The sequence below is a fragment of the Pseudophryne corroboree genome, chromosome 7, assembly GCF_028390025.1.
Source record: "Pseudophryne corroboree isolate aPseCor3 chromosome 7, aPseCor3.hap2, whole genome shotgun sequence".
In the NCBI taxonomy this organism is placed as follows: domain Eukaryota; kingdom Metazoa; phylum Chordata; class Amphibia; order Anura; family Myobatrachidae; genus Pseudophryne; species Pseudophryne corroboree.
The window spans coordinates 64,982,886-65,127,064 of NC_086450.1; the positions used below are offsets into that span (position 1 = coordinate 64,982,886).

Sequence of the window (144,179 nt, forward strand, 5' to 3'; positions counted from 1 at the left end):
CTCGAGACTTACTCGGCATCTGCGATCAGTTCAGTGCTTGTCGTTCCTGGTTTGACGTCACAAACACACCCAGCGTTCGCCCAGACACTTCTCCGTTTCTCCAGCCACTCCCGCGTTTTTCCCAGAAACTGTAGCGCTTTTTCCCACACGCCCATAAAACGGCCAGTTTCCGCCCAGAAACACACACTTCCTGTCAATCACATTCCGATTACCAGAACGAAGAAAAAAACGTGAGTAAAATACCTAACTGCATAGCAAATTTACTTGGCGCGGACATTGCGCATGCGCACTAAGCGGAAAATCGCTGCGATGCGAAGAAATTTACAGAGCAAACAACTCGGAATGACCACCAATATATGGCACTATACATAGGTCTTGTCACCAGGGATGCACAGGCCCAGTGACCAGAGGGTGCACATATACTGGACCGAGATTCCAAGGGGCACTGGCCATTGAAGAGACTGCAGAATCCAGACCATTTGACCCCAGAACTTTGCTGTTGCAGTATTCAACCGGATGCAGGCATGAACAGGTAGCATGACGTCATGCTGCTGGGTAGAGAAGGTGGTAAGAGGAGCAGGTAGAAGGCAGAGAAGCTCAGTGTGAGCAGGAGAGGCACCGGGGGACAAGCCAATGGCTGACTGGCCTGTACCTACTGAGGTGGCTTGAGAGAGCCCAAAAACATAAGTGTAGCCGGCCAAATGATTTCTGTGGTCGGCCCACGGCAGGCATGCCTGCTATATATGATCCATACTGATGTGGAAGATGTTGTGCAGCAATATGCAGTCTACACCAATTAAATAAACTGAGAGGGGGAGATTTATCAATGCTTGGAGAGAGATAAAGTGAAGAGAGATAAGCCACTAATCAATCAGCTCCTAACTGTCATTTCACAGGCTGAGTTTGAAAAATGTCAGAAGCTGATTGGTTAGTACTTTATCTCTCTCCGCGTTATCTCTCTCCAAGCTTTGATATGTCTGCCCCATAGCAAGTCAGTCTCCATGAGTCATTGATAGAAACAGGAGGCTGGAGCTATAAGATTATGGCAAATAATGCACTACAGTACCCTCGATATCTAACATCAACTACACCTAACACAATATATTGCGTGTAAATCTGGCTCTGGTGCTAGCCAGTGCCTCCTGAGCTATTTAGCTCACCGCACGTCCCTAAACACAACATACTGTAGCACAATGGGGGTCATTCCGAGTTGATCGTAGCTGTGCTAAATTTAGCACAGCTACGATCGTAAACTCAGACATGCGGGGGGACGCTCAGCACAGGGCTAGCCCGCCCACCATGTCAGTTTCCCCCCCCCCCCCCCCCCCCCCCGGCACAAATACAAAAGCATCGCACAGAGGCAATGCCTTTGTATTTGAGGAGTAACTCCCGGCCAGCGCAGCTCCTACGGCCACGCCTGCGTTGGCCGGACCGCTCCCCCTAAACAGCGGCTTAACGCCGCCGTTCAGCCCCCTCCCGCCTAGCGACCGCCTCTGTCTCAGAGGCGATCGCTAGGTAACGAAAGCTGCCATGCCGGCGCATGCGCAGTTTCGACCCGATCGTTTCGCTGCGACAAACTGCAGTGGGCGATCGGGTCGGAATGACTCCCTATATGCCATCCCTCACAAAGATGAGAGGCCTGCTTATTTGAGTACCTTGTCATCTTCGCTAGAGAACCATCTCCACCACAACCTCCCTTTTGCTATTTTTACCTCTACTCAATGATCTGGTATAATACGCTAGAATGTGACTAAGCAATGCAGGAATGGTTATGTAATTGTTTTGGACTGCAGGGGAATTGGGAGTGCAGGACACTGTGAAACAATAAGCCTAACATTTCGTCAACAACTCGCGGTTACCATGACTATACCTCACGTATGAACTTTGAGAAAGAGATGGAAACCTGCCAGCGCAGTGTCTTAGTTTGTGTTATTTTAATCTATCAGTATTTGTCTAGGAATCGCACCGATTCTGTGAATTTCTTATGTGACTGCTTGTTCTCAGTAAGCTCTGTACTTTTTCTGCAAATGCTGCTCATTCACTGAGTATCTTTACGTCCCTATTTGTAGAGAAGAAAGAAATTAAGGGCCTAATTCAATAAGGATAGCAAATTCTGCTAATTAGCAGAATATGCTATCCTTTGGAGCACATGCTGGGGGCCGCCCATTGCTGGGCAAGGCCGACCAGCATGCTGACCGCCGCCTCCCCCAGTTCAACAAGCGGAAAATGCGAACGCTTTACAATTTCTGCTTGTTAGCAGAAACTGTGGAAGCCTCCTGCCGGCGCAGCTTAGCTGCGCCCGCAGGAGACTCACCGCCATGTTCGCGGTGGCTGCATGTGACGTCACGCAGCCGCTGTGATCACGCCCCCGACATGCCCCCGTTTTGGCCACCTCCGCCACTGTTTGCGCCGCACCGCTCCAGCTACACTCGGTCTCCTCCCTGGAAATGGAACGTTGCCCGCCCCTCGCCCCGCGACCGCCTCTGCTTGATTGAAGGCAGCGCCAATTGCATTTTCTCCGGCCCCCTCGTATGCTATGTTATCCGTGTAGAGCTTTTTCGTTTTCTAGCAGAAGATGTATAGATAGAGAAGAGCAAACAGCCTAGGCCTGAAACTTGTGATACTCTGCCAGATAGAGTAAGTGTAGATGGGATGGGGTGAATCCAGAAAATCTAATACTGAACGACGTTTGATACTGTAAGTAGGATAAGACTTAGGATAAGACTTGCAGCATGATTGAGGTCCATTCAGTTCATGTAATTAATGCATGTTTGAGTAGTAAAGGATTTGTGCCAGTTGGAAGAGAGATATTACAGATGATAGACAAGATAAATAGCTGGGATGATCACAAGAGACAGTGAATAACTAATATGTGAGGGGATCGAGCCAAGTGGACAGATAGTAAAGAAGAGGATAGTGACTTAATTATTTGTGGGATCAACATCCCTTTTCTCTGGAAGAAGACAACATTTTACATCAGATCTTGTCACTCTTGTCCTTAAAGTAGGAAGCAAGACTTTAGGCACTATGATTGGAAGGAGTTGATGCGAGAGGGTTAAGAAGAGAATTGTACATTAAAGATTTGGAGTTCGAATACCCAGCAGAAATGAGAGACTGGAAGTTTATTTCATTGGCAACGTCCAGAGCAATATATAGAAAACTACTGTATTTTAGAATTGCAACAGAAGCACAAGACTATAGTCGATCTTCCAAATGGATGAGAAATTTTAAAACCGGTGCATTTATTTCTTCTTTTGTGCCAAAATTGAGGCTGTGATAGATCTGGAGCTACTTGACCAAGGGCTGTTGCTGGGGTGTGACTTATGCTGGGTACACACTAGGCGATATATCGGCCGCTTGAGCAAACGGACAATATATTGCAAGGTGGTTGGCGTGTGTGCACCAGATATGTCTGAGAAGGACGTTGCTCACAGACATATCGGGCCAGCTGTGCGGCATAGCTGTTGGTTGGTACATCTGAAGATATATCGGTGTATCTTGCTGTGTGTAAGAGCAGTCCGCCTACCGCCCATACACTTGCTGCATGGGGCTGATGTCACAGCTGGGAGGGCAAATTCAAATGCAGAATGCAGAAACTAAGGAAAAAAATTGATGCAGGTAGGTGACAAGTTTAAAATGAATGGAGCCATCCCTTATTCCCACCGGGGTTCTCTGATAAATGGGCTGCCACCTGGCTATCTGCCGGAATCACTCATTTTATACACATTGTCAGACAAGCAGCTCCATCCACATTTGCAGATTTTCAAGAATGCTATAACCTTCCCACCACCCGTCACTACCCTTATCTACTGATCCACCATTTTGATCACACTAACTGCCACTCAAAAACCCTTCGCCAACCCTCATTTTTTGACCATCAATGCCTATACTCGGTAGGTTGTAGAGGTGCAATCTCTGTGCTATACCACTCTATTCTGTCCCCCAAACCCCCCCACAAAGAACCTTTCAAAACAGCCTGGGAACATGACCTTGGAATACAGCTTGACAACGAGGAATGGTCTCGCATCCGACAATGGATCGCTAAGGCTTTCATTAATGTCAGCATTAGGGAAAAGGCCTACAAAGTATACACCCATTGGTACTTGACCCCCGACAACCTACATCGTATATACCCACACTCCTCAGCTCAATGCTGACGAGGCTGTGGCATGGTAGACATCTTTTTCCATGTCTGGTGGGAATGCCCAGTGACTCAACAGTTCTGGAACACGGCAGTAACCTTTATGACAACTGTCACCTCCTGCTCAGTGCCTATGAATCCAGCGATATTCCCAGGGCCGTTTCTTGGGGCAGGCGAGCAGTGCAACCGCACTGGGCACCCGCCGTGGCACTAACTGTGGCTCCCTGCTTGCCCATCCTATTTCTCCCCGAGTAACCCGCTTGGGGGGCGGAGTTTCACGGAATGACGTGTTTGCGTCGTTACGTCACGACGCAACCCCGTCACTCCGCGAAACTCCCCCCCCCCCCCCCCCCCCCCGAGTGGAGTACAGAGGGGGATCCAAGTTAGGAAGAGGGAAAGGCCGGCGCGAGGAGCAACTGGTGAGGCGGGCCGAAGAGCGGTAATCGCCTCTGTAAGTATTCTCTCTCTCTCTCTCAATGAGTAAAATGGGGACACCTGCCATAATGTGTGAAATGGGGACTCTTGCCTGCCGTAGTGTGGGGATTTAATGTATCAAGGGCATTGCGGTGTGTGGCATAATATGGTGCAGGGGGCATTACTGTGGTAGAATTTTTTTTTCCTGTGGTGGTCGTGATCTGTTGGAGCAGGGTCAAAAACTGGATTGTGAGGTAGTCTTTTCAGACGAGGCCATGCCCATTTAAATGAGGCCACACCCATTTAGATGAGGCCACGCCCCCTTGCCGTGTGCACACGCAAGTTGTTGTTTTTTATCTAGGTGTGTGGGGGGGGCACATTTTTTATGTCATGGGGGGCGCATTTTTAAATCTCGCACTGGGCGCCAAATTGGCTAGAAACAGCCCTGGATATTCCTTCTCCACATACCCCTTCGTTCGCCATCAAAATCAGAAAACAAACTGATCTTTCGAATGTCCAACGCTTCTAAACTACTAATTGCCAAATCATGGAAATCCCCCATACCTCCAATCAAGAGCGCTCTCACTAATAAATTGTGGTACGTTTCCTCCATGGAATATATCACCTCCCTTCTCAACAATAATGTACCCAGGTACCATCAGGTCTAGAATCCATGGTACACCTTTCATTCCTCTCCTTTGCCTGGCATCCCCTCTTTATCCCTTTCCTCCTTCTAGCACTACCCCCATCCCTCCCCCTACTCACCCCCCCCCCCCTTCTACCCCTCCTTTAGCTTATTGGTTTACCCCTTCTAGGTTTCATTTTGTTTTTCTCTTCTTTATTTTTTCCTTCTCCTCTCATCTTCTCTTTCTTCTTTCTATTATAATTCTTGTTTCTTGAGATATGTTTATTGTTCTCCAGCCTCTCTTTCTGCCACACTATATCATCAACGTGACAGAACTTAATACATTTTACTACATTGACATATTGTCATATTGTTCAGTGTTTTCAACAGCTCATTTCCATGGCTGAATGTACTTTACACCTTGTACACTAATTTTATTGTTGACTTACTGATCCAGTCATGTATTATTCTTTGTAATACCATTAAATAAAATAACATGTTAAAAAAAAAAGAAAGAAATGAATGGAGCCTATATTCAGGTATGAGCAGGCATGGATGATTTCCAGTGCACAGACCTTAATGTGGTGAAGGGAACTGGAGGGCAGATGTACTAAGCCTTGGAAAGTGATAAAGTGGACAGAGATAAACTACCAGCCAATCAGCTGCTACCTGCCATGTCTCAGGCTGTGTTTGAAAACTGACAGGAGCTGATTGGCTGGTACTGTATCACCAAGGCTAAGTACATCTTAAGACCAGTACTGACGGGCCGATTTGGGAGAGATGTGTGCTGAGCGAACCGCTCAACACACATCTCTCCCACCGCTCAGCACAGCGCAATGTGTGCTGAGCGTACGGGGGGGACGCTCATTTCACCCAGCGGGTGAAGTGAGCGACCCGCTAGATTGGCCTGCATGCAGGCCAATCTATCAGCAGCGATAGCGATGCGCGGGGCTGCGCATCGCTATCGCTGTAGGGGGTACACATGGAGCGATCATGCTTAAATTCTAAGCAATCTAGTCAGATTGCTTAGAATATCGCTCGGTGAGTACCCCCCTTTAGCCTGCTGATACTCCCTCATGCATTACCTTGGAAGTAAGCATTTGTTTTTAGTACATCTGATAAAACCCCACCCAAAACTGTAAACGTTATTATCCACGCATTAACTTCATAGTTAAGTGGGATATTTATAATAATTCTGTGGTAACTCCGATGACACGTTGGACATTTCTAAACATCCATTGATCATACAAGCATGTATCATCTGTGGTTCAGTAAGGGGCATATTTATCAATTATCGGATTTTAGATCTGATCATTGTAATTTCCTATCGCAACTATTTGCAGCAATAAAAAAATAAATACTGTCCGGATGTACCAAACACCCACTTGGACAGGGCCTCTGAAAAGAGAAAGAGACTGTCCCTGCGATGTGTTCGGCGTGACGTCACCACATCATCTCCTCTATCAGGACTCCTGCGCAGGCACAGACTAATGATAGTGTTTACATCATCTCCAAACTCCAGAATGTATCACATTCCGGAGCTTGGTACAAAGTGGCCAAACCTCCGAAAACTGCATTTGCAGAGGTTTGACCGCAAAATGCTCTTTATTGCATCCAGCCTATTGAGTGGTATAAAATAAAAAGTTACTCATGTAAAATTGATGTATCACAAGTTGCAGAAGAAGCACCAGTTATGAAGGTGTTAATCTATTGTACTCTTGCCACAGATTGTATAAACATGGAACCTACCTGGCATTGTGCAATCCTTTTCCTGCAGACACAGTATTGTTACTCTAATGCAGCTTTGATTGTCAGACTCTTCCTGCAGGTTCTGCTGCGACTGTTTACAGACTGTCCGTGTACATATGACTCATCTCCGCTGCCTGAAATACCATTGTGTGGCTCTCCTCCAGCTGATTGTTGGTAATTCAGGGCCTTATTCCTGAGTCAGTCTTAAATGCAATTTGATAATTTTCAGTCTTAAATTGTAATTGTTCACACTGCGCATGCGCTAGACAAACATGGACGCCGAAATGTTGAAAATTACGGCTCCTCAAGGGACTTGACTTGCGTCACCTCAGACCCTGGTGTAAGTGTAAAGTTGCTAGTGATGACTGTGATGCTGTTAATGATGACTGCGTCTGATTAATTGAAAGTGTGAAAAACACACCCACTGATTCACACACAGGAAAACAGCAGGAACAGTGTTTAATAAGTCACTTTACGCCGCACGGAACCCACGTTTTTCAGAACGAAAGACTGAATATATAAATTTGTTTATTTTTTGCAACTGCTTCACGGACCATTTCAGATGCTCCAAGCCTCTTGGGTAATTATTAGTTCGGCCATTAACTTCAATATATTTCCATAGTGTGCAGCAATTTTTAACCTTTTGCCTGTGAAGCCACGCCTCCAGTGGCAACCAAGTCTCAGCTGAGATAGGTACGACAAGGGTAGGGAGTCACATCCAAAGAGGGAAGGTCATACATTGCAGAAATGCTCTGGGTTTCCCGCTAGACTCGGATGCCAAAATGAGGCAAAACGTCATCATCACGCTGGTGGATTTTCGCTGGGTTTTGGATTCTATTAAGGTCCCAGTGATCTGCGCCATTTTACCTCCGGCTGTGGAGAGTACTGCTGGGTGGTGGGGCTGGTGGCTGCTGTAGGGCTTGGTGTATCAATCCAGGGGTGCTCTGTCTGTCGTCTGGTGGTATATCTGACAAGGGGTTACATAGTTACATAGTTGTTGAGGTTGAAAAATACTGTATCCCTGGATATTTCTATCAATTAGGAATTTATCTAGTCCATTTTCAAAATTATTGATTGAGTCCACCATTACTACCTTCTCTGGCAGAGAATTCCAAATCCTTACTGCTCTTACTGTGAAGAACCCTTTTCTCTGTTGTGTATGAAATTTTTTCCCTCTAACCTCAGGAGGTGTCCCCATGTCCTAGCGTAACCTTTTTTTGATAAACAGATCGTCTGATAAATCCTTGTATTGTTCCTTTATGTATTTATAGATATTAATAATGTCCCCTCTCAGTCGCCTCTTTTCCAGTGTAAACAAATCTAACCTTTTAAGCCTTTCCTCATAATTCAGTGCCTCTAACCCCTTAACCAGTTTTGTGGCTCGCCTCTGAACCCTTTCGAGTTCCAAGATATATTTTTTATGGTGAGGTGCCCAGAACTGTACACAATATTCCAGGTGTGGCCGCACCAATGATTTACACAGTGGTAAGAATATACTCTCATCCTTTGTCTCTATTCCCCGTTGCTAAAACTTTATTTCCTTTTTTTTCTGCATTTTGACATTGCATACTGCTAAGTCTATTATCGATGAACACCCCCAAATCTTTTTCAACTACCGTTATCACTACATTTTCCCCATTTAGTTTATAGGCTGCCCTATAAACTAGGGCAGCCCCAAAGTGCATAACTTTACATTTGTCTATATTGAACCTCATTGTTCATTTATCTGCCCAGACCTCCAGTCTAGATAAATCATTCCGTAGAGACTCAACATCCGTGTCTGAATTAATTACTCTACAGAGTTTAGTAGATTTAGTACATCATCTGCGAAAATTGACACTGTTCTTTCATGGCCCACACCTAGGTCATTAATTAATACGTTAAAAAGCAATGGCCCTAGTACTGAACCCTGCGGTATTCCACTAAGCACAGGCCCATTCAGAGAACTTCCCATTAATCACCACTCGCTATTCCCTGTTGTACAGCCAATTACTCACCCAAGTACAAATAGTGTTTCCTGCCCCAAGCTCTCTTAATTTGAAAATTAGTCTCTTAAGTGGGACTTTGACAAAGCCCTTAGCAAAGTCCAAAAAGACCACATCCACTGCTTTACCCTGATCAATATTATCGCTCACTTTCTTGTAGAAGCTTAAGTTAGTTTGACATGACCTGTCCTTCACAAAACCATGGTGATTCTTAGTAATAGCCTTGGAGGTATACAAGTACTCTAGTATGCTATCCCTTAATATACCTTCCAGCATTTTCCCCACAATAGATGTCAAACTTACTGGTCTATAGTTACCGGGATGAGTTTTAATTTCCTTTTCTCTGACGTCCTAGTGGATGCTGGGAACTCCGTAAGGACCATGGGGAATAGCGGCTCCGCAGGAGTCTGGGCACATCTAAAGAAAGCTTTAGGATCACCTGGTGTGCACTGGCTCCTCCCCCTATGACCCTCCTCCAAGCCTCAGTTAGATTTCTGTGCCCGACGAGAAGGGTGCACACTAGGGGCTCTCCTGAGCTCTTTGTGAAAGTTTTAGTTTAGGTTTATTATTTTCAGTGAGACCTGCTGGCAACAGGCTCACTGCATCGTGGGACTAAGGGGAGAAGAAACGGACTCACCTGCGTGCAGAGTGGATCGGGTTTCTTAGGCTACTGGACATTAGCTCCAGAGGGACGATCACAGGTTCAGCCTGGATGGGTCCCGGAGCCGCGCCGCCGGCCCCCTTACAGAGCCAGAAGAGCGAAGAGGTCCGGTGAAATCGGCGGCAGAAGACGATCCTGTCTTCAGATAAGGTAGCGCACAGCACCGCAGCTGTGCGCCATTGCTCTCAGCACACTTCACACTCCGGTCACTGAGGGTGCAGGGCGCTGGGGGGGCAGCGCCCTGAGACGCAATAAATCGATAAAAACCTTATATGGCTAAAATAAATGCATCACATATAACTCCTGGGCTATATGGATGCATTTAACCCCTGCCAAAACATACAGAAAAACGGATGATAAGGACGCCGAGAAAGGGGCGGAGCCTATCTCCTCAGCACACTGGCGCCATTTTCCCTCACAGCTCAGTTGGAGGGAAGCTCCCTGGCTCTCCCCTGCAGTCACTACACTACAGAAAGGGGTTAAAAAAGAGAGGGGGGCACAAATTAGGCGCAGTATAAACAATACAGCAGCTATAAAGGGAAAAACACTTATATAAGGTTATCCCTATATATATATAGCGCTCTAGTGTGTGCTGGCAAACTCTCCCTCTGTCTCCCCAAAGGGCTAGTGGGTCCTGTCCTCTATCAGAGCATTCCCTGTGTGTGTGCTGTGTGTCGGTACGTTTGTGTCGACATGTATGAGGAGAAAAATGATGTGGAGACGGAGTAGAGTGTCTGTAATAGTGTTATCACCCCCTAGGGGGTCGACACCTGAGTGGATGTACTGTTGAAATTGCGTGACAGTGTCAGCTTTGTATAAAAGACAGTGGTTGACATGAGACAGCCGGCTACTCAGCTTGTGCATGTCCAGACGTCTCATACAGGGGCTCTAAAGCGCCCGTTACCTCAGATACAGACGCCGACACGGATACTGACTCCTGTGTCGACGGTGAAGAGACAACCGTGATTTCCAATAGGGCCACTCATTGCATGATTGATACAATGGAAAATGTTTACACTTTTTCTGATAATATGAATACCACCAAAAAAAAGGGGTATTATGTTTGGTGAGGAAAAACTTCCTGTAGTTTTCCTAAATCTGAAAAATAAAATGAGGTGTGTGATGATGCGTGGGTTTCCCCCCGATAACAATTGATAATTCTAAAAAGTTATTGGCAGTATACCTTTTCCCGCCAGAGGTTAGGGTGCGTTGGGAAACACCCCCTACAGGGGATAAGGCGCTCACACGCTTGTAAGAACAAGGGCTCTACCCTCTCTGGAGATGGCCGCCCTTAAGGATCCTGCTGATAAAAAGCAGGAGGGTATCCTAAAATGTATTTACACACATACTAGTGTTATACTGCGACCAGCAATCGCCTCAGCCTGGATGTGCAGTGCTGGGTTGGCGTGGTCGGATTCCCTGACTGGAAATATTGATATCCTAGATAAGGACAGTATATTATTGCCTATAGAGCAATTAAAAGATGCATTTCTATATATGCATGATGCACAGCGGAATATTTGCCGACTGGCATCAAGTATAAGTGCGTTGTATTCTACCAGTAAAGTGGTCAGGGATTCCAAACGGCATTTGGAAGTATTGCCTTAAAAAAAAGGGGATGTACCCTAGGTCGCCTCTCAAAATAAGACGCCGTATTATCAGGCGCAGTCCTGGTTGGCAAGCGGACAAAAGGGTTCCTCTTTTCTGCTCGTGACAGAGGGAGAGGAAAATGGCTGCAGAGATCAGCCAGTTCCCAGGAACAGAAACCCTTTTCCGCCTCTGCCAAGCCCTCAGTATGACGCTAGGGCTTTACAAGTTCAGGCACGGTGGGGGCCCGTTCTCAGTGAATTTCAGTGCGCAGTGGGCTCACTCGCAAGTAGACCCCGGGATCCTTCAGGTGTTATCTCAGGGGTACAAAATTGGAATTCGAGACGTATTCCCCTCGCCGTTTCCAAAAAGTCTGTGTTACTGACGTCTCCCGCTGACAGGGAGGCAGTTTTGGAAGCCATTCACAAGCTGTATTCTCAGCAGGTGATAATTAAGGTACCCCTCCTGCAACAGGGAACGGGGTATTATTCCACACTATTGTGGTACCGAAGCCAGACGGCTCGGTGAGACCGATTTTAAAATCTAAAATCTTTGAACACTTACATACAGAGGTTCAAATTCAAAATTGAGTCACTCAGAGCAGTGATTGCAAACCTGGAAGAAGGGGACTACATGATGTCTCGGGACATCAAGGATGCTTACCTTCATGTCAAAATGTACCCTTCTCACCAAGGGTATCTCAGGTTATGGTACAGAACTGTCACTATCAGTTCAGACGCTGCCGTAGGGAGGGTCCACGGCACCCCGGGTCTTTACTGAAGTAATGACCGAAATGATGATATTCCTTCAAAGGAAGGGAATTTTTAGTTATCCTTTACTTGGACGATTCCCTGATAAGGGTAAGATCCAGGGAACAGTTGGAGATCGGTGTAGCACTATCTCAGGTAGTGTTGCGGCAGCACGATTGGATTCTCAATATTCCAGATTCGCAGCTGGTTCCGACGACTTGTCTTCTGTTCCTAGGGATGATCCTGGACACAGTCCAGAAAGAAGGTGTTTCTCCCGGAGGAAAAAGCCAGGGAGTTATCCGAGCTAGTCAGGAACCTCCTAAAACCAAACCAAGTCTCAGTGCATCAATGCACAAGGGTTCTGGGTAAAAATGGTGGCTTCCTACGAAGCAATCCCATTCGGCAGATTCCACGCAAGACTTTCCAGTGGAACCTACTGGACAAATGGTCCGGGTCGCATCTTCAGATGCATCAGCGGATAACCCTGTCACCAGGGACAAGGGTATCCCTCCTGTGGTGGTTGCAGAGTGCTCATCTTCTAGAGGGCCGCAGATTCGGCATTCAGGACTGGATCCTGGTGACCACGGATGCCAGCCTGCGAGGCTGGGGAGCAGTCACACAGGGAAGGAAGATCCAGGGCTTATGGTCAAGCCTGGAGACATCACTTCACATAAATATCCTGAAGCTAAGGGCCATTTACAATGCTCTAAGCTTAGCAAGACCTCTGCTTCAAGGTCAGCCGGTGTTGTTCCAGTCGGACAACATTACGGCAGTCACCCACGTAAACAGACAGGGTGCCACAAGAAGCAGGAGGGCAATGGCAGAAGCTGCAAGGATTCTTCGCTGGGCGAAAAACCATGTGATAGCACTGTCAGCAGTTTTCATTCCGGTAGTGGACAACTGGGAAGCAGATTTCCTCACCACGACCTCCACCCGGGAGAGTAGGGACTTCACCCAGAAGTCTTCCACATGATTATAAACCGTTGGGAAAAACTCGACAGGTATTGCGCCAGGTCAAGGGACCCTCAGGCAATAGCTGTAGATGCTCTGGTAACACCGTGGGTGTACCAATCAGTGTATGGGTTCCCTCCTCTGCCTCTCATACCCAAGGTACTGAGATTGATAAGATGGAGAGGAGTAAGCACTATATTAGTGGCTCCGGATTGGCCAAGAAGGACTTGGTTACCGGAATTTCAAGAGATGCTCACGGAGGATCCGTGGCCTCTACCTCTAAGAAGGGACCTGCTTCAGCGGGGACCTTGTCTGTTCCAAGACTTGCCGCGGCTGCGTTGACGGCATGGCGGTTGAACGCCGGATCCTGAAAAAAAAAAAAAAGGCATTCCGGATGAAGTCATCCCTATCCTGATCAAGGCCGGGAAGGATGTAACCGAAAAACATTATCACCGCATTTGGCGAAAATATGTTGCGTGGTGCGAGGCCAGTAAGGCTCGACGGAGGAAATTCAACTGGGTCGATTCCTACATTTCCTGCAAACAGGAGTATCTATGGGCCTGAAATTGGGGTCCATTAAGGTTCAAATTTCGACTCTGTCGATTTTCTTCCAAAAAAGAACTAGCTTCAGTCCCTGAAGTTCAGACGTTTGTTAAAGGGGTACTGCATATACAGACTCCTTTTGTGCCTTCAGTGGCACTTTGGGATCTCAAGGTGGTTTTTGGGTTCCAAAAGTCACATTGGTTTGACCCACTTAAATCTGTGGAGTTAAAATATCTCACAGAAAAAGTGGTCATGCTGTTGGCTATGGCCTGGGCCAGGCGCGTGTCAGAATTGGTGGCTTTATCCTGTAAAAGCCCTTATCTGAGTTTCCATTCGGACAGGGCGGAATTGAGGACTCGTCCTCAGTTTCTCCCTAAGGTGGTTTCAGCGTTCACCTGAACCAAACCTATTGTGGTGCCTGCGGCTACTAGGGACTTGGGGGACTCCAAGTTGCTAGACGTTGTCAGGACCCGGAAAATATATGTTTCCAGGACGGCTGGAGTCAGGAAATCTGACTTGCTGTTTATCCTGTATGCACCCGACTAGCTGGGTGCTCCTGCTTCTAAGCAGACTATTGCTCGTTGGATTTGTAGTACAATTCAGCTTGCACATTCTGTGGCAGGCCTGCCACAGCCAAAAATCTGTAAATGCCCACTCCACAAGGAAGGTGGGCTCATCTTGGGCAGCTGCCAAGGGGTCTCGGCTTTACAACTTTGCCGAGCAGTTACTTGGTCAGGAGCAAATACGTTTGTAAAATTCTACAAATTTGATACCCTGGCTGAGGAGGACCGGGAGTTCTCTCATTGGGTGCTGCAGAGTCATCCGCACTCTCCCGCCCGTTTTGGGAGCTTTGGTATAATCCCCATGGTCCTTACGGAGTTCCCAGCATCCACTAGGACGTCAGAGAAAATAAGAATTTACTTACCGATAATTCTATTTCTCGTAGTCCGTAGTGGATGCTGGGCGCCCATCCCAAGTGCGGATTGTCTGCAATACTGGTACATAATTATTGTTACCAAAAAATTCGGGTTATTGCTGTAGTGAGCCATCTTTTCTAGAGGCTCCTCTGTTATCATGCTGTTAACTGGGTTCAGATCACAAGTTGTACAGTGTGATTGGTGTGGCTGGTATGAGTCTTACCCGGGATTCAAAATCCTTCCTTATTGTGTACGCTCGTCCGGGCACAGTATCCTAACTGAGGCTTGGAGGAGGGTCATAGGGGGAGGAGCCAGTGCACACCAGGTGATCCTAAAGCTTTCTTTAGATGTGCCCAGACTCCTGCGGAGCCGCTATTCCCCATGGTCCTTACGGAGTTCCCAGCATCCACTACGGACTACGAGAAATAGAATTATCGGTAAGTAAATTCTTATTTTTAAATATTGTGACTACCTCTGCTATACGCCAGTCCTTTGGTACCATTCCTGATGTAATTGACTCACTGAAAATCAAATATAGGGGTCTCGATAGCTCTGAGTTAAGTTCCATAAGAACCCTGGGGTAAAGTCTATCCGGCCCAGGAGATTTATTTATCTTAATTTTACTTAGTCTCTCCCGAACTACTTCCTCGTTAAACCAGGTACTTAGCAACGAGTTGTTATTATAGCTTATGTTGTGCTCTACTCTCGTCAACCTGTCCTCTCTCGTGAATACTGATGGTCCAATTTTCTCCTTTTTTAACCTTTTACCGTTTATATACTTAAAGAACTTTTGGGGGTTTGTTTTACTCTCCTTTGCGATTTGTTTTTCGTTTTCTATTTTAGCTGCTGTGATTACTTGGTGATCTGTCCATAATCCATATACATCCAGGGGATCTGCCACAGTGTTAAAACCCAGTATACCGTGTGTACATCCAGGGGAATGTGTCCTATCAGTATCATTCCAGGGGTGCTCTGTCTGTCTTCTGGGTGATCTGTACATATACAGTAAATCCATGGTCTCTGCCCCAGTGTGCATAATTTTATAGACTGCACTTGATGTTACTTTAAAATCTGATGTTACTTCTCCATTCTTATCACTGCTTCATACATCTACCCCCATGTGAGACTGGGCCATCACCGGGAGGACAGTCACCCAGTTTCAGTGGCGTATCTATAATGGGTGCCGTGTATGCAGTGCGCACGGGCCAACTGAGCCCAGGGGGGCCCACACCGCACACCCTGCAGTCATTTTTAAAATACTCGCCTCTCTTGAAACCCCCCACCAGCGACAGCATCTCTCAACAAATCTACAGTAAATCGAGCAACAGCCATTTTTACAGAGATTTGTGCATGCGCAGTAAGGAAATATCTGGGAAAATGGCCGCTGCACCATTTCCTCTGAGATTTGCACAAGCGTAATAGAGTCTGTGCCCCACTAGTGCTCAGACTCTACTGTGCTGATGGGCGCTGGCTACAGAGGTGGGGCACCAGATGGAGGAGGATGGACATGGGCCTCTTCCTCTGTTAATGAGCCCGTGGCTAGTTTCACACTCATTCATCACTGGAAAAAGAAAGACTGCCAGGAGCTTATTGACCAAACTGTAAATTCAACACTGATTGGTTACCATGGTTCTCCAATGGCTCACTTCTCCACGCTTTTCATTGCTTCATGAATACACCTCTTGGTTTGGTCCTCACTCACCATTGTGACACAGTATTTGTAATTTCACCAATTCCCCATTCCCTCTCTGATCATCATCTTCTCTCTTGTAACCCTCACTCCTTCTCCACCTCTGTCTCCAATGGCTACGATCACTAAGCATAACCTTGTATCCCTCAGCACCTCATCCCCTTCTTTCACAGTCTGCCTCTCCCAATAATCCCCATCCATTTTATTAACTCAGAGTCCTGTGAAACCAGCCAATGGGAGTCCGGGGGCGGGCTAAAGGACAATTGACAGGCTGAACTGAGTGTTCAATGCTGCGGCGGCTGCTGATTCCCAAGGAAGGAAGCCAGGATATATGTTACATACAACTTCACATGTATGTTCATATGTCCTGGCCAGCTCCCCCCTGCAACCTTTGGACGGCACTGCAGCCGTGGGGCAGCAACCACCGCTGGTTATCAGCACGTTTCCTGCTTACTTCTGCCTACAAGGTCATCTGAGTCGCTGTTTTAGATTTACGTAAATCCGTCAGATGTACTGTACATTCCACAGGCTCATGGAAAGAGAACTAAATTATGCTGTGATGTCATTCAGCTTCAAGAATTTTGTAGGTAAATCCAGTCTTGCAAATAGTTTAAAAGTTCAGAGACATTATGGGTGGAATTCAAATGTTTGAAAAGTCGGTTGGGTGTCTGTTTTCTCCTGTCTATTAGATAGGAAAAAACAGACTCCCAACTGACTTTTCAAACATTTGAATCTCCCCCTATGAATGACAGCAACACTGACACCTCCACCCAACAGCAGGACTGTGTATACAGCCCTAGAACAGGGCCACTAGCACTCTGAATGTTTCTTTAGTGACAAAAACATATGTATAATGCCATATTAGCTGGGTATTCTATCAAGGCCGTTTTTCCACCTAGGTGAAAAAAACTGCACTTTTTCGCTATTTTTTAGGATGAATAGGGATTCGCCCTATTCAATAGCAGGGACGTTTTTCACCTAGGTGAAAAATTCGTCAGGAGAGAAAACATGTGGATCAGAGCATCCACGTGTTTTTGCACTTGTGTCGTCGAAAAAGTGGCCCATTTTCACCGAATTTGAGGCATTTTTCGCCAATGCCTTTTCAATAAAAAAAAGTGTAAAGGCATTGGCGAAAATGCCTTAAAAATGGGTAAAACGGGCGGCAATTGAATACACAGCGGGGGGTGAATTCAATAGCTCCGAAATTATCGGAGCTAATTGAATGCCCCCTTAGAGTCTCTCATTAATGGGCATAGTTATCACATTCCGCATTTTTAATGCAGATGTGATAAATATTCTTCACCCAAATTTGCAATGTGAAAATTTATATTTTCACATGAATGTATTAAAATGCTCTTGACAGAAGACAGGCTCCGGTAAGAGCCCATCCTGGCAAGAGCTGGAAGCAGTGTGACAGCATGACGCTATCACACTTAGGTGCACGTGGCAATACACGTAAGGTTTTAGGATAAGGTAGCACAGTGGCACAGTGGTTAGTTTTGCTGCCTCACAGCCGTGAAATCATGAGTTTGATTCAATTAGGGCCAGAGCCGTCTTAACAGCAGTGTAGGCCCCTGGGCACAGCAATGCACTGGGGCCCCTACCCACCCATCAGCAGTGGGGGGTGCCATCAGCGGTGGGTAGGGTGTGTTCTATCTTTCGCTCAGCATGTAGGACCTGGAGAAAAAATTTCTACTAATTACTCCTTTACTGCACAAATGGGGCGGGAAGGAGAACACTAAACTGTAGAAGGGGACATTGTGCGGAATGGAGGGGCCCTGGTACATGACTTCCAGGGTGGTAGGGGGTGTTTAATACACAGGGGAGGGGTGGATAGTGGAGTGGGCTTAATATTCATCATTTTCCGGGGGTCAGGGCAGCTTGCTTTACTGCAGATATCTCCAGTTTCTGGAAATAGATTTCTTAGCTTTAACAGGATAAAAAAAACTAGAGAGTCCCACCTTACAGGAGATACTGGGGATTTGGAGATCAGAGTTCAGGAGCCAGAGCAATCCACCAACGAATATATAAAATTGCATACCAGGTGCGTGGAGATGGAGCAGGGACCATCTGCTGGAAGGTTGATATCTCTGGTTCTGGGTAAAGTAGAGACAAGCTGCCAGTGTCCACTGAAAGGGAAGAGTCACGGCTTTTGAATTATATCATCAGAAATACTCTAAGTCAGACAGAACCAGAGATATCTGGCTGGGAATAACAATTAACAGGCTTGGATGGGGACCACTGCTTTGAAGTTGGATATCTCCGGTTCCCCAGGGCCGATTTTCAAAAATCTAGTACCCCTGGAAAGAGGGGACCCTCAGCTATCAGCCTAGGGCCCTTACACTCCTGGGGCCCTTGGGCAAGAGCCCATTGAGCCCATACGAAAAGACGGCCCTGATTTGGGCCCTATCTTTATGGAGTTTATATCTTTCTGCCCACAATAATAATTAAAACCCCCCTTAAATACTGGCTAATTGGCTTCTGACAAAAAAGTATAATACCCCTAGTGTGTCTGTGTGTACATGTGGTAGGGGATATAAACTGTAAGCTCTAATAGGGCAGCAGGCATATATGCAAACAAGGGTTTCTTATCCATTTGAGGCAATTAACAATTTGTCTGAGGGTCCCCTCTTCTTCTCTCTGTTGCCCCTTTCAGCTGTACTTTGGTAAAGCAGCAGAGAAAGGAATTCTGCCCCAGACAATGAACTTTAGGACCCACATCTGACCTCCTGATTCTGTGCTTTGCTCTATTGCAGTTGTGGTGTGGCACTGGTAGCGTGGTGGATAGTAATCAGCCCCCTACTTGTTGCTGGATACTCCCAGGGGGCAGCTGGGACTTTTAGGTTAAGTAAATAGACCAGGTTCTATTGAAGCAGTCATTCCCTGCACTGATCCAATGCCTCCAATTAGCCCACATTATTATTGCTTATTTACATACCACTGATCAAATAACGGCGCACTGCACTGAGCAAATGTGATCATTCACATCGCTCTCTGCCAAACGGGAACGTGCAGTTTAATATACATAGCACACACACATTGTATACCGCAGGGCACAGGTCGGGAAAACATCAATGTTTTGCAGTTGTTTCATGTGGGTTTTTCCACCATTTTTGCATTAATGGTAATATGTCGACGTTTCATATTAATACCTGGAGGGGACTGGTGTGCAGCCCGCCCCCCCCCCCCCTTCTGGGGAAGCCATCTTTGCAGCAGTATCTCTTCAAAAAGATGGAGCATACACAGAAGATAACAAATGCTATTGCACAGTGTCTTTGTGCACCAGCGCCGTCTGTCTGAAGTTATCACCCGAAAGATACACTGCATGCACACTCTGCACCCATTATAAGTGCGTCACTGCACATAATAATTAGATTCATGTCCATTTACCTGCTCATCTAACTTGTAAACTGAAGCAGTGAGAGATGCAATGTGTAGCTATTAGTGCCATGTTTTAGAAAGTGGCATATTATAGGGCAGATGTATCAAACCTAAAGACAAGCAACCAATCAGATGCTGCCTGTAATTTATCAATGTGTATAATATAAAATGATAGCTAGAAGGTGGTTGTTTTCTTTTGGCAACTTCTCCACTTGATACATCGTCCTCTATAAGGTGTGCAGATGGGGCCACTGTCTACTGTGGGACCAATAGCTCCAGCCCAATCCACCCTAGAGTACCAGTAAGGGCTTTGAAATGTTATGTGGGATAGGAGGAGCCATATGAGCTTGATTCTTCTCTCCTCCAGTGGACAGTCCTCCAGCTCTTACCCTACTGCTGCTCCTTATGGGCAATCTGGTGAGGCCATCAGCTGGAGTCACACAGGTGGGTATATCTATAATGTGTGCAGGGTGTACACTACACACAGGCCCCTCTGTCCAAGGGGGTCCACCGGCACACAATGCACCCATAGACTATACTGATGCAGTGGAAAACTCCGGGAAAATGGCGCCGGTGCATTGTTCCCAGAGATCAGCAGACTCTGGTACCCCAAAAATGGGTTATCTCCCGGGGTTGTGTGTGCGATGGTGGGTCATAATTGACAAGGGTAAATGTGACAAGGGAAGAGTGAGGTTATATGTGGCAAAGAGGGACGTGTAACATTTTGCTTTCTATTTGCACTACTGTATATATGGATAGATAGATAGATAGATAGATAGATAGATAGATAGATAGATAGATAGATAGATAGATAGATAGATAGACAGATAGACAGATAGATAGACAGAGTGTGTGTGTGTCAGTCAAGAAGAGAGGGTACCTGGCTGCTAGGTCGACCACTAATGGTCAACAGGCATTAGGATGACATGGTCAAACGTCCGACATGAACGAAAGGTCGATATGTGGGCGGTCGACACAGGAAAGGGCCGACATCACTTTTTTCTTACTTTACGTTCCACGTGGACTACGATTGGAAATAGTAACCTTTGCTGAGCGCTGCGGTTGCGGGGCGAGGCACCATGCAAGATACACGGCGAGCGAAGTGAGCCATGCGAGGGCATGCAATGCACTAATGGGGGTTCCCGGTCACTTTATGGAGTAAACGACACCACTAAAATTGAAAAAATCGCATGTCGACCTTTTCCTGAGTCTACCTTTTAGTCATGTCTCCCTTTTCTGTGTGACGACCTTGTGCCTGTCGTCCTTTTGGGGTCGACCAAGACACTGTTGACCTTTTCCAGGTCGACTTAACCATACCCGAAGAGAGTGAGGGGTAGTAGTATACGTAACAATATACAACTTTTATGCAGGTTTGATGTAATGCCCTGTGACAATGCCTCGGTTTTCAGAAGAGAAAGGCCAGGTGTCCCCAGAGCTCCGAGTCCAGTAATTCAGTAACAGGTCTGGGATTCCTGAGAGAGGAGACATTACAGACCTGCTGCTGCTGCTGAGTGCTCAGTGCTGCTGGGCTGGCTGCTCTCTGCAGTGCAGGAGTTAATAAGGATGAGACAGTCTCCCCCATGCCGGATCCCACCCCAGGGGCCGGCTCTGCTACCTACTCCTCCTCCTCAAAACTATCAGGACGGTGCAGCAGCGGCTTCAGCTGAGCTGAGCTGAGCAAGTGACGGAAGACAGAGATGGGGCTGCGGTGACCCGGGATAAGGAGGAGGTAAGTCACCTCCATGTAGTACATAGCGAATGCAGCAGCAGCATAGAGCCATAGGTGACTGTGCGGACAGTTACGCTGTATCTCCTCACTGTCATCTGCTACTTCCCAGGCGTGCACTGTTATCTCCTAGCAGTCTCTGCTGTATATACAGTGGCACATGTATGTGTCTTGTATGTGCTTTCTGATAGGCGAGCTCATGTGTTGTTTGTGTGGTGGTGCTGCTGCTGAGCATGTTCTCCTAATTGCCCCTCTCAGGGGTACCTTGTCCCTGTATTCTCCAGTGTCTGGGTACTGAGCTTATTAATCTTTGCAGCTATGAATAGGTTTCGTTGTAAAGCTGTTTGTTTTGTGTCCATACAAAAAGCTGAGAGGCCCATTAACTATTTGCATCCTAAGAGTTGGTGGATGAGGAGAGCTCATGTCATTGGAATGTTGTCCTGATTGGTCCCACATGTGGGCACCTTGGTCATTATGTGACCCTGCCAGGGCTGGGTGACCACAGGACAAAGCGTGCTCTGGTGTAGAAGTCCCATTATCTTGGGGCTTGAGATAGATAGATAGATAGATAGAGATATATATATATATCTCTATCTATTTATTATATTTGGGGTGTTGTGTTTTTTGTTTTGTTTTTTTCAACTTTTTTTTTTCTTGCCACTTCTTAGTAAATGATGTCACTTGGCTTACATTATTTTCGTGTTTTGCTTACTACCCCTGTTCACTTCCATAAAGGAAACACATGTGATTAATGTCCTCCTCACTCATTTGTAAGCAGCCTGACACCAGAGCATGCTAATGACCCCTTCAGTGAGCCTCTAAAATGAGTCCTCGGGAGTAAATGTTTACCCTTCCTGCATTTCCCTTTATCTGAAGTGTCTCCTCTCTGGCTCAGGACCCAGTGTTTGCATTAATTCCACTTTCCAGGCGCTGTCCAGATTAATTTGGTTGCAGCTGGTTCCCATGTGTGTGTTGCAGTTTGTATTTCAGGGAGTGAGGGGGGTGTATCTGCACGTATGTGTGTGCTATATACTGTAATGTCATAGTGAATGGATGGTTAGAAGTGTGTTCTCTTGTTTAAATCAATGGTGCATGTAGAAAATACAACATGGAAACAATTTTGGAACGTACAGCACCACCATCGTTACTATGCTTACTTTTTAAAATAAATATTTGGTTTAAAGACTGAAGTAATAGTAGGAAATCTGCAAACAAACAGTAGAAGTGCCAAATTTACTAGTGATTGTACGCATAAGTCCGGTGAATGAACAGTGTGACTTTAATAAAGCAAAACCAGACACTTGTTACAGTTGGCTGAGAATTTTAAACCTAAAAAAAAGAAATAAAGTGCATTCACCGGTATTGTTCATTAGGGCTGACCATCAACAGTCAGTGGTTAGCCAGTAGGATTTGACATAGATGGCAGAGCAGATGGAAATGGCTTAGCCCTGAACCCCATCAGCATTGGTAAACCTGACCCCTTCCCTAACTAGCCCGCCATTCCTCACCGCAAGGTTGTCCAGTGATTGGCCCGCCATTTCTCAGCGCAAGGGTGTCCAGTGATTGGCCCGCCATTCCTCGCCGCAAGAATGTCCAGTGATTGGCCCGCCATTCCTCGCCGCAAGGATGTCCAGTGATTGGCCCGCCATTCCTCACCGCAAGGATGTCCAGTGATTGGCCCGCCATTCCTCACCGCAAGGATGTCCAGTGATTGGCCCGCCATTCCTCACCGCAAGGATGTCCAGTGATTGGCCCGCCATTCCTCGCCGCAAGGATGTCCAGTGATTGGCCCGCCATTCCTCGCCGCAAGGATGTCCAGTGATTGGCCCGCCATTCCTCGCCGCAAGGAGGTTCATAAATAGGTGTAAACCATTGACCAATGGCCATCCATTTTGTTTATTCATTAGCGATTTACCGTATATACTTTATTATATGTCTTGTCAGCTGGCAATGTATAACCATTGACCAGATTTGTTTTCTTGAGCCATTTGAGCACATACACACCTTTCTGGTCCCTGGACGTTCTATAACAGGCCTGGCAAACCTGTGGCTCTCCAGCTGTAGTAAAACTACAAGTCCCATCATGCTTTGCTACAGTTTTGCTATTAGGGAAGGCTAAAACTGTGACAGGGCATGCTGGGATGTGTAGTTTCACAACATCTGGAGAGCCACAGGTTGGCCAGGCCTGTTCTATAATATACAGTCTGGTTGATGTACCGTACCCATGCCATGTTGTGCGGTTGTTTATATGGTTATGCTTGTTTTATATTTTACAAGTGTCTTTAATGGTTTGTAGAAGTTGTCTATCCAGTCACTAAGGAGGCATATTTACTGCTTTTGTTGGGCTGCTGAAAAATAATTGTATTTATCCTGTCCTCGTTTCCCAAACAAGCAGGACATGTTATACATTGGTGTTCCTGGGGGTATAAAGCTAGATGGAACAGTAGGTGCAGCTTTTACAATGAGCCGCTGCTGTGGCAGTAGCTTGGGGGGAATCCTGCAGACTGTGGGGCCTTATGTACATTTTTGTTAGGTTATTTAGGTTTTGTTCTTTTAAGCTCCATCCCTCATCCAGCAGCTCTGCGCTTGTGTAAATGAGACTAACAGAGCCTGAAAGGGGAGACCAGCAGTGGATGTCAGGACAGCAGCTGAAGTCTCCATGGCAATACGTGTGTATGGAAGGCCAAGGCTCTAGGTGCTGAAGTGAAGGACTCTCAGGAGGCTTTGCTAAGGGCAAATGTACACTTATTGTCCCAGCTGCTGGAAGACTGTACAATAAGCAGACAGGCTACTTAACTGTTTCATTGCAACAGATGCTTAAAATACATAAAGTTTTACGCAATACGTCGTCTCATCTGGGTATGGAGAGGGTGGTTATGTAATGGCTGCTTTGTTGTGCATCCCAGTGTGCTGTAGCAGGTCACCACCTCTCCACAAATGCTGTATTGGTAAATAACATTATTTGCCACGTCTCCGAGGGTGACATTTGAGCTGTAACACTTGTGGGAGTGTACCTGATGGGGACACAGGAACTGCATGGGGAATTGTGGTTTTCTGTCCTTTAGAGGATCTTGTTGCACTGTATAACAAATGAAAGATGGCCATGTGTCCCTGATGTGCTGCCTGGTGTGAGTGTCTGAGCTTCATACAACAGCTGGGGAACCTGTTGCAGTGCCATTATAATAGTGTGTGGGGTGACAGATTACCTTCCCATCACCATTAAATAGCATACAATGTATGTGGTCTGTACAAAGCTGTGCATTTTTCCAGATGGTACTCCACTGTGTGCGTATCGTTATCAGTGTGTGTGTGTGTGTGTAATATACACATTGTATTTCTTTAAAAAAAATTCTGTCTTGCATCACCATAGGCTACAATTTATTGGCAAGCAGTGACCTCACTGAGTAACACTGAAACTACGAGCTAATGACATTATGGCAACACTTAAACCTATGGGACTGACGAGTCTCTATAGCCCTTATCTGGGGATGAGTTTTAGCTTGCTGTCTGTCTTTCTAGTATAGGGTTAGTGTAAAGTTTCATACACATTGGGCGTTTTTGCCCAGCGTGTATGCACAGAGATGATCGCTGACATCGCTGAGCTGAAAAATGCTCAGTCCATACACACTGAGCGCTCCCCCCCCCCCCCCCCCCCCCCGCCCAGCGATATCAGCGGGGGTGAGCGGCTTTCCATTGCAGGGCGCTATGGAAAGCCGCTCACCCCGCCGTTCATCGACTGGTAATACCAGTCGATGAACGGCGGCCGCTGGCGAAGAAGTGGGAGCGCGCATCAGCGCTCACCGCTCATCATTTGGCCATACACACTGGGCGGCTTTGCGCTGAGAGAAGCTCAACACACCAAAATTTAGCTGCTTTGAGCTCAAAATCGCCCAGTGTGTTTGGGCCTTAAAGGGGGGTACTGATGGAAGGGATGTGTGCTGAGCGATCTTAACACAGACCGCTCAGCACACATCTCTTCTCCCCCCCCCCCCCCCCCCCTGCTCAGCACAGCGAGATGTGCTGAGCGAGGTGAGAGACGGACGGGGGGCCACTCACTTCATACAGCGGTGAAGTGAGCGACCCGCTAGATTGAGCCTGCATGCAGGCTCATTCTAGCACCGGCGATAGCGATGCGCGGCTATCACTGGGGGCATACACACGGCAGATCCGTGCTTAAAATCTAAGCAATCTAGTCAGATTGCTTAGATTTTAAACACGGATCTCTCCGTGTGTACCCCCCTTTAGTCTGTGTCAGACAGTTGTATATTGCTTTAGTGAACTTTTCATGCATGCAAAGATTAAATTGTTTTGTTCTGTGAGATTCATTTAGGAGAGAATTCAGTTGTTTTATGGCTGTCATCGGAGCAGTTCTGTGTGTTTGTGTGCGTGCGGGCAGCTAAATCCATCTAAAGTACTGCATCGGGTGCCCAAACTCCTTCAGAGGGGGTATGCAGAATTGTGTGTTCCTGTGGCTGTTCAAGGCCAAACAGAACAACAATTGAATCGCCGTCGTATGTTAGACCAGTGGTTCTCAAACTGTGTTCCTAGGCACCCTGGGGGGGGAGGGGGATGTAGTTATGTGACTGCAGTCAGGAGACTGCCTGTCACAATACCGGAGCTGGGATCCCGCCCCCTCACGATCCCGACCGCCAGTCACGCGAACACAATTCCCCTGGGGTGCCTCTAGGTATTTGCAGGGGTGCCCTGGGTTGGTGGTCCAGGATCAATTCAAATTATTTATGGTCAATGTAATAGAAAAACCAGTGCTTGTGGCGTCCTCCTAAAATATGTGAACAAACAGAAGTGAATCTTGTACCTCACCACATAACTCAGCCTATGGATGACATATGAACACAATTTACTTTAATTTATGAAAAAAAATTTTTCTTAATTTATCAATGATGCCCCTTTCACACCGCACAAATAACCCGGTATCAACCCGACATATTGCTGGGTCGACACGGGTCAGTGTGCTGTGTGAAAGTGCCAAGTCCAAATTCCTGGGTCGCCTGACCCGGTAATTCAACCTGAGTTATAAGCAGTGTTATTCCCGGGTTGAATACCGGGTCAGTGGCTGTGTAAACGGATTCCCGGGCCGATGCAACCCGGGACCCATTTACTAGATAGGGAGAGGTGGCACGGAGAAAATCTCATCTCCCAGCACCGCCTCCACCTCAGCCCCCGCTAACACCTCCGCACCCCGCCGCTATGGCAACCGACCCGGCATATTGTCTGGTCTGGAAGCCAGTGAAAGGGGTAGGAGAGTCTCCAATGCCGGATCCCACCCGGGAAGGACCAGTTTCCAATTTCCGGGTGGGATCCGGCATTGGAGATGTGAAAGGGGTATTAGAAACATAGGGGTTCCAGGAAAAAAAATTCTGATAATCTAGGGCGCCGTGATTCAAAAAAGTTTGGGAACCGCATTTAATAAATAGACCTATTTCATCCAAACCTGTTATCACAGAAAACTTTATTTACTAAATGTGAATACTAGTCAGTGTTTTTTTTGTTTTTTTCCGTGGAAGGATGGGGGTATCTATTAAATGTGAATGCTATTTCTGATCGAGCTACCCCAATATTAAATGAACAGTGTTCACATTTAACAAATAAGCCTATTCCTTCTGAAACGCAGCACCGTGTTAAATTGAAAACCATAGCTCTGCTTGTGTTCCTAATAGTGAGGGTGCAGCCCATCAATTAAGCGATCACCTGCACTCTCGTGCCTAGTGACCCCCAAAGTCTGTGCGCCCTTATTTGGCAATAAGATGTAGTGGGTCCAGTTCTTGTGGTTTTATCTAAACTGCGAGATTGCTTGTTCAATGGGAAAATAGGACAAATATGTGCACAGAATACTTTCTAACTACAAATTGCTGTGATTTCCTGTAGGACAGGGAATGGATTTCTGTGGAAAGAAGGCGTACGTTTAATAACAATCGCTGAACAGGACAACGTGTAGCCGTACCATGTGTTACTTAAAGTAACCTGCTTCATGCATACTATTTATATGTCTGGGATCCAGCAAATACTGTTTTTTTGTTTTTGAAGTGTCTATTAAATTAAATCTACATGCTAGCCCTAAACTAAAGAGCATCTTGTAGTTGCACCACCAATATCTGAACAGTTTCCATACCTACATAATGTTTTTAGCTTTATTATGTCAGGTACCTGGGAACGCGTTTGCAGTAACTTATAGCAGCTAATCTGCAAATATCATCTTTGATCTTATGGTGTGTACACACGGTGAGATTTTTTCTTACGATTTTGACTATATAGACAAAATCGTAAAAAAAAGTTAGTGCAGATGGCAAGGTAAGAGTCACCTTGCGATCCCGAGCCGATGCGTGATCCCGCACGGTCGGCATCGCAAGAATAGATAGACTGTGCAGGCAAGTCAATTTTGACTATCTCTATAGAAGAGATAGTCAAAATTGACACTTAGCCAAAATCGCACATAGTCAGTATCGCAAGCACACTCATTATATGCTTGCGATACTGACTACGTGCCGACCTGGCCCCTGTCGCATAGTGAGAATCGGGCATAGCCCGAATCTTACCGTGTGTATGGGCCATTAGGCACAATGGGGTCGATTTCAATTCGGCAACTTATATATAGCGCCGGGAATTAGCTCCCGACGCTATTCAATTCAGCTGCTAGTTACCCGCAATTGTCGGGAATTCTTCTCTCATCCCCGGGGGATGAGAGAAGAAATCCGACAAAAGTGCTGCCTCGCGGCCGGCGCAAGGCTGATTCTGTCGGGAATCAGCCTCGTGCCGGGGAGTTAAGTCGGAGAATGCCCGTTCTCCCGACAATTCAACCTGTTTAGTCGGCGAGAATGGGCCATCGCCGACTTAACTGGAGCTGAATTGAATAGCGTCGGGAGCTAATTCCCGGCGCTATTCATAAATTGCCGAATTGAATCGACCCCAATGTGGCAGATGTAGTAAGCCTGGAAAAGTGATACAGCAGTGATAAGTGCAAGGTGATAACGCACCAGCCAATCAGCTTCTAATTGTCAATTTTACATATTGGAGCTGATTGGCTGATGCATTATCACCTTGAACTTATCACTGTTTTTTTAATCACTTCTCCAGGCTTAATACATCTGCCCCATTGAGAGAAATGAGCATTATTGGTTGTTCTGAGTTATTGCACATTTTTTCCCTTGGAAAATACCCCCCTCTAGTTGCTCTGTCACAGTACAGATTGTAACTAACCTTGGAAGTTGTGCGCTCTTTATGTCGGACCCTCTGAGCCTGACCTGATATCAGACACACACCTGTTATGGGGGGTTATCCATCCCCCTAAACTGTTATCCTTTGAGAGAATTGTCACACAAATAAGGGTATTATGGGACATAAATAAACAATGGCTCTCTTGTCTTCCCGCATCTCTTAATATTTACATTACACAAATAGAGAGTTGGATTGAAATCAAATGGAACAGAGGCAGGAAGCCGTTCGTTGACTAGCTGTGAACACATTATAAATAGCAGTAATACCAGAATATAAAATCCTCTTTCATGTGGCCATTGCTGCTCTCCCTATTGCATTGTTACCTGCTGACGATGGTGGAACAGTAGTAGAGTCCCAGTATTGCTGTACGTAGGTGCGAGTTGGGAGATGTTTCGTGCGGACCCCTCACCTCTCGGTGGCACATGCACTGACTAGAATGTGACACTGTGCCATTTTACTATTCATTTCTGCAGCACTGATGGACAGGTAAGGATTGTCCATGGGTGTGGGGTGTGGGCTCCTCTGTACCGTACACCCTTTACAGATCCTCAGATGACTTTATGTTCCTCAGAGTTATACATTACATACTGCCATCTCCCTGGTGTAAAAGATCCGTCTGAAAACCAGGCTTAATTATGTTGGAGACTGCTGGTCACAATACAGACGCCGGCATCCCAAACCCTCACTATCCCGACGGTCAGCACGCAGACCAACAGGGACTATTCCCACTCGTGGGTGTCCACAGATCCTGAGCTTCGTCGTGCTCCCTCCCATAACCCCCCCCCCCCCCCCACACACACACACACACACACACACACACACACACACTCCGCCGGCCATCTAACAGCCGGTATCCCATCATTGGTAGCCGGTCGCACATACTCAACCCCCTGATGCAGCCTAGTAATGACCCTTTAGTCACATGTGGCAATGTATTCGCCTTTCCTTAAGCTCTGCGTCACTTGTAGTTGCGTACGCTTGTGTCTGGGGCATGGGTCGATCAAAAGCTTGCAACATGCACGTGGCAAATGGACTTGTGTGCTACCGTGCATCAGCCATAGTGCTGAATGTTTCTGTAACCCTGCACGAAATGTAGGAAGCCATACAGATGGTGCCATACAGCAGTCCTTCACTATCTACCGCTACTATACTATGTTTACGTTTAGCGGCATGTATGTACTTAGTGATTCCCCTAGGTTGCTGATAGACAGTCATGCTCTGCTTTCCTGTGGCTACAGTGTATTCTGTGCCTCTTATCTGGGATTAATCTTCCATCTCCTCCCCAGCATTCAGTACAATTCCCTAACTGTATTGGCATTTCCTTTCTCTGAGCTACCTCCAGTGTGTTTAGGATTTTCATCCCCTCACTGTTCTGCAGAATGCTCTGAAATGATTTCTGTGGTTCAGTGTGAGTCCTCGGTCCCGGGAGATCTGTACTCTTCAACACCTCCGTGCCGCAACTTGCATAATAAATAGATGTTGGTTTTGTTGTATTAGATATGTTGAATAGTTTGGTTTGCTGGTGAGGTGTGGCGATTTGTGTCCTATGCCCAGGCAGAGTGGGATCCTGGCCGGGTGAGGGTGGGGGTACTCTACTTTCTCTTTTGATGAAAAGGATTAAGGCCAAACTCCCTACCCTCTCAGATCCTCCATCCGCTTGCTACTTCCGAAACAAGCTAACCATTTGTTTGCCAGGCATTTAGTAAAGTGTATCTTGTTTGCCGGTTGATGAGTAATTGCTACCTGATTCAGGAGATATTGTGCCAATATGATTTCTTTTGCTCAATCGCCCATTTTCTGTTCTTTATACAAAAATGAATTATGGATCTTTAGCAAAATCGAATGGTCTCTAAGCTCCTGCCCTGTGACCTTCCTGCTGTTACCCATATATATTATTATTATTATTATTATTATTATTATTATTATTATATGATATCCTTTATTTATATGCCGCCACAAGGGTAGCGCCCAATTACAGAGTACATAAACAAATAATCAAAACAGGAAAACAGCAACTTACAGTTGGCAATATAGGATAAGTACAGGGTAAATAAACATAGCTGCATCAGCAGATAACACTGGAATAAGTATCAGGTGGCAGAAGACTGCTGGATTTGGTGCATTTGAAGATCATTAAAGTAAGTAAAAGGATAAGCACATGAGGGAAGAGGGCCCTGCTCATGAGAGCTTACATTCTAAAGGCGAAGGGTAGACAGACTGGGTACAGGGACAGATCTAGACTTTTCTTTTAGGGGGGCGGTTTATTTATTCCTGACTCCTCCCCTACACTCATTACTCCTCCCACTTGCCATCCCAACTGTCCACTAATGCTCTAAAGAGCATATAAAGCATTGCCAGGCTGCACATGTACTCCTTATTTAGCACACACACACCAGGCATATGTAACTACTAAAACACAGATGGGCGGCACACACTGCCCAAGGTGGAGGTGACGGCGGGGCAGCCATCAGGGGGGGACTGTGGTGACTGGTATCCAGAGGCGTATCTAGGGTAGGGCGAGTGGGGCACGTGCCCTGGGCGCCTTGGCAGGCCCAGGAGAGGGGGGCGCCACCGGCGGCCAGGGCATCATGCCCCACTCACCCCCATGACGCCGAAATGTGAGGGGAGGAGAGCGCTGCGTCTCTCCCTCCCCTCACCGCCGCTGCCAGCACCAGCAGCGCTGCCAGCAGCGCTGCGCGTGTCCGGTCTCTGGCGTTAGCCAATCAGAGCTTGCGGACCGGCTCCTGATTGGCTGCCGGTCCGCGAGCTCTGATTGGCTGGCGAACCGGCGCCACACAGCCGCCGGAGACCTGGAGCGGTGAGGGGAAGGAGAGGCGCTGCGCTGCGCTCTCCTCCCCTCACATAGACACAACAGGCGCCGGTGAGTGACCGGGACGGACGGACTCGGGGGAGCACAGTGGGGCATGTGTATGGCACTCGGGGGAGCACAGTGGGGCATGTATCTGGCACTCGGGAGCACAGAGCACAGTGGGGCATGTATCTGGCACTCGGGGGAGCATAGTGGGGCATGTATCTGGCACTCGGGGGAGCACAGTGGGGCATGTATCTGGCACTCGGGGGAGCACAGTGGGGCATGTATCTGGCACTCGGGGGAGCACAGTGGGGCATGTATCTGGCACTCGGGGGAGCACAGTGGGGCATGTATCTGGCACTCGGGGGAGCACAGTGGGGCATGTATCTGGCACTCGGGGGAGCACAGTGGGGCATGTATCTGGCACTCGGGGGAGCACAGTGGGGCATGTATCTGGCACTCGGGGGAGCACAGTGGGGCATGTATCTGGCACTCGGGGGAGCACAGTGGGGCATGTATCTGGCACTCGGGGGAGCACGGTGGGGCAATGTATCTGGCACGGTGGGGCAATGTATCTGGCACGGTGGGGCAATGTATCTGGCACGGTGGGCCATTTTCAGTGGCCACACCCCTTCTGGTGTGTGGCCACGCCCTTCTGGTATGTGACCACGCCCATTTTTCGACGCACACGCCTTCGGTGCGCGCACATGCTGCTTTTTTTTTTTTGGGGGGGGGGGGGGGCGCCATTTTACATCTTGCCCTGGGCTCCAAAAACCCTAGCTACGCCTCTGCTGGTATCCCGGGCCCTTACAGAGAGGGGGCCCCACCACTGGTTCCTACCGCCAATACTGGTAGATCTGCACCAGTCTGTAAAACAGCAGTGAACTGATGCGCAGGGACTACTTCTTAAAACTAGCCTTATCTGTGCATCAGCTCTCTGTGAACCATTTCTAAAGGTCCACAACATTCCACCTATATGTAACGTCACAATGTTTGACATCACGTAGGGGTGCGCCAGAATCTTTTTTTTGGGGGAGGGAGGGGCCCTGTTTATTTTGTCAGTTCTGGGCCCCACAATTTCTGATGGCAGTCCTGGGTGACTGCATGTGATGATGGCAGATGGGTCTAGGGGCCAAGGGACACGGATGATGGGGAGGGATCTCGGTGCAGCCACACACCATCACCTGGCAGTAGCCCCCACCTCTGGTGGTCCCAGCAGCGCAGGGAGCCAGCACGACCCCTGTCCATGCCTGTGGGGCTGGCGTTGCTTCAACGTGCCATGTATTGGTACGGGTAGCCGGATGCTGGGGAGGGGGATGCTGCCGCTAAAAATGCTCCACCTTCAGGTGCGAGATGCTAGGCTGTGCTGACTGCTGCAGGCGCTGACTGTGGGGGAGTTAGGGGAGGAAGATGAGCAATAGCAGCAGAGAGAGATCGCTGCTGCACTGGATCGCTGCCACCCAGAGCGGCTTACCCCCATCTCTCGCGGTGACCGGGCCCATAATGGAGGAGCCGCCAGTTCACAGCCCCTGTCTGAACAGCAGCAGTGGGAACTGCTCATCCAGCTCGTTCTCCCCACTGTGCGCCGAAGACAGCTTGCCCCGCTATCTTGGGATAGTCCTCATGCCGCTGCTGTACCTGGTGGCTGTGGCTGGCAATGTGGCCGCCATCACCATCATGTAAGTGGGTGTGGCTATGACTGTTAAGGGGGGGGCGTTCGCCCTGTTCACCCCCCCCCCCCTACCCGGATCCGGCCCTGACTGGGTACATAGAGTGCGTGGAACAGAGGGTTAGGGTGAGATTTGGCTGGGTTTGGTGAAGAAGTGGGTCTTGAGATCCCATTTGAAGTTTCTCTTACGTCCTAGAGGATGCTGGGGACTCCGCAAGGACCATGGGGTATAGACGGGCTCCGCAGGAGACATAGGCACTATAAAGAACTTTAGAATGGGTGTGCACTGGCTCCTCCCTCTATGCCCCTCCTCCAGACCTCAGTTAGATCCTGTGCCCAGAGGAGACTGGGTGCTTTCAGGGGAGCTCTCCTGAGTTTCTCTGTAATAAAGAATTTTGTTAGGTTTTTTATTTTCAGGGAGTCCTGCTGGCAACAGGCTCCCTGCATCGTGGGACTGAGGGGAGAGAAGCAGACCTACTTCAGTGATAGGCTCTGTTTCTTAGGCTACTGGACACCATTAGCTCCAGAGGGATCGGAACGCAGGTCTCGCCCTTGCCGTTTGTCCCAGAGCCGCGCCGCCGTCCTCCATGCAGAGCCGGAAGATTGAAGCCGGGTGAGTATACGAAGACAGGAGACTTCATAGGCGGCATAAGACTTCGGATCTTCACTGAGGTAACGCGCAGCGGTAACGCTGCGCGCCATTGCTCCCGCACACACACACACTCACAGGCACAGATGGGTGCAGGGCGCAGGGGGGGGCTCCCTGGGCAGCAATAATCCTCTTGGCTGGCATTATAGGTATAATCAAGCTATGGCAGTATGTTATACAACCCCCGCCAGGTTATTTGGTATTTTGAGCGGGACCGAAGCCCGCCGCTGAGGGGGCGGAGCTTGATCCCACAGCACTAACCAGCACCATTTTTTTCCACAGCACGCTGCTGAGAAGCTGGCTCTCCCCTGCTGAACACGGTGACAGAGGGCTTTGAAGGAGGGGGGTGGGGGGGCACATCATTTGAGAGCAATCAAAATATATATATATATATATGTGTCCTTTGGACCGGCACTCAACCTTCTGTGCTATATGGCTCCGGTGCCTTCTGAAAATATTGCATACATATACCACATCCAACAAGCAGCGGCACTCGGAGACTTTACATCGGTGAAAAATGAATAACAAATTTATTCCATGTCACAGCAAGGCCAAGGTTTCGGGGCGCGTCTGCCCCTTTGTCAAGGTGAGTACAAAGGGGCAGACGCGCCCCGAAACGTTGGCCTTGCTGTGACATGGAATAAATGTGTTATTCGTCCTAGAGGATGCTGGGGACTCCGTAAGGTCCATGGGGTATAGACGGGCTCCGCAGGAGATGGGGCACCTAAAAAGAACTTTGACTATGGGTGTGCACTGGCTCCTCCCTCTATGCCCCTCCTCCAGACCTCAGTTAGATCTTGTGCCCAGAGGAGAATGGGTGCACTGCAGAGAGCTCTCCAGAGTTTTCTGTGGAAGAAGAATTTTGTTAGGTTTTTTATTTTCAGGGAGTCCTGTTGGCAACAGGCTCCCTGCATCGTGGGACCGAGGAGAGAGAAGCAGAGCTGGCTTGTCAAGTTGGGCACTGTTTCTAAGGCTACTGGACACCATTAGCTCCAGAGGGAGTCGGAACACAGGTCTCACCTGGGGTTCGTCCCGGAGCCGCGCCGCCGTCCTCCTCACAGATGCCGAAGATAGAAGCCGGATAGAGAAGGCAGAAGACATCTTAGGCGGCAGAAGACATCAGATCTTCATGTGGTAAGGTGCGCAGCGGTAAGCTGCGCGCCATTGCTCCCAGTCACACACACACAGAGCAGTACTGAAGGGTGCAGGGCGCAGGGGGGGCGCCCTGGGCAGCAATAAATCTCACATTTTGGCACAAAACCGTTTGATTAGACTGCGGAGGCAGTAAATCTATGATCCACCCGCCATTTTATAAAAAAATCACTGGGACCGAAGCCTGACGTCGGGTGGGCGGGGCTTGATCCTCAGCACTAACCAGCGCCATTTTCTCCACAGAAGCTGCATGAGGAAAACACTGGCTCCCTGGTCTCTCCCCTGCTGAACTTCAGAGGCTGGAAAAAAGAGGAGGGGGGCACATTAGCGACTCAGTGAGTGGGAATTGGCATATTATATATAAAAAAGCGCTATCTGGCCATATTTTTTCCAGTGTTTTTAAGCGCTGGTGTGTGCTGGCATACTCTCTCTCTGTCTCTCCTTAGGACCTGGTTGGGGTTTTGTCCCCTTATAGGTTAATCCCTGTGTGTGTGGGGTGTCGGTACGTGTGTGTCGACATGTCTGAGGCGGAAGGCTTCTCCAAGGAGGAGGTGGAGCAAATGAGTGGTGTCCCCGTCGGTTGTGCCGACTCCAGATTGGATGGACATGTGGCATATGTTGAATGCAAGTGTGGCATCTTTACATAAAAGGCTTGATAAGGCTGATTTAGGGGGGACATCAGGGGGTCAATCCTCGGATTGGACCGACTCACAGGGCCCGTCGGGGTCTCAAAAGCGTCCCTTAACACAAGACACTACTACCGACATGGATTCTGATTCCCGTGTCGACTATGACGAAGTAAAATTGCACCCTAGGGTGACTAAAACCATTCCGTGTATGATTGTGGCAATAAGGGATGTGTTGCATATTGTGGATGAACCCTCGGTCCCAGACACAAGGGTACACATGTTTAAGGAAAAGAAACAGATTATTAACTTTCCAACATCTCATGAATTAAATTAATTCTTTGGAAAAGCTTGGGAGACTCCGGATAAGAGACAGCAGATCCCCAAAAGAATTTATATGGCATACCCTTTCCCTAAGCAGGACAGGGAGATTTGGGATTCACCCCCCACTGTGGACAAGGCCCTGACGCGCTTGTCCAAGAAAGTGGCGCTAACGTCTCCTGACACAGAAGCCCTTAAGGACCCTGCAGATCGCAGGCAAGAAACTACCTTAAAGTGTATTTATTCTCATACGGGTGCTATGCTAAGACCGACAATTGCGTCGGCATGGGTGTGTAGCGCAATTGCAGCTTGGACAGATGAGCTGACAGATCAATTTGATAATATGGATAAGGATACTATATTCCTAACTCTAGCCCATATTAAAGATGCAGTCTTATTTATGAGGGATGCTCAAATGGACATTGGATTGCTAGCTTCTAGGGCCAATGCCATGTCTATCTCAGCGAGAAGATCCTTATGGACTCGCCAATGGACGGGTGATGCGGATTCCAAGAAACATATGGAAGTACTACCCTATAAGGGTGATGTATTGTTTGGGGATGGGCTGACGGACCTGGTTTCCACAGCTACAGCAGGTAAATCAAATTTTTTACCATATATTCCCCAACAGCAAAAGAAAGTAACACCCTATCGGATGCAGTCCTTTCGGTCGCACAAGTCCAATAGAGGTCGGGGATCCTCTTTCCTCGCCAGAGGTAAGGGCAGAGGCAAGAGAGCACCTGCTTCGGCAGGTGCCCAGGAACAAAAGTCCTCCCCGGCTGCTCCAAAACCCACAGCATGACGCTGGGGCTCCCCTGAGGGAGTCTGCACCGGTGGGGGCACGTCTTCGACTTTTCAGTCAGGCCTGGGTCAGTTCGGACCTGAATCCCTGGGTGTTGGAAATAGTTTCCCAGGGTTACAAATTGGAATTCGAGGAGGTGCCCCCGCGCCGATTTTTCAAATCGGCCCTACCAGCTTCCACATCGGAAAGGGATGTAGTGTTAGCTGCAATTCAAACGCTGTGTATACAGCAAGTGATAATCAAGGTTCCCCTGCACCAGCAGGGAAGAGGTTACTACTCAACCCTATTTGTGGTCCCGAAACCGGACGGTTCGGTCAGACCTATTTTGAATCTGAAATCCCTAAACCTGTACATAAAAAGATTCAAATTCAAAATGGAATCTCTCAGAGCGATAATAGCCAACATGGAGGAGGGGGAGTTTATGGTGTCTCTGGACAAAAAGGATGCGTACCTTCATGTCCCCATATATGCCCCCCATCAGGAATACCTGAGATTCGCTGTACAGGATTGTCATTACCAATTTCAGACGTTGCCGTTTGGACTCTCCACGACCGCGAGGATTTTCACCAAGATAATGGCGGAAATGATGGTGGTCCTGCGCAAGCATGGAGTCACAATTATCCCATACTTGGACGATCTCCTGATAAAAGCGAGATCAAAGGAACAGTTGCAGAAAAGCATGTCGCTCTCCCTGAGAGTGCTGCAGCAACATGGCTGGATTCTAAATCTACCAAAGTCACAGTTTGTTCCAACAACTCGGCTGTCTTTGTTAGGCGTGATTCTGGACACAGAACAAAAGAGGGTTTTTCTCCCGATGGAAAAAGCCCAGGAACTCCAGAACATGGTCAGAGATCTGTTAAAACCAAAAAGATTGTCAGTCCATCAATGCACTCGAGTACTGGGGAAAATGGTGGCGACCTACGAGGTCATCCCCCTTCGGCAGGTTTCATGCGAGGACTTTTCAGTGGGACCTTCTGGACAAGTGGTCCGGGTCCCACCTTCAAATACATCAGAAAATAACCCTGTCCCCCGGAGCCAGGGTGTCTCTCCTGTGGTGGCTGCAGAGTGCTCACCTTCTAGAAGGTCGCAGGTTCGGCATTCAGGACTGGGTTCTGGTGACCACGGACGCGAGCCTCCGAGGATGGGGAGCTGTCACGTAAGGAAGGAATTTTCAGGGACTGTGGTCAAGCCAGGAGGCTTGTCTACACATCAACATACTGGAATTAAGGGCCATATACAACGGCCTACGACAAGCGGAGAATCTTCTTCGCGACCTACCGGTTCTGATTCAATCAGACAATGTCACAGCCGTGGCTCATGTAAACCGCCAAGGCGGGACAAGGAGCAGAGTGGCAATGGAGGAAACCACCAGGATTCTGCGCTGGGCAGAAAGTCACTTAAGCGCTCTGTCAGCAGTATTCATTCCGGGAGTGGACAACTGGGAAGCAGACTTCCTCAGCAGACACGATCTCCATCCAGGAGAGTGGGGACTTCATCAAGAAGTCTTTGCAGAGATAACAAGTCTTTGGGGACTTCCTCAAATAGACATGATGGCATCACGCCTCAACAAGAAGCTTCGGAGGTATTGTGCCAAGTCAAGGGACCCTCAGGCAGTAGCGGTGGACGTTGGGTAACCCCAAGAGATGAGCCAGTAAGATTCATAAGCACCTTCAATAACAAATGGAAGGAAATCAACTGTATCTTACAAAGACATTGGTCTGTACTGACAGTTGATGAGGACCTCAAGCATATATTACCACAGAAAGTCCAGAGTAGTTGGAAAAGGACGCGCAACTTAAAGGATATCTTAGTAAGGAGTCACTTACCATCTTTGAAAAAACCACTATACCAGAAAAAGGGTTCCTTTTGCTGCAGACGATGCAAAGCATGTCAGTATATGACAACTAGAACGAACTATAACGATGCCTATGGCAGGAAGTGGGACATAGAGGGTTACATTGATTGTACCACATCAGGGGTAGTTTATCAACTAATATGCCCTTGTAACAAGATATATATTGGCAAGACCATAAGACAACTGAAGGTGAGACTGCTAGAACATGTGGGTACCATAAGAAATGCAAAGCAGGATAAAGCCAAGTTTAAACCTCTTACTCCTATTGCCAGCCATTTCCTAAGGTATCATGACGGTCTTGCTAAGGGCCTGCAAGCTTTCGGTATGAAACCATTTAAGACAGGGATCCGTGGTGGTGACATCAATGGAGACTTACTGAGATTTGAGTGCAAAATGATATTCCTTATGGATAGTTTGCAACCGAAGGGTTTAAATGATGGTAATAGCTACTTACCTTTTTTGTGATCTGTCTGTATTTTCTACGGAAAATGCACTTCATGGCAACCTTAAGAACCATTTAATTTAGCTTTAAACCCAAATCAAACCTTAACGGTTTAGTCTCTTTACTTACCATGTCCAATTATTTCTCCCAGGTGCAATCTGTGAAAATTATTCATTGTGTACTAAGAGTTTTTATTGACCTTAGATTAATTTATCTCTTTCTCTTTCCTTCTTTTCTCTTTTCCTCCTTTTGAAACGTAGTCACTCCTTGTTCCTAGGGAGGACATATTCAATAACCCCCTTGTGTATTCATATATGTATATATGTTTGAGAATATACACATACATTGAAGAGAAAAATATACCTGTGTGTGGCCGTTGACGGGTACTCCGATTATTGGCCTCTTTATGTAAATTTTCCCTGTATCCGAGTTCGAAGAAATGACACTATGTCCACAATCAAATGTATTCAGAAGCATCTCAATCATCTTCCCCCTCCCCTTTTTGGTAATTTTAATCACATATTATCATCATCATATATTTGGAACCCCTTCCGCATTAGTTACATCTTGGTATAACTTCTACCATTCCCAGTAATTCAAGCAATGGATCCAGAATTAATCATTATAATTAGGGAATCTATAATTATAATCCAAATGGGTAGGAGAGGTTCTTCTATTAACAATCTTCCCCCTACCCATTAATGGGTAACAATGAAATTGACTATGTTAAAAGAAGGATATCATTTTACATACGTTATATGTAGCAAATATTAATAGGATATATCTATTTATCTATTTGGCAATATCAAAATATGGTTTAATGGACACATTTCTGCTCACCATCATTTTTGTGTTTGCGTGTTTCTCACGTGTTTTTATTCACAACTGTATTCACATAATTTTTCCCTTTGCACCATGGCACTTTGTTGAAACTCCATTATTACCTTCACTTATTTCCATATTAAGGCAACAAATTATAAGGAATCGTCTCCCCTTTTGGAGACTCATGTCCTATTCTGTAAAAATAAGGATTGTCACAAACGGCATACTTACCCTTAATCACATTGGGGGTCATTCCGAGTTGTTCGCTCGGTAAAAATCTTCGCATCGCAGCGATTTTCCGCTTAATGCGCATGCGCAATGTCCGCACTGCGACTGCGCCAAGTAAATTTGCTATGCAGTTAGGATTTTTACTCACGGCTTTTTCATCGTTCTGGCGATCGTAATGTGATTGACAGGAAATGGGTGTTACTGGGCGGAAACAGGCCGTTTTATGGGCGTGTGGGAAAAAACGCTACCGTTTCCGGAAAAAACGCAGGAGTGGCCGGAGAAACGGGGGAGTGTCTGGGCGAACGCTGGGTGTGTTTGTGACGTCAAACCAGGAACGACAAGCACTGAAATGTTCGCAGATGCCGAGTAAGTCTGGAGCTACTCAGAAAATGCTACGAGGTGTGTAATCGCAATATTGCGAATACATCGTTCGCAATTTTAAGATGCTAAGATTCACTCCCAGTAGGCGGCGGCTTAGCATGAGCAAATCTACTAAAATCCGCTTGCGAGCGAACAACTCGGAATGACCCCCATTATTCTATCTAACTCAAGATAGATCTATTATGCATCATGGATCACTATCTTACTCCTCTTTTTTCTTCTTTCTGTCAATTTAATTTTGGGTCATTTCGCTTAATTTTTCACTCTATTATCACTATTTTATCTTCATTTGTTTATTACATCACTACACACACACATACACTTTGTGCAATATAATTTTATTACAGTCAAGCGACCTTGTGATATATCAACCCATAATTCATCAACACTATGCGATATATTTATGCATGGTAGATAAGGTATTCTCCTATTTTTATAATGTTAGATCAAAAACAAAAGACAACTGATTTATTATTACCAATATATTTTGCAAATATTAATAGGAATTTACTGGGGACAGTGGATCCCTATGAGGGTAGTGGTGCGCTCTTATGGGAATGAGAGCGCCACGTTTATACCGGTGAGTGATTGGCTTACAACCATCACGTGATTCTGTGACGATCGACTATGCGGTCCACCGGGATTTCCTGTATATGACGAGTGCGGCTCACCGGAGCCCATGACGCACAATAGACCATGTGATGATGGTTGAAGATTGGGATAGGTTGAATGCTCTGGTAAAAGGACTCAGGATTGGGTAATCGGGTTCGCCTTGTTAAAGCAATTGCGAAAACGTGCACGTCGGCGTTTCTGAGCGGTGCTGACAAGCCCGCTCGTACTGACCACAATTGCAAATAATATGCTCTAACAAACTCATAGAAAAGTGTGGATAGGTAGAGAATGGAAGAGGTAGCAATGTTATGTAGGCAATGTTAAGTAGGGACCATGTAAATGTCAGATAAGTGCAGCCAAGATTACAGGGCATAGAGAGCACCAAGTGTCTGATACGGGGATCAGCTGATTAACAACAAACGGCAATCAAGCCCATATTAGTATCAATATTTTCAGAGACCAGAATTGATTAGGCAATAGCGGACCACTAGGAATGTAGAGAGTAGAGTACAGGTGTGAGGTATAAATCAACCTTATTTGGCCTAATGAATAATGTTAATAAGTAAAGTCAAGATTCATTTTATTTAAACGTAGGCTAAAATATCCTGCACAGCTGGTTACTCTGCTTCAATTTGTGATCTCCGCGACATGTGCTAGATCCTTTTTCATAGCCTTTATCCATTAATAAACAGTGGGGCACGGCTCTAGTTGGTACGGATAATATGAGACTACTTATTAGTACACACATGGTGTGGGACATGTTGACTCCCGTATAAGGGTATGCACAGACCAGCAGTAATATTATATGAATCGGCTGGAAGCGTGCAACCCGCCATAACACAGATACGTCTATTACGGGAAACAACAAATATATAGGACGTTCCCTTGGTATAATTTGAACGGGATCTCAGTGAAATTCTTATATCTATTGCAGTTCCAGTTATCAAGTTTTAAGCTGGCAGTACTGCTAACTACAGAGCCTGCAGTCTGAATATATACATCTATATATTAGGGTGCCACCAAACAATGGGCATAAGTACAAGTGGCTACTAATACATTTCAAATATATGTGTTGTATATTGTTAGACATAGAGCCCGCAGTATGAACCTATATATCTAGGATCCCACCAATCAATTGATATAGACATGAATGCTCTCTAATAAACTTGAAGTATATATAACAAACGACAAGACAGGTCCACTGCTTATGACTTGAACTCTCTTTTATACATGGTGTAGCAATCACTGTATATAGGACTATAACTGGGGATATTCTTTTTAAACCCCATATTTCAATTATTATTGGGATACAGTCTCCTACCATATCCAGTGGTGGACAATATTTAGTCTGTGAGATTGTGGACCACATCTTGTATATAGTAAACCCCATGATATTAATGGGGAATCTGGATGTGACAGAACTGTGACAATTACTTTTAATTAAATACCTACATTCACAATTACCCACTGGATGTGTCTAAAAAGAAAACAATGGACCATTCTGCTTAATTGACGGGACCCACTTTTATACATGATTACTGAAATCGTAGATATTCAGGTTTTGATATTAATGCAAACTGTGACAACCAGTTGTGCTCTTATTACACATGTATGATTATGCGAGGGTGCTACAGGGTTTGCTGTCAGAAGTAAAAGGTCCAAATAGACACATTGATGAGGGCTTATAATATTTAATACCATATACAGTTACCATGTATTACTCACGATCCACAAAACTAATATGCAATTAATTGAGCAGATAAATTGGGCATTGTGAATCAGTTTTTATTTATTCATTTGCACTTGTGAATTAATTCACGGAATTTACATAAATCTGCATATATTTTTTCACACTTATGTTTCTCAATTGCAATATTTTAAAATGGTACAGGTTGAGTATCCCTTATCCAAAATGCTTGGGACCAGAGGTATTTTGGATATCGGATTTTTCCGTATTTTGGAATAATTGCATACCATAATGAGATCTTATGATGATGGGACCTAAATCTAAACACAGAATGCATTTATGTTACATATACACCCTAAACACACAGCCTGAAGGTAATTTTAGCCAATATTTTTTATAACTTTGTGCATTAAACAAAGTGTGTGTACATTCACACATTTCATTTGTTTCATATACACCTTATATACACACCCTGAAGGTCATTTAATACAATATTATTAATAACTTTGTGTATTAAACAAAGTTTGTGTACATTGAGCCATCAAAAAACAAAGGTTTCACTATCTCACTCTCACTCAAAAAAGTCCGTATTTCGGAATATTCCGTATTTCGGAATATTTGGATATGGGATACTCAACCTGTACTAATAAAAGTTATTTTTTAATGAAACTTGTTGTTCATAATAAATGTAAATAAATTTCTTTCCTTCTCTATAAGTGCGCCAACAAAGAGACAATCTTTCCCTGTCCTGTGTTGTTCAGTAGCGGTGGACGCCCTAGTGACACCATGGGTGTTTCAGTCGGTCTATGTGTTCCCTCCTCTGCCTCTCATCTCAAAAGTGTTGAATATCATAATACGAAAAAGAGTACAGAAAATACTCATTGTTCCAGATTGGCCTCGAAGGGCCTGGTATTCGGATCTTCAGGAGTTGCTCACAGAAGATTCGTGGCCTCTTCTTCTCAGGGAGGACCTGTTGCAGCAGGGACCCTGCGTGTTCCAAGACTTACCGCGGTTACATTTGACGGCATGGCGGTTGAACACCGAATCCTAGCGAGGAAGGGTATTCCGGAAGAAGTCATCCCTACTCTGATAAAGGCTAGGAAGGAAGTGACGGCGAAACACTATCACCGTATCTGGAGGAAGTATGTATCTTGGTGTGAAGCCAAGAATGTTCCTACGGAAGATTTCCACTTGGGCCGTTTTCTCCACTTTCTACAGACAGGAGTAGATATGGGCCTAAAGTTAGGGCCAAAATCTGTACCTTAATGGAGCCTATCTATATTCTTCCAGAAGGAATTGGCTTCTCTCCCAGAAGTCCAAAGTTTTGTAAAGGGAGTGCTACACATCCAGCCTCCTTTTGTGCCCCCAGTGTCACCATGGGACCTTAACGTGGTGTTACAGTTCCTAAAATCTCACTGGTTTGAACCTCTTCAAACAGTTGAATTAAAGTTTCTCACTTGGAAAGTGGTCATGTTGTTGGCCTTGGCATCTGCAAGGCGGGTGTCCGAATTGGCGGCCTTATCTCATAAGAGCCCCTATCTCATTTTCCATGAGGATAGAGCAGAGTTGAGGACTCGTCCTCAATTTTTGCCTAAGGTGGTGTCATCGTTTCATATGAACCAACCTATTGTGGTGCCTGTGGCTACGGGAGGCTTGGAGGATTCCAAATCCCTTGATGTAGTCAGGGCCTTAAAAATTTACATAGCCAGGACGGCTCGGGTTAGGAAAACAAAGGCACGGTTTGTCCTGTATGCAGACAACAAGGTTGGCACTCCTGCTTCTAAGCAGACTATTGCTCGCTGGATCTGTAACACGATTCAGCAGGCTCATTCTACGGCTGGATTGCCGTTACCAAATTCAGTTAAGGCCCATTCCACTAGGAAGGTGGGCTCTTCTTGGGCGGCTGCCCGAGGCGTCTCGGCCTTACAGCTTTGCCGAGCAGCTACTTGGTCAGGTTCAAACACTTTTTTGCAAAATTCTACAAGTTTGATACCCTGGCTGAGGAGGACCTCATGTTTGCTCAATCGGTGCTGCAGAGTCATCCGCACTCCCGCCCGGTTTGGAGCTTTGGTATAATCCCCATGGTCCTTACGGAGTCCCCAGCATCCTCTAGGACGTAAGAGAAAATAAGATTTTAAACCTACCAGTAAATCTTTTTCTCCTAGTCCGTAGAGGATGCTGGGCGCCCATCCTAGTGCGGACATATTTCTGCATGACTTGTATATAGTTATTGCTTATATAAGGGTTATGTTACAGTTAAGATCAGTCGTTGGCTGATACTGTTTTTAAATTCAATATTTTTTATTGAGATTTTCAATTTTGCGTTAACACTTCACACATACAACACACAAACATAGACCACACCCAACATGTGTGGAGATAACATTACATGTATGCAGTCTATAGTATATCAATTAAACATTATTACCTATAAAGCATATAGTCACAAAGCAACGGTATCTTAGCTCAACACATCTAGAGCATAACAGTTCCCTGAAACTCTTAGACACAGCAGAAATGTCACAGTATGTTACAGATATCATAGCAAGGCAAGACCGGCCGCGAGGACTCCCCTCTCACACAACATCCCATACTGACACACTGAAAATAACCCGGTTTTAACTATATCTCTCTTTGTAATATTTAGAATCCATCCATCTACCCCATATTGTTGACCATTTCTTCTCCACCTTCCTAGCCAGAAACACAAATTTTTCATGCGCAATCGTTTCATTGACCAGGGATATCCACGCCCCAGTTGTCGGGGCTTCACTAGCCAGCCATAGCCGGGCAATACAGACCCTAGCTAAAGCGCATAGGTTAATAACGTATCGTCTACTAGGTGGGTCCAAGGCTTCCTCGTCCACAATCAACAGTGTACAAAGCGCAGGAGTACACACGAAGGAGGGAATACCTGTGTCACACAGGATCCGTATAACCGCCGTCCAAAACACAGACACGCCAGGACACACCCACAGTAAGTGCCAGAAGTCTGCATCCACGGCTCCACATCTAGGGCATTGCGAGGTGTGGGCTCCCCCGATATGTGCTAATCTCACCGGGGTCATATACACCCTGTGTAGAATGTATAGTTGTATTTGCTGATATCTAACAGAGGAGGTGGAGATCCGATGGGCCCCTATGGCAGTATTCCATGCATCATCCGATAGCATGCCCACATCCGATTCCCACCGACCCCGAAGAGCCGTGAGAGGGTCACTATGGTGCATTAGCAGGATACGACCATATATCCTAGAAACTAAGTGTCCCGCGTCTAGCGTCTGCAACATTGTTTTAACCGGGGAGTCAATCAAGACTGGAGGGCCATTTGGGAACTGGGCTGCCAGTGCATGTCTCGGCCGTAGGAATTGAAAAAAGAACCTTGAGGGAATGTTGTGTGCGTGTTGAAGTTGTTGGAAAGAATTGAGAACCCCATCACTATATATATATGGCCCATAGATGATACTCCCCATCTTCCCCAAACCTCTCGGACCTGAAGCTGACACAGTTCAGGCAACCCATAAATATTATCCAGAGGGGTGTCAGGGTCGACGCCATGGCCCCGCATCACCGAGTGCACCATGTTCCACACCAGGATGGCTTGCTTAATAAGCGGTATTGTGGACATTTTAACACTGCCACAGAGAAGTGGCTGTAATGGGGAGCCCCCCGGGTAGTCGTGATGCAACATCAGTAAATGCAAAGCCAAGGGGTCGAGATCATTAACCCACTCCCAGATATGTGTCAATTGCGCCGCGTAGTAGTAAAAACGGAAATTGGGGAGGGCCAGACCGCCCATTTCACGTGTTCTGGTCATGGTATCTAGTTTTAAGCGTGCACGTTTACTGGCCCACACCAGGGAGGAAATCAACCCATCTATTTGTTTAAAGATCTTCTGTGGAATATAAACGGGTGATTGCTGCAGGACATAGAGTAGCTTGGGCAGGAAGACCATTTTAACCATATTAACCCTCCCCGTGACTGTTAAGGGCAACTTACCCCACGTCTGCACCCGGCCACGGAGGTATACTATTTGAGGAGTAATATTGAGAGAAGAGAATTTTTGAGGGTCATTAGACACCCAAACACCCAAATATTTGAATGATTCCACCCACTTCAATGGAAGAACCATCAATGGGGGGGCAGGGGCCTCACCCTTAAACTGGGAGAAATCCTTTATTATCCCACTTATCAGTAAGCCAGAGTATCGCCCAAACCCATCAATAATTTCCAAGATCCTAGGCATAGACTCAGCATAGCGATCCACAAACATCAGGATGTCATCAGCGTATAGGGCCACTCTGTCCTCCCGAGCACCCACTTTAAGTCCATAAATACCCGCATCTGTTTTCAGAAGACATGCCAGGGGTTCAACGGCCATAGCAAACAGAGTAGGGGACAAGGGTCAGCCCTGTCGCGTGCCTCTAGACGGGGGAAAGGAGTGAGATACGAAACCATTGACCGCCACCCTTGCCGAGGGAGAGGAGTACATCAGTCGGACATATTTAATAAATTTCGGGCCGATGCCAAATCTACGCATAACTTCCCATAAATATTCCCACTCCACAGAGTCAAAAGCCTTAGCGGCATCCAGCGAGACAACAATGGAGGAGGAAGGGTCCGCCCGGGGGATTTGTAGGTGGGTAAACAAACGTCTGAGGTTAATGGAGGTCGATTTATTAGGCATAAATCCCGTCTGATCCGGGTGTATAATGTGGGAAATAACTGTATTTAATCTGCCAGCCAATATCTTGGCCAAAATTTTAATGTCAGTGGGTAGGAGGGATATAGGACGGTAGGATTCCACTCTCTTGGGATCCTTGTCAGGCTTAGGGAGAACCACAATCACTGCCTCCGCCATAGACGGGGGAAGAGAATCCTGTGTAAACATCTGGCTATATAACTCAAGTAGGTGGGGGACAAAAAAATCCAAGTTATGTTTATAAACCTCGGATGGTATTCCATCCAATCCCGGGGCTTTACCACTAGGAGAGGCCTCAATCGCTGCTCTAACTTCATCGGGGGAAATGGGCGCCTCCAAAAGGTCGCAAGCCTCCCCGGACAAGGTGGGGAAGCCGACACGGTCTAAATAATCATTTAACTGTGATGAGGTGCAATCTAATTTAGATTTATATAAGCGACTATAGAAGGATACAAATTCAGCCGTCATCTGTGGAGTCTGGGTCAGGTGGACACCTTCAGCGCTCACAATCTCTACCACCACACTAGTAGGTCTGTCTCCCCGAGCCAGAGAAGCCAGATATGTCCCCGGCCTGTCCCCCGTGGCATAAAAGGCATGAGATGAGAAGAGGAGTCTATGCTGAGTCTTTTCCATTAGGTAATCTCTCCATTCCCTCTGAGCCGACAACCAGGCTGACTTGGAACCGATCAAGGAATCCTGCAAATATTGTAGTTCTGCAGCGACACACCGGGTCTCCAACTCAGCCTCCCTTTTCCTATAGAAGGATTTTAATTCTGACACCCGTTTAATCAAACTCCCCCGTAAAAAGGCCTTAAATGTGTTCCATAGGTTAGAGATAGACTGGTCGGTGCTATTCAGCTCGAAGAACTCCCGCCATGCGGCCACCATTTCAGATCCATCTCCCATGTGAACAAGCCAGAATGGGTTAAATTTCCACACAGCTTGACCTCTATCACAATTAAAATCTAAATTAAAGGTCAAGGGGGAGTGGTCCGATATACCTCTAGTCTCATATCTAATGTTACCGACGCGGGGAACCATGTCACTCGAGAGGAGGGCCAGGTCAATCCTAGAGAACGAAGAATGGGAGTGTGAGAAACACGAGTATTGTTTAAGAGAAGGGTGTCTCAGTCTCCATGGATCGACCAGGCCCAACCCCGACACCACATTTGCAAACCCAGACCCCCCAGGACCTGCAGCAGACGGAGACATGGAGAGCCTATCCATGACCACGTCCAGCACATTATTGAAATCCCCCAAACAAATGACAGACACCCCGGGAGACAAGGCCATGAACCCAGCAACCCTCTTAAGTACATCGGGGGAATATGGAGGGGGCACGTAGACTGCCAGCAGGAGGACAGGAACATAAAATAACCTACATTTCAAAAACACATCTCTCCCCCATGGATCCGTTTGTATAGATTCCATTACAAAAGGGACTGTCCGCTTAATAAGGACTGAAACCCCGCGCGAGGCGGACGTGTGCATAGAGTGGTATGCCCAACCCACCCAGGGCTTCTTCAGAGAGAGAATCTTACTACCTACCAAATGTGTTTCCATAAGACAGACAATATCAGCCGCATAGTGTTTGAGCTGTCGGAGCACAAGAGACCTCTTAACTTTATCATTGAGCCCTCTCACATTCCACGAAACCACCTTAATCCCCGTCATAATACAGCAAAGGTATAATCAGTGCAGCGCCCCGCGGCCGGTCAGCCCCGCCACATACAAATTTTGCAACCAGACACCACTGCTTATATTGCATGGTTGTAAACCACGTACTTTCTCTACATACATTTCCGCTCAAAAAATAAACATAACCCAACCCCCTCCCCTTCCCCCCACCCTGTATACCACCCCCAACATGCAGCATACCTGGATCCCAAAACTGAGTGTTCATACCAGAAACTTAATATGAACCTAACTGTATTGCACCATCGGCCAGTGCAAACACTTCTTGATCGGGGCCAAGAATATAATGACTCTCGGGGATAGAGAACAACTATAAAACCACAAAATTAGAAGGTTGCTCCCAGCCATTAACCTTTCCCCCCTCGAAAACAAAAAACAAATGAGGGGGGATCATAAAGATCCACCCCCTAGGTCCCACTAATATCCAGAATAAAAACACACTCGGATATCAAAAAACCACCTATGTCAGGACAAGCATTCAGCAATCCCCCCTCTCCCCCCATCCTCCCGCACAGAGACCGTTAATACAACAGGAAGAAAAGAGATCATACGAACCCCAAGGTATAACCAAACACAAGAACATATCAAGTATATCGTGATTGACTTAAAGGGTATACATATGTCCTGTCTAAGCTGCGATAACAATGTAAAGGGGGCATTGGTAGCACTCAAACAGGCCCGCACTGAACTGCGAGAACAAGGTAGCGGGGGCTAAAGGGAACAGTGACAGCAATCAAACATTCCCGTATCCTGTCGCCTCGCCCTAACCAGCACATATATCTCAAGCAGACAAAATAAGTAACTAAGAAAAAAGGAAGAACAGGAGAAAATCAGCCTTCGGAATCAGCCGGATATTCACTAATCTGCAAGGGCACTCTCGCCGGGAATCGTCTATCCAGCCACACCATGGCCTCACGAGGAGTCGTGAAAAACTTTGTTTCCCCATCAGCCACCACCCGCAGTCTAGATGGGAAGAGCATGGCATACGGCAGTTCAAGTTCACGGAGTCGCCTCTTGACAGGTAGAAACTGAGCCCTATCTTTTTGCACATCCACCGCAAAATCCGGAAATACCGATATTGACGATCCATTCCATTTCAAAGGGCCCTTAGTACGAGCCAGCCTCAGGATTGTGTCCCGGTCACGGAAATGGAGGAACTTAGCAATAAAGGTACGGGGTGGGGCCCCCGGTGGCAGCGGGCGCATTGGAACTCTATGAGCCCGCTCTATAGTGAAATACAGTGAGAATTCCTCAGATCCAAAAAAATCACGGAGCCACTTTATGAGAAACTCCTCAGGAGCGGAGCCTTCTTCTTTCTCAGGCAGGCCAATGAAGCGGACATTATTGCGCCGCAGACGCCCTTCCACGTCCGTAAGCTTTTTGCGAACATCATTCATCTGAGATTCCAAAGCATCAGTGCGGCGACCCAGCGGGCCGACGGAGTCTTCAACATTGGATATACGGGTCTCCGCTTCTCCCACTCTCTCTCTCACCCGCTGTAGATCTTGATGAATAATGGAGAGGTCGGACTGCACTTGCCCGATTTTATCAGCCAGACGTACTTCACTAGCATTTACCGCGTCCAGAACTCTCTGCAGTGCAGCATCAGGAGGATCAGAGGAGACGGAACTGTAGGCAGGAGAAGGAGGTGATACCTCAGATCTTGTAGCCTCCGCTCTCCGCAGCTGAGGGCCCTGGTCACGAACAAACTTATCCATCGCTCCCGCCGACGCGCCGGTCTGGCGGCCTTTCACCATTTTGGACAACACGGTGTCAGTGCAGGAGATATCAAAATAAATATAAGCAGAGAGAGGGGGGTTGCCCACCCCGACCGGTCGCCGGGCGTCAGACAGCTGCAGGTACGTATATAACTCCAGCAGGGTCACAGCCTCAGGATATATGTACAAAGTGCTTCCCCAGCACCCTGATCACAGTGTGGTGAAGGAGGTCCAGGTAATGGTCGCCAAGGCAGTAGTTCCACAAGCACTCAGAGCGACCCAACACCCCTCTAGATTCCGGCTGATACTGTTTTGTTCATACTGTTAACTGGTTGCGTATATTCCAGGTTATACGGTGTGGATGGTGTGGGCTGGTATGAATCTTGCCCTTGGATTAACAAAATCCTTTCCTCGTACTGTCAGGCTCCTCTGGGCACAGTTTCTCTAACTGAGGTCTGGAGGAGGGGCATAGAGGGAGGAGCCAGTGCACACCCATTCTAAAGTTCTTTATAGTGCCCATGTCTCCTGCTGAGCCCGTCTATACCCCATGGTCCTTACGGAGTCCCCAGCATCCTCTACGGACTAGGAGAAAAAGATTTACCGGTAGGTTTAAAATCTTATTTTTGTGGAGAGTCTGAGGGGGAGAGGTAGGGTATTCCAGAGAAATGGAGCAGCACATGAAAAATCTTGGAGGTAGGAGTGGGAGGAAGTAATCAGTAGACAAGAGAGTCGGCGTGCATTAGCAGAGCGAAGAGGACGGGTGGGAGTGTAAACGGAGATAAGGTCAGAGATGTAGATGGGAGAGGAGTGGGTGAGGGCTTTGTGAGTGTGAGAAACTTGAAATGGATTCTGAAAGGGAAGGGGAGCCAGTGAAGGTCTTGTAAGAGAGGAAAGGTGGACGTAGTGCATTTGGTGAGGAAAATAAGCCGTGCAGCAGCATGGAGGATAGATTGGAGTGGAGAGAGGTGTTTGTCAGGAATGCCAGTCAGGAGGAGATTACAGTAGTCCAATCTGGAGATGACTAGTAAGTGGATAAGGGTCTTAGTAGCATCCTGGGTCAGAAAGGGTCTGATCCTGGAAATATTTTTTTAGATGAAAACTGCAGGTTTGCGAGAGGTGTTGAATGTGTGGTTTGAAGGAGAGGGAGGAGTCGAGGATTACTCCAAGACTGCGCAATTGGGGGCTAGAGGAGATAGTACTGCCATCAATAGATAATGAGATTGTAGGTAGGAGGTGAGGTTATGCGGGAGGGAGGGAATATGATCAGCCCGATCTTAGACATGTTAAGTTTAAGAAAGCGCTGGGACATCCAAACAGAGATAGCAGAGAGACATTTGGAGATAAGAGTGAGGAGAGCAGGGCAGAGATCTGGAGAGGAAAGATAGATTTGAGTGTCATCAGCATAGAGATGATATTGGAAACCAAAAGAACTAATGAGCTTACCTAGTGAGGACGTATAGAGAGAGAGAGAGAGAGAATAAGAGGACCAAGGGCAGAACCTTGGGGTACACCTACAGTTAGTGTAAGTGAGTTGGAGTCATGAGAGGAGACAGAGAATGAACAGTCAGAGAGGTAGGAGGACAGTCAGGAGAGGGCAGTATCACGCAGACCAATGAAGTGAAGGATTTGCAGTAGGAGAGGGTGGTCCACAGTGTCAAAAGCAGCAGAGAGATCAAGAAGAATAAGTAGAAAGTAAGGTCCCTTGGATTTAGCAGAATGGAGGTCATTGGATGGGGGTGTGGGGAGGTGACAAAGGAGGGAGGGAGCAGGGCTGACTTTTGGGGTCGCAGGACCATGGGGTAGAGGTGAGTGAAAGTGGGGTAACAGGAAAGCAGGGGAAAGGGGATGGAGGGTAGACTGAGGAGGCGAGAGAGGAGCAGGTGTAGGAGAATAGGGGGGGAAGGATAAAGGTGTGAACAGGGGGGCAAGATACATGATTAGGTGGACACTGAGTGATGTGGAGAGTGTAAGAAAACCTTGACATAGTGTTTAGTAGGTAAATAGCTTGAGGGAAACTGGAAGTAGGAGTGGAGGCTGTAAGGGAATCAGAGCAGAAGAATTGCAGAAATGCAGGTGAGAAAAGCAGTGTAGGCTCAATGGGTGTAGATTTAGTTTGAAGTAAATCAAAAGCATAAATAAAGTGGGTGAAGAAATGTATTTGGACTGGAAGAAAGGAGAGGATTGTGAGAGGGTTAAAAAGCAATGATAATTCTGTAAGGTTTTTTAAGTGTTTGTAGGTACAATTCCATTGGGCCAGCTGTGCATTAACAAAATAAAAATAAAAAAATTACAAAAATACAGATATAAGCATTTGTTGGTGAAATGGATGGTTTTTGAAATGTCCAAGTAAGGTAGTTCTGTGCTATTTAATCAGACGCAACAATCAGGAGATGAGTGGTATGAAGAGTAATACCCCTTTTCCACTAGCTCCTTAAAACACGGGTAAATGCGCGGGGGCGCGCATTTACCCGTGTTTTTTCCTAGTGGAAACGGGTCCCCCGGCAAATTCCCGGATCAAGTGATCCGGGAATCCTACCCTGGTAGCTAGCCGGGTTGAACACGTGCTCAACCCGGCTAGCTGTCTAGTGTGAACGGGAGCCGTGTCGAGGTGACACGGCTCCCGTTCACAGTGCATAGGGAAGGCGGCGCTGGGAGATCATGTGATCTCCCAGCGCCGCCCATGCCGCGTCACCAGCGCGTCACCAACCCGGCAATTGCCGGGTTGGTGAGCGCTGTCTGCAGGGGGCTGTAGCACGGGTCGCAGCCGTGTCAGGCGACACGGCTGCGACCCGTGCTACTCTAGTGGAAAAGGGGTATAAGTGACTCACATTTGTTATTAGGTCTTCAGTTTTTTCTATGTTTTGTTAGATTGGTGTGCTTCTGTTTTTCCTTTTTCAATTCGATTGAACGCTGATGGAACGCTGCTGTTATGTGTCAGTTTATAACACTTTGATAAAAATGCACACTTCGAAAATAAATGCACAGCCAACCGGCTTTGTAAAGCCTATAGGATAGAACTTAAGTAGAGAAATACTGCAAGTGAAACAAATAATTGGAAACTCCAACCACACCCCACCCCATAAAATGCCAGGCAGTAAATTACCTTACAAAAACAAACGGGCATATCACATAAATAACAACTGGGTCCATACAATTCAAAACTAAAGAAAGTACATCAGAATGATAGATTATGTAATAATGTTTCAATTTGCATTACCTAGCAGTAACAGCCTGGCCTATAGAAGTATAATGCAGCAGAATATGTTGGTGGTTGTAGTTACCTAGCAGTAACAGCCTGGCCTATAGAGGTATAATGCAGCAGAATATGTTGGTGGTTGTAATTACCTAGCAGTAACAGCCTGGCCTATAGAAGTACAGGTTGAGTATCCCTTATCCAAAATGCTTGGGACCAGAGGTATTTTGGATATGGGATTTTTCCGTATTTTGGAATAATTAGATACCATAATGAGATATCATGGTGATGGGACCTAAATCTAAGCACAGAAGGCATTTATGTTACATATACACCTTATACACACAGCCTGAAGGTAATTTTAGCCAATATTTTTTATAACTTTGTGCATTAAACAAAGTGTGTCTACATTCACACAATTCATTTATGTTTCATATACACCTTATACACACAGCCTGAAGGTCATTTAATACAATATTTTTAATAACTTTGTGTATTAAACAAAGTTTGTGTACATTGAGAAATCAAAAAACAAAGGTTTCACTATCTCACTTTCACTCAAAAAAGTCCGTATTTCGGAATATTCCGTATTTCGGAATATTTGGATATGGGATACTCAACCTGTATAATGCAGCAGAATATGTTGGTGGTTGTAGTTACCTAGCAGTAACAGCCTGACCTATAGAGGTATAATGCAGCAGAATATGTTGGTGGTTGTAGTTACCTAGCAGTAACAGCCTGGCCTATAGAAGTATAATGCAGCAGAATATGTTGGTGGTTGTAGTTACCTAGCAGTAACAGCCTGGCCTATAGAAGTATAATGCAGCAGAATATGTTGGTGGTTGTAGTTACCTGAAGATGACATTTAGTTATTTTGGTGCCTAGGTGATATTTAGAGCAGTTTGCTCAAGTCTTGTTCTGTTTGGAACACACACAGGGCAAGCAAATTCTCACTGCACACTAGTTAAATCAGGACTATTCAGTGGTGCAAGTGTGTGGGTACGGCGTACCCGTAAGAATTTAGCCGTGGGTACGCCGTACCCACACCGACGGGCCGCCGCTCCTCTTCCCTCCCTCCCTCTGCTGCTCCCCGCCGCACCGTCGCTGATGTGAGGGAAGGAGAGCGCAGCCTGCACCCTCTCCTTCCCCTCAGTCTCCGGCGGGTGTCTCAGTTTAATTCAGCGCCGATCCGTGAGCCAATCAGAGCTCGCGGGTGCGAGGTCTGATTGGCTCACGGATCGGCGCTGAATTAAACTGAGACACCCGCCGGAGACTGAGGGGAAGGAGAGGGTGCAGGCTGCGCTCTCCTTCCCTCACACAGACAGGACGCAGCGGTGAGCAGGGGAGGGGGGGCATGTATACCTGGCACTGGGGGGGCATGTTATACCTGGCACTGGGGATATCTGGCACTGGGGGCATATCTGGCACTGGGGGGGGGGGGCATGTTATACCTGGCACTGGGGGGGCATGTTATACCTGGCACTGGGGATATCTGGCACTGGGGGCATATCTGGCACTGGGGGGGGGGGCATGTTATACCTGGCACTGGGGGATATCTGGCACTGGGGGGGCATGTATACCTGGCACTGGGAGCATATCTGGCACTGTGTGACTTGTGCATCTGGCACTGGGGGATATCTGGCACTGGGGGGGACTTGTGTACCTGGCACTGGGGGATATCTGGCACTGGGAGCATATCTGGCACTGGGGGGGACTTGTGTACCTGGCACTGGGGGATATCTGGCACTGGGGGGGACTTGTGTACCTGGCACTGGGGGATATCTGGCACTGGGGGCATATCTGGCACTAGAAGGACATGTGTATCTGGCACTGGGGGCATATCTGGCACTGGGGGGACATGTGTATCTGGCACTGTGGCCATATCTGGCACTGCGGAGACATGTGTATCTGGCACTGGGGCATATCTGGCAATGGGGGCATACTTGTGTATCTGGCACTGGGGGCATTTCTGTATCTGGCACTGGGGGCATATCTGGCACTGGGGGCATACTTGTGTATCTGGCACTGTGGGGGCATTTCTGTATCTGGCACTGGGGGGCAATGTATATTTGACACAGTGGGGGCATTTGTGTATCTGACACTGTGAGGCAATGTATATCTGACACTCTGGGGGCATTTGTGTATCTGGCACTGTGAGGCAATGTGTATCTGGCACTGTGAGGCAATGTGTATCTGGCACTGTGAGGCAATGTGTATCTGGCACTGTGAGGCAATGTGTATCTGGCACTGTGAGGCAATGTGTATCTGGCACTCTGGGGACATTTGTGTATCTGGCACTGTGGGGCAATGTGTATCTGGCACTATTGGGGTCATACGTGTATCTGCCCCTCCCCCCATATGTGTATCACGCCCCCATTTTCATTGGCCACGCCCCATGTGGCATTTGGCCACACCCATTTTTTTGCGGCGCGCGCACACAGTACCCATAAGACATTTTTTCTACTTGCACCACTGGGACTATTCAACATGCTACCCTCCACATGTTCCCAGCATGCGATGCCACACTTAGCACAGCATAATAGCAAAACTGTGACGGGGCAAGCTGGGATGTGTAGTTCAACTGTTGAACTTCAACAGCAGCTGGAAGGCTGCATGCTGAATAACCCTGGACTAAATTCTTCTGTGAATGATCACTTTGGACTCCTAGGACGTGAATTTGACTTTTGTGTGTGTTTTTATGTATTTAAGCAGTAGCATATCGGAAGAAATACGCCAGGAAGAGTAGAAATTAGAAATGCACAAGGAGGAGGTGGAAATTAGTTTGTTTTTCTATACATTTTTAAGTGATTTGTATATTCTCTGGTGGAATGTTTAGAAACCATTGTGGGTTGTTTTCTTTTTTTATTAAACTTCTGTAAAAAGTATATACAGTACAGTAGCTTATCCCTTACAAATGTTCCCTCTGGCTGGAGAATGGTTAGACTTGCCTTACCTCCCCTTCAGTAACCATGTGAGATCTGCTCCCTTCCGGTTTATACACACAATAGTTCACAGCTATAAATACTCATTAGTCTGGGCAGACAGGGTGGGTGTAAAGTGTCAAAATTGTCCTTCCCTCCAGGGGGTCTCCGCTTGTGGGAAGAAGTGGAGGAGACATCAGATTTCACCTTTGTAAAGTTAGCTGCAGGCTTGCCTATTGTACTAATTATCCTTTACATTGTGTGGGTCTACAGCAGAAGATGGGAGCCAATGACACGAACGGGATTAAATATTAAACCCATCAACCCCTCGCACTGCAGACCTGCTGAGCCAGTGTGACCGGCATTCGGCATAAGTGAAACCTGAAAAAAGGACCCTACAGACTGGCTTTGTGAATTATCATACTTCTGATGTGCACACTGTGTATAATGATGCATTGCATAGTGTACACCCCTCAATAGCCTGTTTAGTTCCAATCAGCACTGCAAGAGATGACAAAAATGAAATCCTTTGTTATGCCCTGTACTGAGACTGGCGTTATTGTATATAGAGTCGGAGCTTGAATGACTTAGTTAAAATTTTCTGCCTGCCTTGATCACCAACTTTTCTATTTTTTTTCCCCTCTCGCACCCCATAGAGGTACACTGTAAAACCAGCGTTTTTAAAGTATCATGATTATGGTTGATGAGTGTGTGACCACACATTGCAGCCTTGACCACCGGGGGAGCAGTTGATGTTGCTGCAGAACTCCTCATGCTACACAGGAAAATATTTTTGGTCCCTGTGGTAGGAACTCAATTGTTTTTTTTATCGCTGTGCTAATTAGTGGGTGCCCAATGGAGTAATTCAATTGTTGCTCTGTTTGGGCATGAATGCCGCAGGTGGACACACTTCTGCTCGCAGTCTCGCAGAAATGTGTGAAAAGTCAGCAGTTTGGATGCCCCTAACCAAGACTGTAGATGGGTTTAGCCAGCGGCTTTATCCGCTAGGCCCAGTGTTTTTAGGTATGACCAACTATGTAATAAATGGATGGCCAAAAATAATTGAATTGCACCGTTGGGTGTCCATTACTTAGCGCTGAGTATATTAAAAAACAAAACAAAAAGGAATCTGTGTGTGAGAGAACTCTATTCCGCAGTAGATGTTCTAATCAACCGCTAGTACAGGTGTAGGTGTAGGCAACATCTGGCGTTCCACCTCCCAGCATGCCTAACAGCAGTATGGTGACACAGCATGCTGGCATTCTTAGTGCCACAGCAGCTGCCTTCTCCTTTGCCAGTACAACCTAGGGAGCAGGGAGGGGATGGGGTTGCTTTGTTAGTAGAGGTAAGCAGAGTATATAAATCAAAGGGTTTTTGTTATTTCCTGGCGGACCTTTACTTCGTACACAGATAACTGTACCTCAGTTGACTTGAACAGTAGTCATACCCCCAGGCTACCTTTAAAACATGAAACCTGCTACTTGTGGGAACGGAATGGGGTATTGGAGGGGAAAATAGCAAAATCCAACTTTGATTGATCACTGGCTGTTTTGACATACAGAGTTAAGAACCCCCAGGTTATAGAGAATACAAAGGGAAAAAAACGGAAGGCAAGTAATCCAAGTCTCATTGTGCAGGCTGAAGAAGAGTTAATGGGTGCACCTGAACGTCACCAAATCCTAAGCAGGTGACAAACGTCATCCTGATCCTATAATCAGGAGCGGCAGATGTCAGGACAGGGGCCTGTTACGGACACTGTGTGCAGGATATGGATGTCCTGACCGTTACGTCAAATAAATCCAGTAATGTGATATTGTTCTATACAATACAGAAATCCCAACAAGCTGAATTATTAAGGCACAGGATCATAGAAATAGAAATTGTGCAATGTAATTACGCAAAGAGAACAAAGTGAAGGTCTCGCTTCCTGCTTTTTTTTTTTTTCCTCCCACATTTCTTATATTTATTCAGCATATTCGGGGACGGTAGCTGTACCAGAAGTACTGCAAACAGATGCTCATATATTTTATTAATTAGAATTTATGTCTAGCTTAGACAATGATTGGCAAACATCTGAATGGTTGTTACAAATGACAGCACCTTAACATCTGTGAATCGGCTTTCATCAATGTCTAGGGGGAAATTTACTAAGCAGTGATAAAAGTGGAGAAGTTGCCCCTGGCAACCAATCAGCTGCTCTTTATATTGTTATAGTATTCAAATTCTAAATGTTATGTCAATGCTGATTGGTTGCCATGGGCAACTTCTCCACTGGCTCACTTCTCCAGATTTATCACTGCTTAGTACATGTCCCTGTCTGTTACTAATACTTTTCTCTAAGTTGTTGGGGTCACACTTTTGCTGATGTTTTATATACTGGAAAACCTACAGTGAAGCTGATATTTCCTCTTTCCTGCCCGTGTATGCAGCCTGTGTGGGCATAATGCAGTCCTGCACTGTTACTATTAATATACAGTAACAGCCGCTACAGATCCCTGACCTGCAGTTAATCCTCTCTTCTAAAGAAGCAGGCGAAACCGTCCAATTATCCACTGTCCCTAGACTTATATACAGGGCAGGCGAGAGCTGGGCTGGACCCAGGTACTTTTAATGGGGTGTGGCCTAATCACAGAGGTGTCATCATGTACATTTAGAAAAAATACTGAAAAAAATTGTATTTTAAGCTCCTCCATGTCTCCACTGCAGCCTGGTACACAGCAGAGTGTGCTGGGCTGAGGAGAGGAGCTGCAGCTGCTCCTGCTAGGTAAAGGGGAGGGGGCCTGGGCCCCATACTGGACCCTCACTGAGCCCCTCCATCAAACCTGGGCCCGGATAATTTGTACCCCCCCCCCCCCCCCCCCCCTCTCTCGACACCACTGCTTATATACAGTAATAGATGGATGGCTATTAATTCATTCATTCATTCCAGTTATAATATTTAAAATATGCCATAGGCACAACATGGGATTCTCTAAAGTATTAATAGAAATGATATACAGTTTTGAAAGTAGGTTCCTCACCAGTCAGAGGGGCATTATGAAACCTCCATCGTTGGTCATGAAGCCTGTACGTGTACAGAATATAAAATAGACCCTATGAGCATATTCTCACTGGATGAGGCTAAAACCCGCCTGAACTAGTACAGCAAATTTTGGAGGGCTTCCAATGTTCTGGGATCTTTTGATTTCACCTCCCTTCTCTGTATACAGATTTTTATTTCATCCTGTTTGTGACATTGACTCAACGTGTCAGACCGCCAGTAAACGCACACTGTTGTGGCTAGATCGCTGGTATTGCACTTTTGTCGTAAGATCACTGCTCAAAATGTTTTTATGTCATGTTGTGGTTACTACTAATAAAGGGCTTAATTCACATCTGATCGCAGCAGCAAATTTGTTAGCTAATGGACAAAACCATATGCACTGCAGGTGGGGCAGATATAACCTGTGCAGAGAAAGTTAGATTTGGGTGGGGTGTGTTCAAACTGAAATCTAAATTGCAGTGTAATAATAAAGCAGCCAGTATTTACCCTGCACAGAAACAATATAACCCACCCAAGTTTAACTCTCTCTGCACATGTTATATCTGCCCCACCTGCAGTGCACATGGGGGGTAATTCAGTCCTGATCGCTCACTAGCGTTTTTTTGCAGCACTACGATCAGGTCAGAACTGCGCATGCGTTGCACGGGTACAAAGCGGATCGTTGCTGTGCGATGGGTTTTACGGAGAATCCATTCGCATAGGAGATTGACAGGAAGAAGGCGTTTGTGGGTGGCAACTGACCGTTTCCTGGGAGTGGTTGGAAAAAACACAGGCGTGTCCAAGCGTTTGCAGAGCGAGTGTCTGACGTCAATTCCGGTCCCGGATAGGCTGAAGTGATCACAGTGGCTGAGTAAGTCCTGGGCTACTCAGAAACAGCACAAGATCTTTTTGTACCGCTCGGCTGCACATGCGATCGCACACTTGCACAGCTAAAATACACTCCCCTATGGGCGGTGACTATGCGAACGCAGGACTGCAAAAAACAACTAGCGAGTGATCAGGTCTGAATTACTCCCGTGGTTTTGCCCATTAGCTAACAAATTTGCTGCTGCAATCAGATCTGAATTAGGCCCAAAGTACAATTGTACATTTCGCTCTGACCGATCTTTTATTCCCTTCGCAAAGAAAGCAAAGAGTGTAGTTGGGTTTTGCAGATTGTTAATAATTAACCCTAGGCGACTATTGGGGAATAGCAAATATTAACAAAAAAAGTACACCACTTCTTCTTCTTTTTGTCTGCCATTCACTGGTAAACAAAATTGTGGCACCTATTTCACACAGAATATTCATGTGTACAGATGTGTCCTCATACACCTTTGCTTCAGGCACACCAGGTTAATTGGGACTTGGCTCCGGCATGCATCCCCTTCCCTCTTTAATTCCAACCGCTACAACAGCAAGAAATGACAAGACTACATTGCTAGCACTGACCACTGGGGCTTGCGGTACTTGTATATCTGTATGCGACTGAGGGAGAGATGTACTAAGCCGTGGAGAGAGATAAAGTACCAACCAATCTGCTCCTAACTGGGGATCCACTAAGGATACTGGCATTCGGCTTCCCGGCATTCGGAATGCCAAGGCTGGAATCCTGACACTGTTTGGAATGCCAAAACTGGCATACCAACATGGATCAAAATGCTGGCGCCGGAATCCCGATCCAAGTTTCCCGGGACTCGTCTCTGGTTAACCACAGGGGAGGGGGCGAGGTTAGGTTTAGGCTGTAGGGTAGCAGGATTAGCCACCACCGGGGAAGGTTAGGGTTATTCTAGGTGGGTGGAGGCTATGTTTATTCTGGGGGGGGGGGGGGGGGGGTTAGGGTTATTCTAGGTGGGTGAAGGCTACGGTTATTCTGGGGGGGGGGGGGGTTAGGGTTATTCTGTGTGTGTGTGTGTGTGTGTGTGTGTGGGGGGGGGGGGTTAGGGTTAGGATGCGGGAAGGGAAGGTTAGGGTTATGGCGTCGGGGTATACATACTTACCCGAGATTCACTGCGTCGGGATGGCTGTATGTCATATGACTGCCAGCATCCCACCTGCCGAGATATTGTATGTATCTCGTTACAGGCAGTGTTTGAAAAATGACGGTTAGGAGCTGGTTGGTGGGTACTTTATCTCTCGCCAAGGCTTAGTACATCTGCCCCTTGGTCACAAATTTGTGTAGTGGAGGTCTTGATACGAGCGGCCACAGCTACTCTCCCACCATGTTTCGTGGTGCTGAGTCTGCAACTTCATGTGTGTGTGTGGAAACTTAAAATTCACTACTGTTCAAAGCAAAACACTGCAGGGTAGATTCAATTAGCCGCGGGGTTTATCCCGTGCGTATTTATAAGCCCTGAGCTGTTTGAGTAGGTGCCACATCACTGCGCATTAAGCCCCAGAGGGGGTGGCACTTGATATACAGGCTGTCGGGATCCCGACGCTCACCTTACCGGCGCTGGAATCCCAGCCGCCTGTATACCGACAACTATTCTCCCTCCTGGGGTGTCCACGATACCCCTGGAGGGAGAATAAATGGCGAGCCTGCAAGGGGCTCTTTTGTGCTCGCCCTGCTGCAGGCATTCCGGGAGTCGGGATCACGGTGCCAGTAAGCTGGGCGCAGGGATACCAAACGCTGGGGAAACATACTACACCCCCCAGAGGGTGTACTTAATGCAGTACACCCTCTGGGATTTGCGCAGGTTAACCCATAAATTTCAGCGCTTAAGGAGGAATCTATGGGATAACGCTCGTCACCTGCGGGATTACAGCGCAGGGAAATTGACAAATATTAGGATAGCTCTGCGCATTAACCAGAAGAATCTGAGTTTGGGGTCAGAGACATTTGCAATAATTAGCCAATGTGACCATCAGCCAATTAGGCTCGTTAGTCCCCCTGTGCATCTGGCTGAATTGGACACAATAATTCTGTAGTCTGATCGCACAATCCTTTCTCAAATATGTGGCCAGCGTGAAAGCCTGACCTGCCTGCAGTTTCAGTGTTTGCTAAATTAAATCTTAAAACGTGGCATGTGCACAAGATTCTAGTGACAGGGAGGTTGTGTTGACCCAGTATTTGGGAGGGTGTGTGGTTTCCATCAAGCTGTTCCAGCCATTGTTCTGCAGTTTCACTGTATGCACACGGTATTCCCGTGTTTATTGTGGTCTGCAGTTTCACTTTTGAACTTTTTGTTTGTTTGTGTGGGGTTTTAAATCCTGTGGTTTTCAAAAAATGCTTTGTACCCTGTAGACTCCTGGTGAGCCTGTTGGTGTTTGTCTCCCTGTCTCTGTTCATTTTCAATTGACTTGTAAATGAAGCTTATTCTGTTTAAAGAACAGAGCAGTCGGAGACCATCCATGATGCTATACATGCACTCTTCTGTACCCCTCTTCTCCATGCACTTGTTTTTATTTATTTCTCTATCGTCCTAGTGGATGCTGGGGTTCCTGAAAGGACCATGGGGAATAGCGGCTCCGCAGGAGACAGGGCACAAAAAGTAAAGCTTTAGGATCAGGTGGTGTGCACTGGCTCCTCCCCCTATGACCCTCCTCCAAGCCCCAGTTAGATTTTTGTGCCCGGCCGAGAAGGGTGCAATCTAGGTGGCTCTCCTAAAGAGCTGCTTAGAAAAGTTTAGCTTAGGTTTTTTATTTTACAGTGAGTCCTGCTGGCAACAGGATCACTGCAACGAGGGACTTAGGGGAGAAGAAGTGAACTCACCTGCGTGCAGGATGGATTGGCTTCTTTGGCTACTGGACATTAGCTCCAGAGGGACGATCACAGGTACAGCCTGGATGGTCACCGGAGCCTCGCCGCCGGCCCCCTTGCAGATGCTGAAACAAGAAGAAGGTCCAGAATCGGCGGCATGAAGACTCCTCAGTCTTCTTAAGGTAGCGCACAGCACTGCAGCTGTGCGCCATTTCCTCTCAGCACACTTCACACGGCAGTCACTGAGGGTGCAGGGCGCTGGAAGGGGGGCTCCCTGGGAGGCAATGAAAACCTATTTTTGGCTAAAAATACCTCACATATAGCCTCCGGGGGCTATATGGAGATATTTAACCCCTGCCAGAATCCGTTAAGAGCGGGAGACGAGGCCGCCGAAAAAGGGGCGGGGCCTATCTCCTCAGCACACAGCGCCATTTTCCCTCACAGAAAGGCTGGAGGGAAGGCTCCCAGGCTCTCCCCTGCACTGCACTACAGAAACAGGGTTAAAACAGAGAGGGGGGGCACTAATTTGGCGTTAGAAATATATAAAAAAGATGCTATAAGGGAAAACACTTATATAAGGTTGTCCCTATATAATTATAGCGTTTTTGGTGTGTGCTGGCAAACTCTCCCTCTGTCTCTCCAAAGGGCTAGTAGGTCCTGTCCTCTATCAGAGCATTCCCTGTGTGTGTGCTGTGTGTCGGTACGTGTGTCGACATGTATGAGGACGATGTTGGTGAGGAGGCGGAGCAATTGCCTGTAATGGTGATGTCACTCTCTAGGGAGTCGACACCGGAATGGATGGCTTATTTAGGGAATTACGTGATAATGTCAACACGCGGCAAGGTCGGTTGACGACATGAGACGGCCGACAAACAATTAGTACCGGTCCAGACGTCTCAAAAACACCGTCAGGGGTTTTAAAACGCCCGTTTACTTTAGTCGGTCGACACAGACACAGACAGGGACACTGAATCCAGTGTCGACGGTGAATAAACAAACGTATTCCTTATTAGGGCCACACGTTAAGGGCAATGAAGGAGGTGTTACATATTTCTGATACTACAAGTACCACAAAAGAGGGTATTATGTGGGATGTGAAAAAACTACCGTAGTTTTTCCTGAATCAGATAAATTAAATGAAGTGTGTGATGATGCGTGGGTTCCCCCCGATAGAAAATATGGGCGGTATACCCTTTCCCGCCAGAAGTTAGGGCGCGTTGGGAAACACCCCTTAGGGTGGATAAGGCGCTCACACGCTTATCAGAACAAGTGGCGGTACCGTCTATAGATAGGGCCGTCCTCAAGGAGCCAGCTGACAGGAGGCTGGAAAATATCATAAAAAGTATATACACACATACTGGTGTTATACTGCGACCAGCGATCGCCTCAGCCTGGATGTGCAGAGCTGGGGTGGCTTGGTCGGATTCCCTGACTAAAAATATTGATACCCTTGACAGGGACAGTATTTTATTGACTATAGAGCATTTAAAGGATGCATTTCTATATATGCGAGATGCACAGAGGGATATTTGCACTCTGGCATCAAGAGTAAGTGCGATGTCCATATCTGCCAGAAGATGTTTATGGACACGACAGTGGTCAGGTGATGCAGATTCCAAACGGCACAAAGGTGTATTGCCGTATAAAGGAAGAGGAGTTATTTGGGGTCGGTCCATCGGACCTGGTGGCCACGGCAACTGCTGGAAAATCCACCGTTTTTTACCCTAAGTCACATCTCTGCAGAAAAAGACACCGTCTTTTCAGCTTCAGTCCTTTCGTCCCTATAAGAGTCATATCTGCCCAGGGATAGAGGAAAGGGAAGAAGACTGCAGCAGGCAGCCCATTCCCAGGAACAGAAGCGTTCCACCGCTTCTGACAAGCTCTCAGCATGACGCTGAGACCGTACAGGACCCCTGGATCCTACAAGTAGTATCCCAGGGGTACAGATTGGAATGTCGAGACGTTTCCCCTGCGCAGGCTCCTGAAGTCTGCTTTACCAAGGTCTCCCTCCGACAAGGAGGCAGTATGGGAAACAATTCACGAGCTGTATTCCCAGCAGGTGATAATTAAATTACCCCTCCTACAACAAGAAAAGGGGTATTATTCCACACTATATTGTGGTACTGAAGCCAGAAGGCTAGGTGAGACCTATTCTAAATCTAAAAAAATTTGAACACTTACAAAGGTTCAAGTCAAGATGGAGTCACTCAGAGCAGTGATAACGAACCGGGAAGAAGGGGACTATATGGTGTCCCGAGACATCAGGGATGCTTACCTCCATGTCCCAAATTTGCCCTTATCACTAAGGGTACCTCAGGTTCGTGGTACAGAACTGTCACTATCAGTTTCAGACGCTGCCGTTTGGATTGTCCACGGCACCCCGGGTCTTTACCAAGGTAATGGCCGAAATGATGGTTCTTCTTCGAAGAAAAGGCGTCTTAATTATCCCTTACTTGGACGATCTCCTGATAAGGGCAAAGTCCAGGGAACAGTTGGAGGTCGGAGTAGCACTATCTCGGATACTGTTACAACAGCAGGGGTGGATTCTAAATATTCCAAAATCGCAGCTGATCCCGACAACAAGTCTCCTGTGCTTAGGGATGATTCTGGACACAGTCCAGAAAAAGGTGTTTCTCCCGGAAGAGAAAGCCAGGGAGTTATCCGAGCTAGTCAGGAACCTCCTAAAATCAGTGCATCATTGCACAAGGGCCATGGTAAAAAAAATGGTGACTTCCTTCGAAGCAATTCCAGTCGGCAGATTTCATGCAAGAACTTTTCAGTGGGATCTGCTGGACAAATGGTCCGGATCGCATCTTCAGATGCATCAGCGGATAACCCTATATCCAAGGACAAGGGTGTCTCTCCTGTGGTGGTTACAGAGTGCTCATCTTCTAGAGGGCCGCAGATTCGGCATTCAGTTTTGGATGTTGGTGACCACGGAGGCCAGCCCGAGAGGCTGGGGAGCAGTCACACAAGGAAAAAATTTCCAGGGAGTGTGATCAAGTCTGGAGACTTTTCTCCACATAAATATAGCTAAGGGTAAATTTATAATGCTCTAAGCTTAGCAAGACCTCTGCTTCAAGGTCAGCCGGTATTGATCCAGTGGGATAAAACATCACGGCAGTCGCCCACGTAAATAGACAGGGCGGCACAAGAAGCAGGAGGGCAGTGGCAAAAACTGCAAGGACTTTTCGCTGGGCGGAAAATCATGTGATAGCACTGTCAGCAGTGTTTCATTCCGGGAATGGAAACTGGGAAGCAGACTTCCTCAGTAGGCACGACCTCCACCCGGCAGAGTGGGAACTTCATGGGGAAGTTTTCCACATGATTGTAAACCGTTGGGAATTACCAAAGGTGGACATGATGGCGTCCCGTCTGAACAAAAAACGGGACAGGTATTGCGCCAGGTTAAGAGACCCTCGGGCAATAGCTGTGGACGTTCTGGTAACACCGTGGGTGTACCAGTCGGTGTATGTGTTCCATCCTCTGCTTCTCATACCTAAGGTACTGAGAATTATAAGACGTAGAGGAGTAAGAACTATACTCATGGCTCCGGATTGGCCAAGAAGGACTTGGTACCCGGAACTTCAAGAGATGCTCACAGAGGACTTATGGCCTCTGCCGCTAAGAAGGGACTTGTTTCAGCAAGTACCATGTCTGTTCCAAGACTTACCGCAGCTGCGTTTGACGGCATGGCGGTGGAACGCCGGATCCTAAGGGAAAAGGCATTCAGGAAGAGGTCATTCCTACCCTGGTCAAAGCCAGAAAGGAGGTGACCGCACAACATTATCACCACATGTGGCGAAAATATGTTGCGTGGTGTGAGGCCAGGAAGGCCCCACGAAGAAATTTCAACTCGGTCGATTCCTGCATTTCCTGCAAACAGGAGTGTCTATGGGCCTCAAATTGGGGTCCATTAAGGTTCAAATTTCGGCCCTGTCGATTTTTCTTCCAGAAAGAATTGGCTTCAGTTCCTGAAGTCCAGAAGTTTGTCAAGGGAGTATTGCATATACAACCCCCTTTTGTGCCTCCAGTGGCACTGTGGGATCTCAACGTAGTTCTGGGATTCCTCAAAACACATTGGTTTAAAACCAGTCAAATCTGTGGATTTGAAGCATCTCACATGAAAAGTGAACATGCTCTTGGACCTGGCCTGGACCAGGCGAGTGTCAAATTGGTGGTTTTTTTCTCAAAAAAGCCCATATCTGTTTGTCCATTCGGACAGGGCAGAGCTGCGGACTCGTCCCCAGTTCTCTCCCTAAGGTGGTGTCAGTGTTTCACCTGAACCAGCTTATTGTGGTGTCTTGCGCCTACTAGGGACTTGGAGGACTCCAAGTTGCTAGATGTGGTCAGGGCCCTGAAAATATAGGTTCCAGGACGGCTGGAGTCAGGAAAACTGACTTGCTGTTATCCTGTATGCACCCAACAAACTGGGTGCTCTTGCTTCTAAGCAGACTTTTGCTAGTTGGATGTGTAATACAATTCAGCTTGCACATTCTGTGGCAGGCCTGCCACAGCCAAAATATGTAAATGCCCATTCCACAAGGAAGGTGGGCTCATCTTGGGCGGCTGCCCGAGGGGTCTCGGCTTTACAACTTTGCCGAGCGGCTATTTAGTCAGGGGCAAACACGTTTGTAAAATCCTACAAATTTGATACCCTGGCTAAGGAGGACCTGGAGTTCTCTCATTCGGTGCTGCAGAGTCATCCGCACTCTCCCGCCCGTTTGGGAGCTTTGGTATAATCCCCATGGTCCTTTCAGGAACCCCAGCATCCACTAGGACGATAGAGAAAATAAGAATTTACTTACCGATAATTCTATTTCTCGGAGTCCGTAGTGGATGCTGGGCGCCCATCCCTAGTGCGGATTATCTGCAATACTTGTACATAGTTACAAAAATCGGGTTATTATTGTTGTGAGCCATCTTTCAGAGGCTCCGCTGTTATCATACTGTTAACTGGGTTCAGATCACAGGTTTGTACAGTGTGATTGGTGTGGCTGGTATGAGTCTTACCCGGGATTCATAAATCCTTCCTTATTGTGTACGCTCGTCCGGGCACAGTATCCTAACTGAGGCTTGGAGGAGGGTCATAGGGGGAGGAGCCAGTGCACACCACCTGATCCTAAAGCTTTACTTTTTGTGCCCTGTCTCCTGCGGAGCCGCTATTCCCCATGGTCCTTTCAGGAACCCAGCATCCACTACGGACTCCGAGAAATAGAATTATCGGTAAGTAAATTCTTATTTTTTTTAGAAATCGATATGGTTCACGAAAAAGCCCAAAATAGATGTGTGGGAGTATGCATGCTTGTTTTATTTTGAGATGCACTCCCCCCTCCCTCTCTCGAAGCTTAAACTGTGTGCCCACATCATCTATTTGCTCCAACTTTGCAGATGAACAGCGCCGATCCAACCTGTGTACATATTAGGAGGATTAATTTTGATATTCTCGTTGCATGCAGCCCCTGAGCCACCAGTTGCCCAGCCCCGAGCTAGTACATTGGGGCAGATGTATTAACCTGGAAAAGGCATAAGGAAGTGATAAAGCAGTGATAAGTGCAAGGTGATAAACGCACCAGCCAATCTGCTCCAATATGCAAATTGGCAGATATGAGCCGAATGGCTGGTGCGTTTATCACCTTGCACTTATCACTAGTTTATCACTTCCTTATGCCTTCTCCAGGATAATACATCTGCCCCTCTGTTTGAAAGGTTTCTTGTCTGGACACGGTACACATTTTAAAACCATGTAACAACAGCACTGCGGGAATATAAAAATATTTTGTTCAGCTGAACTGTGCAGACTTTAACTGTTTATCAATTTACAAACGTTATGGGTGTGTACACACGGTGAGATCCTTGCTATGTTCGATTTTTACTTGCGATTTCCCTTGAACTCCCCGGAGCCCAGATAGGACAGATTTTGACTAACTTTTCTTGAGATATGGACTATGTGTGCTTACGATTTTGGCTTATGTGAGATGTCATTGACATGTGAGATGAAATAGATAGTACACCGATCTAGCAAGGATTGACTTGCCTGCACAGTCTATCTTTTCTTGCGATGCCGACCTGGCGGGGCCGCTCATCGGGATCGCAAGGTGCCTTTCACCTTGCGATTTGCACTAACTTTTCTTGCGATTTTGACTATATAGTCAAAATCTCAAGAAAAAATCTCACCGTGTGTACACACCTTAAGTTGTCTTGTTACTAGTATACCTGAAGTTTTCCATTTATACATTCTTAGATGTATATTTTATTAATATATTGATACACGTACAGTATGTATATTTTTATTTCTGCACAGTTTAATTGAGCCAAATATTTTTATATGTCCGCAGCTGTTTGTTTTTATATTGTTTTGTTTGTTTTTATATCTTGGTTTGCTACCAATTAAACACCACCTTGGAGCATATAGTACCTTTTATATTACATATTGAGGTTCATACCAGCGCTGAGGGTTGCTTCTGTTCTATCTTTAACACTATACATTTACCTTACAGTAGCCATGTAAATTGGCAAAGTGCCTGGTTTATTTTTGTGAAACCATATTATGGGGCAGATGTATTAAGCCTGGAGAAGGGATAAATCAGTGATAAGTGGAAGGTGATAACGCACCAGCCAATCATTACGAACTTGAAAAATGACCGTTAACACCCCCTTTTCAGACTGACAAATATTTCCCGGTTTATTGCACATGAACGCGCATCAACCCGGGAATTTGCTCAGTGTGAAAGGGTACTGACAGAATATCCCGGGTCCAGCGTCCCGGCATTTCATCCCAGGTCTCGACCAGGGTTGAATCTGGGAACGTCCCGGGATGCAGTGTAGTGTGAATGGGCCCTACCCGGTTTTCAGTACACGGGATTGTTAAAAGGCCTCTCATTGGAGCTTCCCCGGGCTCAGAAAAGATTATGTCGTCATCCAGAGCCTGGGGAAGCGTCCTGGAAGCGGTGCAGACAGGCAATATGGCTACCTGGACTGATCCGAGAGCTGCTCAGCATAAGTGGGGGGGGGGGGGGGGGGAGGAAATAATGAGACAGATAACAGGCACAGTGAAGGATGCTATTATTTATAAAAACATTGATATGGCTACCTGGACTGATCAGAGAGCTGCTCAGCATAAGTGTGGGGGGGGGGGGGGGGGGGAATAATGAGACGGATAACAGGCACAGTGAAGGATGCTATTATTTATAAAAACACTGCAAAGCTGCTTGAAGCCAGAGGAATTATTTGTACACAACAGCAAGTTGTTAATAAAATGAAGACTCTGAAATAGCAGGCCCCTCCCTCTGCTTGCATATTGTGACCTCATCTATGTGAGCCAGAAAAATTTCCATTTCTAATGACATACATATGTATTTGCAGGGATTCCTGGGATCAGTGTAAACGGGGCTGTCCCGGGTCAATCCCAGGTCTAAGTGCAGTGTGAAAGGAGACATTCCCTGGTTGTGTCCCGGGATGTGTCCGGAAACACTTTCCCGGGTGTGACCCGGCTCTGTCAGTCTGAAAGGGGTATAAGGGGGGAGGGGATAAATGGGGAGAGATGTGTGCGGAGCGGTCTGTGTTAGATCACTCAGCACACATCTCTGGGGAAATCTCCCCGTGTATAAAGGCCATTAGGAGCCGACTGGCTGGTGCATTATCACCTTGCACTTATCACTTATCTATCCCTTCTCCAGGCTTAATACATCTGCCCCTATGTTTGCTTAGAGCTACGTTACAACCCAGGGAACATGGACCCATCCGGCACAATCACAACCATTTTTCTTATTGCTTATGCTGATTAAGAAATAAACCCCTCCCCCAACCGTCTGCAAAACCAAGTTATTGTTCCACTCTCCACCCTGTCCCCCACTATTGCAACCACTTAAAGGTGGTCAACAAAATCAGAAACTTTTATAATTCTGTTCTACAGTTGGAACCCTGGGAATAAAAGGCGTGGCTAGAGAGTATGGCGGCTATCTGTAAGTGGTATAATATTCAATGTTGTTCATCCTTTTTTGCATTTTCCATGCCCTGCAAGACTTGACCCACAGATCAATCAGGCGAATCCCACATGGCTAATCTGATTTGTAGATTGTTGGGTGATCGGCAAAATACATGTTTAAGATTCGTGACTCACCGATTTCGATTATTTTTGGATGAGAATCTGCGACTCGAGGATCCTTCCGATCACCTAACAATGGCCAGCCGGAATTTGCTTTTAGTTTTTGTACGAATCATTGGCAAAACTCAGAATTGTGCTGATTGATTGTTGGTATATAGGCTATGGTAGGCTAGGTATATCCATTACCTCAGATTTGTGAGACAGCCGTGCTTACCACTGTGCTGCCTGCTATACATGTTTAATGTCCTAATCTCTCTCTAGACCTGAAAGCATATAAGTGTTGTATTATTCATCACTTAACCTCTAAAAAGTAATCCCATTATCACCTTGCAGAGTTGTCAAAGATGAATAATCAGTGGCATCTCAAGACGTGTGTGTAACTCGCACATCCAGTCTCCTTAGTTTATTCCTGTATTGAACCTTTTACAATCACACAATCCCTTCTCACACTTGTGCGTGTACTCCATATAGACAGCTGCTATCTATTAGAACAACAGTAATAGAACAAAACTGGGTAAAAACAGACAGACCTAGAGGTAGGAGGGCCCTGCTCGCAAGCTTACAATCTATAGAGGCTCCTCTGGACAGGGGCATTTTAAGCGAGGAGGAGGGCAGTGTGCAGACTCCGGGTGGGCCCCCTCCTCTCCACGGCGCCGTAGGCTCCGACACTGTGCTGGAGCCTACTGTGCATGCGCAGGTCTCCGGAAACATGGCGCCCGCCATGTTCTGGAGACGAAGTTCAAAGTGTGCATGCGCTGCAGCCATTTTGGAGTGGATTTTTTGCGCGACAGAGGCGGCTGCATCGTCCGACGCTGGACACTGGAGAGTACCTAAATATGGGTGCAATGTTTGCTGGTGGGGCCCCCCTGGACCCAGGGGCCCGTGTGTATCGCACACATTGCACCCGTGATAGATCCGCCAATGCCTCCGGACCAAGTAACTCGGCCAGTCTTGTATTTGTCATGTATGGCTGCTTTGCCACTGACTGTTTACATAGTGAAACCTTCCAGGTGTGAGGTTATAATAATATCAGTTTCTCCATTCCTCATAAAGATAAGAATGTATTGCTTTGAAATCTATATTGCCTGTCTGATGTCATAAATTTGCTTAGCAGAGTGTATTAAAGTTATCCTCAATAGGCAAATGTTAATCTGTAATAGGGGTGGAGCCATAATAACGATAGTCAATTTTTTTTTTTCATTTATTGAGAGCTTCCAGCACATTTATAAAATATTTAAACATTATTTAGTGCCAGCAAACTCTGCAGTTCTTCTACAGTTGGGAGTAAAGCATAAAAATACTTTGGGGGGGTGGGGGGTGATACTTTATCTCTCTCCAAGATGTTATATATTATCCAATCTGCTTCTAAAGCTGGGTACACATTGAGCTGAGGATATAGCTGATGATGCAAGGGAACGCACCTCATCAGCGGCATAGTGCATACACACTAGACGATATTGCGAACGATGTTTCGGAATTGACCCCGCTTAACTGTCATTTTATAGACTGTATGAAAAAAATGACAGGAGCTGATTGGTACTTGAGGGTCTATTTATGAAGCCTTGGATGGAGATAAAGTGGACGGAGATAAAATACCAGTCAATCAGCTCCTACTGCCATGTTACAGGCTGTGTTTGAAAAATGGCAGTTAGGAGCTGGCACTTTATGTCCGTCCACTTTATCTCCATCCAAGGCTTAGTAAATAGACCCATTGATCTTTTTATAAGCTTTGGTAAATCACCCCTTGGGTATTAATAAGGGTATGCAGCCAACAATGCCGCCAGCCAGAATTCTGGCGCAACAAGGCTATTCCCACTCGTGGGTGTCCATGACACCGCTTGCCACAGGGAATAGATCCGGTGGCGAGCGCAGCAAGCCACGAGAACACAGCATAGCGAGCCTGCAAGGGGACTCTAGGCGCTCGCCCCGCTGCTGGCATTCTGGTGGGCGTGATGCTGCTGTCGGTATATTGACAGCCGGCATTCCGTCCGCCGGTATAACTTATCACACCCCTGTTTTTGGCTTCTAAAGTTGAACTTCTGGCACCCAAAGAGAAAAACATTGCCTGTCCCTGATTTAGTAAATGAGGGTGACTGTCACAGGTTGCCACATTGCACAAGAGAAAAGCTTTGCTGGGGCTGTGTGATCCATTCACACAGCAGTATTTGCTTGGGACGCAGTAGGGCGCTTGAGGATAGAGTATAAATGTACTCTTGACATGTCCTGTGTAGATGGGTGGTAATCGGGTACAATAATCCAGGGATATAAAAGGGTGATTTTGGAATTTCCTAAACCATACCTCCTAAGTCCTAACATCACCCTCTCCAGGAGGGACAGAATGCTCTGCTCCTGGAATTCCCTCTTAGTGGGCGGGATGTACTCATAGGCGTGCGCAGTGCTTAAAGTGGTCCTAGAGAGGTGGTGGAACTCACCCCCCTCCCCAAGAAGAAAAAGAAGTAAAGCTATTGAACGGCGCCGTAGGCGCGCGCCGCCAGAAAAGGGGACGTGTCCTCAAAAAGGGGCGTGTTCACACAATAGTAACAATGCCCACAGTAGTAGCACCCCATAATACACATAATGCCCACAGCAGTAGCGCCCCTTATACAATGCCCACAGTTGTAGTGCTCCTTATGCAATGTCCACTTTACTGGTAGTGCCCCTTATATAGAACCCATAGTAGTGGTGCCCCTTATGCAATGCCCACAATAGTAGTGCCCCTAACGTCCCTAGCAGTGATGCCCCTTATGAAGTGCCCCCTTTACAATGCCCTCACTAGTAGTGCCCCCAGTAGTAATGCACTTAATGGTAATGCCCCCAGTAGTAATGTTGCCTGTAGTAATGCCCCCTGTCATTTAGCCCCAGTAGTTATGCCCCCTGTGGTAATGCCCCTGCAGTTATGACCCCAGTAGTTTAGCCCCTATGTAGTTTGCCCATTAGTAATGCCCCCAGTAGTTTGACCACTTGTAGTTCAGCCCCTGTAGTTATGCCCCCTTTTAGTTTGCCCCCTTTAAGTTTAGCCCCCAGTAGTTTAACCCTTGTAGTTATGCCCCCCTGTAGTTTGCCCCAAGTAGTAATACCCCTGTAGTTATACCCCCAGTAGTAATGCCCTCCTGTAGTTTGCCCCCAAGTAGTAATGTCCCCAGTAGTTTAACCCCTGTAGTTATGCCCCCAGTAGTTTAGCCACCCTGTAGTAATGCCCTACTGTAGTTTGCCCCCTGTAGTAATGCCTTCAGTAGTTAGCCCCCATGTAGTTTAGCCCCCAGTAGTAATGCCCCACTGTAGTTTGCCCCCAGTAGTAATGCCCTCCTGTAGTTTGCCCGCAGTAGTAATGCCCTCCTGTAGTTTGCCCCCAGTAGTAATGCCCCCAGTAGTAAGCACCTGTTAGTAATGCCCCCAGTAGTAATGCCCCCGTTTGTAATGCCCCCAAGAGTAATGCCCCCGTTACTAATGCCTTCAGTAGTTAGCCCCCATGTAGTTTAGCCCCCAGTAGTAATGCCCCACTGTAGTTTGCCCCCAAGTAGTAATGCCCTGTAGTTATACCCCCAGTAGTAATGCCCTCCTGTAGTTTGCCCCCATTAGTAATTTCCCCAGTAGTATGCCCACAATAGTAATGCCCCCAGTAGTTTGCCCACAATAGTAATGCCCACCCCCCCAGTAGTAATGCCCCCAGTAGTTTGCCCACAATAGTAATGCCCACCCCCCCAGTAGTAATGCCCCCAGTAGTTTGCCTACAGTAGTAATGCCCCCCACCCAGTAGTTGGCCCCCAGCAGTTAGCCCCCGTTAGTAATGCCCCCAGTAGCTTGCTAACAGTAGTAAAAGCCCCCAGTAGTAATGCCCCCCCCCCCAATGGAAGCGCCGCTACACATAGGGAAAAAAATAAAATAAAAATCACCATACTCACTGATCCCCGCTCCCAGGCCGCTGCAGTCCTTCCTTCCGGCACCCGCTCCTCAGCACTATGAGATGTCTCTCCCATAGCGCACAGTGACAGAGCCGGAAGCCGGAGCTCAGTACTGAGCTCCTGCCTCCGGCTACCGCCGGGCGCCCGCTGGTAACGCAATCCCAGCGGGCGCCCGGCATCTTCCAGCAGCGGCGGCACACAGCGGGTTAGGTGAGCCGGAGGAGGCGGAACTGCGTTCCGTCTCCAAGTGGAACTGACGGAACGCAGTTCCGCCCCGTTCCGGCTCACTTTAACCCCTGGGCGTGCGCATACGCCGACATACGGGTGCCGCTCAAAAATCACTTGTGCTGAAACACCTTCCCTTTTTTTTTTTTTAAATCCATTAACCTGTTCAAAACAGGTGCCGGAAATCATGAATTAAGAGAGAAGTCCAGAAGCGGAGCATTGTGTCCCTCCTGGAGAGGGTCATGTTGGGAGGTATGCCTAAACTGATGTATTTCTCTACGACCCTTGAAGGTTTCCGCTAGCTGCTAAAGTCCTGTTGTACAAGGGAGTAAATTCCATAGTGGGTTACACGCAAATAGCTCTGTAACAGGAAACTGGAGAAAGTAATGAGGGATGAGAGGCGCGGAATGGAAGAGTCACACTGGGAGATATTTTGGGATGAGTGAAGAAATGCAGTTTTGGTAATGATTTGGTTTATTAGCAGAAAGATCTTCCACTGGATTTGAGAAGTAACTCTACCCTATCTAGGGGCTAGCAGGAGGATGGTCGAGAAAAAAATTAATTTAAGGCACATGTACTAAGCAGCTGCCCTTCTGTCCCTGGGATATAAAATGGTGATATTTTTATTTTTTATTTATTTTTATTATTTAAATATTTGAGACAGAAGTGATACTTAGTAAATATGTTGTCGATCATGCGTAGTGTCGATGTAAGGGTTATGTCGATCTTGGGTGTGTCGACCTTTGGTCACTGTCTATGTGTTGTCGATCTTGTGTAGTCGATGATAATATTGTCGATCAAACGGTATCCGACCTAGCGACCGGTTCCCAGTAAATGTACCCATAACTCATGCATTCAAATAAATAAATACTGTAAGTTAATAATTACAGACAGCAAAGTTGCTCTTTAGAAGTAGGATTTTTTTATATTTTTTTTTACGATTTTTTGTTCTATATATCTTTAGTAGAAGAGCATCACCCTAAGGTGTGTTTCTCAAATTCTGCCCTCATGGAAGCCTAACAGTTCGTGTTTTCAAGGTATCCTCAGAAATAATCCGTACCAAATGTAGATCTATTGTGTTAGTTAATTAACACACCTGTGCTCCAAACGGATAATCTGGAAAACATGCACTGATAAACTAGGCACACTTTGGCATTTCTGTATTGTGGAATGGTTTCCAGTATCCATAATGTCAGTTTTTATTTATAGACCAGGTCACTAAAATAAGGCTGCAAGGAACAGGCATTCCAGGGAGCAAGAAAGACGTGGCTATTAAGTTAGTGTAAAAAAAAAGAAAAAAGCATGTACTGTACAATTCAATTGCAGCAGATATATGGCGCACTTGTCGGCAGGTGTGTACCCCCGATATGTCTATGAACAACGTCATTCAGACATATTGCGTCGGCACTGCAGCACAGCCAATGGGCACTATATCTGCAGATATATTGGCACATTGTGCTGTGTGTACAGGCGGTCAGCACTTTCTTCTGGGGCCGACATTACAGCTGGGTGGGTAAATTCAAATGGCTGCTTAGCTGCACGACAGGGACGGACATATCGACCAGCCAATCGGGAAGTGTGTATGCCTACCTTGATCGGCCTCTTGGTTGGCGCGACAGCCGGTCCACCGACATATCTGTCAGGCGCCTACCCAGCTCAAGTCAATTAACACACCTGTGCTCTAGAAAGATAATCTGGAAAACATGCACTGTTAGGTTTCCATGAGGGATGGATTTGAGAAACACTGCCCTAAGTTGTAGAATACCTTTTTAAGGGGATCAGTATGATTTACCGGCAGCCAGGATGCTGATTGTCAGTATGCAGACAGCGGCGTCGCGGCCGCCAGTATGCCAGTAGCGGTGCAAGCACAAAGAGTCCCCTTGGGGCACTAAACTCACCACAGGTTCTGTTCTGACTCTATGGGTGTCGCGGACACCCACGAGTGGGAATAGCCCCTGTGCGCCTGGATTCCGGCTGTCGGCATTGTCTGCTTCTGGGATTCCGACGTCTGTGTCCTGACCGCCGGCAAATTAACAGCATCCCCTTTTTAACTGACTTTTGTCCATGATGTTCACAAGAAATGCAATTCTGAATACAATAATGTTTCCAGAAACTTTGAGGTATTTTTATCAGGTAATATCACTTGAAATTTTAAGAATGATAACAAGTAGCTACATGCAGCGTTTAGGGCCACTTTGCAAAACGCTGACGTTAAAAACCACAATGCTCTGTAAACTCTGGTAATTTGCTGCCCTATCATACACAGCTTGTAGCCTCAAACGGACGTTTTCAATCTTCAACCTCCGTATTCCATGATTTACACGTGTTCTGTAAGACCTCTTTAAATTCTGTTTCTCTAGAGAAATCAATTAGGGATATTTTTCATGGAATGTACGGTGTTTAAATTTCCCATGCGATTTTCCCCCCCCCCCATTTACTTCCAGCCTACTCATACACTGCTCAGTAAGCTCACGTTTGTTCTCCACAGCTGCCTCCCATCTCTGGTGATTACAGAACGGACTTTTAACAAGAGGACATGTCACCCTGAGTGGAGAGGTGACTACAAGATGGCTGCTCAGAAGATTCGGTCTGCTAACACGAATGGTCTCCCTCGCTGCAAGTCTGAAGGGACGCTTATAGATATTAGTAGCAGTGCACCTGACCCAAGCCTTAATGATGTCAAAGGTGAGCAAATTATCTGTTAGTCAATAACCAATCGGTGACCTCAGTTTGTTTCTGTGAAGTACTATTTTCCAATATTTCAATTCATGTTCCTGCATTTATAAATGGTGTATGTATGTGGAGCAAGAAATTTCTGAACACTATGCAAAGGGAAAAGATCTGGGAGGCCACCTGTATCAGAGGAACAAGTGGCTCAAAGTTGATTACCGTATTGATATCTGTCACGTGACTGAGGGCTCAAACATAGTGTGTATATATGTGTATGTATGTGTGTGTGTGTGTGTATGTATGTATGTATATATATATATATATATACACACACACACACACACACACACACACACACACACACACACACACACACACACACACACACACACACACTATGAGAGGACACCTGGGCAAGTATACATCATTTGGGACTGAGTGGTGCCATTACTTGTGTGTGTGTGTGTGTGTGTGTGTGTGTGTGTGTGTGTGTATACATACACACACATGTATAGTGTTCAGTGCAGTGTGAACAGTTTATCATGTTGATTGCATAAAATATTGTAGCAGAGCAATTTCATTTTTGATGTTTCCTCTTTATGTGGTTTATGAAAGGCTCAAAGGTAGCGTGTGGTCCAGCTGCAGTTATTGGATAGGGTTGTGTGATGGGAACAGATCAATGTGTGTTTGTCCTTAAACAGGCCTCAGAGAGCAGCACTCTCTGTACCTGGAGACTCAACAAGGTTAGTAAATGCACGTGCATTAGAAGAACTGCCTTTTAAAGGGCCACTAACCCTACTTGAAGAGTTGCCTTATATAAAAGAGCTACCAAGTACAGTACCATATATGTTATGTTCCTTCAGCTAATCTGATGATAATATGTGTGTTCTATGGGGCAAGGGTAAGTGAGGTCCAGTAGTCTGTCAGTATTCCCATTAGTACGCTGCAGTCAGCCACATTTAACCACCTTTCTGCAGAAAATGGCTGATAACGGAGAACAATAGTTTGCTGTATAAGTCGATGCAAATAGCAAGTGAATCCTCTGATTTTCTGTCAATGTAGGAAAAATATATTTGTATATTTAGCAATATTTTTTAGTAGCTTGTTTATATATGCAACTTGTATTTTTGGGTTTGTGTTTCTTTTGAAGATCTCCTAAATACAAGTTTGCGTATACCCCATTTCCACCAAACTTATAACCTGGGATATAGCTGCAGCAACCCGGGTGGGGGTGGTTTAGTGGGAAAGGGTCAGATCAAAATGACACTGGTTGCATTACCCAGGTATCCGACCCTGGTAGCTACCAGGGTTGAACCCAGCACCGACCCGGGTAGCGGAGACCTGGGTCACACTAAAAGTATGTGGAGAGCCAGATCCCCAGCGCTTGGAGATGTCTTCTACAAGCGTCAGCAGAGGGAAGACTCTGCAATAACCCAGGTCCAGCTTGCGGTGTGAACGGTGTTTCAAGCCAGTGTGACACTGCTTGAAACAATGTTGAATTACCCAGGTTGGACCTTGGTTTTTTGAGGAAAAGTGGAATTATCGCCTCCCAGCTATCCAGGTTTTTGGTGGAACAGTCCTGGTGCATGGACTAAAAGATGGGTGGGGCTTATACTAAATTGGGTGGAGTTCTGGATCAGTGTGAATTTCTCATGTTTAAATGTTTTGAGTGATGCTTATATAAAAATGGAATTAAAAATGGCACTCCATTATGCTCTAAACATCTTTTCTTTTTTTTCCCTCTGTTCATTGTCTTCTTCCTCTTCCTTTTTTTTTTTTTTTTTTTTTCTTCTCGTGTTTCTTATACCTTCTGAAACCTTTGTAAAAGCACTCACGCTGTTATACTAGTATTTTTAACCTGTCGCTAGCTAGGGTGGCCGCCTCATCTTCTGTGTCTTTCCTTCCCACTCTGTTCTCTCCGATCTCATTTACCCTCCTACCCATCTGTGCCTTTTCATGCATGTCTCTCTAGCCTCTTGTGCCCCCTCCTGGCACCTCTCGTCGCTAAATGAATTGACCCCTATGTGTGTACATGATGGGAATCGCTGCTGACAAATACATTTTTCTTAACAGAAGGGTCTTAATTTCCATCAACACGGGACAGCCGCTGAAAGTTGTCGTGTTATCTAATCTTCCAGCTATTCAATGAAAATGTTTTGCAGCAATGTATCCAGCACTGACTTGTATTTCCAGAAACACTCTGCAAAGATTACAGTAAACCTGTTCCACTTAGTGTTTGACCCTCCCTTATCTAAAAAGATCTAGAAAATGCAACTGAGTGCCTCCTAAATTTGCCTTGAATGTCACACATAGCATATCTTTACCATTGTACTGTTATGTCTAGCCATGTCTAAATTTGCCAGGACAGGAAGTGGTAATGCTAATTTTTAATTTTTTTTTTCTCCCCTTTTTTTAGTTCTGTCACCAAGTTCTCTGCGCATTGATAGTCCTACATCCCTGGAGAATGTAAAGGAGGTGGTAGCTATCAAGGATTATTGCCCCAGCAACTTCACCACCCTTAAATTTTCTAAAGGAGAACACCTATATGTACTAGATACATCCGGTGGTGACTGGTGGTACGCACACAACACAACAGAAATGGGCTACATACCCTCTGCCTATGTGCAGCCCCTCAACTATCGGGACTCCTGCCTTAGTGACAGTGGTATGATTGATGGATTGCTGGAAAGCGTTGATGAGGGTGTGAAAGAGCTGGATCTCTTAGGTGATTGGACTGACTTCCTCAATCAGAACACTGTCAAAACAAATAACCCATTCTTGCGGACAACTGCTTCAAACCCCTTTCTGAATGGGCCTGCGATAAGCCCACAGAGGATTCCTCCAGATTCTGAGAATTCAGTGGATTTACTCATCTTTGACCCATTGGCTCCTTCTTCCACAAGCTCTACGGAAACGAGTACTGATGTGTTCTTAGATCTGTTCTCCAGTGCCAACCAGAAGGATGTAGTGGAAGAGACTGCACCTGTAAGGAGGGACAATCCATTCTTCCGGAGCAAGCGTTCCTACAGCCTCTCCGAGCTGTCAATCCTCCAGGCAAAGTCTGAGAGTCCAGCCACGGGCAGCTTTTTTGCTGGTCTCAAGTCCCCAGCTCCTGAGCAGTTCCAGAGCAGGGAAGATTTCCGAACTGCCTGGCTCAATCACCGTAAGTTGGCCCGGTCCTGCCATGATCTGGACTTGTTAGGCCAGAATCCTGGCTGGGGTCAGACTCAACCTGTGGAGACGAGCATTGTCTGTAGGCTAAACAGCTCGGGGGGTGCCGTGCAGCTACCGGACACCAATATAAGTATACATGTCCCTGAGAAGCATGTCGCTCCTGGTGACACACAGCAGATCTCCCTTAAAGCTTTGCTAGATCCTCCATTGGAACTCAACAATGACCGGTGCACAACGGTAAGCCCTGTACTGGAAATAAAGCTCAGCAACATGGAGGTGCAGAACTCCCTCACATTGGAGGTAAAGGTCTCTGCAGAACTGCGCATTAATGCTGCTGCTGCAAACCTGGTGGCATTAAAATGCTTGCGGAGTGATGCTAAAGAAGGCCCTTACACCATGTTGCCACATGCTTATACATATGGGGACAATGTTCAAGTAAAGCTGGACAATTTGGAGCCGGTTATGTATGTTGTAATGGTGGCACAAGCCCAGAGCGTTTTGCCCCCTTCCACTGTGTGGAACTATATTAATAAAAAGGTTACAGTTGGGCTCTATGGCCCCAAACATATACATCCTTCGTTCAAGGCTGTAGTTGCCATATTTGGGCATGACTGTGCCCCAAAGATCCTCTTGGTCAATGAGGTAAGCCAGCAGGCTTATGGGACAGCACCAGTGTCTTTACAGCTGTGGGGAAAGCAACAGTTCTTACTTCCCAAACCTCACGATCTTCAGCTTTGCCTTTTTTCCAACATGACAAATTATCGAGTAGAGGCTGGTGACCAAGGCAAGATGGTGCGAGGGTTCCAACTTAAGCTGGGCAAAGTCAGCCGTTTAATTTTTCCCATCAGCTGCCATGATCCTGCACAGCTCTCGGATTTCACTCTTCGGGTGCAGATCAGGGATGAGTTGGGCAACATCCTGTCACAGTACTGTGTGCAAACTCCACAGCCTCCTCCAAAAACTGGACTCAAATCCACAGGACCAAGAAGATTTCTGAAGAAGAAAGAAATTGGAAAGATAGTCTTGTCTCCTCTGGCAGTCACCTGTAAATACCCAACGTTTCAGGACAGACCGGTACCCAACCTGAAATATGGGAAACTACTAAAGACTGTTATGCGGCAAAGTAAGAATCAATATCTGCTGGAGTACAAGAAAGGGGATGTGGTAGCTCTCCTGAGCGAGGAGAAGATTCGACTCAAGGGGCAGCTGTGGACAAAAGAGTGGTACATCGGTTATTACCAGGGGAAAGTGGGCCTAATTCATGCTAAGAATGTGCTGGTAGTAGGGAAGGTGAAACCAAGCTATTTCTCAGGCCCAGAGTTGACTACAAGTGCACTTCTAGAACAGATCTTGCGCCCTTGCAAATTCCTGACCTATATCTATGCGTCAGTGAGGACACTACTCATGGAGAACATTGGCAGCTGGAGGTCCTTTGCCGATGCCCTCAGTTATGGAAATCTTCCCCTTTCCTATTTCTGCCGGGTGGAACTGGACAGTGAGCCTGAGAAGGTGGCGTCTGTATTGGAGAAACTGAAGGAGGAGTGCAACAACAATGAGGGCAAGGAGAGGAAGTCCTTCCAGAAAGAGCTCATTTCGGTAAGATAAACCCCTCTCTGCAAATATTGTGGTTACAGATGCTTCTTTTTGTGCTTGCGTTGTGAGCTAGACCAGAGCTTCCCAAACAATGTCTTCAAGGCACCTTAATGGTCCAGGTTTTAAGGTGTTGGGTTTGCTTTACCGGCGGCTAGGATCCTTTTGCGGGCTCGCTGCGCTCGGTATAGGTTCTATTCCCACTCTATGGGTGTCGTGGACATCCACAAGTGGGAATAGCCCTTGGCCTCCTGCCGGCATTCTGGCGGCCGGGATCCTGGCGTCTGTATGCTGGCTGCCGGGATCATAACTACATCACTTTTTAAGGATATCCATGGCTGAGCACAGATTGTAAAATTAAGTTGATTGGGGTACTAATTAAGTCACATTTGCCCGAGCTTGGTTATCCTTTAACCCCTTCCGTGGTGGGTTTTATTAAAAAGTACACACCTCCCATGGTGTGCGTTTAAATTTTGGGAGTGCAGAGGTTAAAGTACTGGGCGGTGGGGGGGGGGGGGGGGGGTAGTGCAGAGGGGCGAATTCCCGCAGGGAAACACACATGGGCATTTCCAGCGTTTGTTCTCGTGCAAAAAAACCTAAAACAGCAGGTTTTTATCTAATAATAATAATAAATAATTTATTATTATTTTAAAAAAAAATTACAAAAAAAACACACCTACCATGGTGGTTTTTTCACTCTGGGGATGCAGGGGTTAAAGTGCAAGGGGGGGATGAGCAGGTGGGCATCGCCTGCGTCAGCACTGATTCATGACCGCATAGCGGCGCCCGGGAATCACCATAAGCCATTACACTGTTAAGCACGCCCACCGGCCAGTAGGAGTCCGGGGAATCAGTCAGTAGCATACACTGATGAGATTAAAACTTGGACCATTAGGGTGCCTTAAGGACTGTTTGGGAACCTCTTATCTAGACTTATCTAGACTGTGCTTCAGCTGTGGCACAACTGGCATGGAACAATATCCTGGCATTTTATGTGATGCATGAAATAAGAAAACATTTTGACAATATAAATGCAAAACCGATCTCTGCACTCAGGTGAATACAGGGTTCTACATTTAGTGAAATAATGCTCCATTTATTACTATAAGATGTTAATTGGTAGCAAAATCTAGATATTAATATTGTTTATTTTTTTACAAGAGCGGTTTTGTTGCATTGTATAAAAACTAGAACATATGTGGCATAAATTCAGAGGTGGGCGCAGGTGCAGCCAGGACTGCTTCTTTTTCCGCAACCGCATCTGTGCCTTAATACAAATACTGTATCCGATACAGGTGTGGATCATTAAATCGAAAGTGTCTAGGTCAACAATTTTTAGGTTGACAGTCACTAGGTAGACAGGGTTTCTAGGTCGACATGTTCTAGGTCAACAGGTTGACACATGAGTTATTAATGGGGGGTTTTTTGGTGTCGTTTTCTCCGTACAGTGACCGGAAAGCCCAATTAGTGCACCGTGTCCCCTCGCATGGCTCGCCATGCTTCAGGCAAGGTACCTCGCTGCACTTGGCACAGGTTACCGTTCCAATCGTAGTCCACGTGGATCGTTAAGTATGAAAAAGTTAAAGAAAAGAAAAAAATTTGAAAAACTCATGTCGACCTTTTTGACCTGTTGACCTAGAACATGTCGACCTTCAAACCCTGTCGACCTTCAAACCCTGTCGACCTATAGTGGTCGACCTAAACATTGTCGACCTACACAATGTTGATCTTCAGACCGGATCCCATCTGATACTACTGGCAGTGGCGCTATTCTGTGATGGCATGTACAAAGATGCGGCATCAAAGAGTGCACATACCTTATGGAAGGCGCAGTTCCGTTGTCTTAACATGGAATCCTGCCAGTGTGACTGGGACGCATGTGCAGACTGGAAACATCATCTGCTTGCATCCAATGCCACCACTGCGTCCGCATATGAACCAGGCCTATAATGTATATATGAACATTTAGAGTTTAGCAGATGGGGAAATAACCTAATGTCACTGCACAAGACCCTAGGAATAGTACATGCCCGAGTTATACACTGCATAGGATAAGCTTCCTGTTCTACCATAAGACCTATATGTTTATAGACTCATTATCTCTGTTGAGCAGAGTAGGATGCAGTAACTGATGGTCCCATACTCCTTGCTTCTAGGCTTTGCTAAAGATTGACTGCCAAGGTCTGGTGGTCCGCCTGATTCAGGACTTTGTGTTGCTCACTACTGCGGTTGAAGTCGCTCAGCGCTGGAGGGAGCTCGCGGAGAAACTGGCAAAGGTATCGAGACACCAGATGGATGGCTATGAAGCACCCCATCGTGACAAGAATGGGGTCCTGGATGGTGAGGTAAGAATGAATGGAATGGAGGGCGTGCCAGGGCATAGCGCCAAAACGGTAATCCGAGGAATGTCGGCCTATGAAATCTGTGACCTCACGCGTAGCTCTCACCATTGTAACTGTTTGTTTTAATATATATATATATATATATATATATATATATATATATATATATATATATAATATAGTGTGTGTGTGACGCTACTGCCCTGTGCAGTACTGAGACAATGAGGGATACTCTCAAATGTAGTGTTAAGGATTTAGGAGAGTTTATAAACAACTGCCCCAGAGTGGCAGGGCTCTATTGGGCTGATCCAGAGGTGTGGGCAAATCCCATCACGACTGAGAGTCCGTACACAGCGGTCCTGCAAAAATATGCAGCCGTAGGGATTTGTACAGTCTCATACTGGTAGCATCTGTAATGCACTGCTTGCGTACAAAGACGCTTCATTGGTGGCACCATCGATCATCTGAGTACCCCTATGATATCAGAGCCTTTACAACTATGGGCCTAATACAGACTGATCGCAGCAGCAAATTTGTTAGCTAATGGGCAAAACTATGTGCACTGCAGGGGGAGGGGGGGAGGCAGATGTAACATGTGCAGAGAGCGTTAGATTTGGGTGGGGTGTGATCAAACTGAAATCTAAACTGCAGTGTAAAAATAAAGCAGGCAGTATTTACCCTGCACAGAAACAATATAACCCACCCAAATCTAACTCTCTGCACATGTTACATCTGCCCCACCTGCAGTGCACATGTTTGTTTTGTTTTCCCATTAGCTAACAAATTTGCTGCTGATCTGAATTACCCCCAGTGTATGAAGATGCTGTGGCAGGGATGAGATGCATAGCAGTTGTGACATGCCTGCGTTTGCAAATCCCTCCACCTGTTACCTCCCGCAAGCGCTCACTGTTAATCACTCCGTGAAATAATCCTCGCTATGACCACCGTCTGTAATCAGTCTTGTGATTCTGACACATGCGCAGTAAAATATAAAAGACATCAGCTTTGTGTGCACCACTCTGACACCCAGTGTGAAAGCGGAAGAACCAGAGTCGGATCCTGGAATTGCCATAATAGCTCTGTATTTCAAACCTCAACTTGCCCAAATAGATATTAATACCAACTGGGTTGTGTGTCCATTACTAGAGACTTGTGACTGGAGGAAGGGCTGGGTATGGGATGGTGGACCTTCACACGGATTTGGGGGGCATATGGTTTGCAAAAAAAGAATAAAACAGATTAATACACTAAAACAAGGAATGTTATGGTTGTTGTTTTTTTTTGGGGGGGGGGGGTTGTTTTGCAATATCGCGTTGAGAATTCCTCTTTTCCTTCAACAAGCTCTCAACCAAAGCTGCCTTCCGTGGCGCTAGGTCTGCTGACTTTCCCAGAACCTCTCTGCACACACCAGAAGACCAATAGCACAAACTGCCTCCATAAAACCATGAAAATAATTTTGATGGAGTAAGAAAAGTTGAAGTACCACAAAAAACACTTAAACTGATCAAATTATGTTGAAAACCCCACAAAAGAAGCTAGAATGAATTAATGAATTACGCATTAAGAGGCTAAACAAAACTGCTGATGTGAGAGTCTAAATGAACAAGGCTGACCCCCAGTGGTGAAATGAGTTATCGAATTAGATTTGGCCTGCATGCAGGCCAATCTAGCACCGGCGATAGCGACACGTGGGGCCGCGCATAGCTATCGCTATGGGGCATACACCCGGAGAGATCCGTGCTTAATTTCTAAGTTATCTAGTCGGATTGCTTAGAAATTAAGCACGGATCTCTCAGTGTGTTGACCACCCCTTTACTCTGTTTGGCTGGATCATCTCTTCAGGTAAGTTGTGTCAGGAATAAACTGAAGAAACACAGCACTGTAACTTTACAGTAGCTAACAAGGATGGAAACTGTATTGCTAGGCCCCATACCAAAATAGTTGTCAGGCTCTGTCTGTACAGTCCGTCCTTCTGCAGTCCCTCGATCTTTGGCCATCACTGCACAAGCTCTAAGATAAGGCAGGCAAGGGTGGAACTTCCTCCACATTTACTAGTAATAACTACAGCATTGCAGTATGTGCAGAGGCCACAGACTTCACGCACCCATGCATTTGTGTGTATGTCCACCAGTGGTAACAGATTCCTTGGTGTGTCTGTGCATGTGGCCTACTGTAAAATCCTGCTAAACTAAAATAAATATACAGGTAACTCTGATTACTGGAAAATGTTGCAAAGTATGAGGGTCATTCTGAGTTGATCGCTCGCTGACTATTTTTGTAGTGCAGCGATCAGGTGAAAAACTGCATTTATGCGCATGCCCCGCAATGCGCACGCGCGATGTACGGGTACAAAGCTCTTTGTGGTTGTGCACAGGTTCTAGCAAAGTTTTCCTTCGCACTGACGGCCGCAAGAAGATTGACAGGAAGGGGGTGTTACTGGGTGTCAACTGACCATTTTCAGGGAGTGTTTGTAAAAACGCAGGCGTGTCTGAAAAAATGCAGGCGTGGCTGGACGTTCGCTGTGCGGGTGTATGACATCAAATCCGGACACGAATAGGCTGAAGTAATCGCAAGCGCTGAGTATGTTTTGAGCTACACTGAAACTGCACAAAATATTTTTGTAGCCGTTCTGCGATACAACCGTTCGCACTTCTGCTAAGCTAAAATACACTCTCAGTGGGCGGCGGCATAGCGTTTGCACAGCTGCTAAAAACTGCTAGCGAGCGATCAACTCGGACTGACCCCCTATATGTAAATATTGCAGCACGTTAAATGATCCATGCTATATAAATGTATTTTTCATTTTGCATTCCTATACTACTGACCGTACGGGTTTTTTTTCCTGTGGTTGAAATCTGCTCAGTAGACCTATTGTCCATCTTCACAAAGAAGGTATCTTCTTTATGGCAAAGAGAAATTCGGAGTTCCCCACTGTGCGCAAATAACAAAGCAGCCACTCCACCAATCTGAGCGACACACCAATCACTCCAAAATAAAACGACAAAGATACAGTTGATTGGAAAGAAACGGCGCTAAGTAAAAAAAGGCTCTACTCCCCTGTAAACACGCTTTCTTTCTTCTTTGTCCTCTCAGCCGTATTCTCAATTATATGTAATAGAAAAAAGAACAACAAAACTTAGTGTAATCCTGTTACAACATTTCAAATTGATAACAATGACACTCTTGTGGGTTCAGAGAGCTACACCTCCACCTTTCATGTAAATGATATTTGTGGGGATGCCCCCTATACAGTGCACTCACAACTCAATGCTGTTTGGAAAGTCTCTTAGCAGTGCCTTTTATTGATTACCATCACCATAAGACAGGATGTACCGGGGTTACCCACTCTGCAGTCAACTCACTGTGATCCACTCCAGGGGAGTAGAGCCTTTTTTTTTTTACTTAGCGCCGTTTCTTTCCAATCAACTGTATCTTTGTCACCTTCTTTATGGCATCCGAGAGCCTGCTGACATTACACTGAGTTGGCAACCGCTAACTATGTTCTGTATGTAAAGGTGCGTACACACGCACCGACACAGTCTAATGGCCGATACAGACTACATTGTGCCCGGAGGCATGTGGTCAGTATCTACCCCGTCTCACACTATATTTTCTTGTAATGCCGATCCCGCAGGACCGCGCATCGGCATCGCAAGTGCATACACACGGGGGGTAATTCTGAGTTGATCGCAGCAGTAAGTTTGTTTGCAATTGGGCAAAACCATGTGCATTGCAGGGGGGGCAGATATAACATTTGCAGAGAGAGTTAGATTTGGGTGGGTTATTTTGTTTCTGTGCAGGGTAAATACTGGCTGCTTTATTTTTACACTGCAAATTAGATTTCAGTTTGAACACACCCCACCCAAATCTAACTCTCTCTGCACGTTATATCTGCTCCCACCTGCAGTGCACATGGTTTTGCCCAATTGCTAAAAATATTCCTGCTGCGATCAACTTGGAATTACCTCCACGGTGCGATATTCACCATATCTCTGTGCGATATGGACTATAGAGTCCATATCGCACGGAAAATCAGTGTGTGAATGCAGCTTAACTAGATTTATATTTGACCTTTCGCTCCCGGCACACACTCTCTGCCCTTATGTGAGCTGCACGCATACTTTCTTAGGAATGGAATTTTGAGGTGTGAAATTGTGTAGCTCGGAACATCAGATACCCATGGTTTTGTCTTCCTTGGTTCTAGGTTTCACAAACTGTCACATTCTCTTCTGTTGCAGGCCATGTGGAAACCAGCCTATGATTTTCTCCTTACGTGGAGCTCTCAGATTGGGGACAGTTACCGAGACGTCATCCAGGAGCTACACACAGGGCTGGATAAAATGCGCAGCCCCATCACCAAGCGGTGGAAGCATCTCACAGGAACGCTAATACTTGTGAATTCACTGGAGATCCTGAGAGCCACAGCCTTCAACACAATGGAACATGAAGACTGTGTCATCTAAGACTGCGCAGTACCTAGGAGTACTGATCCAGCAAGGGGTGCTGCAGAGGCTTGGGGGAGGGGTGGTCCATGTTTTAATAATTATTGTAGAGACCTGTGTAGTGTTGTTCATAGATGCATTTCAGACCGTTCCTGGCATAGCACCCATGATTGTCCTCTGACGCTCCAAGGAACTGTATGTGATTGGCGCAGGAGAAGACTTGCATGAACAAGGGTTAGATTTACACCTTGATCTATATTTAGTTTAATCCATGCAGACAGACCTTTGTTGAAGTGTGTGCACTTGGATGTCCCTGGATTTTAGGCACCGGTTCTTGTTGGTTTTATCTCTGGGGTGTGTGTACAGTGTAAATAAGTCACAGGGTGGTTTATAAGACACAGAGATTTGTGTGTATATATATATATATATATATATATATATATATATATATATATATATATATATTGTTGTCCTGACTACTTGTCTTTGTTTCTAGTCCCAGGACAAGCACAAGTACATATTTCATCACTTCACCTCACGCCCCCCACCCTTTTTATAGTTGTGTGACTCCCCCAACACGGGATTGTTTGTGCTTTAAACTTCATCGTCTGCATGGAACATTTTATATGACTTTACCTGATGTATTTTTGTTACCATGTGTTTTTTATTTATCTCTTTGGCTAAGTATAGCCATATGTACATATGTAATTTAAATCCCAGAGCCCTTGCCCTGAATGTGTGTGCAGCAGCTACAGGACAATCCTTTGACACATGTGCCTGTTACAGCAATAAATGAAGAGGGAAGGGGGTTTAATATCGCTTAAGGCGTTCTGTGGTGGGGTCAGAGGCCGCTAAACCCACACGTAGAGCAATATCGGCAGGTTACCACTTATACCGACTTTGCCTGAATATAATTAAATCTCATGTTGGGTGAATTGACCTCCCTCCTGTATCGGACTCTTTTCTAGTCATGGGGTCACTATGACTTGTTAAGGTTTTGGCTGTGCCTTATATCTTTTACCAATGTGATTATATCACTGCTCCCTGTTAGATATGTCTGCTCCTGTGCTACGTCAAGTGTCTCATTGTTTCTGTCTTTTATCAAACAAGGTCTCTTCAGTCCAGGAAAGGGGGCTAAATATCATTTCCACTAAATGACTATCGTTGGAGGAAGTGGAGGAGCAGCAAACCACCTTCTTCTCTATGTCTATGTCTTAGTTTTTATTTCTGACAGATTTCTAACTACCTCGGTATCCATTTCGCATAAGTCTAATAAAACTCGAAGGTCAAAGAACCAAACTACTCGTGTTTTTTGTTTTTTCTGCTGAAAGTTTCAGGGTATTGAGGTCACTTGGATGACTGGGACTTATCTGAACCATGGATAAGGTTATAGAGCTCAAGGCTGAATCATCTTCTGTACGGCAATAGAGATGTAACCCTTTTACACATTTACATATCACCATATGTGTAGCGGTATCCGTTCACATGGTCGACCACTATTGGTCGACATTGACATGGTTGACATGGACACATGGTCGACACGTGAAAATGGTCGACACATGAAAAGGTCGACGTGAGTTTTGTAACTTTTTTTTCTTTTCTTTTGGGGAACTTTTCCATACTTTACGATCCATGTTGACTACGATTTGAACGGTAATCTGTGCCGAGCGAAGCGGTAGCGGAGCGAAGGCACCATGCCCGAAGCATGGCGAGCGAAGCGGTGCACTAATTGGGGTTCCCAGTCACTTTACGCAAAAAACGACACCAAAAAAAGTTAAAAAACCCACGTCGACCTTTTCATGTGTCGACATTTCATGTGTCGACCATGTGACCATCTCGACCATGTCAATGTCGACCAATAGTGGTCGACCTAATGACTGTCGACCATAACATGGTCGACCATTCATACCGGAACCATGTGTAGCAGGGCCTCTAATAATGTTTCTTTTAAAGCACCTTTTGCCTGCTGGAGTCCAAATACTAGACTTTAATCCAAAGCTTGTAAATGGGAAAGGAACACATTGGTTACAATGACCAAATAACCGCTAGGATATGCACTTGGGGGTGAGGGGTTTGCATTGTAGTTCTACTTATGTACTCTAGTCTAATTTCAATGCGTTCAACTTGAGACCAAGGACTGTCCTTCATTGATCCTGAACAAAACCGCAATGATCAGCTTTTGACGTGTGGAATCACTAGTGTTTAATGGGTACTTCAGCTAAGGCAGATCACTTCCTTTCAATAACTTTATGCTTTCTTTGGTTTAGCTTTCCATATCTCAGAAGAGGGGTCATATGTTGTTCAGCTTTTTAAAATACTATCGGCGGGATGTAATGGAGTCTGAGATGGATTTGCCGGGTTTAGTATGAAATACCTACAATCAAAATTCCAATAGCAATTGACCGATGGTCAAAATACCAACATTTAAAATGTCATCAGGTCAAAAAGTCGACACAGTTTCATTGCTTTTTTGGTGTGTATGTCGACATACGTCAACATGGACACCGTATGTGTAGCAGGACCTCTAATAATGGTGCACTATGCTTCGGGCACGGTGCCTCGCTGCTCTCGGCAAACTATATTATATTCCCCCTCCAGGTCCACTGGGATGGTAACGTATGAACAAGTCGCTTTCAATGAAAAAAATCATGAAAAACCCATGTCCACTTTTTGACCTGTCAACATTTTAAATGTCGGTATTTTGACCGTCAGTCAATGGTTGTCAGGATTTTGACTGACGGGATTTTGATTGTAGGTAAATTGACCGCATCCCGATTTGCCATGTATGTGTTTGCCCCTTTTAAAAAAAAAAAAAAAAAAATCAGATCATCGGCATCCCGCCCCTCCTGTGGTCTCTGACTCCATTACATACCGCCACATATATGTGCGTATTGTATCAACAGGAGAATTCTATTTTTAGCACACGCATGAAGACAGAGGTAGTAACTGAGCATTTAGCCCAGCACTCATTGGCACTTGTACAAATATGTCACAATGCACCATGGGGTCAGACAGATGCTGCTCTTTACATTCCACTGTGGGTTATTTCCATCCCACTCTGTCGCCGCACGTTGCCTGGTTACACTTGCAATACTTTACCTGCGGCTCTCATTACATTTGACATTTTCCTTCCTCGATTACCAAAGGAGGTGTTGGAAGCTGAAGGCCTGTGACCACCACAATCACTCCAGAGTCATATTGGAACTGTTTTTGTTTGATTTTTCTTTTCTCCTTTGGACCCTTTTCAAAGGTCTTATTTTAGAAAGCCTCCTAGCTGCATTCAGGGTGACAGTGAAGCGGTTTCCTGTAGTGGCGGGGGGTGCAGACAGGCCCTGCTGCAGGCGGAAGGGAGATTTGTAAACAAGGTGACAGGAGAACAATCTATCAGTGCAAACCAACTTGGTGAAAGACAGCAGGCTTCCTGCTGCCGTCAGTTCCAGAACAGGGCCTGGCGCCATCTAATGTTACAAAGAGATTCTGACCTGCGGTGGGCGCACTGGGGCTCTTGCAGAATTTGTGACCCTTTTTCAGTGTCTCTTCAAAGTATGGTCAGGCATCTCTATTTATTGTTTTTGGTCTTTGTTTTTTTTATGCTAGTTGAACAGAACACACATTATGTGAGGTGTGGAACAGGCAGACAGCCATTGTTGATAGCATTCTGGTGTGCAACAATGTCTATCTTGGCATCTGCAATACAATAATGTGGGTTCAAAGCGAGCTATATAGTTTCTGTAAGGGTCTGTAGAATATACATACAGTGTTCATGGGTGAATGTGAGTGCATGGAGTAACTTCTGCCAGTCTACAAAATACAAAGAACAAATATATGGATGGAGAGGTTTAAATGGCTCAAAAACTCACATTTCAGCAATTGTTCGAAGCAACACAGTTGACCTTTTGTAAAAGTGTATTTATGCCGCAGAATATTTTAGCTTCTGTTCTGTTCCTTATCCCCCCCCCCCCCCCCCCTCCCTTTTCACTTTCTACCAGCTGGATTCCCTGGGCTTAGCGGTTCTCAATCATTTTCCACCAGGATTTCCTGTGGCATCCTGGTTACAAATTGTGATGGCCATTTGAATTTCCCTAGGTTAACCTTAGTGTTAGGGACCCACCAGGTGAGGTCACCTGGCCCCGTTTGGTGTGCCCATATTTTTGGCTGAAATTCTGTGAAGCACATCAAATTTACACTATTATATTGCAGACTTTACTGTAATTATTCTGATTAGCAGTGCTAAGTATTTAGAGTGTATTTAGAGTGTGCACCTGCATTTTCCCTTATTCTTAAGGCCTGTACACACTGGCCGATATATCGGCCGTTCTCTTGAACGGCCGATATATCGCGGGTCCGTCGGCCAGTGTGTACGGCCGATACGTCTGTGAACTCCGTCGTTCAGACGTATCGCGTCGGCCCCGCAGCACAGCTGACGGCCAATATATCTACTGATTATATTGGCACGTCGCTGTGTGTGTACCAGCAGTCGGCTGACCGCCCGTGCACATGCTGCGGCGGCCGGCGGTGATTGACAGCTGAAAAACGCCCGCCCAGTTCATTACGTCAGTCCACGACGGATCGGCCAGTGGGTATGCTCAACACACTGCCCGATCCGTCCATAGATATATCTGCCGATTAATTGATCGGCAGATATATCTTCCAGTGTGTTTCCATCTTTTTTTTTTTTTTTTCTTAATTGAAGGCCGATTATTGTTAGCAAGCATTCACACCAGTAGGGCTCCTGCAGACTGGCATAAACGGGCATCTATGCTGGTTAGAAGGTGGATCCTTGCTCTGGCTAGAGGGCAGGTGCAGCTATACGCCAATGATAATGACTTGCCAAAACTAGGCAAGTATGCTGCAAATGTAGAACTGGACATACTGTATCTCAAGATGTGTATGGACATGCATATCGGACAAAATATACTATTTTGATGTGCATTTTAGGGTCATTAATGACCATTTAGTGAACATCTATGCACCAGACCGAAATTCTTCAGTTTCACAATAGGGCATCATTGAAAGTGTTGGCCAAATCTGTACATCTCTATGTAAATCTCTTCAGAACTGGGCAAAACAACAAATTTATACATTCTCAAACTCCTTTCCCTAATATTGTCTGGCTAGGCGCTTCATCGCGCCCTACAGGCACTCTTCACACCGTCGAAAGGGGCTACACCCCCTTGACACCTGCACGCGTTGCTGGGGTTCAATATTTGTATTCTATGGAGTATTACCTGCATTCCTAGGTTTGTTAGTGGTTAAATATTGCACGACAAAAGGGCTTCCAACGGTGAAGGGGGTGTAGCCCCTTGCGACGGCGTGAACAGCGCCTGCAGGGCACAATGTACAGAATGTAGTGTGGGGGGGGGGGGGTGCGGAGAAAGCAGGGAGTATGTAGATGCTGCGGGTGGAGGGGGGGTAGGTACGGGGCCTATAACTATGTGATTGTATGTGTAACAATATATAGGACACGGATAAGGATGTATAGGATATAGACATACCCACATGAAGAGGTATATGGTGTCATTAGACACAGAGGGGAGTGCTGGTGTAATGAGGAACAGGGGCAGCTTTGTCCTGTCTCTACACCGTCCGATCCTTCAGGTGTAGCAACGCGGGGCGGTAGGGAGGGGACACAGAGACGTGGGGTGGTAGGGATGGGATACAGAGGCGTAGGGAGGAGGGGATAGAGAGATGTAGGGTGAGAGACGCGGGGCGGTAGGGAGTGGATACAGAGGCGTAGGGAGGAGGGGATACAGAGACACGGGACGGAATACAGAGCTACGTGGTGGTAGGTAGGGGATAGAGAGATGCGGGGCGGTAGGGTGGGGATAGAGGCGTAGGGAGGAGGGCATAGAGAGACGCGGGGCGGTAGGGACAGGATACAGAGACGCGGGGTTGTAGGGAGGGGATAGTGAGATGCGGGACGGTAGGGTGGGGAGAGACGTGGGCTGGTAGGGAAGGTGATACAGAGATGCGGGGTGGTAGGGACGGGATACAGAGCCACGGGGCGGTAGGGAGGGGATAGAGAGATGCGGGGCTGTAGGGTGGGGAGAGACGAGGGGCGGTAGGGTGGGGATACAGAGGCATAAGGAGGAGGGGATAGAGAGTCATGGGGCGGCAGGGACGGGATAGAGAGACGCGGGGCGGTAAAGAGGGGATAGAGAGAGGCGGGGCGGTAGAGAGGGGATACGGAGACGCTGGGTGCCAGGGAGGGGATAGAGAGACGCGGGCGGTAGGGAGGGGATACAGAGACGTGGGGTGGTAGGGAGGGGATAGAGTGACGCGGGGCGGTAGGGAGAGGACAGACGCGGGGTGGTAGGGAGGGGATAGAGAGACGCGGGGCGGTAGGGAGGGGAGAGACGCGAGGCGGTAGGGAGGGGACAGAGAGGCGGGGCAGTAGGGAGGGGATAGAGTGACGCGGGCGGTAGGGAGGGGATAGAGAGACGTGGGGCGGTAGGGAGGGTCCCCAGTGAGGAAGCTGATGAAGAGAGGGGGGGAAGTAGTGCAGGGGGTGGACACCAGAAGCGGGGACTTGTGTAAAGTGGCGACCAGACATAGATACAATGGGTAGGATGGCTGGAGGGACTCACCGTTGGGGCTGTGGGCGGCTGCTGCAGGCTAGTAAACAGTCCAGTATCCAGAGGCAGTATGTGCTACTATTACATACATTCCCCCCCCCCCCCCATCCTGCTCGTGGAGCGTGGTGCCCGAAAAGGGGGCATGGCCTAATGTAAAGGGGTGAGCTGTTGTTCCCCCGGCGCTGCGGCCGGGGAGTCGGAGTTGCTGATGGGGGAGTGAGATGGACAGGCAGCAGGACCTATCACGCTGCACATGTGATGGGCTCTGACTCCGCCCACTGTTACGGCCAGGCACAGAGTCACAGATTTGGCCTATTGTATAGGAGATACTAGACAGGGGGCCTGGAGAAGTGCGAAAGTACCCAGGCACTACCAAGCATATATAGGTGATCCTTGAGTGACAGCTGCCCTGGTCAGCCTACTTTTGATATTTTGGAGAAACACTGTGACGTTCACAATCTGCAGGGGTGCAACACATTGGCACCCATGGATCAGCTAGATTGGCAAGTGGGCCTACTGACAAAATAGAGCATTTTTTTGGAATTCTTTAAGAAACATAAAATATTTTGGCTGTTCTTGGCCTCTAACTAGGTGTCACGCTAGTCTTTGTGGATGCTGCTTTGCTAAGCTTGCATTGTAACACATAAAGAATAGGTCACCAAAACACATATTAGTGTATTTATTTTTGCAGATCTGCATATGTAGATTTTAGTGGATAACAAACCCTTTGTGACTGTTAAATGGGAGTCCTACTTTTTTTTAGTGCATATAGGCTAGACTGCCTTGATGTACAAGGCTGACACTCATATTTTAGCTGTTTACTAATATGAACTGGGTATACTGTGTTACATAATGTGTACTGGCAGCCATAAAATGTGACCTATGATAAAGCTAAATATTTATCTTATTTAAAACCCTTTAAGAGGCCTAAGAACACTGTACGCTATTGACGTATGGAGTACCGTAAGGGTACGCACGTTGCGTAACAATCGCTTAGCCGTGGTCGAGACGCTCAAGCGTCACGTTCGCTCACGGCCAAGAGATCACAGGCAGGCACGCTATTGGCTGCCGACTAACGTAATGGTTCGCTATAGTGTAGCGTACGCTCGGGACCACGAGGAGATCACCAGCGGCGCAGACGCTCACAATGTTAAACCTTTGTAACTAAACCATAAACAATGTAATATGCAGTAAAACCTTAGTGTAGAGATAGGGTGTAGATGCAACACAGTGTAACCTTATTAACTTAAAAGCTGTTCGAGCGTCACCGACGCTCTGAGAATACTTAACGCTATAAGAAATACACAACTACCGGGCTTAGGGTCTAACGCCTTATGAATATGTTATACTTGCAAAAAGAATAATACAGTACAAGTCATACACTACAATATAACATAGACTAACTAACCAGGTAACTACACAGGAAATACAATACAATACTATTACGTTTAAGAGAGTACGAGAGAAAGAGGAGAAGAGAGAGAGAGATATGGCCCACAATAACAACAAAGGCAATATGGTTGCGGAGAAAAACTTACGCACAAAGGGGAACGATCGCATGCGCCTCTGGACATCCAGCTCCCGATTATCAGCAATGAGAACCGTTGAAGAGTGAGCTGGATGTGATCGGCTTGTCTATTTATGCCCCACACACAATACAACTCAATGGTCCCTACAATCTCATTGTTCATTGGACACAGGAATTCCTCCTCGCATTATAACAAAAGGTCATAGGTTGATTCATACAGGTGGGCTGTGACAATTTCCAACTGCTCAGGTGGGTGGGAAACTGGGTTTCCCGCCGCATGGATAAGTAAGTGCAAATAATAGTAAATGGACATAAACTTCTTATGTCCATAACTATTCGCACGAGCGATTAATTCGCTTCAAACCAACACCGGAATATTGCTAATTAAATATTCTTCCGATGGATACTAAACACCACTGTATTACTCCTGTCTGACCCTTCGTATCAAACAAAGAGGGACTTCTCTGTCCATGAACATCCTACATTAACCAAACTTTCAGATTCTATCAAAGGGACCATAATCTACAAAATACATTATATGGTGAAAATATGTAACGAAAGAGTCGCCCGCTAGACGCATACAATCTCTACCGTAAATGCGCATACCGTGCGCCTGCGGGTGCCCGCAACAGCGAGTATGTGCATGCACGGGAGAGCGCACGCATGCGCAGCAGGGACACATATGAGGTGCAAATATGGCAGTGTGCATCGTGATATTTTTCTGACTTTGACAGTCCACCCTTTGGCAGTCAACAATAACTGCCACTTCCTAAAACATTTCAAAAAGAGAAAAATATATGTCAAGTGTAAATACATTTCCATGGTTGGGTAGGGGAGGAGAGGAGGAGGTAGGAAAAGGGTATGACCTAGTGAGATAGCAGAAGCATGTGTGTATGAATCCGTGTTTGGGGGTCATGTATCATCGTGCCGTACGTGTTTTAAATCAAGCTTCGAGGTATTGCGAAGTATACATTTGAATTCCTTCTTATCCCATGGTACGGGTCTGTGGATGGGCTGTCAAACTTTACCGAGCTCTTTTCGGCTGTGGTTGTAACAAAATGGGGAGCACATTTTAGTTGATGATACATGAATGGGGGAATATGTGATTGCTGATATCTGTGCCTGTATTCCCTATCGACTATGTGTGTAATTACCTGAAGGTTGTAGAGATGAAGAAAAGACATAATTACGGTAAATGCAGTGGTATTCTATGTCAGGTTAATGAACATTTGTCGGTTGAAGTCTTGTTCGGTGTCTGTTGAATGCAGTCTTCTTTGTGCTTTTGCCAAAAGGCGTGTGGGCAAAAAGCTTTGTCAATGTCCATAGACTTACAAAAGTGTTGGGCTAGCGTAATTTTAAAATTTCTAGGGAAACTGGGGGTCTATGGCATAGTTCATCAAATATCTGTGTATAAGGTTGTCAAAACTTCTTCTTTAATCCATCAGTTGTCTGTATACAGGATCATCAAATTCCTCGTCAAAAGTGGGTCTTTTTACCTTGGAAAAACAGGTGAAAGAAACGTACCGTAGAAATCGCATTTTCATCACATCATTGTTTCTACAGTTGGGTCATAAATCAAATCCATTGGAATTACAGTTTCCTCACTCCTTAAACTCATCACCCTGGTACTTCGTTTGCACTTCATTAAAGCCTGACCGCACCTAAATATCAAGCCAATCGTTATGACAACACCTAAGATACATAGGAGAAACTTCCCTACATCCATTATGACTCCTTGAGCCCATTCTCCTAAACCAGAGAACCAATTTCGCGGGTTCAACCATGACACCCAACTAGTCAGCTCATTACTCACAGCAGCAAGGGTGAGATTGTGTCTCCTGCGAAATTCCCACTTCAATTGGAGAATATCGTCCATCTTTTGGTCTATGACCTCGACCGGGTCCTCGGTACTATTCGTTATATATGTGCAGCATTTCACGCCATACTGCGTTGCCAGTGTGACACAATATCCACCTGTTACTGCCGTGAGATAATTGAGAACCATTCTATGCTGAACCAGTTCTGTTTTATAAGCTTGAAGTTCTCTTCCAGTATACCTAAACGTGTCATCATACATTTCTGTGATATTGTCTAACAAATTTGCGAGCGCAGATATGTATTTATAATTCAACACTCCTCTGGCGGTGCGAGTGATGTCTAACGCAAGTAGAAACTGAATCCCGGTGGATTCATGGATCATGTCAGAGGCCGGATGCTCTGTTCTTTCTATCAGGTGCCGTTTAACTACGTGCTCGTAGTGGGTGTGAGTATAAGGAGCTTGGGCAACACGGTGAATATCTTTCATTTTGGCATGTGATACAGTCATTACTTCAGGCAGTACTTTTCCAATATAACACAATCTTTCAGAGTTTGGGGCAAGCCACTTATACGCCTTCCTCCCGCATATGAAATATGCATCATCGGGGAGAACCTATGGGACGGAGTAGGACATAACCATATTACACATCTTCCATGTGAAATCTCCTAACCCTAATTCTCCCATCTGTCTAGTACACGTATCAGCTTGTACGATATGTGCACAGTATCCTGGTGATACCTCTCCAACTCTCGTAATCCTACTTCCTAGGGTATACCTATATCGGAAAGATTTTCCTCTACTGGCTATGTGGCGTATAAGTTCTGTATCTGTCGGCATTCTATCTGCTGTATATGAAAAGGTCATGGTTTGGTTACTCCATGACACTTCCCAATTTTCCGGCTTTCGGGGATTGGAAATGTTAAAACATATTAGGGATCTATCCACATGATATTGGTGGAGCTTCAAACTAGGAGGACTGGAGATATTAAACCTCCTGTCCACCGGCCTCCCACCACTTAGCTCAAGTACCTCCCCTATCGTTAAAGGAAATGGTACTAGTCCTGATTTGCTATGACCTTGAGGTACTTGAGAGCATACCCAACAATCTGTTTGATTTAACACACTACCCACTAAGGAGTGATAGTCACTCAAGGGATGCCGGTCCATGTGGATATTAAAACTGGATTGGCATTTCTTGATGCACCCATCCTCAACCACATTGTCACAGAGCCTACAGATACAGTTTTCTTCAGCTAACAATCCTTCACAATTCCTTCTATGGTCAATGCGATCTGATCGTTTTCTGATACTCGCCTTTGCTTGTTGATTATGTTGTTCTTGGGAAACTACGCCTCCATCTCTGTCATCAGAACCCATTCCAGAACCTCTCTCGACCTCCATGGTACTCTCGCCGGAACAGACTGCTCTGGTCAACAGGAAAATCCGGATCACAGTCTCTTGAGGCAAGTCCATCTTAGGAGGAAACGAAGAAGAATGAGAAGGGGGAAAAAAATAATTTGAGGGAGAGGGGATGGGAAGTGGAGAAAAACCATAAAAGGGAACAGGGAATCGACAACTGCTTTTGATCTTGTGATTTTCAATGCTCAGGTGCCGCCTCAGTCCTCCTGGAACAGACACTCCAGTGATACAACTTCCTCTACCGTCTGTTCCTTATCACGGGACCTCTCTGGATCAGCAACCTTCTTACAGTGGGACGAATGAACCCAAGTCTCTCTCTCGGCAACCTTCAATGCTGTAGTGCTAGTCAATAAGACTTGGTATGGTCCTTCCCATCTGTCAATAAGGCAACCTGAGCGTAGAAAATTCTGTATCATTACATAATCCCCAGGTTCAATGTCATGACAATTACTATCTGGTAAATCAGGAATCACCAACTTCAAATTATCATTTTGATTCCTTAACTGTTTACTCATGTTAATCAAGTATTTTACAGTCACTTCATTGTTACACTTCAAATCATCCTGAGGGTTAATCATAACATGCGGTTGTCGACCAAACAAGATTTCAAAGGGAGACAGATTAAGAGGGGACCTGGGAGTGGTTCTGATGCTGTACAGTACAATGGGTAAAGCTTCTGGCCATGTCAATCCTGTCTCTGCCATAACTTTGCTCAGTTTATTTTTAATAGTGCTGTTCACTCTTTCCACCTTCGCACTCGCCTGTGGACGGTATGGAGTGTGCAGCTTGCTATCAATTCCCATCAACTTACACATTCCTTGGAAGACATCACCTGTAAAATGGGTACCCCTATCACTTTCAATTATTCTAGGGATACCATATCTACATACAAATTCCTGCACAATTTTCTTAGCAGTAAACATAGCGGTATTTGTGGCCGCAGGAAATGCTTCGACCCAATTTGAGAACACATCTATACAAACAAGTACATATTTCAAATTTCGACAAGGGGGTAATTGAATAAAGTCAATCTGTATTACCTGAAAAGGTCCGCCTGTAGGTGGGACATGGGATGGTTCTGTTGGTATTGCCTTTCCGATATTCTTTCTCAAGCATGTAAGGCATGACATTGCTCTCTTACTTGCATGAGATGAAAATCCTGGGGCGCACCAATATGCTCTTACCAACTTGCACATTCCTTCCTTGCCCAGATGAGTCAGCCCGTGAGCTGCCTCAGCTAAACATGGAAGATATGCTCTGGGGGCCACCGGTTTACCTTGTCCATCCGTCCAGAGTCCTGAGGACTCCTGGCCATATCCCTTTGCCTTCCAAACTGCCTTTTCCTGTGTGGAACACAAATTTTGCATCTCACACAGCTTCTGTGTGTTGATGGTATTAAATACCATCAGTTGTGTGGTGTCTGTCTGTCTGGGGGTACCAGCTGCTAACTTAGCTGCTTCGTCTGCTCGGCTGTTACCAAGTGATACTGGGTCCTGGCTATATGTGTGTGCTTTACACTTGATAACAGCCACTCTGTAGGGTTCCTGTATCGCTGTTAGAAGCCTTTTGATGTGAGCTGCATGCGCTACCGGTGTACCAGCTGCCGTCATGAAATTTCTGAGGCGCCATAGGGCTCCGAAATCATGGACTACCCCGAATGCGTATCTAGAGTCGGTGTAGATATTGGCTGATTTGCCCTTAGCCAATTCACATGCTCTGGTTAGGGCGACCAGTTCAGCAACCTGGGCTGAGTGAGGTGGGCCTAGCGGTTCCGCTTCTATGGTGCCTTGGTCATCTACGACTGCGTATCCAGTACACAAGTCTCCCGAGTCTGACTGTCTGTGACAACTACCGTCCGTGTAGAAAGTTAGATCTACATCTTCCAGTGGGTTGTCACTGATGTCAGGCCTTGCGGTAAAATTTTGGGTCAAATATTCCATACAATCATGTGTGTCCTCCTTTGTATTAAATTCTCCTTCCCCACCACTCTCATCCTCCACCCTTTGTGCCTGTCCAGGCACACCTGGGAGATATGTTGCAGGATTTAATGCACTGCATCTCCTTATGGTGATGTTTACGGGGGCCATTAGTGCCAATTCCCATCTTGTAAACCGCGCTAATGAGACGTGCCTGGTTTGGGCAGAATTTAGCAAGGCTGACACTGCATGTGGTGTATGAATTGTGAGGTTGTGACCTAGCACTACATCTTCGCTTTTCGTTACTAGCAATGCTATCGCAGCAACGCTTCGCAAGCATGTGGGGAGGGATCGCGCTACCGTATCTAGCTGAGCGCTATAGTATGCTACTGGCCTGCTGGCATCACCGTGCTTTTGGGTTAAGACGCCTGCCGCGCAACCAGCACTTTCTGTTCCGTACAGCTCAAAGGGTTTCCCATAGTCTGGCATACCTAATGCTGGTGCCTGTGTTAGGCACTGTTTAAGTCTCTCAAATGCCATCTCGGACTCGTCTGTATGCGAAATCCGATCAGGTTTGTTTGAGGAGACCATCTCCTGCAAAGGTAACGCTAGAATGGAAAACCCTGGGATCCAGTTACGGCAATACCCACACATTCCTAAAAATGTTCTGATCTGTTGCTGGGTTTGTGGCAGAGTCATGTCTCTAATTGCTTGAATTCTATGAGCGGTCAGGTGTCTCAGTCCTTGTGTTACAGTGTCCCAAATATTTTACCTTAGTTTGGCATAATTGCAACTTGTCTTTGGAAACCTTGTGTCCTGTGTCTGAAAGATGAAACAGGAGCTGTTTCGTATCCTTCAGGGATGCTTCCACTGAATCAGAACACAGTAGTAGATCATCCATGTACTGTATTAATACTGATCCACTCTCTGGTTGGAAAGACTGTAAACAATCATGCAAAGCCTGGGAAAATATACTTGGACTGTCTATGAAACCTTGTGGTAATTGAGTCCATGTGTATTGGACTCCTCTGTATGTAAATGCAAACAAATATTGGCTGTCAGGGTGCAGAGGTACCGAAAAGAAAGCGGAGCAGAGGTCAATAACAGTGAAAAATTTCGCAGTGGGAGGGATTTGCATAAGGATGACAGCTGGATTTGGCACTACGGGGAACTGACTCTCAACTATTTTGTTAATCCCCCTTAGATCCTGCACTAGCCGGTAACCCCTCCCCCCACTCTTTTTCACAGGGAAGATGGGACTATTGGCAGTGCTGGACGTTCTTACCAGAATGCCCTGTTGTAGCAAGCGCTCTATTACTGGGTAAACTCCTAACTCCACCTCTGGCTTCAGAGGGTATTGTGGGATTTTTGGAGCTATCCTACCATCTTTTACTTGCACAACTACTGGAGCTACGTTTGCCATCAATCCAGTGTCTTGTCCGTCTTTAGTCCAAAGTGACTCTGGTATCTGGGATGTCATTTCTTCTACTTGGGATGGAGTCCTATTTGTCATAATGGTATGTGACATTAATTTTGATGGGGAGTCTAACATGTCTCGCACTTCCTGAGCGTGATTCTCAGGTATGTCCAAGAATACACCTTCAGGAGTACAATAAATGACGCACCCCATTTTACACAATAAGTCTCTTCCCAGGAGATTAGTCGGTGCCGATGCAGCCAGCAAAAAGGAATGCTTGGTATGTAAAGGCCCTATTGTAATCTCGGCTGGTTTGCTAACAGGTTAGTGCTGGACTACTCCTGTTACTCCCATGGCTGGAATTGTCTTACCAGTGGTTCTCATGCCCACTGTCGAATTTATCACTGATTTGGCCGCCCCCGTATCTACAAGGAAGTTTAATGATTTACCAGCTACATTAATTGCAATTTCGGGTTCACTCCCAAGACTTGCAATCAATTTTACTGGCTGCAGATTACAGGTATGGCCACACCCCTATTGGGTATGGTGACCTCCCTGAATCCCGCTGGCAGCAACTACTTGTGAAGGGGTTAAATGGGAACTACCAGAGGCTTGCCAGTCTCTGTTCGGGGGGGTATCTTTTTGTTTCCCCTGCATGTGGCTCATAACTCCGTTTCTGCGGACCCTGCTCCCAATGTCGTGTGTCGTGTCGTTGTCTAGGGGGTTGATATGAGTTTTGTGAATGTTTCACTCTACAGTCTCGTGCCATGTGTCCCTGTCTATGACAAGAAAAACAAGTTACCACATTTGACTTACCCACAGGGTTTGGTGATTTATACAAAGGCTGCCTTGTGGTCAGGGCCTGTATACTTACGGCCATTAATTTATCACCTTGTTGTTCCCTGTGTCTGGTGATATTCCGGTCATGATCAATAGCAGCCTCTCTCAAAGTAGCCACCGACAGACCCCGCCAACATGGTTGCGTGGTCTGTACCCTGGTCTTTAATGTCTCTTTTAAACCATCCATCAGTACAGATACTGCTACTTCTCGATGGTTTATGTTTGTTTTAATGTCCTCTATACCTGTGTATTTTGCCATTTCTAATAATGCCCTGTGAAAATATTCTGCAGCAGTTTCTGACTCTTTTTGTTTAATGGAGAAAATCTTGTTCCATTTAACTACCGCTGGAAAATACTCTTTTAATTGTAAATTTATCCTTTTTACATTATCTTTGTTGTACACATCTGTAAGAGGTACATCCTGATCCAGTCCACAGTCAGCTAAGAATTGAGCTGCGTCGACATTGGAGGGTAAACATGCCCTCAGCAATACCTGCCAGTCTTTGTTATTGGGCTCTAAAGTGTTCCCTAGGTCTCTGATGTATTTCTGGCTAGCAACTAGATCTTTCCTAGGATCAGGGAATTCAGACACTATGGTTCTTAATTCCATTCGGGAAAACGGGCTGTACATGGCAATGTTCCTGATAGGAGTGACTCCTGTAGTGTCCGTTTTCCCATTTGGAACTGCTATTACCCTCACGGGAGCAAGTTTAACAACATCATTCTGTGTAGATTCTACAGTCTGTGGTGAAATGGTTTCAGCATAGTGTATGGTGCCGTACTTACCCGTAGATACGACCTCTCCTGTCCCTCCGCTAGGGGGCTTTGTTACTAATCTTATGGGTTGGGCCGTGCCTACTGTTGTTTCTGATATGGTGGCTGCTAGAGAGAGCGCCGATATTGTTGCCGATTCGTCCGCTTGATCACACTCCTGGGGAAAGTTCAAAACAGGGTACAACTTGCACGGGTTAATACTTGCATTGGTTAATTGGTTAACATTATCTTTAACATTTACACAGTTGCTAAGTGCCTTTTTGTTACCCCCTAATGCGTCATTCTCCGCAACCTATTTCTCTCCTGATATGTATGGTGGCGGCGGGGCCGTGGCTACCAGTTTCCTGATAGGATTAGATCCCGCCGCCAGAGCCAATCCTCTCTGTATTTCACCCTCCTGTTGCCATAACTGCAAATAATCATAATGTTGGATTCGTCTCTTTGTTGATTTAATGAGACATATCCTTCTCCTTAAATTCATTAGCACTTCTGGGCTGAAGCTACCTACTCTTGGGAATTTCTCCCCGTCATGCATTGTCATTCTTTCCCATTCATCACATAAAACCTCTGTGTGTGAACCATATTTTTCACACATTACGTACCTTGCCGACCCGACTGGTCGGTTCACTGAATCAACCCGAACCGAGGTTGATCGCCCCCTTCCTGAACAATTGGCCCCCATAACTTGCAGGTGTTGCTTTCACCACCTCTGACCTTAAATCAGGGTCTTCAGCGAACCCTTACAAAAACCAAAATGTTCACGATAGGCTGACGGTGGCGGTTTACCGAGTACCCCACTCACTCGCCCACGCCGACCAATACGACCTACACACTGCCTTAGCGCTGGCGTACTCGACCCAGGGCCCCTAGGAACCTCTATTTACTGGAACATGTGAGTGTGTTCCGCAGAGCATTGACCCTTTCCAGTAACTATTGGTTGTTGGACAATTCCTGAGTGACCAGCGAACTTCCCTTCAGAAAATAAAAAATTACACAAATCACGTCAGAATGTACAAGTAGTGTTTATGACCGGGTTCGTACACAAATGGTACTGGTCAGATTAACTAATGCACACAATTACGTGCGGTACAATCGTTCAGCACATAAGCAACTAATCTAATGTGCTGAGCGACCAGTGGAATCGAAAATTTCGGCTGCGAATTCCTTCAGCCAGAGCTTTATTGGCCTATATGGGTTTTGCACCAACCCCCTGGGTTGTGCCCTTTTCTCTTATTTATAGCGGACTTCTTTGTCTGCTGTACCTGGACCTCCTGGTCTTGTTATGGACCTCCTGGTCTGTGCTACAGTATGACCTCCTGGTCTACTACACTCTACTGCTCAAATTTTATATTTAACAAGGGATGCCTCCCTAGCCACCATGTACGACACTTACATGCATGTACCTCTGCGAGAACTCGACTTCTTGTGGTTCAACCTTGAAAATTGTATAAACTTATATATACAAAACACTCACTCACCACATGTATACTTTTGTTTCTATTTCTGCGCAGAAATTTTCTTTAAACCAGATCTGTTGTGAATTTGGAGAAGGATCTGTTAATTTAAATTTCGGATATTAAAATAGATTTGTGCTATTTATCGCCTGTTGCGCTATTTATCGCCTGTTGCGCTATTTATCGCCTGTTGGATATCAACACTATCGTGTGACTTGAGTTACGTGGGCGTACCCAGACGCTCCGTTGCATAATTTACGCTGCGTGCGTCGGCCTTTGCGTTGCGTACGCGAGTCTCACCCTTTGTTAGAGACACGTGTACACAAAGCAAATATCCACCGCAACACAATGTACACGTTTATCAATGTAGATGATCCTCGATCATCTACCGAACCCCACACCAATCTCTCCTTGTATCTTTAGGCAGAGCTGTGTGTGTGCTTTTCACTTTATTACTTTTACACTTTAACTATGAAAATAGCGACAAATCTCTCTTAGCACGTTTTATCAATTATAAAATGGCAAACAGGAGAGTGATATGAAAATACACGAATGAAAAGAAATGCAGATATGTGCGTGTGTACGCAAGACAGAAATAAACAGTTTTAAAAGACACTAGCGTGTTGTTCTTACCTCCGGTTCCGGATTCCCTCAGCACCCTTTACTAAGCGAAGCAGACTCTTATCCCGTCAGCACTGCGAAGAATATGATCTCCCGCCCTTTGCTGATGGATAATGTCTGCTGAAATTACCTAGCAGAGATATGTGAAGGACAGGACGAGCCGCCAATTGATAAAGCTAAATATTTATCTTATTTAAAACCCTTTAAGAGGCCTAAGAACACTGTACGCTCACGGCCAAGAGATCACAGGCAGGCACGCTCTTGGCTGCCGACTAACGTAATGGTTCGCTATAGCGTAGCGGACGCTCGGGACCACGAGGAGATCACCAGCGGCGCAGACGCTCACAATGTTAAACCTTTGTAACTAAACCATAAACAATGTAATATGCAGTAAAACCTTAGTGTAGAGATAGGGTGTAGATGCAACACAGTGTAACCTTATTAACTTAAAAGCTGTTCGAGCGTCACCGACGCTCTGAGAATACTTAACGCTATAAGAAATACACAACTACCGGGCTTAGGGTCTAACGCCTTATGAATATGTTATACTTGCAAAAAGAATAATACAGTACAAGTCATACACTACAATATAACATAGACTAACTAACCAGGTAACTACACAGGAAATACAATACTATTACGTTTAAGAGAGTACGAGAGAAAGAGGAGAAGAGAGAGAGAGATATGGCCCGCAATAACAACAAAGGCAATATGGTTGCGGAGAAAAACTTACGCACAAAGGGGAACGATCGCATGCGCCTCTGGACATCCAGCTCCCGATTATCAGCAATGAGAACCGTTGAAGAGTGAGCTGGATGTGATCGGCTTGTCTATTTATGCCCCACACACAATACAACTCAATGGTCCCTACAATCTCATTGTTCATTGGACACAGGAATTCCTCCTCGCATTATAACAAAAGGTCATAGGTTGATTCATACAGGTGGGCTGTGACAATTTCCAACTGCTCAGGTGGGTGGGAAACTGGGTTTCCCGCCGCATGGATAAGTAAGTGCAAATAATAGTAAATGGACATAAACTTCTTATGTCCATAACTATTCGCACGAGCGATTAATTCGCTTCAAACCAACACCGGAATATTGCTAATTAAATATTCTTCCGATGGATACTAAACACCACTGTATTACTCCTGTCTGACCCTTCGTATCAAACAAAGAGGGACTTCTCTGTCCATGAACATCCTACATTAACCAAACTTTCAGATTCTATCAAAGGGACCATAATCTACAAAATACATTATATGGTGAAAATATGTAACGAAAGAGTCGCCCGCTAGACGCATACAATCTCTACCGTAAATGCGCATACCGTGCGCCTGCCCGCAACAGCGAGTATGCGCATGCACGGGAGAGCGCACGCATGCGCAGCAGGGACACATATGAGGTGCAAATATGGCAGTGTGCATCGTGATATTTTTCTGACTTTGACACCTAGCATTTACTAAGACACTGCTATGGTTCAGAAGATGAGCTAGGGCACATTACAGGGCATACAATTAACAACAGGTGCGTAGAGGGCTCTAAAAGCATTGGGACAAGGGCCCTATCAAAATGTTGCTATGGGGTCCACAAAGTTCTGGCTTTGCCCCTGTCTAAGCATATGTACAGACGTCCAGTTACACCCACTATGCCATAAGTAGAGGTGCAGCTGAAATGATTAGGCCTGAATTGCCAGTGGATTTTTGTGCAAAATGGACTTGGGTGGAGAATTCCCAGAATCGCCAAGAGATCGCAGGTCAGAGATATTATAATGAACAGGGGATCAACCTATGTTGCATCTTTTCACCCTTGGGTGAGGGCTTCAAATAAATAATGTAGCCCCTTATGGTAAAAAATGGGACAATATATTACGTGTTCCATGGTGAAGAGTGTCCAACTCTGCGACCACTGTGCACAACATTCCAATGCATAGCCAGTGGATCTCCTGTAAGCATGGCATGGACTGAAGACTTGGGAGCAAAATATGGATCCAGTGAAGATTAATTGGAGGTTCTTAAGGTGATCTCTGTTTTCAGGATTGGTTCCCAAAGCTGGACATTGTTTACTTGAAGCCCTCACCTTTATATAAAAGACTAATTGGAGGTTAAAGAAATATTCCTGACATTGGCTAGATCCATCTGCTGATTCACCTTTTTACATGTACTGTACCTGCATTCAAAGACCGTGTGTGTGTGTGTGTGTGTGTGTGTGTGTGTGTGTGTGTGTGTGTATATATATATAAAAGAAACTATGATTTCTCATGGGAGCTGAACCACCACAATTATCACAAATAAAAGTGTTTATTCATACAATTTAACAGTAAATACTGTAATATTACATAAAAGCATCAGTGAAATAAATGGATAAGAATTCTTATTTGCAATCTTATACATCAATTGAACAATAGTACATAGATTTACAATAGTCTGGTGAGTTATTGTTTGATGATATCTACAATTGGGTAAGATATAATTTCTTCAACCAGAAAGTTCAGATGTATGATCTAATTCACAAACCCGTAGAAACCCAACGTGTTTCGTCCACATAGGACTTCATCAGGGGTTGTGATCTAGGTGGTTTATAGGAAAAGATACATAAGTTGTATGTCTATTTGGCACATCATTTACAAGATTTTGAATATCTACATACATACCAAATATCAATATTTGCAAATTTCAATGTCCCATCCAGACAATGCCATGGGCATACATAATATTCACAAGGGTAAGATATCTGAAAATTTTAGCATCAGATTTGATATTAATATAAAAATAACCATATGCAAAATCTTTCAAAAATACATACATAGATGAAAAAAACACAGAGGAGGAGGAGAGAATAAGGTCAGACAGTGAAAAAAATATATAAGTCTCAGTATTTGTCTACTGTTGGCTAAATTAATTGCTAATTAATTAATTCTGATGAACTCGTCATAATAAAATGATTAAGACTGATCATGAAAGTAACCATTCATTATAATTAATTTACAGTGAATATTTATATTTTCTTTAAGGAGTAGTCAATTTGAAAAATAGGATTTTACTTACCGGTAAATCTATTTCTCGTAGTCCGTAGAGGATGCTGGGGACTCCGTAAGGACCATGGGGAATAGACGGGCTCCGCAGGAGATAGGGCACTTTAAGAAAGCTTTGGATTCTGGGTGTGCACTGGCTCCTCCCTCTATGTCCCTCCTCCAGACCTCAGTTAGAGAAACTGTGCCCAGAGGATATGAACAGTACGAGGAAAGGATTTATGTAACCTAAGGGCGAGATTCATACCAGCCACACCAATCACACCGTATAACTTGTGATAAACTACCCAGTTAACAGTATGAACAAGTAACATAGCCTCGGTTCAAGACCGACCAACTACAACATTACCCTTATGTAAGCAATAACTATATACAAGTCTTGCAGAAGAAGTCCACACTTGGGATGGGCGCCTAGCATCCTCTACGGACTACGAGAAATAGATTTACCGGTAAGTAAAATCCTATTTTCTCTAACGTCCTAGAGGATGCCAATTATCCGCCAATTATGTGCCCCCCCCCTCTCTTTTTAAACTCCCTTCACCGTGTGTAAGCAGGGGAGAGTCCGGGGAGCTTCCTCTCAGCGTTCTGTGGAGAGAGAAATGGCGCTGGTGAGTGCTGAGGGAGAAGCCCCGCCCCCTCGGCGGCGGGCTTCTGTCCCGCTCAAAATCGTGTAAAATGGCGGGGGCTCAATTAGACACATGTACAGTGCCCAGCTGTACATGTATATACCTATTTGCCATCTAAGAGGTGTTATTATTGCTGCCCAGGGCGCCCCCCCCCCCCTGCGCCCTGCACCCATACAGTGACAGGAGTGTGTGAGGTGATGTGGAGCAATGACGCACAGCTGCAGTGCTGTGCGTTACCTCTGTGAAGCTGAAGGCTTCTGCCGCCTGAGACGTCTTCTTGCTTCTGTTCTTCTGGCTCTGTGAGGAGAACGGCGGCGTGGCTCCGGGGGTGGACGCCCAGGACGAACCTGTGTTCACCCCCTCTGAAGCTAATGGTGTCCAGTAGCCGAGGAAGCAGATCCTATCAGCTAAGTAGGTCTGCTCCTCTCTCCTCAGTCCCTCGATGCAGGGAGCCTGTTGCCAGCAGTGCTCCCTGTGAAAAAGTAAAAATCCAAACAAAAATGCTTTCTGTAGCAAAGAACTCAAGAGAGCTCCCTGCAGTGCACCCTTCATCCTCTGGGCACAGTGTAAAACTGAACGTCTGGAGGAGGGACATAGAGGGAGGAGCCAGTGCACACCCAGAATCCAAAGCTTTCTTAAAGTGCCCTATCTCCTGCGGAGCCCGTCTATTCCCCATGGTCCTTACGGAGTCCCCAGCATCCTGTAGGACGTTAAAGAAAATATCATATTCGTACATACCAAATGAGCTTCACCAATAAAACAAAATGAACGAATTGGGTTGCTGTGACAATATCCTATGAGGTGAAAGTACAAACCAATTAGGAATAACAACCTTTAAATTGTCAATTAATATAGATCTCAAAACTAATCAAATAATCAATTAATGATTTAGCTATTAACAATTCATAAGTCTCATTGCCAAAAACTCCTTACATAAAATATAGGGAATTAACATAATCTGTTCCAGTTGGCGGGGTGTGCGATGGGGTTAGTGGGTGGTATTCAGTTTGCCGGCTGTCGGGATCCCGGCGCACAGTATACCGACGCCGGAATCCTGACAGCCGGCATACCGACACTTTTTCTCCCTCTTGGAGGTCCACGACCCCTCTGGAGGGAGAATAAATAGCGTGGCGAGCGTAGCGCGCCACCGTGCCCGCAGTGTGGCGAGCGCAGCGAGCCCGCAAGGGGCTCATTTGCGCTCGTCACGCTGTCGGTATGCCGGCGTTTGGGCTCCCGGCACTGGGTATGCTGGTCGCCGGAGCCCGAGCGCCGGCATACCATACTACACCCGGGTCAGTAGTGGCCCCATCGTACACCAACGCCTTCATGTATCAGGTAGAAAGGAAAATGTTTTATTTAGATCCAGTGGTGTCGTCACAGTTGAAGTATTATAGACGCTATATAGACGATCTGGTAGTCAAATTGGACGTCACAGGGTAACCAAGAGTCGAGACCCCCATTTTTTGCGACCCAAGAATGGGTGTTTCCGTTGCCTAGGATGTGCTACTTGTAATACGCTCACTATGGGACCCACATTTAATCATCCTTTGACAGGCAAAAAGCCGATTATTAAACATTGCCTCACATTCACTGCGACGTATGTCATCTATATCCTGACCTGTCTGTGTGGATTAGCCTACGTTGGCAAGACCATCCAGCAGTTTCGGGAGAGAATGGCATTGCATCGCAGTGCAATTAAGAAGGCACATGAGAAGGGGCTCAGTGACCAACCGTTTGCTCGCCATTGCTTGCAGGCTAAACATGGAGTTGCAAGTATCAGGGCCATGTTAATTGACCATGGGGGTAATTCCAAGTTGATCGCAGCAGGAATTTTGTTAGCAGTTGGGCAAAACCATGTGCATTGCAGGGGAGGCAGATATAACATGTGCAGAGAGGAGTGGCATGCAGTGAGCATACTATATGCAATTTGATTCTGTTTCAGAGAACTATACATTCAAATGGGCTCATCAGCAGGGGTTAAAGTTGGGGGGAACAAGGTGGAACTGAGTTCCACCACCTGTAATGGTAGGGGGAACTAGTTCCACCTCCTCCAATGCCCTGCACAGTAATTCCAACAGAAAATCCCGCCCCATCACCTATGTCAGTAGACGATGCAGGTGGCGCTAGTGTTACTGATGAGCTGCAGCCACCTCCCCCTTTCTCAGGTCCTGGTGGCTCCACGGTCCTCCTCCATCTACAGCCCACCTTTCCTGGTACTCACACTCTTTGTGGCTGTTGGACAGTATTCATCCCCTCCTCAGGTCCCAAAGTCCTCCTTTTCCGGCACGGCGTATGTGATGTTCTTCTTGCTGTTTTGGCTGCTGAAGTGAAGAAGAGCCATGAAGAGGAGCGGGGGGGGGGGGCAAAAATAGGGGGGGGGGGGGGGGGGCAAAAATAATAATGATAATAATTTTATTTATATAGCACTTTCTCCAATAGGACTCAAGGCGCTTAACAGATACACAGCATAATATAGTACAGAAAATAATGAAGAACAGAAAAGCTTTTCAGAAAATACAGAAATACAGAAGTATGTAGATAGTACTAAAGGGACATTATGGATATGCTTGAGTAAACAGGAAAGTCTTGAGTCTACTTTTGAAGGGTTCTATAGTTGGGGTCTTTCGCACTGTGCGGGGAAGTGAGTTCCACAGAGTCGGAGCCACATGACTAAAAGCTCGGCCCCCAGATGAATTACGGGAGATTCTAGGTACTGCTGAAAGTCCTTCATCTATAGATCGCAGTAATCGAGTGGGGCAGTATGGGATCAGAAGCTGCTTCAGGTACTTTGGGCCCTGGTCATGTAGTGCTTTGAAGCTCAGTAAGCCAATCTTGACGATGATTCGCCATCTTACAGGCAGCCAGTGAAGGGAGTAAAGGATGGGTGTTATGTGGTCAGAATGGGGCTGGTTGGTTAACAGCCTGGCAGCTGTGTTTTGCACCAGCTGTAAGCGGTGCAATTCTTTTACTGGGAGACCAAGGTAGAGGGCATTACAGTAGTCTATTCGAGATTATACAAATGCATGTATGACTTTTGGCAGATCATCTGAGGGAATTAAGTGCTTGATTCTGGCTATGTTCCTCAGGTGAAAGAATGAGGATTTGATTGTGGCTGATATCTGATGTATAAGTGTCAAGCCACCATCCAGGACAACGCGAAGATTCCACGCACGATCAGTGGTCTGTAATTCTGAATCCCCGAGTGTAAGTCCAGTTGGTTGGCTATGCTGCAGTCTTGTCCTTTGATGTTGCGGTCTTATCATAAGACCTCTGTTTTATCCGGGTTCAGTCGCAGCCAACTGGCGCTCATCCACTCCTGGAGCTCAGCTAGACAGCCGTTTAGGGCTGCTATTGGGTTATCAGTGCCCGGAGCAAAGGACAAGTACAGTTGTGTATCATCTACATAGCAGTGGTAGACCAGGCCATGGCGCCTGATTATTTCACCCAGCGGGAGCATGTATACTAGCACTGGCTCCGCTTAATGTGATGAGGGGGGGGGGGGTAGTGGCGTCGTGAATGAGTTCCACCACCTCTCCAGGACCAGTTTAAGCCCTGCTCATCAGTGCCATTTTCCTGCATTGGTTATAAGGCACAGTGATCCCTATGGCTACATGCATTTTAAATAATGTTTCTCGTGGCCACTAAGAGTATATGGATCCTCTTCTATAACACAATACGCAAACAAATCCTGCAAAATAACAGTGTCTTTTCATCAACAAGTAGATCTTATTAACTTTGGGGCTCATTTACATTTTGATGTAAGCAGGACCGGTGGTAGGGTGTTCGTCGCCCTCCTGCAAACTATAAATTTGCGGCCTCCCACACTTTATAAAGGGACACCGTGCGCTGGAAAAAGGGGTGTGGTCTCACAAGGAATGGGCGTGGCCACACAAAGTACCCCCATTTCAATTAATGCCACTCAGTAACACAATCGTATTCACATTACACAGCAAGTAGTAGTGCCGCTTATACACATAATGCGCATAGATAGTAGTAGCCCCCTGTATACGTAATGGCCATAGTAGCAGCGCCCCTTATACATAATGCCCATAGTAGCAGCGCCCCTTATACATAATGCCCATAGTAGTAGCGCCACTTATACGTAACACCGATAGTATTAGCGCCCCTTATATGTAATGCCCATTGTAGTAGTGCTTCTTATGCGTAATGTCCATAGTAGTAGCGCCGTTTAAACATAATGCCCACAGTAGTAGCAGCGCTTATACGTAATGCACATAGTAGCAGTGCCACTTATACGTAATGCCCATAGTAGTAGTGACGCGTATATGTAATGCCCATAGTGGTAGAGACGCTTATATGTAATACCATAGAAATAGCACTTATACAAACAACCACACACACACACACACACACACTCTCTCTCTCTCTCTCTCTCTCTCTCTCTCTCTCTCTCTCTCTCTCTCTCCCTTCACTTACCTAACAGTCTGGCTGGCCATAGCAGCAGCCTGGTCTCGTGTAGCTCCGCCTCCATTCCCATGTAGCCACGCCCCTTTTTCGTCCCGAACCAACCCCGCTGTCACAGGTGAGGGAGAGAGTGCATACATGTGACCGCTATTAAAGGGTACTACAGTGATTTTTGGGAAGATTTCATGAATCCCGCAAACCTACCAAAACTGTATAAATGTAACCCCTAGTTCACCCACCAGAGAACTAGAGTTTAAAGTAAGTCAAGTGCCTCCACCCAAACTTATGGATTGTCATACAATTCTTTTTTTTAAAATATATTTATAAAAGTATATTTGTGGGTCAGTTTGGGAAAACCCGTAAAGTTTCATCCACTTACTGAATCATCATGAAGATTTTACCTGTATACTCTGAATTCCGGTTCCTTTTATAGACTTCCAGGTAAGTGAAACACAGTAACACAATGCTTGTATATGTTGAAAATATTTACTTTGTTAAATATTTATACAATAACATCATAGTATCCCTAACTTTACCGTGACATATAATACTGAATATAGTATGCATCTATTACTTTCCAAGGTAAGTTATTACATTCTTATACACTATAAATGTTATTGATCATTTAATACCCAACTAACAATAACCCAATTGAACTTATAATAAGATGTTAACAATAAACCACAGTGTATTTTACTCTCCTTAAGGTAGCAAGTTTAGATACTTATACCATCCACTGTCTTAAGTTCAGTCATAGAAATTTCCCTTTCTTAGTATCCAGTAGGTTATCGTTAATATATATATCAATATTTATATATATGCATATATATGTGTTCATATTATTCATGGACTCCTATTTAATTGGCGATGCTGATCCTTCCTTGGAAATAGTCTCTGTTTGTGAAGTACAGAATTAATTCAAATATGGTCCTTTCCTTCTCTGCCTCATTGAAGTGTTGATACCAATTAGATACTTATGTTTAAGAAAGGTATCATATTACTGCTACTTAGCTAGAATTGTATCCAACTGATATCCACTGTTGCAATCCTGAATGAAAAGAATACTACTTGAAATTACCACTTGTATCCACTAGATGTCACTACCATTACTCTTTCAAGAGGATGAAGAATATACTCAGCAGCATAGTCCATCCCGTAATGGGGAAACAGTTAATTAGTGTCTGCTTGTAACCCAGTTAATGGAGCTGTTTTTGAATATTCGGTATGATATTAACAATTGTCAATAAACACTTTACTGATGCTAATATTCCTCCTTGGTATGAGTCATTTCTCAGATAAATAATTTACAAGATAGGAAATCTCTCTCTCTCTCTCCTTATGAATATTCAGTATGAGTTGGGCTTAGTAGCTTTGTAAGACTCTATCCTCGTTAGTAGAGATTTGTTATCTATATTAGGCTGTGTAAGCATCCTGTACACTGCAGATGTATTATTGTCTATAACTGGTGTAGTGATTTAGTGCAATATTGTCACAGACCTCAGATGACTTCTCAATTAGCTCCTGCCAATTGCGCGATGGTGTCTGCTGTAGCCACGGCCCCTTCTCTCTCATTAGCTGTCAGTCACTCTCAGGGTTCATCAGTAATCTGTGGCAGGGTCACGGATGATCTTGATATCTGGCTGACGAAGATACCTCTGACGCTGGTGAATCATTCAGCTAAGGGGTGACCGGCTCTCACTACCATCAGGTACATGCTGGGACGGCTGAGCTGCACTACTCACATTGCCGATTCCGCCATTCACCTGGGCTCCGTCTTCGTCACTCCCCCCAGCCTGTCACTCTGCATCAGGGACAGCCTCCTCTCATGACGGCCCACTCTTCATAGGCTCAGCTGGCTGCTCCTCCTGCAGTGCACTACCGCCCGCTGATGCCTTTCTCCTCCCCGTCAGTGCGGATACCGAGTCTAGAGCTCAGCGGCACAGGAGAGAGGGATCCGGCATCAGAGGCTGCGCACTCGAAAAACAACACACACTCCTCAGCCGCAGGTGCCGGTATTTATATCCCAGTGTCATTGTCGCGCGGTGCGGGTCCTTCCCGCCGAGGTCTCGAGAGTCACCTGCGCATACATGTGCCCAGCCTCACCTCAAGGCACCTGTCCTCCAATCAGAAAAGGGAAGCTTTCAATTCAGCTCCATGCAGGATGGTCACCTCAAATTCATGAGGTAAATGGGAATACTCATACAACTTTCCATATTACCTCATGAATTTGCACCCCATATCAACAGGTTTATTACACAGTATTATACATACAATGTATAATTATTGAACTATATTCAAGGTATTTAAATAAAAATAAAAATCTGTGTACAGATTTAGATGAAGAATACAGACACAGATTGATTGTACAGAGAGGCACATTAATCATATGCCAAAGTACTAGCACAGACATATATATATATCCAATATACATCATCCAACATGTAAGATAATTATATAAGTATATGCTACATTCTCCCCCTGGTGATCTGCATAAGTCTTCATACCACTATACTCAGATCACCACATATGCTCTCCATCCAATGGTTGATACTCAAAGTATGGCCAGGTGAATATTATACTTGAGTGTATTGCTTGAGGTAAGTATACAGGATTACCTAATTCTGGATAAGTTAAAATTAATGGAGGTCTTCTTTCTCTGGATATCCTATACCTATCCCCCATCTCCTCACCTTCATCTGGAGGTAATGACTCATCGTAACTGTCATTTATGGGAATACATACTGAATCATTTGACTCACATTCTGATACAAATTCCCTTTCTAACTCTATACCTCTCCCATTATTATTACAGGAAGGCAATACATATTCTTTTTCCAAAGGAATTTCATCTACAATAAGGTGTGGGTCATACTCGTTATGCTGGGGGACATTGTTTGAATTATTATTATCAGAATAAAAATATCCCACACCCTGATCAGTGTAATGGGTCTCATCATTATTCTCACCAGAGCTCTCTTCTACTTGTTTTTGTTTATTTGTGGATATCATTCTTCCACTATTTTCCCCATTATCTGTCAGTTCACCTGAAATGCTAAAGCACAATCCCTTAATGGTGGTTGCAGGAACTTCAATCCACTCAGATCCATCCATTTCACTCTCAAGTCTAGATAATCTAGATAAAGAATCGGCATCAATGTTGTTAATGCCTGGGCGATATTTAATCTTAAAGTCATAGATAGACAAAGCAGCTAACCATCTGTGCCCTGTGGCATCTAATTTAGCGGTGGTAAGCACATATGTCAGAGGATTATTGTCGGTAAACACCTCAAAACTTGCCCCATACAGATACTCATGAAATCTATCAACAACAGCCCATTTAAGAGCAAGGAACTCCAATTTATGGACGGGATATCTCCTCTCACTATTGGATAATCCCCGACTGATATAGGATACAGGTTGTAACTTTCCTTTATGAGTTTGGTACAACACTGCCCCTAGACCATTAAATGATGCATCCACATGTAATGTATAAGGCAGAGTGGGGTCAACATAGGCCAATACAGGAGCATTGGTAAGACTCCATTTTAATTTAAGAAAGGCCTCTTCACACTCAGGTGTCCATCTATCCCCAAATTCTTCAGAGGGTTTGAAATATCCCTCTTTTTTACATGAGGATACCTTTGTGGGTTTACCAAACGGCGGATACCCCTTGGTTAAATCAGTGAGAGGACGACATATCACAGAATAGTACGGCACAAAACGGCGATAGTACCCACAAAACCCAAGGAAGGATCTTAATTCCTTTAATTTTGTGGGTCTAGGCCATTCGTTCACAGCTTCAACTTTAGTTGGATCTGTGGAAATACCCTGTCGACTCACTACATGTCCCAAGTAAGTTACAGAGGGCAGGCAGAACTTACATTTATCCACAGAAAGTTTAAAGCCTTTCTTTAACAATCTATCCAGTACCTTGAGCAGACGGTGGTTATGTTCCTGCAGCGAGGACCCAAAGACAATAATATCATCAAGGTATACTAATACCTCACGATAGTTCATATCACCCACCGTCTGTTCCATGGTTCTCTGAAAGGTGGCCGGTGCACCCTTGATTCCCTGAGGCATCTTTAAAAATTCAAAGAAACCCAAAGGACAGATGAAAGCAGTCTTCTCTCTATCTTGATGGTTCATGGGTATTTGGTAATACCCACTCCGTAAGTCTAACACTGTAAACCATCGACTCCCCTGTAAACAGTCCAATGCCTCCTCTATCCGAGGAACAGTGTATTGATCAGGCACAGTACGGTGGTTAAGTGTGCGATAATCAATACACATTCTAATTTGCCCATTCTTTTTACGGGCCACTACGATAGGTGATGCATATGGACTTTCAGAGGGTTGAATAACCTCTGTTTCCAGGAGAGTTTGAAGATGCTGTCTGATATCATCGAAATCCGCAGGAGCAAGTCTGCGTGATCTTTCCCGGAAAGGAGTCTCATCAGTCAGTTTTATACAATGTTCTACTCCTTCTGCTTTTCCCAGATCCCATTCTCCAAGAGAGAAGACATGCTCTCGTTCCATCAATTCCTTACATAAAGTATTTCGTTCCGCCAACCCAATGTCACTCCCCTGGAAACATGGAGTTAAATCTTCCAAGGACAGACCATTGACCAGAGAGGACTCTCTGTGTCCAGGCTCCCCTTTGCAGTATTTCTTATGGCAAGTCGACATAGTAATAATGGTGGCATCCCCACACATTTTTAAACACCAATCACTGAGAACCTTGAATAAGTGGGCATTAGTTCCAATGATCACTGGCATTACAGTTTTATCACCTGGGGATTCTGGGCATACTAAAGCAATTAGAGGTAATGGCTCCGACACACCCATAAACCCCTCTGGAAACTCTATATTAACTACCACATAACCTAAATAAGGGTATTTTTGTTCACTCAATCCCCAGATTACCAGTCCGTCCAGGGGCTTGATTGGGACATCGGATAGATAATGTTTATACCAATGCTCGAATATGATGGACACCTGGGACCCACTGTCCAACAGAACAGGGCATGGATGTCCATTTAATTTAACAACCACACGTGGAGCAGGTCCTATCATACCATCTGGAATGGAACTACTCCACTGGGTACTCCCCATTGATTCTATAGCTAATTCCTGGGAGACGGCGAGGGGCCCGCCAATCTCCCTCCATCGTTTCCCTGATGAAGAGAATTATCTAACTGAACATTAGTGCCTTCTTCCGTTATTTCCCATCCTGATGAACATTCCATTGCTCTATGTCCTAGTTGCCCACATCTGAAACACCCTCTGTTTATAAAACTTCCACCTCTCCTAAAATTTCTTCTACCACTGGTACTTCCCCGAGGAAAATTACCGGGGGTAGAGTTGGAGGGTGCCACCCTTTGATTTAGGGCAAGAATAAGCTGGTCTATTTTCTTGTTTTGTTCCATTACCACAGACACTAACTTATCCTCCCGTGATCCTTGGGCATCAGGGGAGGGTACCACCACTTTTACAGCCTTAGCATGAGTCTTTTCCCTAGTAGCAATTAATGCTTCCTCCTGAGTAATCTCCTTAATTAAATCATTAAGGGTGGGACTTCCTAATAATAAAGCTGTACAACGCAACCGTTGAGCTACAGGGTCAGTGGTTAATGCTCCCCTAATTAATTGTTTTAATCGGCTGCTATTAATTTCTGTAGGTGCTAACCCTCCTTTATCTATAATTTTATGTATTAATTTATCCAATCTATATACATACTGGGATAATTTTTCTCCTGTCTCCTGATAAGTATGGTGAAATCTGGCAACCAAATCACCTACATCCTCCAATGTCCCATAAGTGTAATCTAAGGCTTGGAAATAGTCAGCCACCGCAGCTTCGGGATTACTTTTTCTAGTAGCCTGAATAATTCCCATGGCAGGTCCCCGTAGACTCTCCACTATTCTTTGTTTCTTTATATGGTCAGGACAATGCCACTCCTCAGACTGTTGTATGGCTGCCTCTCTCCATGCCTCATAAGACTCCTCACCTACTGGCACAGGAAGTATTCCCGAAAACAGCCTCAATCGCCTATAGCTACCCTCATAGTGCCACCGTTCTAATTGATGTACTACTTTATTAGCTATGACCTCTAACTGGTTCCCTAGCTTTTCCTCAATGCCCTGCGATTGACTCCCTTCTCCCACAGCTGTCGAGGGATCTCCACTAGCTGGATAAGACTGGTCACCCACCATTAATGGTTCAGCAGCCCTTTCACTAATGTCTTTTTCAGGCCATAAAATTTTCCACCTGCGATCAGGGTTAGACCTCACAGCCACCACTTTTGGAAACAATTCAGACTCTAAGTCATGACTTGTAGTTATTAATACAGCCCACATCTCTCCATTTTCTCTAAACTGTTTATCAGCAATCCGTGGTTGCTTTATCCCGAAAAGAAATAACATCTCTGTCATAATAGTACCATCCGTGGTGTCTGCGAGGTCCCCTGTCAACACAAAACTCCTTTCAGGAGTTACTCCCTTCCTTATACACCAATCAAAAGCGTCACTTCTCGTACATTGAGTCATTTTGCTACTGTGCTTCACCTGTCCCTGAGTATTTACAAAAATGTATCTCAAGCGGTGCCTCCAAAATGTAACCCCTAGTTCACCCACCAGAGAACTAGAGTTTAAAGTAAGTCAAGTGCCTCCACCCAAACTTATGGATTGTCATACAATTCTTTTTTTTAAAATATATTTATAAAAGTATATTTGTGGGTCAGTTTGGGAAAACCCGTAAAGTTTCATCCACTTACTGAATCATCATGAAGATTTTACCTGTATACTCTGAATTCCGGTTCCTTTTATAGACTTCCAGGTAAGTGAAACACAGTAACACAATGCTTGTATATGTTGAAAATATTTACTTTGTTAAATATTTATACAATAACATCATAGTATCCCTAACTTTACCGTGACATATAATACTGAATATAGTATGCATCTATTACTTTCCAAGGTAAGTTATTACATTCTTATACACTATAAATGTTATTGATCATTTAATACCCAACTAACAATAACCCAATTGAACTTATAATAAGATGTTAACAATAAACCACAGTGTATTTTACTCTCCTTAAGGTAGCAAGTTTAGATACTTATACCATCCACTGTCTTAAGTTCAGTCATAGAAATTTCCCTTTCTTAGTATCCAGTAGGTTATCGTTAATATATATATCAATATTTATATATATGCATATATATGTGTTCATATTATTCATGGACTCCTATTTAATTGGCGATGCTGATCCTTCCTTGGAAATAGTCTCTGTTTGTGAAGTACAGAATTAATTCAAATATGGTCCTTTCCTTCTCTGCCTCATTGAAGTGTTGATACCAATTAGATACTTATGTTTAAGAAAGGTATCATATTACTGCTACTTAGCTAGAATTGTATCCAACTGATATCCACTGTTGCAATCCTGAATGAAAAGAATACTACTTGAAATTACCACTTGTATCCACTAGATGTCACTACCATTACTCTTTCAAGAGGATGAAGAATATACTCAGCAGCATAGTCCATCCCGTAATGGGGAAACAGTTAATTAGTGTCTGCTTGTAACCCAGTTAATGGAGCTGTTTTTGAATATTCGGTATGATATTAACAATTGTCAATAAACACTTTACTGATGCTAATATTCCTCCTTGGTATGAGTCATTTCTCAGATAAATAATTTACAAGATAGGAAATCTCTCTCTCTCTCTCTCCTTATGAATATTCAGTATGAGTTGGGCTTAGTAGCTTTGTAAGACTCTATCCTCGTTAGTAGAGATTTGTTATCTATATTAGGCTGTGTAAGCATCCTGTACACTGCAGATGTATTATTGTCTATAACTGGTGTAGTGATTTAGTGCAATATTGTCACAGACCTCAGATGACTTCTCAATTAGCTCCTGCCAATTGCGCGATGGTGTCTGCTGTAGCCACGGCCCCTTCTCTCTCATTAGCTGTCAGTCACTCTCAGGGTTCATCAGTAATCTGTGGCAGGGTCACGGATGATCTTGATATCTGGCTGACGAAGATACCTCTGACGCTGGTGAATCATTCAGCTAAGGGGTGACCGGCTCTCACTACCATCAGGTACATGCTGGGACGGCTGAGCTGCACTACTCACATTGCCGATTCCGCCATTCACCTGGGCTCCGTCTTCGTCACTCCCCCCAGCCTGTCACTCTGCATCAGGGACAGCCTCCTCTCATGACGGCCCACTCTTCATAGGCTCAGCTGGCTGCTCCTCCTGCAGTGCACTACCGCCCGCTGATGCCTTTCTCCTCCCCGTCAGTGCGGATACCGAGTCTAGAGCTCAGCGGCACAGGAGAGAGGGATCCGGCATCAGAGGCTGCGCACTCGAAAAACAACACACACTCCTCAGCCGCAGGTGCCGGTATTTATATCCCAGTGTCATTGTCGCGCGGTGCGGGTCCTTCCCGCCGAGGTCTCGAGAGTCACCTGCGCATACATGTGCCCAGCCTCACCTCAAGGCACCTGTCCTCCAATCAGAAAAGGGAAGCTTTCAATTCAGCTCCATGCAGGATGGTCACCTCAAATTCATGAGGTAAATGGGAATACTCATACAACTTTCCATATTACCTCATGAATTTGCACCCCATATCAACAGGTTTATTACACAGTATTATACATACAATGTATAATTATTGAACTATATTCAAGGTATTTAAATAAAAATAAAAATCTGTGTACAGATTTAGATGAAGAATACAGACACAGATTGATTGTACAGAGAGGCACATTAATCATATGCCAAAGTACTAGCACAGACATATATATATATCCAATATACATCATCCAACATGTAAGATAATTATATAAGTATATGCTACATAAATATCAAAGTCGCTCAGTATTAAGTCATCTCCATACAAATCTTTAAACAACATAATGTAACGTCACTTCCTAAAATAGGCAGACTATACGCCAGAGGTCAACAGACCCCAGCCAAGCCCTATGAGGAAGCTGTAGGCTTGCAGAAAAAAACACCTTATGGATATATGGCGCGGTGTACTAAGCCTTGAAAAGTGATACATTTCACGGTGATACCAACCAACCAGCTCCTAACTGTCATTTGTCAAACCCAGCCTGTGACATGGCAGTTAGGAGCTGATTGGCTGGTACTTTATCACTGTGAAATGTATCACTTATCAAGGCTTAGTAGATCTCCCCCATTAGACCTAATTCATGTTTGTATGCAAATGCAACTGCGATTCTCTAGGCTGCAGAGGTGTTAATGTTAGCAAGTGAAGCGAGACGCCCACCGGACTCATCGTAAGCTCAGTCGCAGTTGGGTCCAGATTTGCAGACTATGGGGGTCATTCCGAGTTGTTCGCTCGCTAGCTGCTTTTAGCAGCATTGCACACGCTAGGCCGCCGCCCTCTGGGAGTGTATCTTATCTTAGCAGAATAGCGAACGAAAGATTAGCAATTCTGCTATTAAGTATTTCTTAGCAGTTTCTGAGTAGCTCCGGACCTACTCACAGATTTCGATCAGCTCAGTCCGTTTAGTTCCTGGTTTGACGTCACAAACACGCCCTGCGTTCGGCCAGCCACTCCCCCGTTTCTCCAGCCACTCCCGCATTTTTCCCTGACACGCCTGCGTTTTTTAGCAAACGCCGTCAAAACGCTGAGTTGCCGCCCAGAAACACCCACTTCCTGTCAATCACTCACCGATCACCAGTATGACTGAAAAGTGTCGCTCAAGCAACAGCAAAACTACTAAGTTTTTAGTAAAATAACTAAGCGCATGCGCGCTGCACACCATGTGCATTTAGCAACAAATCGCAACATAGCAAAAATCGGCAACGAGCGAACAACTCGGAATGACCCCCTATATACAATTGCAGAGAACACTGAAGCTAAGGGTTGGTCTGTGTGGCTACGTAGACTGGTCACAGCAGTAGCGACTCATGTATTTACACATAAGATCACACAGCCATCAGAAGATACACCTCCCCCGAAAACGGCCATGACACCCCTGCGTTTTTCCATCCACTCTCCTTAAACTCTCCGTGAATACTTCCAAACAGCCACCTCCTGTCAATCACGCTGAACAAAGTTCTCTGTGCAAGCGGGATCACAGCGGCACCCTTGCACATTGCAATCGCAGCACATGCGCAGCTTGCCGACAATCGCTCCAGTGCGTGATAATCGTCCATCATGTACAAATAAGAATTATGCCCATAGTCAACTAATTTGTGAATTATTTGTATTAAACTATTGCCTGGAATCTGACTTATAGCAACGAGCACCCAAACACATTTTTGGGCCCAAACTTCTTATATTTACTTTCATTTTTTTACATCTCATATACTCAGTTTAATTTTTTTTAATCAATGTACTTCAAATAGAAACAAATCTATCTACCGCGCAAGCAGATCTAGTGAAGGAGTGTCCATGTACAGCATAGAATGACACCACCTGACAGCACCAATATCGGGCCCAATCCAGACCTGATTGCTGTTGTGTGAAATCGCAAGGCGAATGATTATCGCAGGCGTACAGATTGTAGTGTGCACGTGCGAGGCCAAACTGCGAAAAGATCCAGTGTCTTCTTCGATCGCTAGGTGTATGCTTGTTGATTGACAGGAAGCGGACGTTTGTGGGTGGTAACTGCCCGTTTTCTGGGAGTGTCAGGAAAAACGCAGGCATACCCAAGCATTTTCAGGGAGGGTGTGTGACGTCAGCTCCGCCCCCGATCAGCCTGTTTCTTTCGCACTGCAAGAGTAAGTCCTGGGCTATGCACAGACTGGAAAATCATTCGATGGTGAGTGAGTTGCGAACGGATTTGCAGCTGACCGGTGTTCGCACAGATTTTCGCACGGCATATGCAGACTTGCACGGGGCGGGTATTCACTCTGTCTGGACGGCAACCATCCAATAACAAACCTCTGCAAATTCGCAGAGCATCGATCAGGTCTGAATTAGGCCCATCGTTCCAAGGCCGTCTGCATCAATGCAGTGCACTTCCAGAATTATTCCAAAGTGGATTTGGATATAGGGGGTCATTCCGAGTTGATCGCTCGCTAGCTGTTTTTAGCAGCCGTGCAAACGCTATGCCGCCTCCCACTGGGAGTGTATTTTAGCTTAGCAGAAGTGCGAACGAAAGGATCTCACAGCGGATACAAAATAATTTTGTGCAGTTTCAGAGTAGCTTCAGACCTACTCAGCGCTTGCGATCACTTCAGACTGTTCAGTTCCTGTTTTGATGCCACGAACACAGAAACCCAGAAATGCCCACTTCCTGTCAATCACTCTGCGGCCTACAGTGCGACTGAAAAGCTTTGCTAGACCCTGTGCAAAACTACATCGGCCGTTGTGAAAGTACGTCGCGCGTGCGCATTGCGCCGCATGCGCAGAAGTGCCATTTTTTTGCATCATCGCTGCACAGCAAACATTTTCAGCTAGCGATCAACTTAGAATGACCCCATAGATGGAAATAGTTTCTAATAAAATAAGGGTGGAGAAGATGAATGTAGTAATAGGGAGCTTGTGTAATGTAAATGATTCCTATAGAGAAACTGGGCAAATATCATAATGTAAGGTTAAATGAAGAATTGACAAGTTCTTTTTTCTGCAGTCAGTGCTCCCCCAAATGTAATAGTTATGCCGACATCTAAATTACTAGTTGTCCTGATAATGGGTGTAGATCATTGGGTCGACCTAAAAAGGTCAACAGTGTCTAGGTCAAACTCAAAAGGTTGACATGGGAGAAAGGTCGACATGGAGAAAAGGTAGAGACATGAAAAGGTCACCATGAGTTTTTGGGCGGGATTGTGGTGTCGTTTACTCCGTAAAATAACCGGGAACCCCAATTAGTGCACCGCGTCCCTTTGCATGGCTTGCTTCGCTCGCCATTCTGCCGGTAAGGTTGCTATTCCCAATCGTAGTCCACGTGGATGGTAAAAAATGGAAAAAAAATGTGTAAAAAAATCACGTTGACCATATACTGTGTTGACCATTGCCATGTCGACCTTCTGACCATGTTGACCAAATGCATGTTGACCAATAGTGGCTGACCTTAGTACTGTTAACCTATTAGGAGGGATCCAGTCAGGATCCCGGCGGTCGGGATCCGGCCCATCAGAATACCAATGCCAAAATCCCGATACTATTTTAGAAGCCTGGTGCCACAATCCAAACAGCCAGGATTCCGAATGCTCATCCACTGTCACGCTGGACAGGTAAGTCGCGGGCGGGGGGGTGGTTAGGTTTAGGTTGCGGGGGGAGGGTTAGGCTGTGCCCCAGAGGGGTTAGGTTTAGGCTGCGGGGAGGGGGAGGGTTAGGTTTAGGTGCCACCAGGGAGGGTTAGAGTTAGGCTGTAAGGGGAGTTAGGGGGCCAGGGGAGAGAAGGTAAACTTACCTTCCCCTGTCGGGATTCTAACTATCAGAATGCTGTGGCCGGTGTTCTGATTGCCGGCATCCCAACCGCCAACAAATCAATCCCAACCCCATCCGGATACCCCTGATTATACAGATAACAAATTTTATGTACTGTACACAAGATCTGATATCATTAAAGGGGACGAGTGGTTAGCACTTTACATTTAATTTTGTATCTTTGTACTCTGTTGTCACAGTGGCAAGCCGTCATTATGTCGGCATGCAGAATGTCAACCTCAACAAAAGGTCGACTTTAAAATTGCACGGACATAATGTTGACATTGTAGGGTTAGGGCTTCAATCACATGAAAGCGGTATGTTGACATGCCGACTGTTGACCTTATGGCAATGTCGACATGTCAATTTTGATATTGTGACATGTCAAAATATTGGTCTTGATTCAGATGTGATTGGAGTTGCTATCACTTCCTTGGAAGCAGCAGTGATAACCCTGTATGGTGATGCAGCAGGAGGCGACTATTACAAGCAGACACCTCCTGAAGTAGTGATCCGACCTGCGTGGACCCATTCGCGCACACGCTTAACGGGACCCGGCACGCATGCGTAAAGTACTGATAGCTCCATCCATATCTCTATAGTCCCAAATGTATACAGGTATGCTCCTTAAAGACTTTTTCATACATATCTGTGAACATTACCAGCAGATAGATACATAAACACGCTTGTATAGCAGGTTAAGTGGCCAATTTGACTGTTATGTCCATGTTAGTTCGCACTATTGGTTTGTGCAAAACTAGCCGGTGATGCTTTGATGTGCACTAGACTAAGGGGGAGACTTATGAAAACTTGGAAAGAGATACAGTACCAACCAATTAGCTTCTGTCATTACACAGGCTGCCTTTGAAAAATTACAAGAGCTGATTGGCTGGTACTTTATCTCCAAGCTTTGATAACTCCCCCCTTTAAGACATATGTCTGTTCTTTAAAATGGGGAGAGTGGTGTCATGTCGCTCTTCATTTGCTAGCTAAATGGCAGTACCTCACCGATCGTACAGTATTCTCACACTAGGTGACGCTGCCAGAAGGCTTGGTATTGCAGCTACAATTATTTGGAATATACTTTTTTTAAATGAAACATAAAGATAATAGAATTTGCAGAAAACCGGAGACAGTTCATTTGCTTGGACCTGTGATTGCTGAGACTCCTCTTTTGTGTCTGGGTAACAGATGTGCTCATGTGTTTCCTCTTTCATATTTGTTTCATTGTTTAGGAATTCTTAGCATTTTTCTGTACAAGTAGTTGTGGTTGCTCCCAGCGTGTACAGTGAACTGTGCTGCCCAGACATCTTGTTTTTCCATTGTCACACTCACTGTCACATCTAAACCAGACCTGTGCAACTTGTAAAGGGATAAATGTGGGAGTATCGGGGGTAATTCTGAGTTGATCGCAGCAGGAATTTTGTTAGCAGTTGGGCAAAACCATGTGCACTGCAGGGGAGACAGATATAACATGTGCAGAGAGAGATAGATTTGGGTGGGGTGTGTTCAATCTGCAATCTAAATTGCAGTGTAAAAATAAAGCAGCCAGTATTTACCCTGCACAGAAACAAAATAACCCACCCAAATCTAACTCTTTCTGCACATGTTATATCTGCCCCCCCCCCCCCCCCCTGCAGTGCACATGGTTTTGCCCAACTGCTAAATAATTTCCTGCTGCGATCAACTTGGAATTACCCCCATCATCTGTTAATAGACATGCACATCAAAATAATGTGTATATTATCGAAGACAATAAATTAAATTACAGTGTTACAATGACGGGGCTGACACAGAATGAGCACTATGCAAGTGGGTGTGATGTAACCGCGAGATTCCAGAGTGGAATTAATGGTTTACAATTACTTAGGCTGTGCATACACCTGACAGATATTGTATGTTGGAGGACCCGCCATTGCACCGACCGTTTGCCCGATCAAGGAGAATGTACACACTTACCAATCGGCCGCTCAGTATGTCAGTCCCTGTCATGCAGCTGCATGGGCATTTGAATTTGCCCATCTAGCTGGGACATCAGCCCCCGCAGCAAGTGCAGACCGCCCGTACACACAGCACGATGCGCTGATATATTTGCAGATATGTTGACAATTAGCTGTGCTGCATAGCCAATGCAATATATCTGAAAAACGTGTTTCACAGATATTTCGGGGGTACACAACCGCCAACAGGTGCGCGATAAATCGGCCGTTCAATCATCCAGTGTTTACCCAGCATAACAGTATGACCAGAGAGTGTGTAGGAAGGGGCAGTATGGGCGTATTAATGAAAATGCGGTTGTGTATCGTATTACCGATACTGGGATCACAGCCGCAGAATGTCGGGGGGACCATGACAAGTACAGCAGGGGTTCAATGCGTTCGCCATGCTGCAGGCTCGGGTGGTCAGCATGTCGACCATCGTGACTGTGAAGGGGTGGGATGCAGGGGGAGGGTCTCCTGACCAGCGGTCACATAACTACATGCCGTAAATGCAACCAATGCACACAAGTAGTTTTTTGCATATACACAAAAAGAGAGGGGTACAGTTTGCACTAGCCAAGTGATGATGAGGAAGAATGACAGCATGACCTCATAGATTCTCATTGGGTGATCACCGAATCACCAACACAGCTGACAAACAAGTAATTCAGATTTTGGAGATTTTCTTTGACAATTACTGCTTGTGTGTTGCACGGAATGAGTATAAGTTTTCATATATGGGTCTTCTCAAAATGCTATATGTATGCCTCCTAACGTGGGCATAGCTATGGGGCCCAGAGGCTTAGAGACCCCAGAACCAGCTCATTTATTTGTCTACTAAGTACCAGAAATTATCTGTTAAGAAATTGGGTCTGGTCCCTTGCCAGGCCCTGAAAATGGGGACTCGCCAGTGGCAACCTCTGGCTCTTAGTAAAGCTCCACACTCATATGATCTATCTCCCACCATCCTGTTTCACCCTCACAGACTAAGCTGAGATAATCAGTGATTACAGCATTGTCAGAGAGGGGGCATCTCCTCGTTTACAGCCTTTGTGAAGCCGGGGGGTGGGAACTGAGCTCTGAGATAAGTGCCTAAATTAATAAGACCTCAGTTCAAAATGGAATGCCCTGCATTAATCAGTATCCCCCTCAGGCATACCTCCCAACTGTCCCGATTTTCGTGGGACAGTCCCTTTTTTTGGGACCATCCCACCCGTGGGCTGCAGTGTCCTGCGGTATGGAGGGGGGGGGGGGGGGGTGTAGTTGGCTGGCCCCTTTCACTCGCTGTTCTGTGGTGAATTGCAATATAAATAACAGCGCTTAAAGAGCCTAATTCAGACCTGATCGCAGCAGCATGTTTGTTGGCTAATAGGCAAAACCATGCGCACTGCAGGGGGGCAGATGTAACATTTGCAGAGAGAGAGTTAGATTTGGGTGTGGTGTGTTTAAACTGAAATCTAAATTGCAGTGTAACAATAAAGCAGCCAGTATTTACCCTGCACAGAAACAATATAACAGGCTGCTCTCATACAGGTGAAACTTAGAAAATGAGAATAAAGTGCAAAAGTTCATTTATGTCAGTAATTCAACTTAAAAGGTGAAACTAATATATTATGTAGACTCATTACATCCAAAGTGAGATATTTCAATCCTTTATTTGTTATAATTTTGATGATTGTGTCTTACAGTTTAAGAAAACCCCAAATCCAAAATTTCAGAAAAGTAGAATATTACATAAAATCAATAAAAAAAGGATTTTAAATACAGAAATGTCGGCCCCCTGAAAAGTATAATCATACATATGTACTCAGTACTTGGTTTTTGGGCCCCCCTGTCTGTGTGACTGATCCTAGATGTGCTAAATTTAGCACATCTACGATCAGGTCTGAATTTGGCCCTATGTCACCAGCTCATAGACAACAGTGATTGAAAATAGGGGAGTGTCTCGTGGACATGGTTTTGCCATGAAGCCACACCCCCTTTTACTAAGGCCACACCCTTTTTTAAGGAGAAGTCCTGAGCACAGCTTTCCACTTGTGGGGAGGTATGCTTTCAGGTTGTAGCAGGTTGGTCCCCATCCTCTGTGTGGAATAATATGACTGGAAGTACTGTGTGGCATAATGTGTACTGGCAGCACTATAATGTGGCCTATTGTGAACTGGGGGATATATTATGGGGCATAATATGAATTGGTGGCCCTGTGTGGTACAGTGTGAACAGGTGCACTTCTATGGTGCATAAAATCAACTACAGCTCTAATATGGGGAATAAAATGATCTAGCGCAATTATGGAGTATTAAATGAACAACCACTGTGGAGAGGTCAAACAACAAGAAATTGGAAAGGTTAAAAGTTGTATTCATGCTTCCGAGTATTCTGATGTCACTTGGTGCTTCAATTCAAACTTGATCAAACGTGAACATAAAAATAAAAATACAGACATATGTGTAGAAAAGTTTTACATTTCAAGACCGTGTTCATTTGATTTATGTGTTTCTATCCAATACACAAAAGTGCCAAAACATGTAATGGTGATAATAATTGTATATGGAATATCAATCTTCTTTTTAAAAAAAAGTTGGGAAAGTGAAGTTTCTAAAGGTATCGTTGACATCTGGAATGGCAGATAAGCAAGCATACCCCACTCACAGTGATATGAACTCTATCAAACGCATCAAGGTTTCTTTGTTTCCTGATGTCCTCAAATGTGTTTAACCACGTTCTCGTTTGTCAACTCTATCTGAAGGATGTCTTTATCAAAGGTCCAAGTATTGACCGAAACGCGTTGACAGGAGAGTGTGGACAGCCATTTTTTCATCTCTAAACCTATCCTTCTTGAGGTAACCTATTTGGTGTTTGTAGCATCTCCTCTGAAGGATTCAGTATTTATTTGGACTTTTTTTCTTGTTTTTAAGCTGTATTTTTATGTTGGTGTATATCGTGGAGATTGTGAACCTGTTACACTTGTTTTTATATATCCCCTTCTGTTTGAAGTTTTGGAATACATTTTTTTGGGATTTTATGACCTTGGTGGACATTTAAAAACTTTTTTTTATATTAGAGTGGGCTGAAAAATCTGCCCTGGAATCTGTATGCGGACAGCAACAGTGAAAAGATACCTTTATGCGTTTCACATCATCTTGCTTGATTGTGAGTGGGGTACGCTTATTTTCCTCTCATCTACCTATTGGGATATTTAAAGGGATTGAGTACAACAATTAAGAAGAAAAGATACCTTGATATGCTTTATTAGCCTCCACATATTCGTAAGTGAGGTACGCACCTCTTAAGTTTTGGAAAATTATTGATTCCCTCCACCCCTACTTATACCACAGAGAGGGTTGCAGGGAAATGTATGCATTGATGATAAAGAAACCTTGATGTGTATAGATTAATCCCTTCGATATGTGAGTTGGGGTATGCTCACATTAATTATCATAATATTATAATTTACTTTAAACGTGGTTATTGCAGTTCTACACATTTGGTTGTTTATTCTCTAGTTGAACTTAAGACATCCTTCAGATAGAGTTGACAAACGAGAACGTGGTTAAACACATTTGAGGACATCAGGAAACAAACAAACCTTGATGCGTTTGATACAATTCATATCACTGTGAGTGGGGTACGCTTGCTTATCTACCATTCCAGATTTCAAAGATACCTTTAGAAACTTCACTTTCCCCACTATATAGTGAGTGGGGTACGCATGTTTTTCTTTTAAAAATCACAGACATCTTTTCTGAAATTTTTTTAAAAAAGAAGATTGATATTCCATACTAGGTGCTTCATCGCGCCCTACGGGCGCTCTTCACACCGTCGCAAGGGGCTACGCCCCCTTAACCCTTGCATGCCTTTCTGGGGTTTAATATTTGTATTATATGGAGTATTACCTGCATTCCTTTGTTAGTTGTTAAATATTGCACAATGAAAGGGCGTGCGATGGTGAAGGAGGCGCAGCCCCTTGCGACGGCGTGAACAGCACCTGCAGGGCACGATGTACAGAATGTAGCGGGTGCGGGGGGGACTGCGGATGGTGTCTGTAGATGCTGCGGGTGGAGGGAGGCAGAAGTGGGGGTGGGGCCCGGATGGGGAAGGTTCGGGAGGTGCTGCGCGTGGGGGAGGGGCAGAGGAGTGGGGGATGCAGATGGGGGAGGGGTCCGGAGGCACTGAAGGTGGGGGAGGGGCAGGGGTGCCACGGGTGGGAGAGGGGCAGGTGTGGGGATGTTGTGGATGGATGAAGGGTTCCGGAGGTGCTGTTGGATGGGAAGGGACGGGAGTGCCGGGGGTGGGGTAGGGGACCGCAGGCACCATGGGTAGGGTAGGGGCAGGTACGGGTGTTCCGGCGGATGGGAAAGGAGGTCCGGAGGTGCTGCAGGTGGTGGAGGGGCAGGTGCGGGGGTGCCATTGGTGGGGGAGGGGTGGGTGAGAGGGGGACCGCTGATGGAGGAGGGTGTCTGCAGATGCTGCGGGTGGAGGGGGGCAGGTGTGGTGGGAGACATATAAGGGGGGTGAATGGTGGAAGGGGCCTGGAGGTGCTGTGGGTGGTGAAGGGGCGGAGGAGTGGGAGCCACGGGTGGTGTAGGGGGTCTGGAGGCACAGCATGTGGGGGAGGGGTGGAGTGCCGCATGTGGTGGAGGGGAAGGTGCGGAGGTGTGGTGCATTGGGGAGAGGTCTGGAGGCGCTGCGGGTACTGTACATGCCATAAAAGGTAGTTGGAGGGTATGCAGTAACAGAGCCAGGACAGGGGTGACAGGGTCAGTACAGGGTTGACGTGGCCAGGACAGGGGTGACAGGGTCAGAACAGGGGTGACGGTGCCAGGACAGGGGTGACGGGGCCAGGACAGGGGTGACGGGGCCAGGACAGAAATGATAGGGACAGGATAAGGGTGACAGGGCCAGGATAAGGGTGAAAGGGCCAGGATAAGGGTGGCAGGGCAAGGCCAGGGGTGACAGGGACATGACAGAACACATGGCACGGGAGAGATTGGTATTAGGGACAAAACAGTGGTGACAGACAGATGTGTCTTACCGGAGTCACTGCTGCTGGCTGCTGCTGTTCCACTCCAACCTGTTGGGATCTGCTGCTGCTGGAGACTTGGCATGGCTGACTCTCTCAGGCTGGAGTCCTGCTTCCTCTGCCCGTCCGCATCCCTCCCCCCCTCCTCAGTCACACACCGCAGACCTCGCGCAGCTGCCGGGCACTGTGGTAAGGTGAGACTGGAAATGACTGGTTAGCCCCCAGGAGATGCTGCGGCTGGAGGGAGGAGGGGGTCAGAGCCTGCAAGCAGCTCGGATTTCTGCAGCGCTACCCGCCAGCTAAAGTGTGTGAATGAGCTGGGCGCACTCCACTGCGGGTGGCAGCGCTGCAGCTAGCGGTGGGGTTGCCGGGGCTGGAGATAACAGAGGCAGTATGGAACCTGCACAGCGGCAGGTGCCCCACTAAACTGCAGCTAAGAAGCGTGGAGTGTGCCAGAAAGTGACGCTCCTCCGCATCAGAGAGACCCTGCTGAGTATGCCGATGTGGGGGGTCAAGCACGCAGTGAGCCGGTGCCCGTCTGTCTGTATGACATACCCCTCACACACCCCCATACCTCCCAAATGTCCCGATTTTCGCGGGACAGTCCCATTTTTGGGGTTCTGTCCCGCTGTCCCACCCGCGGGTCGCAGTGTCCGGCGGGGGGGAGGGGGGGGCAGTTGGAAAGCTCCTGTACTCGCTGTTCTGCTTAGCAGAGCAGCGGTGAATAGTGGAGACAGAGGGAGAGGGGGCATCAGGGGGTACGGATTAATGGGGGGGTTCCAGCAGCAGAGCCGGATTAAGGTGGGGGGGGCAGGGGATACATACCGTTGGCCCCAAAGTTTTAGGGGACCCCCCGGCTGGAGTAGCTCTGTACCAGCTCAGAAGCTCCCCCCCCCCGTCCTGCCAGCAACAGCGGCAGCATTGTGCTACAGTCAGCACACGCTGCTGCATATTGGCAGGTCTGTGGTGTTGCAGGGAGGCAGCAGTCTCCCTGCTTTCTTCTCCCTGTGCGGGTGTGTAGGGGGGAGCGACCACCTCCTCTGGATTTAGCCCTAGCTGAGGGGCCAAAATCCCATCAAAAAAATAAAAATAAAAATCGAAATTTGCATAAGGGGGCGTGGCCGCGCGGGCCGCGATTAGGCCACGCCCCCAACCCACAGCAGGCACAGCAATGAGATAGGGCTCCCCTGTCACAAGTGCCCTGGGCCCCCCGGACTCATAATCAGCCCCTGGGAGCATGCCAGCAGCTCACAGAGCGCTGGGCATGCTCCCTCACTGACGAAAACGGGGACCCTCCCGTGAAGCCACGCCCCCTTTCGCCGAGTGTGTTTCCCTCCTTCTGCCTGGAGAAAGCTCCTGCAGAAAGCTGGGAGGTATGCACCCCTGCCTGTGACATGCCCAATGCCCATGCTATCTGCTTCTGCTCCTGGTCTCCTGTAGATTTGGCCAGATCTCTGTGACTCATTTGACTAACTCCGCCCAGTGTTGTAACTCCGCCCAGCGTTAGCAAATGAATCACAAGGTCACAGAATAGGGCTATTATATAGGAGATATACTTAGTATCACCATTACATGTTTTGGCACTTATGTGTATTGGATAGAAACACATAAATCAAATTAACACGGTTTTGAAATTTAAAACTTTTCTACACGTTTGTATTTTTATTTTTTATGTTCACCCTTTGATCAAGTTTGAATTGAAGCGCCAAGTGACATCAGAATAGTCGGAAGCATGAATACAACTTGACCCCATTGAATTGGACGTATTGTATATTAATATATGTGTCCACTGTGATGTTCCATGTATGTTTTACCATCTAGCGCCCAGGTTTTATCCTTTCCAATTTCTTGTTGTCTGATCTGTTTTAAAGTGTGGTGACACTTAGGGAAAGGGTTTTTACCTAGGCAGCTTTTACTGTGCCAGAGAATTAGGGATCCTCAACAAAATTTACACTGTAGAGAGGTGTCTCTCTAGAAACATTGGGTAGAGGCCCCTTCAAAATGTTGTTATGGTGCCCACAAAGTTCTGGCTACACCCCTGCCCCCCAATATTAGAATCAGGATCCTGGCACAGGTGGCTTATCTGAGTCACTAATATCACTTTTAGACAATAAGGGGGACATTAATTTAATACCCCTTTTAAACTCGCAGAAAAATCCCGGAATATTGCACGTGAACGCGCATCATCCTGGGATTTTTGTGAGTGTGAATGGGTACAGGGACAATTTCCCGGGACGAGCATCCCGGGATTTCAACCCGGGAAGCTGTGCAGTGTGAACGGGTATACCGGGTCAAGGCGACCCGGCACCCGTTCTCTGCATAGGAGGAGGCGGTGCTTGGAGAAGATTATCTCCAAGCACCGCCTCCGCTAGAGTCAGCGGTGACGTCACTGACTCGGCAATATGCCGGGTCGGTCCGCTAATGTGAAAGGGTCATTCCCGGGAATGTGTCCCGGCAAATATACCGGGACACATTCCCGGGAATGACCCTTCACTGCGAGTGTAAAAGGGATATTACTAAGCAGTGATAAGAGCGGAGAAGTGAGCCAGTGGAGAAGTTTCCCCATCAGCCAATCAGCAGCTCTGTATAATTTTATAGTTTGCAAATTATAGATGTTACTTCAGTGCTGATTGGGTGCCATGGGCAACTTCTCCACTGGCTCACTTCTCCACTCTTATCACTGCTTAGTAAATGTCCCCCAGAGTCACAAAAATTTGGGCACAAGAAAATCAGTAATTTATCTAATATAACAACGCCACATTAATAGCGCTTGTGAAAAGCAGCTTCCAGCTAATATAGCATGTCACAGGAAATTTTAGCAATAGAATAAGTAATACAAATTACTCAAATAGAGAGCGCTTTGATTTATTAAGAATGATTAAAAATTAATAAAAATTATCCATGCAAAATTTATAGTAGAAAGAATTAAAAAATAGTAATACTGTAAAGAACTTGTGTCAATCTCTCCTCTCTCTCCAGTATTAGTTAATAGGCTCCGGTTCCATTTATAGAGATACTGTGACTGTGATTGTGTATCTCTATAAATGGAATCGGATCCTATTAACTAATACTGGTGATAAGGAGAGATTGACACAAGTTCTTTACAGTATTACTATTTTTTAATTCTTTCTATTATAAATTTTGCATGGATAATTTTTATTAATTTTTAATCATTCTTAATAAATCAAAAGCGCTCTCTATTTGAGTAATTTGTATTACTTATTCTATCACATTCAGAATTACGACAAGGGAATTTCCCTGCTCAGACCCGGGTTTTTCACCCCTGCAAAATCCCAGGTTTTTGCTGGAGACTCCCTTTCACATTACACCTGAGACCAGGGAAATTCCCAGGTCATTCCCTTTAAGACATGATCTGGGTCTGCCCTGGCATTCTACAAGCCAAGTCTGCCAGGCTGCTCTCATACAGGTGAAACTCAGAAAATTAGAATATCGTGCAAAAGTTCATTATTTCAGTAATTCAACTTAAAAGGTGAAACTAATATATTATATCGACTCATTACATGCAAAGTGAGATATTGCAATCCTTTATTTGTTATAATTTTGATGATTGTGTCTTACACATTAAGAAAACCCCAAATCCAAAATTTAAAAAAATTAGAATATTACATAAAATCAATAAAAAACGGATTTTAAATACAGAAATGTCGGCCCCCTGAGAAGTATAATCATGCATATGTACTCAGTACTTGGTTTGGGCCCCTTTTGCATGAATTACTGCCTCAATGCGGCGTGGCATGGATTCTATCAGCCTGTGGTACTGGTGAGGTGTTATGGAAGACCCGGATGCTTTAATAGTGGACTTCAGCTCTTCTGCATTGTTCGGTCTCATGTCTCTCATCTTTCTCTTGGCAATGCCCCATAGATTCTCTATGGGGTTCAGGTCAGGCGAGTTTGCTGGCCAATCCAGCACAGTAATCCCATGGTCATTGAACCAGGTTTTGGTACTTTTGGCAGTGTGGGCAGGTGCCAAGTCCTGCTGGAAAATTAAGTCAGCCTCTCCATAAAGCTTGTCTGCCGAAGGAAGCATGAAGTGCTCTAAAATGTCCTGGTAGACGGCTGCGTTCACTCTGGACTTAATAAACCACAGCACTTAATATTATTATATATCATTAATCATTTTCTTTGTTTTGAATTGACTTCCTCTACCTATGACCTCATTTTCTGATGAACTGTAAAGACGGTCCTTTTGGCAGAGCCTGTAGAAGAGTGTTGTCATTGCCTTCTTGAAATTTGGAATCCCTGGCTCTATCTGTTGTGTCACTGTCAGGGAGGGAGGAAGACTAACTAAGACCTCGGGTAAGGGGGACAATGATGTACTTGTGGTAGTAGACAGAAAAGGGATTTTCATCACATGTGTAAACTCTTATTTAAAATAAAAAGCCTTATAAACAAAGATTGTTGAATGCAGGTTAGAGGTACAGAGTGCCTGGGGATCCTTATTAATAAACACATAAAGATCTAAAGGGGGTACACACGGGGAGATGAGTGCTGAGCGATCTAGCACAGAACACTCAGCACACATCTCTCCCCCCGCTCATCACTCAGCGCAATGTGTGCTGAGTGAGGGGGGGTGCTCACTTCCCACAGCAGCATACTTGCCTACTCTCCCGGAAGCTGCGGGAGGTTCGCGTTTTTTGGGGTAGCCCCCGCACCCCCGGAAGAGTAGGCAGGTCTCCTGCCCTAGTGTTGCGGGCAGGATGAATACATACTCTCCCATATTCGCGAGTCCGTGGGGTGGGGAAGGGGTTAAAATGATGCGAATCGCATAATTTTGGCCTCGCCACCTTCCCGCGGACTAGCGAATTGCAGCGGTTTCCTGATGTGGGGGCAGGGCTTAATGATGTCACAGCCCGGGCCCGCCCCCCGAAGTCTCCTGCAGAGTCTCCTCTCCGGGCTTCTCCCGGAGAGAAGAAATGTAAAGTAGGCAAGTATGCACAGCGGTGAAGTGAGCAATGTAACTAGATTGTGCTGCATGTAGGCCAATCTAGTACCGGCGATAGCGAAGTGCGGGGCCGCGCATCGCTATGGGGCATACACACGGAGAGATCCGTGCTTAATTTCCAAGCAATCTAGTCAGATTGCTTAGAAATTAAGCACGGATCTCTCCGTGTGTACCCCCCTTTAGACTCTGTTACCATGACAATTTCTTAGTCGGACATGTTTACTTCAGCATTGCACATACTGTGGCCTCAACATGCAAAGGAGGATCGCTTTCATGGACTGCGCATGTACGTAGTGCGATTCATGCACAAACATTGGCTACTTGCATCCGACATCGACACTGCGTCCAAGTCAGGCCTAATATTAGGATATTTTTAGAAATCTATAGTGACCAGTTAGTAAACTTTGGTCAATCTAGTACAGATTAGATAACAAATGTCTGAGGGCCTGATGCAGAGATGTAAGCAAATGTCATCGCAGCTGCGATCACAACTTTCAGTTCCACTGCGCATGAGCGTATTTGGTGAGGTAATCATTTATATCTAGAGAATAGTGATGTCACTCAGTCAGTGAAAGTGGTTTGTAATGGCCACGTTATTAGGTATACCTTACTAGTACTGGATAGGACAGTCCTCAGGCTCCAACGCAATCTGTATTCTTCATGGCACAGATTCAATAAGGTGCTGGGAGCGTTCCTTACAGATAGTGGTCTATGCTGACAAGATAGCATCACACAGATGCTGCAGAACTGCACTTTCATTTCATGCTGCCAATCTTCGGTTCTGCCACATCACAGTGGTGCTCTACTGGAACACGATCTGGTAATGGTGCAGTGCATGTTGGTGGCACCACCTTGAGATGATGGTGACATTGGGGCAGATGTATTAACCTGGAGAAGGGATAAAGAAGTGATAAAGCAGTGGTAAGTGGAATGTGATAACGCACCAGCCATTCATTACCGATTTGAAAAATGACAGAAGCTGACTGGCTGGTGCGTTATCACCTCGCACTTATCACTGCTTTATCACTTCTCCAGGCTTAATACATCTACCCCATTGTGTGTTAGAAATAGCAATTAGAAGATGGGAAGACTGTAGCTATAAAAGGATGCAATTAGTCAGCAGTGCCGTAACTAGACATTTTAGCGCTGTGTGTAAGAAGCAGCATCGCCGCCCCCCCCCCCCCACATATAAAATAGGGTTAGTGTGCGCTGCAGGTGCGCACAAAAAATGTAGGGGAGTGGCTTCATGGGGGTCACAAAATATTACCAATTCATATTACGCTGCACAGTAGTCTCCATTATTCAAATAGCGCCACACAGTGGTGCCACTTACACACATTACAGCCCCCTTTTAAACATTACTCCAGGTAGAGCCCCTTTTATTCACTGTGCAAGGTAGAGCCACCTTTTACTCATTGCCTAGGTAGAGCCACCTTTTACTCATTGCGCCAGGTAGAGCCACCTTTTACTCATTGCGCCAGGTAGAGCCACCTTTTACTCATTGTGCCAGGTAGAGCCACCTTTTACTCATTGCGCCAGGTGGAGTCCCATTTATACATTACGCAAGGAAGAGTCCCCTCCTGTTCCAGCCCACTTTAACCCCTGATCAGACCACACTCATGCACTGATCCTGTGACACAGAGAGAGGCAAGTTTAAAGCTGGGCACACACTTTACGGCCAATATGTATATTGCAAGCCCATTGGCAGTTGTGCCCCCCGGATATGTCTGCGAGCGACGTTGTTCACAGACATATCACATCAGCCTTGCAGCACAGTCAATGCCCAATATAGCCACAGATATATCGGCGTATCTGGCTGTATGTACGGACTTGCTGCAGAGACCACCGGTGACTGACATCTCAACTGGGAGGGCACATTTAAATGCCCACCCAGTTGTGACATCAGGCTCAACACATCGGGCGGCCGATTGGTCAGTGTGCATGCACTTACCAATTGTTAGCTAGGTCCGCCAGGTGTGTACCCAGCTTAAGATGCATGTTCTGAGCAGAGGAAGAGCCTCCCTGGAGGAGTGTTTGCTATGGAAGGGGGAGGGGGGGGGGGGACAAAGTCAAAGAGACAATAGGGAGAGAGAGATGTGGATAAGACAGAGACATGGAGCTGAAAAATGTGTATGGGAGAAAGCAAGAGACATGGGGGAAAGCGAGAGATGAGACGTGGAGGAGAGCAAGAGACATGTGGGAGAGTGAGACGTTGGGTAGGGATGCGGTCAAGATGCCGCCGGCCGGAATCCCGGCGGTCGAAATCCCGACGCCGGAATCCCGACCGCCACAATCCCGACATATTCTCCCTCCGTGGGTGTCCACGACACCCATAGAGGGAGAATATAATAGTGTGCCGAGCGTAGCGAGGCACCGTGCCCGCAGCGTGGCGAGCGAAGCGAGCCCGCAAGGGGCTGCGTTCCGCTCACCACTCCTGTCGGGATTGTGTGGTCGGGATTCCGGCGTCGGTATTTCGACCGCCGGGATTCCGACCGGCGGCATTTAGTACTGATCCCGTTGGATAGAGTGAGACATGGAGGAGCGGGCGAGATGTTGAGGAGGGAGAGCGAAATGGGGAGAGAGACAGGGGTGGGGGAGAGATGTGTGTTAGACAGAGACATGGAGGAGAAAGATGCGTAGGGAAGACAGTGAGAGATGAGATTGTGGGGGAGAGAGCAAGAGACAAGGGCCCTCATTCCGAGTTGTTCGCTCATTGCCGATTTTCTCTATTTTGCGATTAGTCGCTTACTGCGCATGCGCAATGTTCGCAGAGCGCATGCGCTTAGTTATTTTACTCAACAGTTAGGTATTTTACTCACGGCATTACGAGGTGTTTTCTTCGTTCTGGTGATCGGAGTGTGATTGACAGGAAGTGGGTGTTTCTGGGCGGAAACTGACCGTTTTATGTGTGTGTTTCTGGGGAAAACGCGGGAGTGGCTGGAGAAACGGGGGAGTGTCTGGGACGAACGCTGGGTGTGTTTGTGACGTCAAACCAGGAACGAAACTGACTGAACTGATCTCAGTGGCAGAGTAAGTGTCGAGCTACTCAGAAACTGCTTAGAAATTTCTTGTCACAACTGAGGGCCTGAGCTGACGGGAGGCAGCCTCAGTTGTAGGGGCTGAGATGTACCGGAACCTGGGAGGTTGTATCAGACCCCTGGACATGTAAGTAACATGAATAATAACTGCCCGAAGGCGTGACCACGACAACTTGGATAAAAGTCAATGATGTTTATTATGACAACTCCGCAACACAGCAGCAGTAAAAGAAAACGTAAAAGTCAGCAAAGAATAAATACAGTTCCTGGGTACTACAGGATGGCAGGAGCCACAGGGCACTGGTAGTGTGAGATAGTTCTTATAATCTTCTAGATGGAAAGTCCTTACCAGGCCCGACTGTAGCAATGGAGATAACCCAGGATTGTGCCAGCTGGTGTTCCAGGAAAAGCTGGGTTGCTGAAGATAAAACGGCTGCTGTGGATACTGGCTGGAACCAGACTGTTGTTAGCACGGAGTGGATACTGGCTGGAACCAGTTAAAT

At 46.1% G+C, this 144,179-nt stretch overlaps 2 protein-coding genes across 2 annotated transcripts; one reads left to right on the top strand and one right to left on the bottom strand.

Annotated features, from left to right (window-relative positions):
• Positions 1 to 20,984: 20,984 nt before the first annotated feature.
• On the top strand, positions 20,985 to 91,115 carry SH3BP4 (SH3 domain binding protein 4). Its single transcript, XM_063933242.1, has 5 exons — positions 20,985 to 21,122; positions 78,087 to 78,283; positions 80,685 to 83,038; positions 85,189 to 85,377; positions 89,613 to 91,115. Exons 2-5 carry the CDS (start codon positions 78,166 to 78,168, stop codon positions 89,835 to 89,837), a joined length of 2,886 nt encoding a protein of 961 aa, XP_063789312.1. The 5' UTR covers positions 20,985 to 21,122; positions 78,087 to 78,165; the 3' UTR covers positions 89,838 to 91,115.
• Positions 91,116 to 121,386: 30,271 nt separating this feature from the next.
• LOC134944007 (modulator of apoptosis 1-like) lies at positions 121,387 to 122,694 on the bottom strand. The gene has a single exon (XM_063932551.1). The coding sequence runs from the start codon at positions 122,692 to 122,694 to the stop codon at positions 121,387 to 121,389; it is 1,308 nt and encodes a 435-aa protein (XP_063788621.1).
• Positions 122,695 to 144,179: the final 21,485 nt, after the last annotated feature.

Coding starts and splice junctions, on each gene's coding strand:
- LOC134944007 (XM_063932551.1), bottom strand. CDS start 122,694: ATGACAGAGATGTTATTTCTTTTCGGGATAAAGCAACCACGGATTGCT.
- SH3BP4 (XM_063933242.1), top strand. CDS start 78,166: ATGGCTGCTCAGAAGATTCGGTCTGCTAACACGAATGGTCTCCCTCGC. Junction 83,039..85,188: donor TCCAGAAAGAGCTCATTTCG/GTAAGATAAACC, acceptor CCTTGCTTCTAG/GCTTTGCTAAAGATTGACTG. Junction 85,378..89,612: donor ATGGGGTCCTGGATGGTGAG/GTAAGAATGAAT, acceptor CTTCTGTTGCAG/GCCATGTGGAAACCAGCCTA.